Raw genomic sequence first — 144,179 nt, 5'->3', positions numbered from 1 at the left:
TGTAATGAATTACAAAAACTCATCTCTTCTCATTTCTTTGGTCTCCCCCTCTATTACCCCACCACCACCTCTACCTTCTTCCCACAATCACATTACGTATCCCCAAGGTTCTCGACAATGAGATCGCCTCACACATTGTTAGTGATTTGGTTTAGGAGCATTTATAGAGGATTCAATGCAAGAAGTAAAGCTGATTGGAAATAGCACAAAGGCATGCATAATTAAATCCAGATACTTCTCCAGTATGTTGAAAGATTCAGTAAATTGGAGGCTGAAAAAAAAAAAGGTGGAGAAGGAGGGAGGATGGGTGGGATGTTCCTGAAAGGTTATGCAGTCCTCACATCAAGCATAAGAGGAGATATGAGGAGCTGCCTGAGAATTGCCAGGCTTATCTATCAAGGCACAGAGCAGGCACTTGTCTGTGTCACATTGTCTCACTCTCTCTGTGTTTTCTCTCGGTCTCTTAGTGTGTCTCTCTCCCTTATTTCCACTTTATGCATCTTACTGTCTCTTATCACGGTCTTTCAGTGACACTTCACCTCATTTGCAAATGGAACAAGTGAAGAAAGAAGACAGGCAGGTGTGTGTGTGTGTGTCCCTGCATATGTGAGATTTGGTTTGAGGGTCTCTAAACAGTTATTGCTCAAACCAATTATTTCACTCAACACACACACAAACACACACACACACACACACACACACACACACACACACACACACACACACACACACACACGCTAAACCAAACAACATCTAAAATACCATCAAGACCACTGCAAGAGGTGAAAACAAATCAATTAAATGCTTGTGATTATTTTCTCATACAAATAGAAAACTAATTTGACCAAAACAAAGCCTCCACACACAGGTGACAAATCATACATTTTCACCTCAAACTGACCTTCAGATAACATTTCTCACTTCTAATCAGAGAGTCAGCACAAGTGACATTCTGTCAGAGAGTGGGGGTCGTTATGGGGAGAGATGGAGAGCAAAACTACATAGTTGTGAGTTATAAAAACATATCTATCTCAAGACTACCACAGACACACACACACGCACACAAAATGTGATATTTTCAAAGGTTGTATTGATTGACAGAAAAGGCAGTAGCTAAGCAGTAACGAATCTAGAGGTTGGCGCTGTGGGGCGCCAAACTTCTGACATTTCAAAATAGAAAAGCTTAGTTCTTAGATGTACAATGTGTGAACAAAAAACTCACACACATTCAGGCTTTCTTTGTCCATGAAGATCATTTAATCCTCCACCTTAGAAAACCACCAAAGTAAAACCAGAAAACACTAAAAAATGTTATAGTTTGTGAAAATACATATACATGTACTGTAAAATGTTAATATATCAGTATTATAAATCAAAATAACAATGCAGCTAAAGTTTTAGCCTCCCGAATTATCTGCTCAATTATTAAGGACATTTTTTTTTAAATTTAGGTTGCTGCTAAAAGGCCAAAGTTGTTTCAATTATATGAATAATTGAGACTAGTAATTTCTTTTTTGAGATTCAAGTTCCAATATTGTACTAATTCAACTCATCTGTCAGTATCTGTGATTTTGCAGACAAATGTATCCTTACATATAATGTCTCAAACAAAGTCAGTGGGTTTTCTCATTTTGTGAACCAAAACACAAAACAAAAACAAAGTTAACAAGTTATCCATCACCGAGTTGTTCTTGGTAAAAAGAAAACTTTGACATTTTGAAAAATATGTTTATTTGCTTTGGAAGATTGATACCATGTATGGTAAATGTGAGGCTATGGCAAATCATTTTTTTGGTACATAACCACCTGTAAAACAATTAATTGTTTTTAGTACACTTTGTTTTTTGAACAGATTAAACAAATAAGATACAACAGGTTAATTGGTGAGCTTTAGATGTGCTGGTTGGAGGATTTTGAGCAATTTGGAACGGACCAGGTGTGCCATTTCCCTGTTTCCAGTTTTGTGCTAAGCTAGTTAGCCAGCTGCTGCTAGTAGCTTTATATTTACTGTACAAACTATCTATCTATCTATCTATCTATCTATCTATCTATCTATCTATCTATCTATCTATCTATCTATCTATCTATCTATCTATCTATCTATCTATCTATCTATCTATCTATCTATCTATCTATCTATCTATCTATCTATCTATCTATCTATCTATCAGCAAGAAACTGAATAAGAATATTTCCCAAAATGTCAAGTTTTCTGATTTAAATCTGTAGACTTTGCTGTTAGCTGTAGGCAATGAACAAGAAAACAAATGACTCTCTGGATGATAAAATGGAAAAGCCCCCCTTCTCCTCCTCCTCCTCCTCCTCCTCCTCACTCTCTATAATGACCTTAATAAATTATTGAAACTGTGTTAAACAAGACCTACAGTTTAATTAACTCAGACTACCCCTGTTGAGTTGGGGAATTAAACTTTACCACTTCTTCTTTTGTCTTCTTTTTGTAAAGGGTCATACTGTCTCCGTTTTGTCCCACATAGGGACAAGAAAGGGAATGAATACTACGGCTAATCCTCTGCATCGTGCCTCTCCACACAAAAAGTTATTTCCCCAATTCTAATGTTACATAACGGCCCCTGGGGCATATAAGATGTACTGCAATTTGCAAGACTATCAACAGATGTGCTTTACCTTTATCATTTCAGTGCAAGGCAAGAAGGAAGCATCTGTAAAATTTAGACTTCAATTATTGGCTGTATCTTATTTGGATACAGGACAAGAGCGTGTGTACCAGGTAATCTCATCTTAATTATGATTTGTCTGTGAATTATGTTTTCTTGTACACTGGGAATTACCCAACCTGCCAATTTAGCTTTAAATACACGGGGCAGCAGGGCAGCAACATGCATCATCCAGTGTCTAATTCTTTGTGCAAAGATGGCAGGCTTTATGAGTGTTTACGACAATGTACAGGAAACTGGAAGTGTTTACACAATGGGGCAAAAGCTCAAAAGGCTGATTCAAACTAATATTGTTGAGAGGATATTATGTGTTACATAATGTTTTTTATTGATTCTGTGTTATGTCAGAAAGGAAAACAATGCTCCCTTTGCAAATTAAAGGTCCATTCATTACCTTTTCCTGGAGATTTCAACTATGACATTCCCTAGAAACACAGAAATTTTTAACAATGTAAAAGGAGCGTGGCTCAGAGAGAAAAAAAAATGGAGGCATTTGTACAGAGTAATTAAATTTGTCAAGCTTGGTCTCCAGCCCTGATAAATACAATAACATATTCTGGAGTATTAGGAAACCCTCATTTCTTGCTTGCCTCTACTTTACCCATTATCTGGTTCTGGCCTTCAAACAGAGAGAGAGAGGAAAACAGAAATGGAAGGACTTTATGATAATGGGAGGAAGAAAGTGAGAGGACAACGACAATGACAAAAGTGAGCGAGGATAAGACAGGCTTTTGCAGTGTCTTGTCTCCCATCCAATCTTATTTTCAGATGGAATTATTTTTCATTAGCGCTCATCACACACTTACGATTCACTGCTGCTCACAACCTATCCTTTCCTTTTATCCACTCAAATTCACCCTTTCGTCTTTTTTCTCTCCTCTTCCTTATTTACAACTTTCTGCAGCCAAATTTAATTAAGTAAAAGTGTACACACTTTCCCATGGGAGAATAAACATGAATAGCCCCTTAGAAAGTGACATGTCAGTCTGTATTTGAGTGGGAATCCTTCCACTCAAAAACATATTAGGTGAGAATGGACAAAAGACAAATGGCTTCAGTTTAAACATAGCAACATGACTGAGGGAAGTAGTTGGAAAACCGTCTATTTAAGGGAGACAGCCAACATATTGGAGTAAAAGAATCTAATCACAATCTTCCACCGTAACAAATGTGACTGTTTACAAGTCCTGCAGCAGCAATCTGTCACTGATGAGCTCAATCCCTTATATGTTTTCATTAAAAACAATCCAATCTTTCTACTTTTAACATTTTTGGAATTAAGCTGTCTCCTGCTGCGATACAATGGCAGATGTTGCAATGCAAAAAATATTGGCATGTTTATTGGCAGATAAACACTATATTTTTATACAAACAAACAAAATAAAGCAGATTAACATGGAAAACGTGACTCACTGACAGACAAATGCACACTGAGCAGTGTTCTGCAACATTGAAAGTGTGAAAATAAGATCAGCAAGATGTACCTATAATGGCCAGTGGACTACCCCACAAAACTCAGATTAATTGCATGTCACCGACCAGACAACTGCATGTTTACATCCATTTCTGTATACATATTCCCCATTGCAAGTGAAATGGATTGTTGGTAAATGGAAAATGAAACTCAATTTAACAAGAGCACTCTAAAAGTGTATGGGTATGCAGGTAAACATGCATTGCATCTAGCCCGGGAGCTCATTAATGTTTGAAAAGCACATCCATACATTTTGAGCTATAGACATCTAAGCTTATGCTAACAAAATGAAAAAGAGAATCACCATATAGGGATTACACTTGATCCTCGAATCATTTACTTTTCAATTCAGTAGACTGAAACATCAAACATTAAAACAAAATGCACAACACATCACATCATGAATATATATACCACTGCAAGAACTAACTCCCAGAGTGCAAACAGACTCCTGCACCTCCTGCAGCCAAGTATACTTTTTTTTTTTTTTCTTTGGTTGGATTTTCCAGTACATTAATTAATGCTGTTATCTGTGATGTCCAATTGGCACACACATTTAACATTTACATACGGTTCCTACTCCCATCACTTGATATGTGCATGCATACTGTATAAGCCAACAAATGACTAACACGCATAATAATGTCTTCATGGCATCATTGTGAGCAACAGTCATTTATTCGCATTATTGCTCTTCTTATAGGTGGCAGGTACAGCACAGCAGGCCCTGATCAAAGAGACCTTGACTTCAGTTGAACCCTAAGAATTTGCATGCAAGCTTGTTACCTCGAGCATTTAATTTTAGACAAAGATGAAATGTTGAAACAAACCCACGAGCAAAAACAGCAAACATGATGCTGTAGCTACAGCTGTGCTGCTGAACAGAGCCAAAACTATCCGCCAGCTACAATTACCTTTATCATTTCAGCATGAAGAGTCATCAAATAGAAATGGGAAATTGGGCAGGGTTGTGCAAACAAAGCAAGACCAGCTTATATTAAAACATGTTTATAGATAGCAAGGCAGCATGGTGAGAGACAGAAGAGGAGAGAGAGACTAACAAGGAGAGAAATCACTATGTACAGTAAAACTGGTGGCCATAGTTACTCTGTGCCTCTATGCCTGATGAGTTTGTTTGCCAGACCATTAAAACACACATCTGCATCAAATAAAATTTGTTTTCCAAATCTCCATGGGTACCCTGTGAGCCTAACATGCATTTCCTTTGCCTCCAAAGAAACAGACGAGCATCACTCAAACATTGATTAAACTACACTGCCACACACTATTTCTTTTTCTATCCTCTATTCATTCAGATGAAAAAATTGTTGTGACGCACAAAAGGAGACACAATAAAAACAGAAACTGAGAACTGGTGTACTCATTGTTTTCACAAAGTACAATATGCCACTGAAGGCTTTGCTTAATGCAATTTGCATTTACATGTTCATCATGGCAGTTGAAAAAGGTGGTTAGGTCTCAAATCCACATGTCAGATTATGTTAATATAGAATATGTGCAGCATTAATGTTTGGCATCTAGGTTCTGATCTTGTTGAGCAGAGTCCACAGGTGGATGCTGGGGTGGAGGTGCAGCTTTTCCAATGGTATATGAACAGCAGCAAGCAACAGCACAGCTTGTGTGAGCGGTGTGGCAGCAGGCACGCAGCAGTGTGGCTTAGTACACCACCATGATTGTGAGGGTGTGTTTCATATACAGTACAGTATGTTGTAGTGAGAGAGTAGGTACGTCATGTGGGTGGAACAGCAACTTGAGCTGAGCTGTCTGAAGTAGCTCACAGGTTTTTGAATAATTTCTGTAAGCATTCTTACAAATTTGTAAAGATTTTTTTTAAATCTCACAATGTTATGTCATCTGCATTATTGTGTTGTTAGATAAAAGATATGAACTTTTTCCTTCAGTTTTAAAACTTGCCACCTTCAGTGATCAAGTCAATTTATGAAGGCAGCAAAGACGCACAACAACTTGATAAGAGGGAGGAGCACTAAGTTAAGCAGTACTGACTTTATTCCTTTTGACAGTTTTTATCTCCCCTTATCTCCCCTTTATCAGAAATTACAATTTTGCCTCAAGAAATGTAATAATTTGTGCAACATACAACATCCTCTATCCTTAGACCTTCAATTTGAATAAAGAACATCTGCAAAAAGCTGCGATGTGTAGAATACTCTCAAACTTGACCAGTACACCAATTATTTGAGATGTTAGATACAAGTAGGGCTGTGGTTCTTTGGATAGGGCCCTTACTGTACAATTGATAGAGCCTGAAAGCACACAGCTCTGCCCAATCGTGTTAATTAGACCACAGTTATGAGCCTAAAATTGTACTGACGTACAATAGATGTTTCCCAATCCTCCTGATTACTACCCTGCCAGTAACATTCGCTGCTGTTGTGGGTGACAGTGTACATACAGATTTCCAACTTGCAGATTTTTGTTTCAGCTGTCTGCAATACATCAAAGCCAGGATAAAACAAAATGGTTTGCCTGATGATGAATAAGCCAACAGAAGTCTCCCAGTGAAACTCAGAGCCTCAGTCTGCCTGTTCTAATGTCAGCTGGCTTTAATGTGATTTTAGTATTACTTAGACATGAAACACACAGAACAGATATAGTTTAGCAGAAAAGATGAAAGGGGTTTAACTCCAGACATCAGAGAGCAGCATGAGTATTACCAATAACATGCCCAGGCCTCATTTCCCAATCTCAGCTATAATGAAGATGGATGTGCAGACTACTGTTGTCTGTGTTTATATGTTTGTGTGTACATGCACACATTTTATGTTTAATGAGTCTCAGTCTTTGTAAGTGCTCACTCTTCTACGTTATATCTATCATATATAAAGACAAACATATGACTGTGTCTACATTTGAATGTTGGTTTAATTTTGTCCATATTTTCCTGCCCCCTTAGTCAAATACATTTGTGTGTATAAATATTGCATCACTCCTTTCATGCTTATGGATGCAACTGCTCTACATAACAAAGCAGTGTGCATTGTGAACTACAAGTGGCACTTTCCCTGGTAAGCTACCGTAATGACTTACTATCCCTGAGGGAGAAATATGAAAACAAACTATTGGTAAGCTATCAACTGATTAGACAACACAAACAACAAAATGTCAGCTCAGCTCTGTAGTTAGGGGGCTGTCCTGTAGCTGCTGCTAGGTTGCCTGCTCGTTAGTTTTCTGCAGACATATGAAGCTTGTCTCTGCATTATGACTCTGTGTAAAAGTATGTGAAAATCATAAACCCAAAAAAATAATCCAACTACTGTATACTTTTGTAACCATGTCATTTGCTTCCTCTTTCTCCATTTATCAAAATGGATTTCCATTCCTTTCAACTACCTAATTTTGTTTCCTTTTCTCTTATGTTTTCTCTTTGTGTTTATAATTTCCACTGGTGTGCTGTCAGCCGCTTTCACTATATCATATTGTTAAGGTAGTTTGGAGTTTGGGCATGACAGTGGGTTGTTGTGATCGCCACAATGAGTCATGGGTACAAATAAACACATGACTTTACATTAGCATAATGTACACAACCATACATGAGTGTATGCAGGGTCCACACATAATCAACAGTAACAGAAGAAGGGCAAGACAGATCCTCATTATCCTCATTCATATCTTTAACACTTTTTTTCTTCTTACACCATTTAAAAACAAGAAAGCCTTGCAACCCGCCACACATGAAGCTTTGTCAATCCCTTGTGGGTGTTACCGCCCCCAGGTTAGAAATCCGTGAACTACATATTGTAGAAAATCTAATATCCAACATTGAATCCTTCCAGCAGACTGATGCAATATATTTACTTCTCCAGATGGCTAATCACACATGGATAAATACATTTCCAGCAGTCTGTGGTTGGGTTGATAACCTCATTGCTCACTTGCAGAAAGAACTGTCTGTCAGGAACTACAACGAGGAATTAATTAACAGGGTACACATTAAGAAGCTGAAACATCAAACAGTATACCACAATACCAACATACAGGATATTAAGGTTACAGATAATGTGCATTTAGACTAATTTTCTTTCATCATCACGCATTGTAAAAAAGAACGACACACACACACACACACACACACACACACACACACACACACACACACACACACACACACACACACACACACACACACACACACACACACACACACACACACACACACACACACACACACACACACACACACACACACACACACACACTGTAATAATCATTTTCAAGTGCTCATAAACCCTTTGGCGCAGAATATAACAGCTGATTAACTAGCTATCAGGCCCTATGAAGACCCATTTATAATTTATGACAGCCATTATCACTGTCAGGTAGTTAATCACACTTGCACACATACTTTCTCACTTGTTCTTCGTCGGGCAAATATCAGTTTAGCAAAGCAAACAAGACATAAAGGCCCACAGTTTATTAGTGACAAGGTGTTACAAATTAGGAAGTGAAGTCTGCAAATACATTTCTCAAACTCAGATTTATGAGGTAAATCATTATGTTCACATGACATATTAAAGTTATTGAATAATGGTTCTGGTGGTGACTTGGTTCATCCCAGCAAAACTAAGGCATTTACTATACCATTGAGTTTTGTTCAAATACCAAAACAATACATTTTTCAGTAACTTGTAATAGAGAATAGAGAAAAGTTAGAAAGTTAGATGAGAAGGTCAAATCTAAATTTAAATCAATAGCTATCAGATAAAAGAATAAGTACTCCTCCCACTGTCACAGCAGTGGATATGAACGCCAGCTTTATTGACGTGCAGTACAGCATGACCAATATCTGATCTACAGAGGATGCAGGGTCTCATCCACAGATGTTGATGTTATTCCTTCTCTTATCCTGAGTTGTTCTAAGAACAAAAAAAAAAAGAATATTATGAGATATTCAATGCTAACTTTCAAATAAGATACATTTATCAGAATTATTTCAGTTGAAACAAAAAGAGTATTAAGGGTCCAAACCTCTGCAGCCATAATCAAAACATCACTTTGTTGTTTCTGCTACAATGATGATGCATTACATCAGAAGAGATGCGTTCAGGTGTATCTAAATGTTCTTGGTCAGTGGTCATACATCTCTGAAACTAGGAGTAGCTCTTTCATGTGAACGCCAACAAAATATCCTCTCTTCTTCTTTATGTCCTTCATGACCTTCATGTGGATACAAAAACAAACACCCACATCAGAACACACTGAATTGCATCCTTTGGATGGCCATGTTTTGTGGGGATAAATGAGATATTGTAAAGTGGGTGTTGTCTTGTGTTGGATTGATGAGACCTCCACTGTCGCAATCCTCCTACTCTGTTAGAAACCTGACAGCGAGAAAAATGAACGTATCACTCTGTTGTGTACCTCGTGGCTCATGACTGACAAGCCTTTCACATCAGCAAGAATAAAGCAATTTAAAAGGCACACAGCTGCCTTGCAAGCATTTAATACACACATACATGCTTCAAATTCAATTTTGCATCTGCTGTGCAATTTCACTGTTGTTATACTTTATTTTTCTTTCACTTTGGGAAAACAGAAGATGGATTTAATGTGTGTCATCAACAAGGATGTTGTCTCTCTGTTCGCATTCTGATATACAAACTCTTCCCTCATACAAGCACACAAATGTAAAAGTGGGCACTCATTTGAAACTATTTTCAGTGCCAGTGGAAAATAACTCAACATACAGAGCTCACATGTGCCTATGACTTGGCAGTTACATTTCAGTTAGGATGGGAATTCAATTTTCATTTATTTGTTAAAATACTGGACTGAGTCAGCAGCAAAACCATACACTGCTGCATCTATTTCACTGTGACTTCCAAATAAACTCAATGTAGTGGTTGTACATTCCAACTGAAACTTCAATTTCTATTAAATATACAGTATATGAACTTCTTAAAAAAGTTATTGCCAAAGCAGTTTGAATCTACACAATTATTTCTTTCCTCGAGTGTAATATCAGATGGGAAAAACACGATTCTGTAGATTTGTGGCTCAGCCAAAGAAATGTCTTACACTGGCATTCCCCCCAAACTCTCCCTGTGGCTACATGACTGGACTGTGGGATTAGCTGTTACTTGCAGGAAGAATTCTAGTAGTTTTAAATGTCTACAAGTCACACAAACAAAGTGAGATTCAGTGAGAAACATTCAAGAACTTACTCCAACTATTAACCAATTATTAAAAGACATGGAAACTGATCGAAACTCAGTGGAAAACCCCTTTAAGACAGAATTATGGGCTCTTACAGATAACTGTCCCTTTTGCTATTTTTAAATTATAGTCCAAAATATATTTTTGGAGCATTTTTTGTCTTTATTTGAAAGTAGAGAGGTAACAGGAAACCGGGGGGCATACCATACTTTATATGGTATGTGTATAAACCACTAGGACATCAGAAGGCCCTTCTTTCCCTTTTTGGTCTCCATTATGAAAACAAAGTGTTTTGGAATGAAAATGCAAAAACAAGATGGGCCTACAGTCGGGAATTATAAATAGGTACTGTTTTTAAGTGACAGTGTGTGTGTAGTTTGTTCCTGTTTTAGCTAAAGTATCATTGTTCATTCTTATAATATGAACACATTACCATTCATAACACTGACATTCTGCACTGATGCTGACTGATCTTGTTTAGTCTGTTGCAGGCTGCCATTGCAGAGCAGTAAAAAATCGGGCTGATAAATCCACTGTTGATAATATTATTAGCTCAGCAGCCAACTATCTGCAAGCAACAGAGTTATCACATTATTTTTCTGTGGCTTTTGGTTTCTTTTCATAAGCCTTTAAGCAGGAAATAGCTTTCTGTGTATTACAGAGATTACTATGTTGATTTCAGTCACTAGTGACGGGCTTCAGTCAGTTCAGTTGCTGTATTATGTGTCCTTGACCATCTTTCCTACAAGACTTAGATTGAAAGAGCAGGGGCAACAGAGAGGAAAGGGTCATGGCAAGGGCACAGATAGGGTCATGACACAAAACATTTCACCTCTAAGCTAATACAGGTGGGATTTATATTCCCCTTTTGTCATGGCTGACTTATTTAACGAAACTGCTATTGTCGGTGCTGACAAACCAATAGTCAATAAACAGAGAACAATGCCCAGCACCTGCTGTTTGTAGTAGCACTCATTTACTCTCTTCTCTCCCACTATGAGCACTTTATCCCTGATTTATGACATTGACTATAAACTTTTATCTAGCTAACGCTCATAGTTATATTATTTTGCATCTCCAGTCATTTGTCTCTCTCCCTGCTGCTCACTCAGGCTTCTAATAACATCATTCTACTGGGAGTAGATAAGTGTGGCTGTTGTGATAAGGAGCTGGGAGAGCGAACGATGCAATCTGTCTCCATCTCCTCCCACTGTCACAGCAGTTCTGATTCACAAGTGCATATGAACGTCAGCTCTATTGATCTGCAGTACAGCATGACTGATATCTGATCTACAGAGGGAGACTGCAGCATCTCATCCACAGAAGCTGATGTTATAACATCACTTGTTCTAAATTGTTCGAATAATAAGATGATAGTGTTGGTTAGGATGGTAATGGTGATCCATGCAGCTATTTATGTGTTTAAGTGGTAAAATATATCCATATTTTTAAAAGCTATTTTTATTTTCAGTTAAATGTTCAAATTGATTCAGTTTTAGCTAATTTTGTGTCCTCAGGGTACATGATACGTAATCAAATTGATTTTATGGTTTTCCATTTACTTATTATTCCTGTTCAAGCATGCATGTTCAAGATACACTACTTTCATCCAGTGGCAGGGATGTGCATTTCAAGACTTAATTAGTTATTGATCTTATTATGCTGATAGATTCAACCACTTTTCAAGTATTGATCCTGTCTATATCAAAGAAACACATTGTTTTGTGTGAAACTGCTTACATGATGTATTTTGCATGCCAAATAAACTACAGCAAAATACTCAATGAAACTGCAATCATTTACTATTATCATCCGATAGGTTTCACAACCAAAAGTATATTTTAAAACAAAAAGACCTTTTAATGAAGATACTAAAAATGACAACATTTGTCACATTTCAAATGTGACTCATAAAAATGAAATGCAGGCATTATATCCAGCCCCTTTACACACACTATTTGTAGTCAAAAAATTGTTTCAGGAAGAGAAAAAATAACTATACTGTATGTATTACTGAAGTCCCACCTTACCTCCTAAAAACATGGCAGACAGATAACATAACATATTTGGCATTATGTTATGAGGAACATTATATGCAGGACATACAAGAAGAAGCTGAATTCTTTCAGGAACGTTATGGTTTGGTTTAGTGTATCTATCTCTGGGTATACAAGAGTGGTGACCTCTGGCTTCAGGGCATAGAGAATGTCAGGAAAACAATGACCAGAACCAAACAAAACAAAACAAAAAAAAAAGGGGGGGGGGGGCTTTCCTACTAGATATGAAGGGAAATGGACGGTCTGGAATTCCCCTCACCCCACAGATGAGCAATATTTCAAGGAGTCTCTATTTTTCACTTCCTCTCCTTTCTACTCACAATGAGTGCCTGAAATGCAAACATATATGTATGGCTATTTTAAATGAACGTCTAATATAAACAGTTACTGACTTAATAATATCATGAAAAAATAATGACATTTTAAAATTCATTTACTGGCAGATAAACAGTAAACAAGCTAATAACCTAGCTACCTCAACATTATTTAGTGACTTCAACTGTGAAGATAAGCTAAATAGCACTCTGCTAATAGGTTTTCATTCAGATGCTGCAACTCATCCACATGGTCATTTTCAAACCACAGACTTTCTCTGGTTGTTAGTTAAGACTGTTTGTAGACTTACCACCTCCTGCTAATCCATCACAAAGTATTTCTCAGCATCTCTGTGATTCCCTGGTGCCCTGACTGGTTCTAGCAAACACAGAGCAACTAACTTAGCAACAGTAAGGTTTCCAGCAACCAAAAATAAAAGAAATTGGGTTATATTTTTGCAACATGCTTTAACGCTTATGCACACTTACAACACAGGTGATTTACTTTTGGGGTGATTAGGCATCTTTTTAGCCAGGACTTGTGGGTGTGTAGACTACACTTGATTGACAGTTAACTTAGTCAGCTTTTCCCCCCTCCTGTTCAAAAAGACAGACAACACAGAGTTTCAGTATGTTCCTGAATTAACATTGTAGGTGTCCTTGCATCACTAAGCCTCTATAACTGCTTATTTTGTGAAGGAGTGTAGATGAACTTGCTGTACTTTCTGGTGTGACTGGGTCTTAACGTTTCTGACCTCTAACACTGCTGTGGAGCTGTTTTTAAAATTATTATTTAGTGGGTCCCTGCTTTGTTTGCCCGCCTTGGTTGATTTTCTCATGTGTTTCACCTGTTTCTTGTTGTACTCACCTGTGTCCTGTTTATAATCACCCCTTGTGTATTTAAGTCTTGTTTTGCTGTTCTGTTGCTGTTGGATCCTCTGTTTGATTTCAGCCTATTTGGGTTCAGGATGTTGCCTTGCTTTATCCAAGTCTGGTCCTGTGATCTTGGTTTGCTGCTTTAAAATAAAGTGTTTTGTTCAGCTTCTATCAGCCTGCAGTCTCTGCATTTGGGTCTACCTCCTCCACACACTATGACAAGAAATGTACCAATAAATACAGAAATGTTTCAGCAAAGACAGAGAAGAAAACTGCAATCTAGTAAACATGGATTTACACAATGTGAGATTGAATATGCTAAAAAGAAACTCGGCTCTGCAAATGTTTTATAAATAAGGAAATGCATTCAATATGTTTGTTAGACCTCAACAATACACACATTTCTGTTTGGTGAATAACACTCAATGTAAAAATGAAGAGCAAAACTCTACAGGGCCTCATTACAGTAAGTATAACATAGACCAACTTTGTCTCAAAGTCTTGCACCATCTAAAATGCATAAATTGGAAGCTCTGGGCATGTCATACGGAAGTGGTCAGGTATGGTAGCTGGAATGAGCCAATCCAGAGAGCAAATTTGATTAAATTACTGTCAGTGTGTATGCAGCCCTTTAGTCTGTGAGTAAAGCATCTGTACTTGATCTACAATCCAAGAGAACATTAGCCATTGTGAATATAAATGTTGAATCCTTGTACATAAAACCAACTAAACCAAACCAAAACCATCTCCTTTTCGAAGATATCTTCTTTCACCACTCTCCTATTCAAATTTGGACAGGTTATAAAATGCTGAGATGATAAAACTTATTTCAACTACTCTATATGTTCACTCTTCATTCTTCATTTTTTTTTTCATCTTTTATTTTGTCTTGACTGCTGGCCAGAAAACTTTCTCCCCGCCAGCTTTCCCTCTGGATGACCGGCGGGTACTCTACCATATGCTCTCATTGCTTCTGAAACAGGCCTTATTCATTTATTTGTGGTGGTAGTGGTATTATTTTATTTATTGGGGCCTGAAATTGAAGTGCATTGTCAGATCACAGATTTGATCCCCTGAAATGTGCTGGTAAGGGCCAGCAAATCTTGTCACCAATCTGACAACACCTGCTCCAGGGATAATTACTTTCAAAGAGGATAATGTCAAACCTTCACTTTTCCTCCCTTCCATACCATGCAGACTTTTTTTTTTACTGCCTCCGTCTTTCTTGCATCCTGGTTCAGTGTCACTCAACCACTTCAGCCAGGAAACAAACATATTTTCCCAAAACTTTCAGCATTATGTTCACAGTTTCTCTCTCTCTCACGGACTCACCACCTGTCTTTTAAATATTTTGTTAGCCTCTGTCTATGCATTAATCCTTTTCTACCCACCTCATCTCTCTCAGGCACTTAGATATACATTTCCATCTAGAAGTAGAAGAAGTAGATGGATGGATAGACAAACCTGTCAGACAGGTCTAACATTTTTCTTGCGTCCATCAGCAGTTCTATTGCAAACACAGACATGCAACACCAATACACAAAAACAGTGACAACAGACAAAGCAGTGACATATCAAACTCTACAAACAACATGCATAGCACATTAATGTCCCTTCACCTGGTCCTTGATCTTGACTTAGATTCAGTGTTTAGCTGGATCGATTGGTATACAAAGGAATGCTTAAGTCTGATCTCATTAAATTAGGGTCCTCTGAATCTACAGTTTGATGGTAACAGTTGCAATTATTTCTTTAAAACATGGTTATGACCTGAAATTATGTTGTTATGTTGATGCTCACCCCCACAGTTAATTGATTTCTTGTTTAATGGCAAACAAAAACTATTTACTATAGAGATTAGTATATAGAAGACAGTTAGTATGTAATATAGCATTGGGACACAGCTACGGACTTATCAGAGCTGAAAAATCACAGGTGTGAATAATAACAATAATGAGAGCTCAGTTCCATTAAGTGCAACAGCAATAGCTTATGATACATGTGGTTGCAGGTGCAGCTTGACTTTTTCAGTCCTCAAATCAGTGCTTGAGTGAGAGTGAAAACAGTAAAGCTGATGGGGAACATAAGACAATGATACTGTGATACTCAGTGGGCTTGTTACTGCAAGCAACTCGTTTCACATAAAGTTTGATTTCATTGATTATTTGATTTTTGTTAACTTAAATTTAAGATATTTATGAGCTTTCTCACAACTGCATAAAACGAGATGTTTTTAATTTTCTGTTTAATAATCCCTGTTGTGCTGTTATTCTTACTCCCTGCACATTAGTGTAAAAACAGCACTCTGCTATGATAGCACCACCTCCACTCAGCAGGACGTTTCATATGCTCCACAGCAGTGAAACACAACTGCACCTCTGGCAAGAGACTTGAGGAAAACAGTCAAAGTCTCTCAGGAAGTCCCCCACTGATCCCGACATGAGACAGCTCTTTAGAGGTTTTGTGTTTTCTAAGCTCCCTCTGGGTTTTGCTTTCATTCCTCCATGTTCCTTCTCTAACCAACCATCTGCTTTATTTTTAAAGCATTAATATCAATTTTCACAGGATGGTTTCTTTTCAGTAATGCATTTGTTCTCAGAAGGAGGTTTGTTCAAAGATTTTATTATGTTGCCAGTGTGAGCATAATTTTCTGTTATTTTCATCCCACAGATGTCAAGGGAGTTTTATTTCCTTAAGGCAGTTATCATAACTTTCATGTATCACAACTGTCTAATTGTATAATTAAAGTACATAAATCTAGGCCCTGTCACCAAACTATAAGCTTAACATAGAATATAATGCTTTTAGTTGGAGGGCAAAATAAACAGAACTTGATTTTTCTAGGCTGTCAAATTGTCTAAAGAGCCTGGCTTTGAGACTTTACCTTGGCGTCTTGAGACAGATTGGCAAATCAAGTAGTTATTAAGAACAATCAAGAATCAATCAAAAATATAATCTAAAACATCAACAATAGCTTTGTTTTGTTCCCCTGTTCACTCATCTTGCCTTCAGACATATGGTGAATGTGGACACAATCTGTGAGAGTCATACAGTGCCTTCTATTCCAACTACTGTTTCCAAAAGATCATTAAGTAAACTCTAATCCTAGACATCTGAATAGTGATATATGAACTGTCTCTTCCACTTACTGACTGTGAAACAACTTGTAGAATTTGTCTGATGTAGCCATTGGACCACATGAATAGCCTAAATGTGTTTCACTGTCCAGGGGAAAATATATCTCTATTCTAGTCCGAAGAGATGGTGCTGATATGGTGCTTCAGAGAGAAGGGATTGAGAATTTGAACCCAAATACAACACACATCTTGACTTCACTATTGTCCTCTTATAACCTCTCTATCAACCTTTGAACCAATATAAATGGTACCTGGCTGGACCTGCGGCTGAGGTCATGCATCATTATAAAAAGCTCACTGTGGCTTAACAGTCATTTGGCAGCATTGCTAATTTGTTTGAGCAAGTGGAGCCATCAGACACAGTGAGTGTCCAGTTTAGCTCCCTCCTGAGTTTTCTGCGGACCTTGTGGCTTACCTCAGCTTGTCACATCATTTCTGTAGCTAGTGTTTTTTTAAATTATATTACTTCATGCTCGCATGTCTCACATAAGTTACAGATAGTGAAATGGTAGCCTACAATGAGGAAGCCACTGATATTAAATGATAGGTTCACAATGTTTGAAGTCTGGTCTTAAAACAATAGTCACACACACACACACACACACACACACACACACACACACACACACACACACACACACACACACACACACACACACACACACACACACAGTTTTATGAAGCTCACAGGCTTAAACGAAATAATTTAAGCTCAATCAGTGGCAGTTTTTACTTGATTCTAGCAAATTTCACTAAATTCCGAATATTTTGCTTATTTCCACAGGTTGCACTTTTTGCTGTGTATTTCTTTGTAATAGGTAAAACCATGACTCAGTCTTAAGTATTTTTCCACTCATGCCATACAGATTGAACAGTCTTTGTTCTTTTTGTTCTTCGTCTTCTTCCTTTTATCTCTCTGGTTGTCAGGTTTCAGTCTGGGAGATGAGAGATGATGGCTGTGCACTTGTGTCTTGATCTAAGGGAACAGGGAATGGTGACTGCACCTTTGTAATACACACATCACATCAAAGTGGCATATAGGCACACTGGAAAATGCAAGAAAGAACCATCTGGCCAGTGTTAAAAAAAATGAAAAAAATAAATGTAAAATATCTCAGTCAGCAGCTTTTCATTAATAATGCAAACAAAGCATTACTTCTATACAGTTGCAGTCAGGCCACGACAGCATGTGTGCTTGTATATTCGTACATTGGATGACATTGAGACAGAGCATGCTGATCTGTAAACTCCAGAGTAATTAATGAGCTCACTGTGCATCACAGGGACGTTAGAGGGAGGAGAGGAAGAAAGAGGGATGAGAAGAAGGAGGGGCGCCGATGAGAAAGCTGTGTTTAATTAGACTCATACAGAGGACTGGCTGTCCTGCGGGACCTGCCAGTCCTTCATAAAGTCTTACACCAATTATGTCTCTGCTGAGAGAGGAACATACAAATGGAGAGAGAGAACAGGAGGACAATGAAGGATGTGAAAGGAAAACTGATGATGCCCAAGTGACTGAGGTGGCGAAACACCTTTATTCCATTCACATCATCCCAGACTTTATTTTCTGTCATCATCACATTTGCAGATCCATAATGAATTCTCTGCTGTGGTTGTAACTTCCATGTCCTCCCAGTCATATTTTATTGCAAGCATTACAAATATAATTTTAATGTAGCAATAAGCTAAACAAACAACAGTTTAAAGTGACGATAAAATGTAAAACAGAGAGCCAGCAGGGCCCCAGAGAGGAATATACTCTGCAATGCACACAGTTCCAGGTTGTTAATTCTGAGTTAGGGTCTGTAATGCTCTGATACGGGAAGGGAAGAGCTCAGACTCCATCTGGCAGCCAAGCACTCACAGATGGAGGGTTGTCTCTTAGGCTCTGGGACTGTTACTCCTGGATCAGGATGTCCTGGAGCCTTTTCAAAAGGGGTGACCTTAACCCCAATTTATGACACACACACACACACACACACACACATCTAGTTTTTGATTGGTGTCACAGCCTAAATCAGGCTATCCTGTCTGTTTATCATTCTATGTTTCTCAATATTCCCTTTATGTCCTAGTTTGACAGATGACATGGAGGGGATAAACGACATAGGAACGAAATAAACATGATACGTTATAGGAAAAGTAAAGACAAATAAAAAGGAAGTACACAAGAAGGGCAGGGAGATATAAGGAGGATGTAAGGAAAGATGTTAAAGGGCATGTGAAGCAGGAAGATAAAAATTAAGGAAGGAAAAAAAGAAAAGACAAAAACATAGAAGAATGAGAAGGTTAGATGGAAAGATGAGCATCTCAGAGAAGCAGGGGAGCAAAAAGAAACACAAAGAAGGAATGAAGGTGGTGGAAGGAAAGAAAGAAGTGAGTTGAGCAAGGTGTCTGGAGGGAAAGACACTAAGAAAGAAAGTAAAAATGGAAGAAGGAAGCTAAGGAAACAGAAGGGTTAAGAGAGAACAACTCTTTCTCTTGGTCTTTCCAGTTCACTACTGACAGACATGTTGTGAGCTGCTGCAACAGATTGGCATCACAGTCCATCACCAAGGGAGACAGTGGCCACTCTGCGTGACTGATAACACAAACACGCTGTTGCTAACAGACACACACAAATACACACATGGATGCATACGGACTTGTGGCCTACATGGAGACACACACACTAACACACACACACACGCACACACACACATACACACACACACACACACACACACACACACACACACACACACACACACACACACACACACACACACACACACACACACACACACACATATGTGCAAGAAGTTTACAAGCACTTGCCCTTTGAAAAGAAAAAGGCAAGGAGAATGTAGGAGAGCAAGAGTGCAGCAGAGAGTGGAGAACAGCAGGAAGCAAAGGAGAACGGGAGGTGACAGAGGGCGGTTACCTTGGCAACCAGGCCTCTGGTGACAACTGCCTAATCAGTGGGCGGACAGTCAGATACCTAGGGTGATTCCCCAGAGATGTATGCTTTCCCCATGGCATCACTGGAACTATGGTACATTAATGTCCAAAATGTGACTTTTAACACATTTCCTAAAAAAGAAGTTGGATACTGTACAATTTGTTTCACTGAAACTCCAACACAGTGTTAATTGGTCATTTACATACAATAAATGGTGTAAGCTGGACTTTTGGTTTAACATTAGATACATGCACTTACAATTCAGTTTATTCCTATAATATAATATAATAAAAGAGGCTTCACTGCAATGAACTAAGTATTTTAAAGTTGGTCCAAGATTGGTAACTGGATGCTGGAAATGTGTCCATCCATTAAAGGATTCTCTTTGTGTAAATCATAACTGCACCAGCTGGGTTTGGAGGACACATATGGACAGGGCTTGCAGCCATGGTGAACATTTCCCCTGATAGAGGGTTGGAACAGAGGTCAGGACCCTGGGTGACAGGCAATTTGCAATATAAACATCATCAAGATCCCCCACTGGTGGAGTCAATACTGACACGGTTAGTTAACACCAGATCATGCATATCCATCAAGGAAATGCAATTGTACATGTTATTTATTGTACATATAACACAAGATATTTTAAATGAATGTATGAAGGGAAAAACTAAACGTTCAAGGTTTTGATCCAAATGGCATCGACAAACTCTCATCTATAAATTGGTTTTCCTTCCACTGTTTTTAATCAAAATGTAATCTTAGTCCAACGGTCTCGACACAAAGCAACCCACTGGCTATTTCTTTCATCCACCCACAGATAATATCCTCTCCTTTTAGTCTCCCTCCATCTTTGTCTCTCTCCATTTCCTTCTGTCTGCAGCCATTGTGTCTCTGGCACACAGACTGCCATTAGGCCAAGGATATATCTGATCACACACACACACACACACACACACACACACACACACACACACACACACACACACACACACACACACACACACACACGTGTAGCACTGCACATTGCATCAGCTAGCTCACATAGAGTAAGTGGCTGTCACCTATTAGAATCTAATAGGTGTTCACCATCTAATAATTAGATGGTGAATTTAAGATGTCAATTTCACTCATCATTCTCTGCTGCTGCTCTCCCTGCTGCTACCTGTTAATGTCATGCCTGTTAGTCTCACTTTTATAAAGCGTGCTGCAGGGTAACATGGATCCCACCCACCAAACTTTCATTCCAGCCCCTGGTGATGGTGCACTGGCCTTACAGCTCCTGTCTGGTAGAAATTGAATGTCTGATTTTGTGTACATGAAGTGTTACAGCTCTGTCAGGTCTTAGTTATGAAAATATGCCACAATACAACCCTGCACCAATTTATTTTTCTAATGAGATTCTGTGAATTATTCTGTCTCATGCTTGTATGTGCATACACATGCCTGCCTTTGTAAAGCACTTTGGTGCACAATCTGTTTGTTCTGGTTGTTTTTTAAGTGATGTATAAATAAAATAGACTTGTTTGTGCGTGGCTCAGGGTGGTGTGTAAGGATTGCGTGTGTGTGTGTGTGTGTGTGTTTCATGTAAAGTACTTCGTGTTACATTGCATTTGTATGATAAGTGCTATACAAATAAAATCTGATAAAGTCTGATTTTCCACTCTGCCACTCTGCAGTATTTCTTGAGTTTAGTATAAATGGATTAATTCTTGCTTTGAAGTTGCAACTTGTATATTCACAGCTAAACCTAAAGACCCCATCCCACACTGAAAAATCAAGAATCTATGAATATGCAAATTTCAAAGGTTTAACATCTGGATGCATGATGCCTCGTATTTCACTCTTAAATCCAATCTCAGTGTGTATGTACACTAAAGGATACAAGTTTCCATATCACACTTGTGTAAGTTGCATACTAGACCTCAATCATGCACATAGATTCATACCTTAAACTCAAATTTAATGTGAGGAAAGAGAAACTGCCCCCCTTCAGCAGATTTATCTGAAAACAGCCTTCTAGTATCAAACTCAGCATATACATCATTCAGCACAGTGAAGCTCAAACATCCACCTGAAGTAACAAAAAAAACAAACATTATTGACTGGAGGGGGACTGTACATTTTTTAAAGTATGAACCAAATAATAGTTTGGCTGTGGTTCTATTTCATGCTGTGTATGTTAGCCAGTGCATCTAAAATTCACAAACAGAGAGGGATATTTTTGAATTGAAGCTGCTGATTGTCACCTGGGGGAAAAGCTCACACAACAAGTTTGCAACATGCTGGGTACATTTACTGGAATGACTAAACTGAATACTGAACACCATGTGGATACCCTCTAGTCTTTGCAGAAGCCTCTGGTTTTTAGAAACACACAGTAGCATATTTCCTAAAATGTTGACATATCCCTTTAAATTCCATCTCTAAAACAGAGCTCACGTTTATTTTCCATGAATGCTTGATCAATACACAATATAAAGTTTGCCTCAAATCCTGATTGCTCACAGCTGCTTGGGCTCTAGTAGTGAATACACAACTTAAGGTGTTGAATCATGCCCTCTTTCTGCATACAGTACCAGGAGGAGTGTATGCTGGGTACACATACAAAGGTCAAAGTACCTGGTGTACAGGTGTGCGTTCCTGAATCGGCCTTTGTGTTGATTTCTCTTGCATTTGAGGGGTCTTTGATGATGAACTGTTGACCTTTTTTCTTCTTGGTCAACACATAGAAGATGTCATATAGCTACAATAGCCAAGTCAGATCCAGATATCAGTTGGTATGCATTTTGTCCCAATGTCTCCACTCACAGGAAACATGTGGGGTATTTGCTGATGATGTTAGTAGCTGCAGTATTGTTACACATACTTCATTGTAGTTTGTGTTTAACACTGTGTTTGATTCAGTTTTTGGGGTTTGCATTGATTTTTGCTGGCTTGAAATTACTACTTTGCAGGGAGCAATTCGAAACAGAACTTTACACCAAAGAAATCTATATTCTATTCTATTTCTTCTTGAATAATGTGGCTAGACTGTATGTGAAGAGAAAGACTCCCCTACATATGAAGCTGAAACTCAAGGTACACAAGTATGTCTGCCCCACTACAAAATATTTATTTAAAAACAAAATGATATTAAGTTATCAATAGGAAAGCAGATACATGGATGCCCTCAGTCATGTCAGCTGTCATTACAGTAATATTATGGTTAAACTATGCATTTAAATCTGTCTTTACTTCTAAAAATATTGATACATTCATGTCTTTCCTGTCTATTATCCAGTGACACACTCTGGTACCTTGTCATTTGCAGTTTTAGTCTTTTAGTCTGAGCCATGTGCTGCAGGATATTATGCAGTGTTTATTATGCATATACCTACGCCATCTTCATAAACCTGCAGGAACAGATTACATGTGTAACGTTAAACTCACATACATCCTGGTGAGAGATTCCAAAAAAGACGAGGATGTGAGCACACAGTCTGGTTTGATGAGGTGTCAGATTATGGATTACCAAAACTCACAGCAGCACTGTTCCACTTACTGCTCACCCATCAGCTGTTTGCGAAACCTGTCAGAGAGATGGAGAGAGTACCAAGAGTAGACTATCAGAGGGAGGACAAAATGGGATGGAAGGAGTGAGGAGAGGGATGAAGTGTTGGCAAGGTAAAAACCAGACAATTAGAAAGTGAAATGACTGTAGGAGAGTAGAGGTTGGCAGAGGGGAATGATGGGTGATTACTTGCACGTTATCAGCCCTGATTAACAGGGTTGTAGGCTATTCAGCAGCTTATGTTCCTGACACCTCAGCTTCCGCCAGCAACCACACTGGGTGAGCTCACTGCCAAGCACATTTCAACACTGTACTCTGTAGGCTGGAGCGGGAACTGTTAGTGCTTTGAAAACAAAACAAATTTTAAAAAATGAAGAAAACTGACTGGGAATTAAAATCATAAACATAAACTCACATTAAAGACTCTTCAGAATGACTCATCAGACACTCCAACTTTTTTCTGATTTTGAAATGACTGAAAACAATGGAGATACAAGTGGATGTAACAAGAAGTATTCTTTTTTTAAGCCACAACCAGGTCTACTGTTTCAATAACAATAACCAAAATTCAACACTGAAGCAAATGCAATAGCAGCTGTTTTGTTATAGTTAGCAGTTAATAATAAATGCAGGTCAGGTCACTGCCCAGGGTTACATTTTGTACATAATAAAAACTGACTCCATATTCCAATGCAAATCTAAGTCAGTCTGTTTAAGATCAACTCAACAAGTAATTAGTAAAAATCAGAAGTAGATAGCGTATAGGCTTTCTTTGCATACTCCTGCATATTGTGCTTTGTGCTGCAATGGATCTTGAGCTCTTTTTCACCCCCTGTATATTATAACCAGACACCGAGAACACATTATATGATGTGACAAATATTTATTGTGCCCCTTAATCCCAATTATCCTTTACTTACACACAAAGACATGCTGACAACTATAGTCTACTGGAATATATTTTTAGTTCTTGGCTGGAGCAAGGAGGAGGCATTTATCAAAACAGTGCTGACCAAAAGCATACTGCTGCAGAAACCTCTCCTTGAACATAAAGTTTAATCTGGGAACAGGAAAGCAATAACCTTAGACCTCCTTTTAACCTATTCCATTCAAGATGTGACTAAAAAGTGAGATGAGGCTCAACTGTATCCCCCCCCCACACACACACACCCCATTACAAAGCTTGTGCCACTGTCTGAAGCAGCACGTTATGGTAAATGGACTGCACTTATATAGCACTTTTCTAGTCTTCCAACCACTAACAGCGCCTTTATACTAAAATTCACAATGCAGGGTGCCAACCTGCTCATCAGGGGAGCTAACATTCACTCAAACATTCACATGCCGTTGGTGCAGCCATCGGGAGCAATTTTCAGGGTTCAGTATCTTGCCCAAAGACAATTTTACATGCTGACTGGAGGAGATAGAATTGGTAGAACTGCTTTACATCCTGAGCCACATCCGCTTTGGGAACTTTTAACTTATATCACATAATTATTTCTCCTGAGAGTATAGAGCGATGTATATGGGTTAAGGGATCAAATTGCATGACAAAGCCTGTGAACATTATCACCCAACTGTTTCATAGTTATGAGCTACCTTCCATGACTCTGCTGATTGGCAGCCATCTTGGCAGAAAAAGATGTTAGTTCGGAATGAAAATGTGCAGAAGTGTCCCTGCAGCTGTGACATGATGCTACAGCTGACACTTCCTGATGGCTACAGTCACAGGCAGAAGTGATAACTAGAGATTCACTGAGGTCTTTATTCCCACAGGGGCATTTGGCCTCTGCAATGTGAGAAAATACTGTCTGCACAGGAAAAAGCAGCTACTTCTCCTCTACTGCTCTAAAAGCAGACCACAATGAGTTATATATGTGTGTGTGTATATATATATATATATAAATATATGTATGTACACACACACACACACACACACACGTGTATATATATACATATATACACACACACACACACACACATATATACCTATATATACATATATATATGAATCCCATTCTAAGTTCAATAATGAATTGGTGCAAGTTTTTTTTCTCTTCAAAATCACAACAGGCATCCACTTCTAATTTTTAGGTCCCTTTAAAGCTTTAGATCAGTGTTTTACTGCCCCCTAGTGGACATGGAGCATTGCTACAACCCTAACTAGAAGATGTGGCTGACAGGAACCTGCTAGCTTCAGATCTACAGACTCAGTCATTATGGCACCATATTGGGTTTTCACTGCCACAATCTAATCAATCATGACAAGGCTTGCAAAGACATTTGAGTTGCTTATCTATAATATGCTTGAAATCAGCTGTAAATGAGCTTATCAACGCTGTGGTAGATACTAGTTCACTGTTTCATGTTACCACCTTCATTATTTTCCCATCAACTGCCCACAATGAATGTCATTATGATTTCTGACAGATTGGAGCTGCTCAGTCGTGTCCGTCACTCTCCAGTCAGTGCAGATACAGAGCAGAGCTGCACCAGCAGTGCAGATGTCAGGTCACAGCAGGGCTCTGTGCAGCTGTGCTCAGTTTCCAAGATACTGAAAAGTCCAAAGTGAGTTAATCTATGATTGACTAACCCTTTACTGCATTCTTAATAAATTAAAGGGCTTTTTCATGTTCAGCCATGCATTCATTATGTATCCCCTGAGAATAATGTTTCAGAAAACTTCAAACAAATGCATTTTTGTGTGTTTGTTTGATTAATTCCTCTTTGTATGAAGTTCAAGTCCTTGAAAACAGTGCCTTATCTTCCACTATATCATACATATATCTTTAGTAACATATTGACATCACAGTGTTTAACTTAATCATGTTTGGTAGGAGACCCATTGATGTATAAATTCAGGCTTTAACTACAATCAGAGGTTTTACAACAAAATCCTGCTGAGTAAAATGAAGCAACAAAGGTCTTTTTATATGGATCAACTTAAGTACAGCAGTCAGGGAAAGACAAACATTTCAGTTTTTTGTTTACAGAAAACTCGTTTTTCTTTCTGTTGAGAAAAGTTAACCGTTACCATTTATTAAAAAATGTTGTACCTACAGGGGTTTTGTTAAAAGAAGAAATGTTTCTTTTGCTTTATAGAAAACTTTGAAATCAGCAGGTGTTACAACTCTTGCAAAAATGAAGAACCATTAATTTGCATATTATTAGTACAAGCTCTGAGGCTTCAGGATAAGACCCTTTAATACAGTTATAACACTGAAGGCACAAAGTATATGCATTACCAGTTTGTTTTAGTGGCATCTCACATAATAGACTTGGCAGAAATGAGTCTGACACGCCTTCAGAGGCTACAAGTAACACATACTTAAACTCAAGAGATGTATGTTTAGTTTCTGACTGTTATCAATCTGAAAACCAAAGAAGCCACAGAGCAGGCTCATTAACTTTGATGAGTGATGAGTAAAGCCAAGAGCCATTTATAATTAGTCATATATTTGAGTAAATAGTCAAATAAATCTTTTTTAATGCAATGCCTCCAAATTCTCCACTGCTCAAACAAGATTTTATCGCTCAGCATTTTGGTATATTTACAAACTTCCCTGTACAGTCTTGGTATTGGATGGGAATCAATCTGTCGATCAGCCGAGCGGTGCAGCTCCTTCATTCCCAGTAAGATTTACAGCATATCATTTAAGTTAGCTACCAACCCAATCCACCATCCTTTTATGCAGAAGTGAGATAGATGTCTGTGGGTTGAACTCACTTGGTGGTCACGGGGCAATGGTTTAATCAGAGGATCCACACTCCAGACTGAAGGATTGCAGTACAGGACTTTGCATGGGTTTTGAAAGGCTTATCTACAACTTTAAATTGGCTGTGGAGAAACCTGGTGGTCAATGTGGCACCAGACAATGGTGTTATTAGAAAAGGAGAGGAGAAATGTGTTCCATTGCTCTTAATCACCTTTTGACTGTCTGCACACCCACAGTACAGAGCACTGAGAAAACCATGGAGAGAATAAAGTCACCACTGGGCAAAAATGAGATTTTCATTCACATCTACGAATCATTAAAACCGTCTAATTTCATACTATATTTTCTAAAGTAATGACCTTTGACCAATGTCATGGATACATTAACTCCTCTTATTGATTCCATTGGCATCTAATTTATATTCATCTTATGCTGCAGCTTGTCTGCTCTTTTAACACTTAAATCTTAATATCTAAATGTCACTAAAGTCAATGAAGAAAGTAAGACTGCCCACATCACTATCTAACAGGCCTTCATATACTCAGAGTGAATGTTACATAAATGCAGAATAATCCCACATGGATTTGCAGGAGATCATCTGTTAGAGAATCCAAAACTAAGGCTCCACTACAAGCTTGAATGTTGCAACGCTTATCCTCCCCAGAGAAGTTTATTTTATACAAAAAGAGCTAAGTTATTAACATGATATACCTCTTTTGTTTAAACCAAACAAAAGTAGACATGTAAAAGGACAAGTTGTGTTTTTTTCAGCAGGTTACATGTTACAAGTACTTATTATTAGTAATGACCATTCTGATTTTGTAGTATTTGCTATTCCTTGCTATGTATTTATTGGATTTTGTTGTATCAAATTGGCTTGGTGGGGCAGTGAGCAGTGTCAAATTTCTGGGGTCGAACCTACTGGCCAGCTAGGGCCTTTCAGTGTCTGCATGTTCTCTCCATCCCTGAATGGGTGTTCTCTGGGTACTCTACCTTCTTCTCAGACTGAAAACATGCAGGTTAGGTTAATTGGTGACTCTAAAATTGCCCATAGGTGTGAATGTGAGTGTGAAAGGTTGTTTGTCTCTATACTATAGTTTAACCCTGTGATTGAATGGAAACCTGTCATCTGAGATTGTCTCCAGCTCCCCTGCAACCCCATAGAAGATAAGCAGTAAAGAAAATGGATGGATGGATGCTTGTTTGTTGTATCAGTGCCAAGGCTTTTTGGCACCATGCTCCTGTTGAAAGTCCCTTGAGAGGACACTGTAACCTTTCTGCTTTATCAAATAACTGTTTTCCCATTCATGCAAGTCAGTCACAACAATGCTGAAAACTGTATAACAAGAAGCTTTTCAATCAAGCCCGTTGGCTTCAAATTGATTGAAAAGCTGTAAGATGGCATTTAGCCTCATTGGGAATCATTTAAATTACCAGGAAAAAAGGTCATGCAACAAAAATAGCCTTTATTGATAAGTAAATCAATTATATTAAGGCAACAGCAATACTGAGACTGACAGGCAGTGTGTGTGTGTGTGTGTGTTTGTGTGTATGTGTGTGTGTGTTTGTGAATGAGTAAGTGAGAGAGTGAGTAACGGCATAAATTTGGTTTTGGCTTAAGGTTTATGTGAACCTGTTTGTAAAAAAAATGCATATAAATCAGTAAAGGAAATGAGAGATTAAAATGATGGATTTTAGAAATGACTGTCACTGTCTTTGGCAGGATCACTGGGCTTCACATCCTCTGTTTTGGAGCTCTGTTGAAACAAACAAAAATGCATATTGTAAGATATAAAGTGTATCTTTGTTAGGGGTAAGAAAATGACTTCAGATATGTTCATGATGTTCACCTGGACAATTGTGGTGGTGTAAATATATATAATACAATACATATAAATATATTTTGATCATATACATTTAGACATTGCTTATATTATTTTTTTGACAAAAGTTAGATGAGAAGATTGATACTATACTACTGTCATATTTGTAAATTCATTACAAAGCTACAACCTAGACATGGTTAGCTTAGCTTAAAGACTAAAAGGAGGGGGAAAAAGCTATCATGGCTCTTTCTGTAGGTAAAAAAAATCCAGCAATTACCAGTAAGGATATAACATGTTAATTAGTTATCTTAACTTTCCTCTGGCTGTTGCTTAGCGTACAGATGTGAGAATGGTATCAGTCTTCTCATCTAACCAATAACCAAACTGTCAAACTATTCCTTTAACGGTAGCATTCATTCATGTCAACCATATGTTTCTCTATAATATTGCATTAAATGTGTTGGTCTTTTGCCCTACCTTGGATTTGAAGAGGAGGTTGATGACGCCCTTTGAGCGTCTGTCTGCCGTCCGATCAGAGGTCCCACAGACAGACATGCTTTTACTGTCCCTCCTGGCTCTGGAGGAGTCCACCTCCTCTGCTCCCCCCACCACTGCCAAGGAAAGACCTACATCCAGGGAGACCATAGAGGATTTACTGTTTGCAACTCACTGATTATCCTGTTACAACAGAATATCTACCTCTTCCTGCAGCCAGACAATTTTTTTCTGAGTAATTGTGTTCTCACAGCTGTTCTTCTGATGAACTGTGTGCTCTGTCAATACTGGAAGCACTCTGTGTATGTTCAGTAAGGCAGTACAGCCTGTAGTCAGCGGTGCTAATCAGAGTTAGTGTTTTAACACCACAGTCAATGCTGGCTCAGCTGTTCCAACATGGCAGGAGGCCAGTGAAACGTCAGTGAATTGTGGTCTGATGCACTATTTTGAGGTGCAAGGTTGTGTAACTGAAACAATGAAATATAAATCAGATGAAACTGCTGCCCACTTCTGAAAAAACTACAACCAGCATGACTGAGTCACTTATTTGCCACCTTAAATGAAAGTCTGTGTTAGTTCAGGCTACTACTGCATCACTCCCCAGCTTACAGATTTTTTTTCTTCATACACTACACCTCAGAGTCATATTCCTGTCATGACCTTGTTTGTGTACCTTTGCATGCAGCTAAAAAAACAAAACCCACAGTACTTCCTCACAGGACATGACTTTGTATTTTTCACACTGGGTCTTGGGTTATAGGTGTACCTAAATAACTCTAGGAATGAGTGTTTTGGTAGCGGCACTGTGTGGATTGATGTGTGTGTGTTTGTCACCTGTGATGGCAGGCAGGGATCTGGAGTTTGCACTGGTCAGCGAGACGTTTCCTTCATTAGTGTCTGCCAGGTTTGTGTCACTGCGGAACTCCTGTTTCTTGGACAGCTAGAGGGAGACAGAGATCACACAAAACTCAACAACAACTCAACATCCCTAACCATGCTGTCTGTGTGACAAGGGCCACACACACCACTGACTTCTAACCCTAACCACCCCATTTCTCATGCCTAAACCTAACCCTTCCACTTATGCTCATTCTCACCCGTTTGCAGTCCAGCGTACTTGTCCTCTCTCTCTCCTCTGAGATGAAGATCATGCTGCTCCTCTTCTTCTTTTTCTTACTTTTCCTCAGCTTGACCTCTGCATCTCCCACAGTCATCACCCCCTCCTCCACTGTGGTTATGCTCACACTGCCACTGGAGCGCTGCAGGGTGGAGGTCCAAGACACTGGTGACTCAGGGGGGAGGTCCCTGAGAGTAGGGAGGGTGGGAGGAGAAAATGAATAGGCAGAATAATGATTGTTGTCTTAGAAAAAAAAAATCATGACTTATGCATCTTTACAGTTTGAAATGAGACCTTGACCTTGTGTCTAATTAAGATGAATTGGTGATGATTTATGTATGTTTATGTTATAGCGCTATGATTAATCTTGTAATCTGTTTCTATAACTATCTGTTATCTGTATGCTACCTGTCTGCATAGAGCTTGGTTGGAGTCCCACATTCAGATCCTTGCAAAGAGGAAATCGAAATGATAGACTGACGAATGGAGCGAAGCATGGATCGAGGACGAGTGGACTTCCTCTCATCCATGTCAGGCTGAAGAGAGAAAGATTGAGAAAGAGTTGGTCAATACGTAGATAAAAAAAAAAAAGGAAAAGTGTTACAGCGGTTGTGCTGTTTTTAGACAATGAAACATGGCAACAGTCCATGCTAGAAAAGCAAAAGCAAGTGAAATCTCTCTTAAAAACAGTGTATCATAACTCCTACTCATCATTAGTTTAATATCTCCTTAAGGGTTTAGGCAATTTACAAGTTAATGACCATATTTAGCCCCAGTCAGACCATCCCGGCCCTGTTCTGGGTGTGCAGATATTTAAAGGTACAAATCCAATATCAACGATTTTCTCAGAGGCTTTTGTGAGTACTTTGATCTTTAAAACTCGCCTGGGTCAGCTCATTTGTAGCTTAATTAAGCCAACTCTACTACAGTAGCTGTATATAGCCTAGCAGAGAGGAACATGTTTTGGATTACAGAAAAACACCATGTTTTGTTAAAAAAGTATTTTATTTCCCAGATTACTCTCTTCTTCATCCCTCATCCTTTTTTTCCCAGTTCTTACCAGCTCTCTCACTCCATACTCCTTCTCCACCTTCTTCTTGAGCTGTTTGAAGCACTCTTCCATGCGCTCATGGAATGGACGCAGATCATCTGTCACTCTCTTGCCGTGGAGGGAGATTCCTCCACCCAGTAATGGAATCTATAAATACAAATGTTAGAGGGTTTTGTGTTCATTTCAGTCTCAGAGAGTGTCAGAAAATGAATGCAAATCAACAGAACTTTCACATAAAAGTATAAGAGGTGTTATGAATGTGCAGGGATTCAACAAATGTGTGTTTGGTACCTGCCATGCGATGAGATCTTTAATGCGCAGCAGTTTATCTCGGTCCTCTGGGTGCTGCTGGTTGTACTCGTCAGTAAAGAACGCCTAATACCAGAAATAATAAAAACTCATTTAATGATGGCTAAATGTTTCACTTGCTCAGGCAATTTGTAAATTAATGACTGACTTCTTCATCTACATGTGTGCTTCCTAAGCACACTAATTTCGTCCTATGTGGGATATTAGAACACTGAATGGTGTTATTTGAAGTTATGAAGAAATCAGACTCTAATAGATTGATTGCATTTGATGTCATTAAGACAGCAAAATTAGCTTCAGATCGTATTCATAGCTTCAGGTGGGAAACTTGATATTAAATGTATTCAAGACAATTTATCAAGAGAGATGAGTTGCACATTGACACAGACTCTTCACAGTAACATTTGGAAACAGAACTGAGGTGGTGAATGTTTGTCATGATGCCTTTTATAATTCTACACACACAGTCACCTCCTCTTTGTTATAACAAAGGCCACTGAGAGAAAAAACAAATCAAAGTGCAATGAATATGATGATTTTCTAAAACTCTATAGGACCCCTACTTAGTCCTGATGACACGTTTATTATAAAGAATCATTCTCAACTATTTAACTTATGATTAGTAACTTAATTATATAATTCATTAGATCTTTAAATCAGTAGTGCAAAGGTCATTCATTGACCCATACAAGGGTATCTGCAGGGGGGTTATAGATTAGATGGATTGGGGAGGGTTTGATTCAACAGCTGATCCATGACAGTTTACCTTTTCATACTTGGCAAAGCCACCCATGACAGCAGGGTCCACAATGCCATTGAGCAGCATTGAGAGAGGGTTGATTGGAAGGCTCCAGTCGGCCTGGTATTGGTTAATCATGGTCAGAATTTTCTCATTTGTGGACTCCATGGTCTCAATAGCATTCTCCAGCGGAGACAAGGTAGTCTGGAGACGGAGGCCAGAAGCGGCACAAACGGAGAGAAGGAGGACAGAAATTAAAGAGTGAGCAAAGAGGGGATAGATCATGAAGTAAGGGTGGGGAGGGTTTGAGGGATAGGTGTAACAGAAAAATAATAAAAAATAAAGGACATAGTATTCAATCAGTGGTGGTGAAATGTGATACATGTTACACTGAAGGTAATAGCTTACAGCAAACATACAGGTCAAGTAAAAAATGGAGTAAAATATGCCCCTGCAGACTTACATGTTTCATATCAGTGGCCTCAAACCAGCGCAGGATCCCTGGCAGTTTGTACACAGTGGTGAAGGTTGTGCGTTCGATCCACATAGACTGACATGGAGAGATGTAGGGGAGAAAAACAAGGCAAGCAGTGACATGAATCTATGACACTTGTGAATAATGTGATACTATATTGTGTATTAAACTCTGGTACTCTCACCAGGCACTTATTGCACAATCTAAAATCTAATATCACTCTAAAGTAATACCTGATGTCGCATAACAAGTGCTCATCTGAAACCTTAAGCATAATATTATGTCTTATCATATTCTACACTCTGCTCTTGGATGAAAACCTATTATTTTACAGAACAGGAACTCATTTTTTCATGAGCCTTATAACAATGTGATACACAGTGTACAAAAGCATCTAAAAGGCTCATCTAAAAGATAGTATAAAGACCAGAGTCCCTATGGTCATAAATCTTTTCATTTTAAAAAGAGTAACTCACAACAAACTCATTATTTGGGTCCACGGGTCCTTTCCTCACAGGTCTGGAATAGTGAAACCGCTGCACGTAGTTGGACTTGTAGAAGCTACATTGTGTTAGAAGAGGGGGAAGGAGGTAAATGTCAAACAAGGTAAAGAGCGATAAAATAAAATAAATCATAACAAAAGAGGGCTAAGTGTCACTGTTAAAATCATTTTACAGACAGTTCAAGAAAATAGGATCAGTTACACAGCACTGACTTGATAATCTGGTCAGGGACCGGTTTGTTCTTCAGGCGAGGAGGGATCTCGAGGACAGGCTGCACTGTGAAACACTGGATATCTGTTTTGGATAGCTCAGGAATAAAACATCACAACCGGTGACTGAGTGTACAAACTAATAATTGAGGGATGAATTTTTTTGTACTTTTTTGTTTTAAGATACAATATAAGAAAAAAACAACATTGCAATCTATCCCTACAAATGGGTTTTTGTATAAACAGATATATCTAAATCACATAGATCTGATGTCAAGAGGAAATTTCTGTTTTTATGACATTTTTGTTTTTTGGAAAACACCAGACTGAATTTTAAATAATTCACTTGTATGCTTTGTGTACACCATGTATGGCATTAACATTAATGTGTCTTTCCTGCTGCTCCTTTGTTTATTTTTGTGTGGGTTTTATGCTTCCTGAAGGATACACTGGAGTGGAGAGTTTCTGATATCGTCCCCTGGCATGGTGGTGGTGTTGAGGCGTACAGAGCTGGGGAACTGGCTCATCAGCTGGTTCTGGAAGTCCTCTCTGCGCTCATATTCCTTACCACGGTGGATAAACACCTTGTTCTGAAGCCATGGGAAATTAAATTGTGTTAATGATAATGAAAATGCACTTGTTTATCCTTTAATCTTCATGGGAAAAAATCTCTTTATTTTGACCTCATCCAGTAGAGCCTGTCCAGTAGTTACAGCATATTTTGCTCAAGGGGCAAAAAGGTGGGCCTGTGACTGGTCTAATCATCTACACTTTGCCCTGCTCCCCTAAAAACTGAGTCACTGACTTCATCATACTCCTTACGGCTGCAAATTTACCAAATCTAATGAATACAAGAGCTACAAACAACAGAATATTTTATGTCTGCAGTTTGTTGAAATCCCCAGATCCACAATGTTCCCAAAAGGTACTTCTGTACTAATTATCTAGCTGCTGTGTTTAGAAACTTGCCCACAGCTGTAATATTAAATATTTTGGCTTCAGTGCTGATAATGGAACAAAGTATTTTTGATCCTATTGTATAAGGAAAGAGAGTCACTGTTACTTTTGTGTATGGAGAGTGTGTGTGCTTCCAAATCTATGAAAAGTAACATTCATTGTAATAGTGATCATAGAGCTTGTAGACTCTACTCTCACCAAATAGAGACGTAAACACAAACCCTGAGGAATGGAGGGTAGCCCTGTCCGTAGTAGCCCACTGCAAAGTAGTCTGGCTTTGGCCTCAAGATCTTCATAATGTTCTCATAGAACTTTGCTTGTTTCTCCTGCAGAAAGACAAAGAGAGCAACAGACGATGTGTTCAGGCACTGTGTGTAGCCCTAGCAGCTGTATCAGTTTGGGTCAATGACAAAGCTACTCTAAGCAAAATGCTGGGCCTTTGAGGGTGATAGATGTATAACAAATTGAAGTGTGCGCCATCTAAGGGCAATGTCTGTCATTTATGTAACCACATAAATTCAGAATTAGCTGATACCAAGCATGTATTAATTATATGCTTTCCCATGCTCCATCCCACTCTTGACCCCCTGCAATTTGCATACAGCCCAAACAGAGCCACAGACGATGCCATTGGCCATTTCCTATTCACTGCCCTGTCCTACCTGGAAGGGAGGGACACTATGTAGGGATGCTGTTCGTGAACTACAGTTCAGCCTCAGGTGCAAAGAAATATGGCCTGAAGCACGCACGCACGCACGCACACACACTTTCTATATTGTCTTTTTTCACTGAGAGAAGAAAATACAGAGAAATTGTGAGTTCATGATTATCATGCAGAAGATACAGAGGTTTGAGTTTATCATGCCTTACCAGTCTCTTGCTGAGTAACTCGTAGTCAAAGATCTCGTTTTCGTACTGTTCAGCCAACTCCTTGCACAGAGTGATAGCCTCTTCCCACATCTAAACACACACACCAAGGAAAGAAACAGAAGTGTCTTTCATTTCACCATCTGCTAATAAATCGGCAGCAGCTGTTGTGATGGGAATTCATCTCGTGAAAATCTCTGTTTCTAGGTCTCTGGAGAGTGGAGGGAAATGTCTGTATCACTGCTTCAGAGAACATAAAGCATTCATAGAGAATAAAAAATAAATGTGGCACCAACATACTGCACAGAGGCTATGACTGCATGATTGCAACACTGTCTCATCATTAAAATCTCCTAAATGAATCATACTGAAATGGAAAATTTAACGAAACAAAAAGTCTGTACATTGCATTCTGATTTTAAGCATTTGTTTAGCCGCAGGTAAAGAAATGTCTTAGCCTTAGGTATTTTGATGTGTTGACCTTTTGGCAAAAAAAAAATCATAAATTTACTTGAAAACAGCAAAACTCAACAGTCTTGTAAAAGACAAATTAAGCAATATTTTCTCAAGACTGAAAACAATCTTACTACAACTGATTTTGGAGCATTTATTGAGGCTTTTTGAATATTATACAACATAGGCATTATTAGGAAAACAGAGACATGATCTAAAATGATGCTGACCTTGCCCTTGTCAAAGTAGTCAATGATGGTGTCGTAAAGCATTTCTTTGAGCTGCCGCTGGGTTTGGGAGCCGTGGAACTCAAACTGGGGGCTGCACATATCATCTGACCACTGGGATGGAGGTAGGAGGTAAGACAAATATAAAAATGTGAGAGATACTGTTTGTAAAAGTATAGGTATTTTTTTACTGCTGAAACAAAGGAGAAAAAAAAGTTGCAGTCAGTCGAACTCTGGTTTTTGCTTTCCCATTAATCATTATGCTGAGTCGAGGAGAACTTCCAGCTAAGAGTTTCTTTCTTCTAATAAATCAATATTAGATCCGAGCAGCGTGTGTACAAACAGTTGCACAGTACTCATTCATTATATAAACAAGACAATAGTTCATCTTCTATTACATAAATTACAAGAGAAATGTAATTCCCATAAAACTAAAACAAAAAACAAAAACACATACTGATCTCCAAAACCGACTTTTATTATTGGAACTTCTATGTCTGGCATATAGCAAGCAGTGTGTTACAGGCTCATTCTTTCTATTAATTTGACATGAGCATAACATAACTGATGCAGGAGATGAATGGAGATTATAAAAAACATTATAGAGTTCAACTGATTTGATGTAATGATACTAGACAGAGAGAAGAGGAGAGATAGAGCGAGAAGTGCCTTTATTCCTCTGTCCCTCTCTGCAAGCCTCCAAGTGTCCCATAAAAGAGATGAAGACACAAAAGAGGTCAAATGCACTCAGACACATGCACACTCACACACACTGCATCAATCACCATAGCGATGCAGCCACAGTGGCCGATGCCATGCCATAAACTAACCTCAGAGTTTTATCTTTTCAAGGCCAGCGACATAGCAACCATTTATCAGCTAATAAAAAATTGTCTCACTCGTGGCAGACAGACAAGTGATTAGGCAGAACAAGACACTGGGTCCAGCATTAAATGACGCAGTTTCACTTAATGTGTGTGTGTCCTACCTTGAGCAGGCGAGAATGGAGCAGAAGTGTGTATGCTGCCTCAGTGTAGTTTTCACCCTCCAGGTGAAGGTCCCTCAACTTGTAAAGGTACCTGAATACACACACACACACACACACACACACACACACACACACACACACACACACACACACACACACACACACACACACACACACACACACACACACACACACACACACACACACACACACACACACACACAGGTCACATTAATTTAATATGCCACTTATACATTATTCCACCAGAGGCCACTGTTGGGCAGCTTCGAGACCAACAAACAAAGCAATAATCACAAGTGTGTCACTGTTTCACTCACTCTTTTCACTGTCTCTTTCATACACACACCTGACCCTGTTCATAAAATATTCACACACATACGCACACTCAACTGCACAATCCAACATGTTTTTTTTTATAAATAAAGCATTGCAGTAGGTCTGATGGTCTGACAGCCTGAATGGTCTGTAGCCCAATAACGTTTTATCAACATGCAAAGGAGGTAAGGGAAACACTGGACTCTGAGAGAATCAACTTACACTTTTACGGAACAATGCTTCTAATTTGTGCTATGTGCACAAATGCTAAATATTGTTCTCATTTCTTCCCACTTCATCCTAACTCTTTCTTCTCACAGACTCAACTGCAAAATTCGGTCTGGTGAACTTATTACTGTTCTAGTGGTTATGACAATCAAAGTGCTGTTGACAATAAGACAAATTAACATTCACCCCTTATGTTGTTTTGCCACGTCAATCAGCAGCTTCATCTATTGGTTGAATTAACCTTGTTTGTTTTTGTCTACTTGTCTCTTTTGCTATTGATATTTCTGTGATTCTTCCTTGTGTCATCTTTTCTGCTTCCATCTTTCCCCTCACCATTTATCTCTATGTCTGAGCCAATCTTTTTACCACTGATTCTCAAGAGTCAAACTCAGCCAAAGGCAACTAGGAGAAACAGATTTCATTCTTCTATACCTTTCCATACAAAAAGAAAACTTTAGTTTTGTTTTTGGGCATTCTTTCTTCACTGATTAAAATGTCTGTATTCAAAGTAAGTTTGGAGAAACTACCTCACTGAAGAGCACAAGCAAATCAGTACAGTGCAGTTATTTTGCGATGGTTAACAGTACAGTTTTATTCTGTTGGACTTTGTTGAATTTTGAATTGGAAAAAATTTAAATTGCAATTATGAGCTGGGCTCTTATAGACAGCAGCACAAAGGAGTTTTAGAATGAGAGTGATTTAAAAAAGTGTTTTCTTATTCAATATTGAGTTTATTTGAAAGTGTTTGGGCTTCAAATTTAAGCATTCAAGATAAGATTCATAAGTTATGTTAACATTAACTGTTAATTCTACTATCAATAGAAATGAGAGAAGTTTTGCTGCAGATTTTAATTTACCATAATTCACAAAATTACAGAACTAAGTTTTGGCTTTTGTTTGCATCTATAATAATACAGCTAGAACTTTATATAAGAGTACGATAACATTTTGGCATTTACATAATGCATTAGTATCACTTAAATGTATGATTGCACTAATCTATGTTTGTTTGCTAACATTAAGGAGTGTGCCAGCCAAATGTTACCATATTGTCAACAGAACAGACTGAGGCAGCTGATCAACCACAGTGCTGAGCTCACATTCACACATACAGATAACTAATTATGTCTATAAACCATTGCCAGAATGCACCATGGGACCTGACAGGATCTGTATTCCCTCTCTTTCTCTCCTTCTTTCCTGCTATCATCCTGTCTTCCTCTGTCTCTCCTCCTCTCCCCCCCCATGCCCATCATGTCTCTCTTTCTCTCCCCCCAGTCAGACCAAGAGCTGATCCTGTGGATTTTGACATTAATTCAGTGGGACTCATATAATCCGTTGTCAGATTATGGAGCCACACACACGCACACATATACAAGCATTCAGACGCACACATGCACAAACAAACCAGACAAGTACCATTTAAATGTATAATATGTATGTTTCAGCATGTAAATACCTGATGTACATCCCTTCACGATTGATGTCGTTGTAGAAGTTCTGCAAAATTAAAAGGGGGAATGCAGGTTAGTGTTAGTCTGCACTGCAGTCACTATAAATATGTAAGTAATGTGTTTGTCTACGTGGCTTTATGTGCGTGTGCATGTGTATGTGTGTGTGACAGTATATTACATTATCTGTGTGTGTTAATGTGTGGGAGTGTGTGCATGAACATTTGTTAGTTAAGCTGCACAAACTCCCAGTTTAATGAGGTTTAATGACATCTACAGAGAACAGAGGAGTGGAACGAACTGATGTAACCCCACCTCCCATCACCAGCATGAGCCAGTAGACACTGTAATACACACAAATGTACAAGACACACACACACACACAAACATGAAAAAAAAACCCTGCTTAATTACTGTGAGCTTCTCTGTGAAAGCAAAGCAAAGCATACTGTATGCATATTTATATCTCCTTGATTTATTTTCGCAAAGGTCAGATGCATCATTGTTTGCATCACTGCAATTCAGCTTCAGTAAGCTGATTTCCTGCTGGAGGCTCCTCGTCTACATGAAGGTCAGACGTTTTAGCTCGGTGGCACTTCAAAGCAGTCGCCTTTGACACATCCTTTGAACACAGACACCACAACCTACAACTTACCAACCTCTCACCTTTTATGTATCTTCCCTAACTGACAAAACAGCAATGTGGCAGCTGTTTAAAAATCCCCATACCATACCAAAGGAGAAGTCAAAACTACAATACCAACATGCTTTGTGAGCAGTGTAAAGTGTAACTGGAAAGACAAAGCCATACTGGAAAGCCTTTTGCTTGCAGTTACCAGAGGTTACTTTGGCCTGTGTATTTCTATTTTCAATTTTCATATTTTACAAATACCTATTTGTGTATGTGTTTGTGTGTGCCCTTCCCAGGTAAAGTTAGCCTGGAAGGGGGCGAGGGGGGTCATGGAGAACAGAGTGCACTAGTGTCTGCTAGCCTACAGAAGGGATTTTTTAGTTGACAAAACAAATGAAAGAGAATAGTTAATAGGCAGCTGCCACAGGCTACTAGCTAAACACCTCTGTCATGTGCCTGCAGCCTCCTTTTGTAGGAGACAAAAAACCCCCACACATAATAAGAGACAAACACACACACACATCAATTTATCATTAACAGATCCTCCTAATTGTTAGCATCTCAGAAATGTCTTCAAAAATAAAACTGTAAATATAGAATACGTGTTGAAGGACAACTCATACAATTTAATCTGCATTGGAGATGATCATATGTTAGGAGATGGGATCCATTACTAAACCTGAGAATACCATGGGGGAAAATGTGATTAGGAGATCACATAAGAGAAAGGATGTGGAACAGACAGGAGCTGATGTAACCCTCTGCAAGCAGTCTGAGACCATACACAGAGATGAATCTTTTCCTTTAGATCAATCAGCACACAAATTAAAAGAGGAAAAGGAATACACAGACCTTGGCATGAAAGACAAGACATACAATCAGTGTTTCATAATGAACCCGTCTTCAATCAGTTTGGTAAGAATTAGATTATTGGTAAGGATGAGTTCTGTATGGAACAAACTGGCTTACTAATCTCTTCTAACAGTAGTCCTTCAATTCATGAGTTTATTGATGTGTGTGTGTGTGTGTGTGTGTGTGTGTGTGTGTGTGTGTGTGTGTGTGCGTGTGTGTGTGTGCGTGTGCGTGTGTGTGTGTGTGTGTCTAAGATCAGCACCTCTCTGCTGTGAGCTTCAATACTACAGCTACAAGGTACATAACATGAATCACAAGGTTAGTGCCAATAAATGTAAATCCATGGTGACACACGATCGATTCACAACGTATGGGAGATTTCGAAAGCTTCACCGAGCATCAACAGAACATAATGAAAACAAAAATGTTGAAACTTCTTGAAGTGGAAATGCTTACAGCGATCTGGTAAAATTCTAGGCCCCCAACATCTTACTTTCTTCTGTATCGACATTTGTTTCTATACTTTAAGAAAGCTCACTTCGGCATCTTTTTCAAGGAGGATGGACCTGTAAAGCTGATGACGACCACAGGGCTTACCAGAAGATTGACTGTGCAGCTCATACGGTTGTTGCGGCTGTCATCGCTCATCACTGTACGGTAGTCAAGGAGACGAATGAGGAGTCCCTTCACCAAGGCAACAAAGTGCTGCACCTGTGGCCTGAGCGTGGGCTTCTCTAAAGCACATTCCAGCAGGCTGGTAGACAAGCATCCACAAGTTAATTATCAGAGGTGTCTGAAAGGATTTTGCTTTGATATGAGTACCACTAGTTTTGTAAATATAAATGTTAGCAGGAAATCCCCATTCTGAAGTTTTTGTGACAACAGCAAAGCTACGACAATCAAGACATTTAAAATGTAGCCATTTATGTCCATTTACCATATTCTTTCAGTCCTATCATTTTAATTCTTATGCACATGTTTATCTAGTATAAACTAGTAAGTATAAGTTGCTGCTGTAATTGTGGTACATTTAGACCTACATGGTTTCCAGTAGTTGCATGTATTGCTCATCTCCTCCACCACCTTCTACCTCATGATCCAACTTCAGAATGATCTCATTCTCAAACTGCAAAAGAAAAGATAGAGGGAGAGAAAGTAAAGATAGGAGACAAAATGGAGATGAGAAAGCAAATGAAAGGAAGAATAGAAAAATATATCAGTTTTGGAAACATAAATAAGGTGTTTTATTTTATTTTATGTGCAGTGTCACTGGACATTGATGGAGGAGCACAACATGTGTGTGCCAGCATTTCTGTGCAAAGTTATGTGTGTGTATATGAATTTGAATATCTTTAGGTGTCTGTGTGTATATACGCACGCTATTTTCATATGTTTGTACATGTGTGGGTGCATTTACCTTTTGGAAATCTCCAGAGTGTGAATTTTCACAGGTGATCATGTCAAAGAAGATGGGGATGGTGGCCCTCCTCAACTCCTCCTCTGGGATCAAAGTCATCTCCAGGATGGGACCGACCATGCCAGGGATGAAACAGATCTTATGACTGCCTGAAAGAAACACACAACATGAAGGGCAGGTAAACACCATATCTGACCCATCTCACTACATGTTCAAATGTTTTCCCTCCAGAGGTAAAAAAGACTCTGTCACACTTAAAACCCAGTTTTTCCTTCTGCAGTAAGGACTTTGAAGTCTGCTTCCTAATTTAAGGATTTATTTGCATTGCTTTTTTTGCTGCATTTTTCTTCAAGCAGTGTTCTCTGGCTGCCAAGAAATACATTGAATTATATTTAAAGTGTGATATCTGTCTAGGTGAAATGGTGCTGACACTGGGAACCCATGCTGTACTGCAAACAAATTCCACTCTGGTTATGTGATCATTAAAGTAAAGTTAAGTAAATGTGGGTAAGCGGATACTCAGACAACACTTGCATAAAGATTTTCTTACCTAGTTTGTACCAGATGTCGCGTATAGCAAAGCCAATGAGCCTTCTCATATCCCCATATCTGAAATAAAAGAGAGGAAGAGAGACAGGAAGAGAAAACACACAGAAACAGAGACACAAAGCGAAATCAGACCCTTACTTTAGAACAATGACTTGATCAATACTGTTGTTCTCACCCTCAGAAACTCAACAATCCACTGAGACAGATAACGCTCCACTAATCTGCCCCGACATGAATAAATTGGATATCTATCTACAACAATGTGGTTTTAATAGGTGGTGGGAGTGTTAACAGTACTGCAGACACCAAAATAGATCACAAATCACGGAGTGTTTAATTAGAGCAGGGAGAGTAGGTGTGGTAAATAAGAAAATTATATGGTCCTTTTCTCACTTGGCCAGAATCTTGTTCCTCTTGGTTGGCGAGAAGTGCTGAAGCTGCAGAGACTCCTGGGTAATAAACGCCACGGCCAAGTGGAAGTAGTTATTCCACAACTATACGGAAAAAAGGAGTGAGAAAGAGGAACGATGTAGACACAGAGATTCATTTTAAAGAAATGCAGGCAAAATATACAGACTGTTAATATAAGAAAAATGCTTGTAAATATCCACTCACCTGTACTTCAAAGTCATCGTTGTTGAGGAACTTTTGGTTCATAGTGTCGGCATAGGTATTTATGGCTCTCAGGAACACCCTAATTGACAGAAACATTGAAGCAAGTGAAATGGAAATTAATGTTGAGAATCAAATGATGCAAAAATAACTGCCTAACCTAATGCAGTGGTTTAAATGATGACAAATGATTATTAAATAAAAAACAACCTTAAGGAAAAAAGTAAGAACACGAATAAAAAGATGACAATCTGTCAGTGATCACAAATGGAGCATATTTGTTTTTGCTTGAGCTCATATATTTCTATTATTCTTTCAGACAAGACTGCAATATTATTTCAGATTCTAAACTTGTTATCATGATCTGAAACAGTGTGGAATTGTTACAGTGAGTTGTGATCATGTGCATTTCTTAAGTTAAGTACCAAATCTGTTTCTAATATTATCCTATCAATATAGTCCAACAGTCAACTGCTTTTTACCTCACCCTTCTTACCCTCTTTTTTTTTCTTTTCTGAGACTGTCTTTATTTATCTGCACATCTCTTCCCCAACCACAGTCTGCAGATTGCTTATCAACCTGTGTCCTCCACTTCCTCATTCTTACTTTTACCTATATGCCTTCTCTCTTTTATCGCTGTCTAACACAGCTTCAGCCTCCCCTCTAGCTTACATCACAAAAAAATACACTGACAACTTTCACTCCATCAGCTGACACACACAGACACGTTTGTCACATCAGCTCTTTTTCATCATTGCTGCCTTGATCCCGGCTTTACTATCTCTAACTTATCCCTGTGTGGTTTGTGTGGATGCAGACGTGACTGCAGATATCAACAATTCTTTTAAATTCACATCCACCAAGCCTCATGGGCCCAGTGGCAGGTCACACCTGGGCAGTTACAGTTACACAAACTAAAGAAGCAGACCTGCGACCAGTAGGATGATGATTAAAATCCTGGAAGAATGTGTGTGTGCATGTGTGTGTAGTATGGTACCTGTTCTGTACCATGATCATGGCCATCCAGTCTGAGGGATACACATGTTTCCCAATCAGGTCTTTGAAAAGTAGGAAAGACTCCATTAGAAAGTCCTGCAGTGAAATGTACAAGAGAAGAAGAATCAGTGTGTAAGTTTATGCAGTACAGACTGGGTTCGTAAAAAATATTGAAATAATATCACCATATCCAGTAACACACGGTAGTTTGTCAATAATACATTTTAATTGTCTTCCCATCAGTGCACCTGTACTGCACCTGCATCTGTGTGTGTGTGGGTTTGTGTGCACTTACCACTAGATCTGTGGTTCCAGTGAAAGTTTCGATGTATGTAGAATAGTGACGATCATCCATCTGGCTCAGGATAGCTGTCATGCAGGCTACAACCCGGGACTACAAAGGTAGTGTGTGTGAAGGAGAGAGAGAGGGGGGAGAGAGAGAGAAACAGAGGGAGAGGGAGAGGGAGAGAGAGAGAGAGAGAGAGAGAGAGAGAGAGAGAGAGAGAGAGAGAGAGAGAGAGAGAGAGAGAGAGAGAGAGAGAGAGAGAGATGCACCATTACTTTTTGGGCACTGAGCAGTTGCTCTTAAGGTAATTGTGTCTAAGGCTGCCGCAAGAGAACTGTAAATAAAACGTCAGACCTGGGGCCTGATATATGAAACAGTGCTTAAAATCCATACCAAAAGTGCACAAACACACAAAAGCTGAAAATGGGGTGCACTAAAAAAATCATCTGATACATAAAACTGTGCGCCAGACGAATGCACGCATTTTTCCCTTTATAAATCACAATCAACTTGAAAATGAACCTTTTATCCTACTCCCACAATTACACATAAATGGTCAATGTAAAAGCCGTCATGAATACAGATGTAGTGATATGTTTTTCCTATGGAGAACAGCAGCAGTAACAGAAAGTTTGATAGGCTGACAGCTGCAGCAGCTGGAAACGCAGTCAGTGCAACAAACAAAACAATTCCCGAAATTAAACAAAGAAGACAGACATGGAGGTAAATGCCAAGAAGTGCATCACTGCACATTTTCAGGGTATAGACTATTGGAGGCACGGGACACCAAAGCTCACTGCTTGGTAAGGATCTACTGTATACAAACACATACATGACTGATGAGACCACACACTCAGTTTCTAAATTACATGAATTTTTTTAATGTTTACTCTAAAATCCAGCATATTGGTATTAATGTAATTTACTCAATCCATTTATGATTGCAGGTGGTGAAAATGAACTGGTGACTGGAGAAGGCAGAGTGTGTGTTGCAGCCACCACGGTGTCTCCAGTGCACACTGTGCGCAGTTGTATTCACTGCATCAATTGTACACACAATAACTACATGAAATCTAAACTTGGTGATATATGTAGAGTACTACTATAAGATATCATTAAAAATCTGTTCTGCAATTCTGCAAAGTTACTGTATTTGATGTCATCTTATTGCATCAGTTACTTAACATGGCTGAGGTTGAAAGTAATCAGTATATTTACACTTAATATTGGGGAATGGTAAGCCAGTGTCCTGCCACATCCTGGAACCATCCTACCATGATCCTAGCATTTCAGCAGTGATGTGCTGCTTCACAACTGACCACGAATGGGGGTTGGGAATGCAATGGTGAGGAAGTGCAATATTTCACTCAATATTTCAACAGTTCAATAATACATCACAGATGTAATTGGTTAAGATATGAGTTATATTTTAAAATCAAAAGTTGCATATGGAATAGTTATAGCTCAATACAAGCATAAGCACAAGTAATCCTGCTGGCTTGAATGTCAATGATAAAATGTATATATAATTAATGTTTCATATTAAGTGAAATGAAATACTGTATGAGAGGAATCATACAATCAGGCTTTACTTCACCACCTCACTATCTGCGTCGCCAATTTCCCCCATCTCCAAAATGTTCGTAAGCATGGGTCAGAGTTTCTGTAAAGGTTTGCACATTCTCCTTTCAAGTTTGTCTCTATACATTCTATTTTTTTCATGGGAAGTAACGTACCTATCTTTCATGCCCTATGTTATGTGTATGCAACGGTTACAAATGAACCTGCAGTTCTGTGACTTTCTAATTTGGGCAACAATTGAGACCAAACAGCAGCAACATCATCACCCATTGCCGACATGACCTGGAACAACAGGGCAGGACTCTGAACAAGGGAAATGACTGTGATGTTATTTTAAAAGATGCTGTTTTAATCAACGTGTCATTACCACACAATTCATCACAAATTAGCATCATTACAATAAACAAACATAACTATTGCTAAGAAGACTAGCAGCCTCTGCAGTCTGGACTCCATATGCTGTAATTCACACTGTGGCCCACAGTCACCAGGTCAGATATAAACATATATTCATATTCTGAATTTAAGCTCTCAAAGGTTGTGGTTAAAACAAATAATAAAGTTAAAAAGCTTAAGGAAGAATCACTATCACATGTTTAATTTGATTAACTTACTTTAACGGAATAGAGAAGACACTCAAAATGTGTTGTACTTATCTTTACTTCACTGTACAGAATGATGCATGTACAGAGTTTGACGCTAAAAGGCTGTTTTCACATTCATCTACTGAAGGTGTGATGTTTCATTGTGCTCAACTTAAATCTGAGTTTAATGTGTGAAACTACCAGCATGATTTGTGACACCACAACTATACATTCTGGACTTTTTAATGAGTTCCAAGCAGTGAATGTCATTTTAAGGACTTTAATGAACTTTTTTAAGCAATAACATAGTTGATAACATTCAAACACAAGTTATTAAGCATCTAGTTTCCTAAATATATGGATGTAACAGCTATGAACAATTACTTTTGATACTGCAGTTTTTCAGTGTTGGAGTTTTTAATGATGTATTAACTCCTCATTATGTGCACTTAACTCTGAATATGGCCTGAGGTGAGTACACAAAAACAAGCAGAGAGACTAGAAGATGAAAGAGAGGGAGAGTTAGAGACTAAAGATGATGAAGAACTAGCAAGCATTACTACGACTGAGAAAAAAAGACATTTAAAAGATGAGGATAGGCAAAAAAGGAAAGAAACCACAACATTTATGAAAAATTTAAGAAAAGAGAAAAGCTGGACTGCACTGAACAGCAGAGAATATGGGCATGAATAAAACCAGTTTGCAAATATTACAGACAGACACAAAAACTCATCCCCTCGAGAGTTGATTATGTTAGTGGGGCTAAATCATGGTCTTCTATCTAAAGTTGTCTCCTCTTTCCGCTTCTGCATGTGGTCCAACTATTTCTTTGATTTATTAACCCTATTTTCTCTCAGTAGTTATCCCTGAATCTTTATGTTTTCTGTCTAGACAAAATTTCCTTTTGAGAACCTTAATTGGAATATACAGTAGTGTATATTTTATTGAATGTTCCAGCGGAAAGCACAGAAAATAAAAACAAGAAAATTGCCAGAGGAAATGGTACTGAAAAATGGCGTTCTCCTTTATTTTTCTCTTTCACTTATTTATTTCCACCCACCATTATTTTGTTATCTTAGGTGATATTTTAACAAGGAGACCATCTTAGGATGGGCCTCAAAGAGTCTGGGCACCAAATGGACAACAGGAGTAGTCTGGCTACTAAAGAGGACAATGTGAATGTCCAGTTTGAAGCAATGTGTCTTTGCTTATGTTCTGCTTAATGTTTCTTTGTTCTACTTCTCCTGTTTAGAACTGTTTTATATCAGAGTCCTGCATCAGGTCGGGTAGCTGCGGGTACCCAAAGGCTGACCCACCAAAAAAGTGATTAGCAGGTGGTGTTTTGTCATTAATGTTATTTCCAGGTTTGATTCTGGGTAAAACAAAGAACATGCGGGTTGGAACATGGGTGGTGGATAATAAATATATTAAAATAGAACTAAAATAATAATAATTCTATTTAATGTTTTAATCCTCTGACCTCTGCACCACATCAATCCTTTCTGGTCCTTTTTAAATCTGCTTTGTGTGTCAGCTCTGTATTCTGCTCTACCTGCAGTGTTGGGGGCGGGCCAGACTGGACTGTGCCTGCTTATTTGAACTCCTTGCTTGCTGTATTGTGATTGATGTGATATGTGACCTTCTACAGGCTGTGATACTCACGGTGTCGCATCACTTTACTCAAGTTTTCAGTCAAGCGAAACTGGAAATATTTCCATCTCAAATGATTTAAGAGATATACTGTAGTATAGCCTAGTTGAGGCTGAATTATGAATATGAAATAGCCAAAAGTATCACTTTAAACAAACTGCTGCCTAACCAAATTAAAACAGCGCTTGAAATGATTCCATCCCACGTTACAAGGGCTGGTCTTGAAAATCAGGTCTGTGCAGGACTCTGTTTTATATTACTTAAAATACAGCTTCATTGTTGGAATGACGTTCACAGACTTTTTTGTCAGATGTGCAAGTACTATAGTTCATCTTACCAGCTGAGGTTTGGGTGATATTCTCCTGCAGAGTTGGTGACAGAAAAGGGAACAGCGATGAAGAATGATGGATGGCTAATTGAAGATGAGAGATGAATAGCATCTAATGTGGAGAGAGCTTTCATCTGCTCAAAATGGACAGTGTGTTTGTGTCTGCATGCTAATAAAATGCACCATTTTTCAGTCACTTATGCTAACTAAAAACTACTATCTCTGTGTAGAGTTTTCAAACCATTACAGAGTCAGACAGGCACGAACACAATTTGACACAGTGCTCTTTAAAGGAAGGTCAAGGTGTTTTAGCAAAACTTCGCTTCATCACAAGAATATCTAATTTGGGATGAATACAGTATGTGCTTTGATGCATTTGTGTTTCAGTTCAGTGCATAACCACCCCCACCTTCCACCTAACTTTCCTCTTGCAGTTGAGCATGACACCAGAGACCCTGTCAGCGCACATTCTTTAATCTCTTTTCCCTACGTTCCCTTTTTTCTTTTGGTTCCTTGTGTTCCCATCACACGTGTCATCTATGCAAGTGCTGAGAGATCAATTAAGTGCAATACTGCTGTATTCTAATACATGTGAAGAAGTCCAAAGCACTGACTCTAGTCCTGAAATATTGTTTTAAAGTTATAATTCTTAATTTGATCAAAACAATACAAAACTTGTCAGTGTGTTTTAATGTTATAATAATCTGCATGTCAATGTACTACAGTGTATGGAATAGTAACACACACATGCACAGTTAAGAGTAACGGACAGGAGCTACTGTAATAGAAAAATTCACTAATTCAGAGTCTATCCTTCTGATTCTGTTCTGTCTCTTACCATTTCTCTTTTTAGTTTTGCCTCTGTTGTGTGTAATGGTTCAGTAACAGGATTAAGAACACATGCACACGGTCACCAAAACTGTCTACATTTTAGTACTTTCTGGTGCCATGTTTACTGTGTTTAGTGTGTGCCTGTGTGTGAGTGTGTGTGTGTGTTTAAGTGTAGATCACATGACATATTGCCCTACTTCAGTGTAATTGGTCTTCTCTAAGGACTTATGCTCTCAATGTTCTCTAACACCATCCAAAACACAAACACACAAACACACACACACACACAAATGCTCAAAGGACCACATATCCAACCATCAACTGTCTGTGCCCTTGTCCATGAATGTGTTTCATCAACACATTGCATATATATGTTATACAGTGCAAAGGCATAAGGGAGGTATGGTGTGTGTATATTAATAAAACTACTAACAACTACAGTGTGTGTGTGACAGATAGGGAGTGAGGGAGAGGGAGCTCAGGGCTTGCTCAGGCAAAAGCCTTACGCAACAGTGAAGAGATTACTGACAAAACAGGACACAGATGCTGGCGAGGTCTGGGATTTCTCTCCCCTCCTCCTCCTCCTCCTCCTCCTCTTCTCTCCTTCACTTTCTCTCCATTTATCTCAGAATTTGCTTTAAATAATGTATTAACAGCTGTAATTTTCTAGGTGCATCAACAGTCTGATACCTGGAAATGCACCTGCATGACATGAAATAAATCTAAACTAAGCCATGGTAGGAATCCCTAGAGGGTGCAATTTCCATTACACTGCACAGTACAAAAGTGTCAAGCTAAACAAACCACATACCAATAATTTTACCATTTGTGTACACTAACCTGTCACACTGTTAAAAGTACACAGTTTGTTAAAATAAAACAACAATTTGTCCTGAGGGTCGTGCTAGAGAAAATGTGACGTGGTAATTACGATTAAAATGATTTAACACCTCCAGCAGCAGTTTGAATTTCACTGCATGTCACATCACATCATAGCTGATATGTGTATTTTGTGGTCTAATGATGCCGCCATTATTGCAGTGGCAGAATCAAACTGAACACTTTTACTGACAATAAAAGCAGGGACATTTGGGTTGATCGTGGTTGGCAGTCACCCCCTGCAACAGATGTCAATGTGACATTTTTTAGTCTCAAATCAGTTTGAAAATGCTTATGATAGCTTTGGAATAGACACATGAATGTTTTTTCCAGAGCTCCACACTGCATGTGAAAGTTCTCTGTAGTGATTAAACACAGCTGGCATTACCTGGTAGCTTATGATTACAAATCAACAAAGCTGGCAATTCATGATGTCTTGCATTGCAATCAGATGAGACACTATTTGATCAAAATCTGAAATGCATGAAATAGAAAAATTGGGATTTCAGGCATGAAACACATGCAGAGAGTACCCAGCCTGGCTAGCAACAGATCAGCATCATACAACAGACTGGTTGCCTCTGGTCAATCCATTGTCAATAAGCCACTTAAGGTGCAAACATGAAGATTTTCAGAGGCTTGTGGATTTTTACAGCACAGAACAGACAGTGTGATTCTGTTGATATAAAAGTGAAAAGAGGTGATTGATTAAAATTGGACCAAAATTTGTTGAAAATTAGCGCAGTTTGACATGGATTTAAAAGTGATGTGGCACAGCAGTGATGGAGGCTTGTTTACTTTCAACCTCAACCTGGATTCCTGTTCACGTATGCAGGGAGCATTCTCAGTGACTGTCACACACTGGTTCCAGAAACAAAACCTTCACGACTGTAATCAAGTAATCAAGTCAGCAACATGACAAAAAATCTTTCTGAACTGAAGTTTACTAACATTTGTCTCCATAACTACTCATGACAGCATACCAAGTAAGGCTGCAGCGGTAAATGCACTGAGTGTACTGATTAAAGCAAGAGTTAATATAAGTGCTTATAAATTTAACTTTGTAAGAAAAAGATATGCTGATTCTTATTTTAAAAGTTACAACAACTCAATTCACTTAAGTCACTAAGTAAAACTCTTCTGAACTTAATTATCCCCAAGAGATGCCCAGTGGGATAAACAAGGAAAGACGATTAATGCAATTAAATATCATTAACATATCATTAATTTTAAATTAAGACAGAGCTTTAAAGCATCAACCCTGACAAACATTATTTAAATACTTAAAATGGTCAGGTTTGATCATTTTAGGGAACAAAAAGAAACATTTCTGACATGTCGCAAATCACTGAGTGTGAACCACTGGTGCAAATCCACCAGGAACACATGGATCATTTTGATGTCTACTTGTATATTCTCTCCTATTGCCAATATCTACAAAATGTTTCCTGTTTTGAAGATCGGTGGACAAACAGACAGACATTCAAGCGGCAAAACAGGCCCAACACATGAAATGTGTTTCAATCAATATCACAGGAGAGCATTATAAACCCCTCCATTCAAATAATTCCATATCAGGTCTATTGATGCCTTTCCCAGAAATTCATTTATGTGGACCTCCTGCCTTTACACACAGGCAGATTTTGCATTCCTTACCAGCATTTCCTTTTTTTCATTTACTCTCCCCTCCCCTGTAGTTCCTTTTATGGCAACCCCCAACACTGCTCTAAACTGTGTTTTTCATCATTTTTTTCAAATAGAGCATCTAAAAAACACCTTCTCACTGGAAGCCTGAGGCCTTCCTTACTTTAAAATCACAGACACATGTTCATCTCTGACCCCCCCTCTATTACATGCGCACACCTGGGGGCTGAGGTAGAAAGTAGAGGGGGGATGAAAGAAAGAGATGGACTGTGTGTAGTTGTAATTGGAGTTGTTGTGTGTGTCAGGATGGTGTGGCTGTGTGTTTGTCAAAGACAGAGACAGGAAGAAAGAAATACAGAGAGCCAGTATGGGTTTATGTGTGTTTGCATTTCACTGTGCATGTGAACATGTGCGCCAGTTTACTACTCAGAAAACAGATCATGTGGGTCATGCAGGTTAGGTTTTCTCCACACTCGCCTTTGATAATGATATGCTTTTCTTCCAATTCTCCACTACACAATCTAGTTTCAGCTTTACACGTATAACTCATTGTTTGTGAACCTTGTGTGTGTTTGTGTTGTTGTTTTTTTGCACACGTGTATTATGTTTGAAGGCCCCATGTGTTGCACTGCACTCTGGCTACTTATGTAATGAGAACAAACACTTTCACACAGTCACATGCACACACACCCTTTTGCTCAGCTCATCAGAGGTCAATTGAAACACAAGGTGAGTCAACCACTTTGCAGTGGCGCATACATCACCAGTTATTTTCAGATGGAGGTGGGGTCAGGAGGGACATTCACGTGGATGCTGCATCCAGGGGCCGCTCAGAGAACACACACACACACACACGAACAATAATAAATTGTCCATACACACGCACACACAAGCTTTTCACTGACAATCATAACTCAAACACAGTTACATAAGCATTAGCACACAAAATAAACACAACTGTATTATTTGTGAGAACCTCCACTCCACTGGGATAATCCTATTCATTTACATATTAACCATTAAATGTATCTAAACTAAACTTAAATAAAGTAATAAAGTTTCAGTACTTGTACTAAAATTCAAGTTCAAAATTCAAGTTAAACTCTCCCATAAAAGAGAAGACCAGAAAAATACCCTCATCCCCAGTGATGCATGATTAATGAGGAAATTAATTTGCAAACACACAATTCCTGGCATGCACAAAAGACAAAGCACTCATAATTAAGTATAATTAGAGCCTGATGTCAAACAGCATTTAATCTCACTTTCTTTTCAGTCTATCTCAGTTTTTTTTTGTTTTGTCTCCTTTGCCTCAAGAAACAAAGCAACGTCATGAGGGTGGAATGAATGAGAGCAGAGAAGGAAAAAGAGAGAGAAAGAGAGAAATACAGCAAATAGCCAAACACAGAGGAAGGTAAGTGCTAGAGATGGAGGCATGAAGATAAAAGAAGGGAGGAGAGAATGGCATGAGGAGGGTAAAGTGGGGCAGAGAGGAGAGGAGGAGTGAGAGGACAGCGACAAAACAGCTCAAAGGGAGGGAGTGAGCCGAAACTAGCAGGGACAGACATAGAGAGAGACAGAGAGAGAGCGAAAGCAAGGCAATAGTTGACCGTGTCCAGAACACACAGGAACAACGATATAAATAAATTGACTGATAGAAGCAAGAGTGTGTTTTTGCGTGTGCGTTTGTGTTTGTTTGTGTCCTGGCTCGACTCCCAGGAGCAGACACCTCTGTGCTGCCAAAGTTTCACTGGGTCTACCACCATGCCAGGGTCAATGCAGACACACACCAACACACACACACACACACACAAACCAGGGCATGGCACGGGATTAGCCAGTGAGAATGACAGAGAAATAGAGAGAGAGAGAAATAGAGAGATGGTGGAAAGACTAACAACAGAGTGATGATATTTAAGAAATAGGTGAGAGCTAAAGAGAAAGAGAGAGAGTGAGGATTGCATTGGATACAGCAAAAAATATAGAGATAGATCAAGGAAAGGCAAAGGGAGAGAGGGAGAGAGGGACGTAAAGAGAGAGAGAGCAAGAGAGAGAAGAGGGAGGATCACTGGGCTCCGTAAGCATGCGAGGATCAACAGCAACAGAATGAGACGGGGGGAGAGAGATAGAGAGCGGTAAAGAGTCAGAGGAGAGCGCTACTGAGGACTAAAGGATTATCAGAGACGAGAGAGAGCGACACCGAGAACAAGGGAGAGGAGAGGCATGCTGTCCAAAGAGGAGGATAAGAAAAGGTAAGTTACTGAGAAAACAATAAAAGACAGTTGTTTGAAAAGATTAGAGTGTGTACAGTTAGCGTGAAAGACCCTTTGAGGAATCTTTGGAGTCTCGTATCCCACAGCTAATACTTTATTTTCAAATCAGCTCATTCAAGAATTAAGACCTTGGCCAGAATATGAATGGAGGTAATGGTGATTGTATGGAAGCGGGTGCCAGAGAGCAAACTGAACTAATGGACAAAATCCATGGATTTAACCTCTGGATGACAAAAACAAACAAAACCTTCTAAATCTGGATTTGGCTGGATCTCTTGATTCCTACAGACTCAGTAGCTTTGGTAAAAGTGTGCACGTCTCTACTTCTGGTCATATCAACTGTACATGTGTGTGTTTTGTTTCAGGATACAGTGTGTGCATTTGTGTTAAACCAAGTAGTCTGATCACAGCGTCAAAACTATGTATAGATCTGTGTGTGTGTGTGTGTGTGTGTGTGTGTGTGTGTGTGTGTGTGTGTGTGTGTGTGTGTGTGTGTGTGTGTGTGGCAGGTGAGTAATCCTTTCCATCTGTCATAGGCGGCTTTGATGGGTATGAATATGTCTCTGTGCATTTGTGCATGTGCGTGTTGCTTATTTTGTGTGTGTGTGTGTGTTTTATCATGAAACATTGATAACTACTTTTGGTTTTGCGTTTTAACATGAAATATTAATTACAAGTTTTGCTTTTGAAAAGGATTCCCAATGTTTTTGACCATTGACAGAGAGAGAGAAAGAGAAAAAGAGTGAATGAGACAGAGAATGTGAGGATCTGTTGCCCGATTGCTATTAAAAACCTCTGAACCAATCATCAGAACAGCTAGTGTAGCTTTAATATGGGATTATATTGCAATAACCCTTCTCTTATAAACTAATGCTGGCCCTGTGGATCTGTGTGTGTGCGTGTGTGTGTGTGTGTGTGTGTGTGTGTGTGTGTGTGTGTGTGTGTGTGTGTGTGTGTGTGTGTGTGTGTATGAAACAAGTGTGTGCAAGGACCTACAATTGAGAAAGTGTAGATATATGCGACCTGTGCACTTAACATTTATGTAACCTCATGAGTCATTTAAGAGTATAATCTAAAATTACAGCCTGAATGTGTGTGTGTGTGTGTGTGTGTGTGTGTGTCTGTGTGTGTGTGTGTGTGTATTTCACCAGCACAGACAGGCACATCAACAAGTCAAACACTTGCTAGAAAAGTCATCTTAGTCTCTGTCCTTTTGTCACATTTCAATTTATATTCAGATGTTTCTCAAGTGTCACTCGGCTGTTTTCCATTCAAAGATGAAAAATAAATTATTGTTTGAATAAGAATAGAAATGTTAGAGGTGCAAGGTCCATTTTTTGCTTGAAGAAGATAAAAAAAGCTGATAAATATTGGATCTATAGCAATGGAATTTGTTGATAAATAATTTATTTTTTTTTAAGTCAAAATGCTTGAATGTATAATGAGCTTGTTGTGGTTATGAGGCCATTAGTGACTCATCCAAATTGCATTTCTCAGTTTTTATCCTTGAGAGAATGATGCATAGCCGACATACACTGGCAGGAAAAAACCGGAACATTTGATTTAGTACTAATCGAATCTCTAAAGATTCCTTCACTTTTATCATGAATGTGCTTATTAATTCAGATCTTTTAGTACTTTAATGTTTTCTTTTTCAATACATTGTTAATTGGTTTTTGCTCAAGAAGTTATTTTTTTTAGTAACATTTGAAAACTTTGTTAAATAAGCTTGAAAGTTGCAATAATAAACACTGCTATAAATACATACTGAACATGCAGGCACAGATTAACATATACTGAAGGACATAAAGAGGTAACTTGGTGGGGTATAATGCAAATGACAGACTAGAGAAACCTAATCAATAGGTTAAGACATTATACTGCATTGACTTTAATTACATCCCTTTTCTCTGGAGAATACAGACACTGGAGAGAAAGAGAAATAAAGGTTAAGGGAGACGAGACTGACAGGAAGAAGGGCAGCGTCAAAAGAAATGTGTGTGTGAAAGCATGTGGGCGCGGGTTTGTGTGTCACAGCTCATAGTCGCTCTGCTAACCAGACAGATTGTTGAACAAGTGATGAGATGTGGTGAAAGAGAAAGGGACTAGAAAGTCAGAAGGGCAGGAAGATGGATGAGGGAGTCAGAGAGAGGGCAGAGGGGGCAACAGGATGGAGAGATGAGAGGAGGAGAGATAGATTGGGGGTTAATGATGGAGAGATTGGATGGGACCTGCGGACAGGATGAATGATATGGCAAAGAAGAGAAAGATGAGATGATAGAAGAGGGGGGTAAGGGGAGAGAGTATTCAAGGGATGAGGACAGGTGAAAAAGAGGGTTACAAAGATAAGGTAACAGGAAGAATAGGCTAAACGAGAGTGGGAGAGTGGGAGAGTGGGAGAGTGCACAGTTTGAGCAAAAATGTGAAACACAGACTGTATCGCACTCTGTTAGCCACGCTGATGGGATGTATGTGTGATCTTTAACTTAAGGCTCTTTTTTCCCCACTGTTAGCTAACAGAATCTAGTTTTCAACTTTATCATGTGTCTCTTTGAATCTCTTTGATTATTACATAATTGGTGACAAATACCTCAAATATTCAGCTTTCTGTTCGCTGTTTGACTAACATACATCCTATAGCCAAATATAAAAACAAATTCATCAAGCTGGCAGACAGATTTGTCAATAATATACTCTTTATCTATATTTCACCCCTTTCCTTGTTACAGGTGCCTAACTGGTTGTAAATTTGCCCACACCATAAAACTAAATAGAATTTGCTTTTTTTCTCTGAGGGCCCTGTGAACAGAACTTTGAATTATGACCCATTTAGCCCCTCCATTTACCCCTTCATAAACAAGTATAAAATCACTCAAAATTATTTTTTTACAAGGATTTTAGTTTTTGTACTTTCTGCTTATTTTACACCTTGTGAAATTAGCCTCAGACAGGATTCACACATGTAGAGGTACAAATGAACTTGAACATTAATTCATAGCCTGACATTTCCTCTAAAATGTTCAATGATCACAGAATGGAATACAATAATGATCCAATTTGCAAAAATGGCTGACATTACTATATCTACGACCATTTTTATGCAATCAACGTAGAACTGAAAAGACTCATCTGACTCTTATCTGAGGGTTTATTTTCTGCATTTATCTGATTTGTGCATCACTCATTCCAAACTTGCACTTAAACAAAGTGCATATATAAAGGAGTTTGTTCAGGGCTCTAGCTTGAACCAGGACCTTTAAATAGGACCTTGATCACTGATTGGTGACACTGATCAGCTTACTGTGAGCTACAGAAAAGAAACAGAAGCCACAATTCTGAATCCTAAACCTCATGTTAAGTGCAAAGTTACATTCTCATTAGCATAACAAAGATGGTGAGCTAGACTGGAATATAAATGTATCATGAAAACGTAGTACATGATGTGCTGTTGAGCACAGTCTACATGTACTATTCTGTTGCTCATAAAAATGTTCTCATGGTGCAAGTTTCTCAGGCAGCAACAGTTTCAAGTAGTTCACCATCGCTGCCTGGAGGAGACACTTGAGTTACGTTTAGTGAGTAGCATTATCCTTTGTGACTTCTGGCTCTTCAGTGGAAATGCTGATTAAAGTGGACTGTCCCTGAAAAATGCAGTTGCACCCAATTAAAATGAACAACAAACTGAGCAGGTCTCTGGATTGTTTTGAAGATCATTACTGAATTCTTTTCTCTGTCGGAGATGCAGGGATACATTTATACCATGACACTTAAAGAAAAATGAAACCACTAACCAATTACATAAACAAAAGCAAAACAGATAAAATTGTATGTAGTATTTCCCACAGGTACTTCTGTTGGGTGGGGCGGTGTGTGACTGATGTGCATGGAGAGAGTCAAGCAGTTTGGAGTCGGGGGCTATTTTCTATAGCTACAATTTACAGATGTCCCCTAAACACCTCACGTGCAGACTGTTGGTAGAGGCTACAATTTACCGATGTTCGCTAAATACAGAAACACTTTATGTCTGCAATGCGGCATGCAAATATTGGACATCTGCAGACATCAAATATTAATTTCCAAGAAGAAATGAACCAAATAATATGGTACAAACAGAAGAACAGATTGAAGCATTGGCACGAATACCACCCTGAAACAAGACTGCTTCTCAGACAGTATCTTTACTGAACTCAACACAAACACGCACACATTTTAACTACAAATTAGTACTTTAGTTAGCAATTCTGCTGAGTTTTGTTCTGTTACAAAGCACTATGTTCGTTGAAAAAAGCAGTGAAGTCATACCTGTAATGAGATGATAAGTCTGACCGACCTGTCTCACAGCTCATCAGCTGATTTTATAAGCAGACTCTTTTATCATCAGTCACATTAAAACAAGAGAAGACGTCTTGATAATCTAACAACTCACACTTGAATTTAGCAGATCATTCTGGCTCTCTCTCTTGAAATTATTTGCTGACAGACACAAGTGCAAGCTGCCTCTGAATAATGTCTGAATTTATGCTAAGATTTCATATTTCTAGAAGGATAAACCCTTTTATTTTGCAACACTGCAAGAGCTCTTGCATGTTTGTTTGGATTGATTTAAAGACTGCCTTCAATAGCAGGGTCTTTTTTTTCTGCCAAATAATATTGTTATTGTTTTTATTGTGCTGTTGTAGTTGTAATAAATGGTCCCTAATTCTTAGACAAAAGTGTTCCTTACTGAATGAAGTGTTTTGGTTTGTATAATCAGAGAAATTGGGGTTATAAAAATAAAATGTATACGCTTTTTCTTTTGTTGCTCTAAATGCAGAAAAGTGAACATGAATTCTGGGACAACAGAAAAAATGACTACACTACCCAAAATGCAGTGTGTGCCCTGTCTCAAAGGGCCAATAAAGTGCTGCGTTTGTTCTGTTCTGGAGGTGAGTGGGCGAGAGATAGTGAGCGAGAGAAGCAGTGTGATTACAGAGCAGTAAAGCGAGTCTCAGCCTCCCTAAAACACACATACACACAGGGCCTGTCAATCGCTGGTTGAAAAATGAGACTCACCTTGAAACGACAGGGGACTCGATTCGCTGGAGCATTCAGTGCTTTGTTACCACTGCAAAGGCGTGAGTGCGCACTCATTCACACACATGGACATGTACACACACACACACACACACACACACACAGGGCCCTGCTGAGGCTACCTACGTTGAAGACAATTCTTCAACAGACCAAACCCACCGACTGGTAAATTAAACTCATTGCACGTATAAACAGATTTCAGAAAGAGCTGCACCCTGTCAGAGGAACTCCCTGTAGTGTTTAAAGGCTGTGTGTGTGTTTGTGTGAGGGTGACAGATGTTCAAGCACACTTGCAGTTCGTATTGATTACTGGCAAGCAGTGTGTGCGGCTTCTGAGGTCCCCTTCTTCCTCTCTTTTTATGTCTCTATACACATCTCTCTCTTCAAGTCTCCTCTCTTTATTCTTTAACTTTCTTTAACAGACCCTATCAGACACTGTTGGAGATTTCAACAAAATAGGCCTTTACATTCCTTCCTGTCTCACACAAGCAGCACACACTCGTGCATCACTTTCATCTTGTCCGTGAACGTTCTCCTTCATCTGTTCTCTCCCTGTTATCGCTCCACCACCTATATGCACTTCCCTATGCTGCTGTCTCTTCTTATGTCACCTCCTCTTTATCCCCCAGCCAACAGCTTCACCTCCCTTTCTCCTCCCTGTTCATTTTGCACCGCCAGAGGTGCGATGTGGGCGAGAGACTCAGATTAAATATAGAGATGGGGGGGGGGGGGGGGGGGGGGGAGAGAGAGAGAGAAAGAGGGGGCAAGAAACACACAGTAAATGAAAGACAGCATGACAGTGATGGAGAAGGAGTTGGTGATTGGAAAAGTGTGACAATAAACATAAGAACGACAAGAGGAAAAGGGTTCCCAATAAAAGTTAGAGAGAGAGCAAAGTGAGAGGAAGACAGAGACAAGTGTGAATGAGAGAAACTGATTTCAAGTGGATATGGTGTCACTTTCTGCCTGACAGCCTGTAGGTCAGGGGCAAAGAGTACACACACTCACATATTATACTTCCATGCACACACAGATAGATGACGTCAGCAGAGTGAGAAAAATAGAAAGTTTGTTGCAGCAGGTGCTTGTGCGTCTGGTGTGGCTGCTGGTGGACAGACAAAAGCTTGGAAATGAGCTGCAGTGAAATTACCTTCAATTGACTTAGTCTGAATCCCACGGCAAACTGCTTGACAACACATACACGCTTACTAATGCATGCACATCTGCAGTGCTCACTCTCTCTACTGAACACGCAAACACTGTCTGTCTCACTCGCTCCCTCATTCTCGCTTTCCCCCTCTCTCTGTTTCTCTCAGGAAATAATATCATCATCTGCAATTTCTTTTTGCAAATAACACATCTGAGTCCGTTTCTCCCACACCTGATCGCTTTGGTTTGCTTTGCAAAATAGATCACACACACACACACACACACACACACACACACACACGCGATTTTGTACACAAGCACAGACACAAACCTTGAAGGATATGTGAACTGTGGGTCAGGACCTGTGTGCTCCACTCCAGGACAATGGTTGGCACAGTTACCATGGTCACTGATCATAAACAGTCAAGCTGTCAATTATGTGTGACCCCCTGCTAGCTCTGAGGCAATGTAGCAGTCCTTGAGCCAAACACAATCAATATATTTATATAAATAGCAGCAATGTGTCACTGAAGCAGGTATCCTTTGATTTACAGTGTCTTACATAAATACCTTATATTTCTGTCTGTCAGCAAAACTCTTGAGTCATATTATTTACCAGGAACTTTGTCATGAGCACTAACCACACAGTACAGTTGTGACACTTAGCTAACGTTTGACAGTTTCATGAATTAGGAATGCAGGCTAAAACAGTCTAAATTTAAACTGTTCCCATTCTTGTACCACAGCCCATTGGCAGACCCACCAGCACAATAAACCTGTTCACTTAGTTTTAATATTAATGATTTTAAATGAACACTGAAATACCAAAGAGTCTGACAATATTAATTATCCTTGCTGTCAGGGAAAATTAAATGAAAGGGCTAAATTGTCCCTTTTTATTCTGCTCATGCTGTCAAAACAGCAAGTGACACCAGGCTTCAAAGTGAGTCAATATAGGTCACACAGAGTGATTGGTATGAGTGAATGTGTGGACGACTTCCATCCTGAATACATATGAACTATTAGTGCAGTAGTCAGGCTCTTCAAAGTCTGAGTTAGTACCTGTCCAGTGCTGAGGACATATTTTTAACTACTACAGGGCAACTGCTGACAGGCTGATCTCTAAAACGTCTGAAATCAATCAACATCAATCGACATCTGCTTTTGCCATTGAGTCATACTTACTAATGACAAGTTGTCTGTCAGTAAACTGATTCTTAAACTTGTAGGTGAACAAGGCCATATTTCAGTTATTTTGAAAAATATCAGTGTCCCACATGATCCCACCACATCTGTGTTGTGATGTTGCCTCAGCTGACGTAAAATAAGCTCCTTTCTCTTCCTGTGTGTGTGTGTGTGTGTGTGTGTGTGTGTGTGTGTGTGTGTGTGTGCCAACTTGTTCAACATCACACATTGACTGCATTTAAAACACAATACTATTAAGAAAGAAATGATGAAATGATGTAGACATAAGAGTGTTTTGTATCAGCCTACATTAATGTGCTAATGATCTATTGTGACCAGCTCTTGTGTCATTCTCTCAGGAGGAACTGAGGGATTACAACATTGTGTGAACTTGTTTGGCAAGGGCTTGAGTGTAACGAATGTTCATTTATATGTAAAAGTTCCACATTGCATGCTTAAAATGTAGGTGGATTGAAAGGAATTTGCTGAAATATTCAGACCAAGGTCTACAACATTATGTCATATTTATTTTAATTGTTGGGAGAAACTTTGAAAACAAACAATAATTAGGGTTATAAACCACAGCACTGCCTATTACCCTTAAGAGGTTAATTTGTTTGATTACTTCATTCCATTAAATTAAATTAAAGGTCACTTTGAACCTGATGGCTCTAGACACCTTTTCTGCTCTTACATACAGTACAAATTGCATATGCATGTTTGAATGACCTCAATTTAGCCGCTTGTTAATATTTTTTCTTTGATGTACTTTGCCAATATATGCTGCTGCAATGACCCAATTTCCTAAAATGGGAACTATTACTGATGTAATACTATCTTGCCCCAATTGTATCAGATAATCACAGTATCAACACAGTGCAACACTCTAGTATTCTAAAGCCTGTTTCACACTGCACAAAAACCCACTAACACTCATTAATATTGGTCTTTTGTCTTCAGTGGGAAAGGGTGCAATTGGCATTCATGACCCTCAAATGACTCTACAGTAGTCACGGTTATTTATCAGCTTCAGCTCTCATCGGCAGTGATGGAAACGTGACACCCGGGTGGACACGCTACTTTTCACCCCTTTTTGCTGTGCAATGCTATAACACGCATTAAAGTTCTGATTGTTGGTGAATAAATAACCAGGAACATTATTTATTCTTTTTTTTTTACAGTCCATGGGGAAAATGTGCAACAAATTCCATCCGTCTCTCTTCAAGCAACACTCAAACAACATTCAGTTGAGTTTTAAAGAGAGACTGAAGTAAAAGATATTTAAAAAGTAACCGACACTACATTGCTGTGGCTTCTAAGCTATGTTCTACTGTTTAATAATGTTTTTGATGTTGAACATGACATACCAGTTTAAAAAACCTGCATTCATGTGATCATTTAGGGTGTAAAAAGGGTATAGGTTGATTCTCAAGTGGCTAAATGGCTCATTTTGCTCCCCTCCCATTCACTTGACACATTTTGACCAAGGATGTAAATACACAACCATGTGAGGTCTTAATTAAACCCAACTGTACATCAAAATGTATTTTTCTGACCCAGAAACAATGAAAGATAAGTTAAATTTATCTAGGCACTGACTTCAGACAGCACGTCTGTCGAACCCATAGAAAAACATGAAGATGGGAACAATGTTGCAGAGCATTACATTATGCTGAACTCATTAGACACATTTTCAAACTGCTTCCATGAGAGATGTCAAGCCATGATGCATCATCAGTTTACACACTGCTGTGGAAGGCAAAAATAACGTCATTTGAAATGTGTCATCACGTAATAAAAAACTGTGACAGCAGCTGTAGTCCCAAATTCATGAGATATATTGACATAGGTCCTGGAGCATGTGTGCAATTTGCAACTTAATAGAGACATACACTATTATGCTTTTAGCCTCTCTATTCTTTTCTGTTTATTCAAGAGAAACAGGTTGATCTGGAATTTTGCCTCTGTAACTCCCACCGACCTGGTCTAATAAGAGGTTGATAGAGTTTTATCGATCTGCTCAGTGTGTGCATTCAGTCGAGGTTGAAGCTTTTATAAGTGCTTTACGTGCCTAATGTCTGCATCTCTGTGCCAATCTGACCATTTATGTCTCTTCCTCCTCCTTGGTCGTTTCTCTCATTCATTGCCTTTCTCTTTTTCTTTTTTTCTCCAGAACAAACCAGCAATGTATAGAGACTACATTGAAGTCATCATCTGTGGTCCATTGGTCAGAAACTGAGAAAAGCATTGACAGTGATGTCCAATTGGAGGTAGCTAAAGTAGTAAGAAGATCGTTAATGGAAGGACACTGAGTTTATATCCTTATTGGATATTGATTTTGTGTCACCAGCTTCCACATACAAACTGTCTCTCTGCCACACAAACGCATCTATTAATTAGTGTAGACAAAAGCTGGAGGTATTCCCACCTTCTATTGGATATAACCCTGCTGACTTTGACTGATGTCAACACGTGCCCCCTTCCCCTTCAGCTCCTCAGGGGGCTGAGCCAACCTGCTGAGGAGCATGGGCAGAAGGGTGGCGGACCCAACCAATCCGGTGCCTGCACTGGGGGTTCCCCTGGCAGGGGGGCGATGGGGCCCACTGTGCAGTGTTGGGGTGCAGACATCTCCTGGACTGCGGACTCTCCCCTCCATAAAACGACACAGCAGCCTACTGACCAACACACAACGGCCCCTCACCATGGCAACAGACAGAACAACGGCAGCAGAGACAGGGGGAGTTAACAGAGGTGACAGCAACAGTCTGCCAGTGTCCAAGGAGACATCTCAGAACGAAATCAACAGCCTGACACAGGACGACATGGGTTCACAAGGGTCAGGTAGTGGAGTTTACTGCCACATCAAAACTATACGGACAAATCCAAAAGACACTAGAGGTAAAAGGACAGCTAGATATACAAATGGCAGTGTGGTAGCCTCTGACGAGGTAGGAGGGGTTTGTAGTGAGGCCACAGAAGGCAAGGAGCCGATTCGAGAGAGGAGGAGGGTGCAGTCTCTGCGTGGGGAGGGCCATCGCTCCGTATTAAAGACATCGAGTGTTTGTACAACCGTGCACGCCACCCCACCTCGACCCTGTCGAATGATTCCGACTTCCTCACCCCCCCTCTGCGGGACATGTGGGAGGAGACGCTCACAGCTGACACAGTGCACAGGCGCATGCCGCAGGAAGGCTGTAACTCAAATAACAGCCAGCCAGACTTTACCTAATCCTGCACGGACACACTTTGTGGCCCCCAACCAGTCAAGAAAAGCGTCGGCTCTGGATTCCCAGTCTGACACCAAAAACACAGAAACGGCAAACAAATCTACACACACGTCAGCAAAGACTACGCAAATACCACATCTGTCTCACACTATACCAAAAAGACACAATTCACATTCCAATCACGTACCACCTGCTCAGAACAAAACAAAAGATTCAAAACAGCAGACAAGGCCACATTCTGCCGACTTCACTCATTACAAGGACTCAGCCACACAAACAACAGACACTCAGATAAACAACACAGACCGGACTACAGGTACCACACACACACAACAAACAAATACACCAACCACAGAGGCGACAGACACACATTCAGCAGATAAACCCAAGCATGACCTGGCTAAAATCCAGCAGGCTGATGAACACACACATCAAAACATATCAGTCCACATAAACTCCAAACCTCAAGGCTCCTCCCATCTAACTGACTCAAAATCTAGCAACACTCCACCTCTCCCACCAAAAACCTCTCCAAAAGCAATTCATTCCAAAATGGCCACACCTGTAGCACAGAACAAAAACACCCAGGAGACTGCAGACATTCCCAAAAAAACTTCCTCACAACGGATGAAACTCAAGGAGTACACAAAAGAGAAGAGCAAATCATTTGATGACCACACTCTGCCTTGTAAGACTCATATGAAAGCACAATGTAACGGGGCTCCGGCAGGATTGTTGGCTGGGCATTCAGGGAATGGGCCACGCGGGCTCGAGAAGCAGCTGCAGAGAGTGGAGGAGAACCTGCAGTCCAATCAGGAGAAGATCAAGGTGCTTCTCAACGTCATTCAAGACCTGGAGAAGAGCAAGGCCCTGAGTGAAGGGTGAGAGCAAGTAGCGGGGGAAGAAAGAGCAAGTAGCGGGGGAAGAAGGGAGCAAGGGACAACATTGAAAGAGGGGAGATAGAGAGGGTTTCAAAATATAAAAGGAAGAGGAGAATGAAGTGTGAAATGAGACAGAAAACAGGGTTAGACATCAACGACAGAGAGCAAATAGAGGGGAAAATAAATAGAAGGTGAAAATAGAGATACGGGATAGAGAAAAAAAGATAAAGAAGTAGTAGAAGTAGTAACTGAAACAGCAAGTGCTTAAGTAAGAGGGTGAGAGAGTGAGTTAGAGTGATAAAGAGGGAAAGAGGGGCCAGGGAGAGTGCATAAGATTGAGAAAAGAGTATATTTGAGTTTTTATAGCAATATATACCGACAGGCTTTCAAGTCTGTGTAATAGATTTTAAATGTCAAGCCTGTGGAGAATTGGTGGTGTGTGTGTGGGCATGATTGCGTGTGATTTAAACCTGTAGGGATATATGATACCTGCCAGCATGTACAGTAATGTTAGTACCTCCTCTGTCCTTTTATCTTATATACTGTACCTTACAGTGTATATCATCGGCACGGTGCCAGTGCTGTCCTTAAAGACACTACATTGCCCCCAAAAGCAAACATACTGTATTAGTTCCCTTTTCTCTCTCTCCTGCCCATATATCCTTTGTTCTTCTCTTTTTTGTGCATCTGAGTTGGCCTATGTGCTCAGTCTTTTTCCAGGTTTCTTAAACCCTGTTTCAAGCTATTCATTTCTGTCTTCACATCTAACTTTGCAATCTTTCCCCCATCCTTGATTAATATCTTTTTTCTCTCCTTCTCTTTCTTTCTTTCTACACCTTCATATACAAATCATGTTTCCAACTAACAATCGACTTACAGCATTTCATCCTCTGCCCACTCACCATCTTTTGATCTTCCTCTTATCTCTGCCCGTCAAACTGTCTATCACTCTCCCATAATGTCATGTGTTTGGTGTCACTCTTGTTTTGTTTCCCCTTTCCTATTCCTCACCATACTTCCCCCTCCTCATCCTCACAATTTCACCTTTACTGTCAGTAATTCTTCCCAACATCCCCTATATTTCAACCTCTAATTCTCACTACTGCCTAATCTTTCATGCCCATCAGTTATTTTTCTCTTCCTAAATATTCTAAAACCCTCTCCTTACATTGTTGCCTCCTTTTCTCAAAAATTATACATTTGTACCTAAACTTTTTCTACATGTTTCTACATGTTTCATTCCTCCTGTTCAGGGTTTACAGATGTCTCCAGCTCCAGACTAATCCCTATCAGATTACATTTGAGAAATGTAATTAATGTTTAAGCTGCACAATAAGGCTCCTAAACTCAGTGCACAAGCGTTCCTGCACTATGTGTGTAACTGTGTATGGTTATGTATTCATGCTGTTCAGTGTGTTTGTGTACGCACATGTCACATGTTAAGTGTGTGAGAATTAAAGGGTAAAAAGTCAGACTAACAGGCAGACAGAAGCAAGAGAGACAGATGGAGAAATAGTTAAAAGATAGAGAGAAACAGACATGTAAAAGAGAGGAAAGTGCGGAAGAACCAGCGACTAGAAGGGACTGCATGTATCTGATGCTGTGCCAGAAATGAAAGTACTCTAAGTGGGCCGCTGTGATAAAAGTGTCGGCTGAGCTAAAAGGTTGCTGCTGTGCTCGGCTCCTTGTTTTATTTTTTTCTCCTGAAGCAAATACTTGTCTTCTTTTGCTGCTGTCTTTGATAAAGACTGTTAAGGGGAAAAACTGATGCCAGTCACACGGTCTCTCTCCATGTAATTAAAATGTCTATTTTATCAACATAAATCAGCTACTCCTTCCTCTACATGGTTCAGAAAGGGGGCAGCCAAAATATCTTGGCAAAATAAAGTGTTTTAATTACATAGCAGTCACCATGAGCTTGTCAATTTTTTTTATCTGAGTTTATCTCTCACTTTCTTTGGCTCTGTAGCTTTGCTCATGGTTTGCATGTGTTATTATATATTTGTAATGCACGCCAATTTTCAACACATCTATTTTCTAAAATGAAAGCTTCAGATGCAGATGAGATCATGCTCATCTAACCCTTTGCTTATAATACATGTCAGGTAATGTCTGGCTCCAAACTAAACTTTGCCAGACTGTTTCTGAAAATACTGCATAGTGACTGTTTTCACCTGCCTTGAAAGCCAATTGAGTTCCAACACACCAGTATTCAGGTGATGTTCCGGATAGGTCTGGGGAATATCACATGAACTAAACATCACAGGCTATTTTGTGCCTTATCACAACCCCAAGAGAACACACCTGATGTTGCAGCACTGTGTATGTGTGAGTTGAGAGAGCAATAACAGTTGTGACACCAGCAGTGGAGAGAGCGAGACTCTTTCCAGTCAAGAAAAGTGAGGTCTGTAATGCTATTTCGACCGTTTTTTCCCCTTTACTGTTCAATATAGACTCATCATGTTCAGTGTAGAAAGACTTTGGATTGAACTGCTGATACCAAAACCTGACATTTATTAATATCTGCTATGACATCACCTAGTCTACATTTACTGAAAAACTAATGGAAATAAAACAATAATAGTTGTAATAATAGTTAAAACAATGTTGAAAATATCACAGTGGTTCCTTCTCCTTAAGCAGACAACAAAGCATGTGCAAAAACTACTTTACTAATATAACAACAACACAATATACACAGTAGAAAACAGCTTTAGCTGTAGTAAGTGTAGTTACTAGTTAGTAAGTGTAGTTAGCATCTGCATGCATAAGTTTGTTCAATGAAACTCATTTTAAGTGTGTGTATGTTTTACATTTGTTATTTCTGCAGTCGCAGCTCATACAGAACTGGTCAGGACATTAACAACTGCCCCACCTGCCAAAAGACAGCCTGCATCATCTACAGGTAACCTGATAATGAGCTTACTGCATTACATAACCAACCACTGTCAATTCCTAGAGCATCATAAACAGCCCTGAATCCTCTCTTAGCTCATGTGCATAGAAAACTGTATGCCTTTTGTAGTCTTGAAAATGTTCAATTTTCCATTGTTTTTCTTTGCTTTTCCAGGTTTTTATCATTTTCACAATGTTTTTTTTCCTGGTATCTTGCTGTCTCTGTCCTTTTCTTCTACCCTGATAATTGTACTGCTTGGATAATACATATTCTCATTATGCTGTATGAAAAATGAGAGAGTAAGAGCAATTTTCCTCATCAATATTGAAATGAATACGTATTCTCCATATTAGAAAGTGGATTTTTTCTCCACGAAAGTTATTTACACATAAAAGAAAGCTCTGTGCAAACAAGCAGATTAATTCAACACCTAAAAGATCTGTCTTTCTTGTACATCCATCCCTTGTGTGTGTGACCTAAATAAGTAATTGCATTCTTAGATCCTCCGCAATTTACAGAGCAGCGCCCTCATAATCTGATACCACATACTGTGGTTTAATCCTCCAATCACCTTCTTCCTATACTTCACTCATTCACATTTTTTTCATTATGCAAATCATTGCATATTGTCATCCCATGCCTGCTCAATCTCTTTTTCTGCCATTTTTTCTATGGCTTTCAATCAAACAGATTTTTTCTGCACATCTTTGCCTCATTCCAGCTGTCAATTTCCAAAGCCACAGTATAATGTGGCTTTGGCTGTGCCCTGCTACTACCCTAAACATGGACTCTTCAGTTTCTCTCTGCTTTGCTGACACAAGCTAGAAATGTTGGTTTTCACATACAGTGCTGTGAAAAAGTATTTGCCCCCTTACGGATTACCTATTTTTTTGCACATTTGGCACACTTAAATGTTCCAGATCATCAAACAAATTCTAATATCAGACAAAGACAACCCAAGTAAAAACAAAATGCAGTTTTTAAATGATGATTTCATTTATGAAGGGAAAAAAACAATCCAAATCAACCTGTCCCTATGTGAAAAAGTAATTGCCCCCCCTTGTCAAATCATGAATTAACTGTGATTAACCACATTTTTTGGAAAGCTGAGTTCAATTTCACTAGCCACACCCAGGCCTGATTACTTCCAGACCTTTACCATCAAGAAATCACTTAAATAGAACCTGTCTGACAACATGAAGTAGGCTAAAAGATCTCAAAAAGCCACACATCATGCCGCGATCTAAAGAAATCCAAGAACAGATGAGAAACAAAGTAATTTACATTTATCAGTCTGGAAAGGGTTACGAAGCCATTTCTAAGGCTTTGGGACTCCAGCGAACCACTGTGAGAGCCATTATCCACAAATGGAGAAAACATGGAACAGTGGCGAACCTTCCCAGGAGTGGCCGGCCTACCAAATTTACTCCAAGAGCGCATCGACGACTCATCCAGGAGGTCACAAAAGAACCCAGAACAACATCTAAAGAACTGCAGGCCTCACTTGCCTCAGTTAAGGTCAGTGTTCATGATTCTACCATAAGAAAGAGACTGGGCAAAAATGACGACATGTTTGCTGTGATTGACGGAACCATGAATTCTGCTCTCTATCAAAACATTTTGAAGGAGAATGTCCGGCCATCAGTTCGTGACTTGAAGCTCAAGCGCACTTGGGTTATGCAGCAGGACAATGATCCGAAGCACACCAGCAAGTCCACCTCTGAATGGCTAAAAAAAAAACAGAATTAAGGTTTTGGAGTGGCCTAGTCAAAGTCCGGACCTGAATCCAATCGAGATGTTGTGGCATGACCTTAAACGGGCTGTTCATGCTCGAAAACCTTCCAATGTGGCTGAATTAAAGCAGTTCTGCAAAGAAGAATGGGCCAAAATTCCTCCACAGCGATGTGAAAGACTCATTGCTAGTTATCGCAAACGCTTGATTGCAGTTGTTGCAGCAAAGGGTGGCACAACCAGTTATTAAGTTAAGGGGGCAATTACTTTTTCACATTGGTGATATAGGTTTTGAATAATTATTTACTTTAAATAAATGGAATGATCATTTAAAAGCTGCATTTTATGTTCACTCTCATTGTCTTTTTCTTAAATTAAAGTTTCTTTGATGATCTGAAACATGTAAGTGTGACAAAAAAGCAAAAACAGAAGAAATTCGGTAGGGGGCAAATACTTTTTCACAGCACTGTATACCTTCATGGAGAACAAAAAAACAAAAGGAAATAAAAGGAATATTTACTTCCTGTAACTGGATTAATCTGTTCTCTTAGTCCAAAACATTTTCTGTATAGTAAACCAAAGCAAGCCTTGAAGCGAATTCCTGCTTGTTTACAATCATATATTAATCTCTTTTGCGAGCCACAAGACATATTTTCAGGCCCTTTATCTCTGCAATTCTTCCGAAATTCAAAAAGCTGCCAAAGAAGCCCAACATCTGCAATCCTCCTGTATTTGTACTTTCTCTCTCTCTGTCAATTCATCTCTGCATCTCTTCATATCCTTCTCAAACACTGTTTTCCTCTTCATCCTCATCCTATTCTTTCTTCCCCTTGATGTTAATTAACACAGCAGGATCCTTAGCCAAGAAAGTTGTAGTGAACACCAAGGGGAAAGGACAGAAACACACACATCCACCCATACACATATGCATACAGATACACAAATGCAAAGGGACACATTTATTCCCCACTTTACACTGAGTGCAATCCAGCAAGCTTTTAGATGAGAGGACTGAGAAAATAATAGGAAGCTTAACGGATAATGAAGATAACCATTATTGCAGCCCTACAACTACCATTAAACAAAAATTCACCCAAACAGGAAAACACAATTGCACAAAAACACACCATTCTGGCAATTTTTAAATCGATCTCCACACCGACAGCTTTGATGAAAATTTGATGAATTTGAAGGAACTGAATTTAAAAGACAAAGAACGAAGAGACAGACAAACTGCTTACAAAAGTAAATATAACTATATAAACAACCTACAGTATAAATTAGCAGTGTTAGAAAGTGGATAAGGAAGTATTGTTTACACATCATTAAGTGAGCATGCAGTGCAAAGAAACCTATCAACACATACTGTAGTTAACAGTAACAGTAATTGTAACACAAAAGAATATCTAACAGCAGTAATTAAAAAGTTATAATACTTAAAGGCCTTGAAATCAGATAGTTTCAGACACTTTTTTAGAGAGCCTGAGGCTACTCTGATATCAAGAGTACATTGCTCTTTCTCACATTGTTATCATGCCTCTATTCTCTCTTCTCAGTTTCACAGATTATCTTCCCAGCTTCACTTTTCCTTTGTTTTTCCTGTACACATGCAAATATAGTCATGTATACACACATGCGAATTAAACGAACAAAACAAGGGGCTTTTTTATCTGTGCACTCATTTTTTATGCACACATGCATGCACACGTTCATACTCACAAACAAAGAAGTGAATATATTTCATGCTAATTTGATAGATGTTAATGACTTGGACAGATATGCAGAATCCGCTTCCTAATCATTTTTCCCCTAACACATCCGAATAATTTCATATGCAGAAAAACGCATTAACAGTAGTCCACCATGACAGACACACGCACGCACAAGAGCAAAACTTTTTTTTTTTTTTTTTGATTGAAAAGGAACGGCCTGATCGAACCATCAAAGGGGATTCTGGGTAGAGGAGATGGGGAAAGAGAGACACAGCAGCAGAGGATGAATTACACTTGCGACTGAAACATCCATCCTAATGATCTGTAGTGAAAAGAATAGGTTTTGATGTGGGCTGGCTGCCCGGAGATGTTTTGCTATTTTCAGTTCTAATTATTAATCTGTACGACAAGAAACAAGGGGGAGAACTTTTGACAGCCCCTCTGTTTTACTCCTAAAGCTTAAACAACTCAAATACACACATGAAGACGTATGCAGTTGCATATACACACCTCACACTGAAATGCATTCTCTCACTTCCTCTCAGTCATACTTACACCTAAGCATGCATATATATATGAACTAATAAATGTATATGAATTTATAAATTTACTTCTATCACACATCCACACAAATCTAAAATTTACACTACACACATTACATCCTTGTAGCCTAAAAGTGAAGGTTTAAAAATGTTACAGGTTCACACAAGGATTGAAAACACACACTAATGCACACACACTTGCAAAGATGCTAAAGATGACAGCTTGCAGAATGAATTAAGAGTAGCAGCTTTTCCCACTGTGCCGTAATCCCATGAACAATAGTGAGAGAGAGGTAGATATGGGTAGAGAGAGACAAAGAGGAAGTTATATGGGATTGAGAGAGGGGGAGGTTGAAACCTAGTGAAGTGTGTGGGAGAAGAGAGACCAGACAAAGAAAAGTCCTCCATTCTAAAACAAGGTGGTCTATAAATTAACTGAATGTAGGACAGGTGCACCACTTTATCATTATATATATATATGTTGTGCGTGTGTGAACAATATCTGCCTGTGTGTACATCTGCTTTATCATTTATTCATGGAAGCCATCTCCCTTTCTCTGTTGCCCAGCAGAGCTTTTACTTTCTCCTCTGTTCACTCATTCCCTCACTCCCTCCATCCCCTTGCTGTTTCTAAGATAGCCAAGACTTTTCTGCACTCTTCCCTGGTAGCACTCATCCTCTCCTCCTTTACTTCCATCTGTCTTCTTTCTTTTTTTGTCTCCCTCCTTCATTCTGCAGTGACCTCTCTGCCCTGTTTTATTAAAGCCCATCTTTCTTTCATTTATCCATCCTGCCCATCTCCCAGAAGAGAGTCAGTTTCTTTCTACTCTCCTCTTTCCATCCATAAGTCCCTGTACGATCCCCTTTTCCCCTCACTCTGCTGTGGGCTTGTTGCGGAAGATGTACACTTTGGATATCAGGGGAGCATATGTGTTTGTATAGTATGTGTGAGTGTGTGTGTGGTGGGATGTTGGAATACCAGAGAGAGAGAGGAGGGTAGTTTTCTCTGCTCTCCTTCCCTCATCATGAGGCTCATTAACTCCAGATGCCAGGTCCTATGCAACTCCACCTTTATAATCCCTTCAACACGCACGCACGCACGCACACACGCACACACAGTATTTTCTCACACACAAAAGCTTGGTTACAAAAGGAGAGAGAAACTCAAAGTCTACTACGCTATGACCCGCAGCAGTGGACACTTCAGAGAGATGGTGAGAAAGGAGTGTTAGGGAGATGGGAAGGGGGAGGGGGAATGAGTGGAGCACAGAAAAAAGAGAGCCGAGAGGGCCTGCTTTGAACACATCAGAGGAGCGGGGGAAAAAAGAAAAAGTTTCTCTCTTGCTCCCTCCTTTAGCTCCTCCATTTTGCAAATACTTTTCTCCTCTACTTTCCTCTTCTCTCCTTTCCTGCTTTCTATTTCCATTCTCCTCCTACTCCTTTCATCTCGGCAGCCTGTGATCTATTGGTATATTGAAGCACAGAAGAATACTATGGACGTGAAATGAGTGCTGAGTCAAGGCCTATGTGACAGTATGTGTGTGTGTGCGTGCTGAAGGCGCACATATACAAGTTAAGAACACAACATGATTTCATATCTCCATATAAAACTGCACAAGTAGAATCTCTCTTTAAGGTGTCAGCAATTTGCCACTACATTTTAATGTCACTTACACACCTTTGCTCGCCTTTTCTCAAACGCTCTCTTTCTAATGTTGCTTTCTGCTCAGTAGACTTCCACTTGTTCTGCTCCCTTTCTCTCTCTCTCTCTCCCTATCTCTCTCTCTCTCTCTCCCACATCTTATCTCGTTTTGTGAAAAATGAGCTATATAAATAAATTTGACTTGATTTGACACTACCCCAGCCTCTAAATCTTGCTCCCGCTGCCCATCCTTCATTCCTGTCTCCTTCCCCTTTAACTGCTATCTTTCTCTCCTCTCCAGTGTGGAGCATGATTTCCGAGAGCAGGAGGGACGCTTCCAGGGGGTTATGGAGGCCTTGGAGGGGGAGTATGATGTGCCTGCATCCACTCTGACTAAGTCCATGTCAGCCCCTTCCTCTTCCAGCCGCCCCAGCACCAAGGCACGTGTCAAAAAACTCCGCAAGAAGTGTTTCTGGTGGCTCTAATTTTTTTGGAAGAACAACAAAAGCCTTTTTGGCTGGCAGATGCAAACAGGTGTGGATTATGTTTCATGGGAAACCCAGAGCTCTACAGTAAAGCATCTCTCTTGTGGTCCTGTGGAAGTGCAGTATGTTTATGTGACATGAAAGTCAGGGGGGTCAGGAATTTTTCCAAGCAGCATCCCTGTTCATGGCACTTTATCCATGGCGATCCATCCTCAGTACTGAAGAAATACACCAGGGGACCAGGAAGAAAAAGAGAACACACACAAAAGAAGGAATAAAGGACCAAAGGAGCCGAAGAAAGTGGTTCTCAGATCTGCCTGAGAGGGCGATTGATTATCCCGCTCTTCTCCCTTCTCTCTTTGGGAGCCAAACTTAAGCAGCTAATTTGTGATTAACTTTTGGCTGAAAGTGAGGACACTGCAACAAAAAGAGGAGGCATTGACACTTGGATGACAGACGGGCTTACTGCTTGTCATTTGGCTGAGTGGCTGTCTAGACAGATGGACAGATGTAAAGACTTATGCCAAGTTGGATTCACACCTACAGTTGTGAATGAATCTTCACACAACAATTTTGGCTAAATTACGGCAATAAACAGTGAACTGTCTCTGGAGTGCTCGACAGCCAAAATTTGAATGTAACAACAACTGAAGCACTAATATGAGTGGTGGATGAGTGAGGGACGTGAGTGGTAAACAAGTTGATGAGCTCTCGGGTAACAAAAAGACCGCCTGGTGGATGGATATCACAGTTTTGAAGAGTGGAGATTGTATTAAGAATATATTAAGAGACAGTGTGATAGGCAGCTGATCAAAGACTGACAGGCTGTGTCAGATAATTAAAAATTCTGTCAACGCTGACTGACAGAGTGATTGATTCTCTCCTTTATTACCATCCAAAACTGAAGTATTCTGCTGTGAGCTTAATCTTGCTTCAAGGATTTTCACACACACACACGCGCATACAAATATATGTACAACAGGACATTTAAAGGCTCTAATGCACACATGAAGTGCACTCACTGAAACACAAGCAACACCACCTCGCCCCCGGACACACACACACACACACACACACACACACACACACACACACACACACACGAACACACGCACACACACACACACACACACACACACACACACACACACACACACACACACACACACACACACACACACACACACACACACACACACACACACAAATATAGAGGTAACACAAAAATAGGGGTAGACCACTAATCAATCCAATGTTAGTTATTGGCATGTATTTATATTTCATAAATGTATTAATAAAGCAGAGACTGCTTCTGTTTGAATTACAGTGAAACTAGCTGTTGATGTCTAGAGTTGCTGATGATTCCTTGTTGCAAAAATTGTGGGAAAAAAATTCTCTGCTGGCCACATGTGGAGAGCCCAAAACCATCTGCATTGATGTTATTGAGCAGCCACCAAATGTGACTGTCTCTTTCCTTCAGTAAATACAGTAACCAAAAGAATGTATCCAATATCTCCAAGCAGTTGTTCCACAATCACAAATATCAGCTTTCTCACAATAAATTCATATTCCAGTATCTATAAAGCTGGTCTGTAGCATTCAGGTCACACTGCTACTGCTAGCCATTAACATAAGCTACATAGTAGAGCAACAAATTCAATGTTAAAATCACACACTACATGTCTACACATCTTGTCAAAATCTAAAAAAAAGTCTTAGTAGAAGAAAACTGTTTTTTTTTTAAACAAACTGCAGTATATATAAGCAGAGTTGTCGGTTATTGGAAAGTAGAACTAAAAAAGTCCTGTGTGAGTCTATCCCTGTTGCACGCGCACACAAACGCTCAAAAACACACACACACACACGTTTACACACAAAGACAGACACCATTTGCACCATGCTTAGTTCAAAGCAGTTTAGAGCGTAAACCACTAATCTCACAAGGGCCTACTTCAGCTGCTTCTGGCTGACAAGTTGCCACCAATTACAATCCTGGATGATACCACACATACTAATTAACCAATCCATATCCAAAATGCCCTGTCCTTGCATTTTTATAAGCTGTTCCATAACAGTGTGTGAGCTCCCACGATGCCCCTCTCTTCCTGATCTTCCTCTTGTGTGAATAAAAGTGTGTATTTTGAACAAAATGCATTGTTGTTGACATACTTTGTGATTCAGAACCTGAATAGCAAGGGTAATTTACTTTGAACAACATTGTAATAGAAGACAAAGTGTGAAAAAGACACAAGAGAGAGGGGTCTGCAACGTTTGAAACATCTGTTTATAAAAAGCCAAGTATGTACGGCACATCCTACAGTTGCATGTACTTACGATAAGAGCATGCTCTCGACCCATTGTGATGACCGTCCGGTTGATGATCGTCAGCAGAGACACCACTATGTCCTGGATGTGTTGAAATGTTTCTCCCTAAGAAAACAGACACAGTGAGCAGGGAAGAGAATGACAGATAAGGATATAGAGGGGGAAAAAAGACAAAGATGAGTGAAAGTTTGTTAGATTTCCTCAGGTGTAAACACAAACACACATACAGATGCACAACAGTTTCTGTCCTGTTTCACGCAGCATCCACTCAGGTATTGCTTTGGCGTTGCTCCCAAGGACATTTCAGAACTTTTTCTCGAAAAAAACTTCAGAGACTCGTCAGGTCTTGTTTGTGTAGCAGTTACCCACCACATGAACTATCCTCACTGCAAACACAACCACGTTTGCACACACACACACAGTCCAAAGCTTCACTCAGGTGCTGAATGGATGGATGGCAGATCAAACGAATCAAGAAAGAGAAGAAAGTTTTATAAATCTGAAATTTAAAGTGTGTTCACTTTTCAGAAAATGAGCCTCAGCAAAATATTCAGTGAATCATTTTCAGGGTGGACATTTGAAGTGCTAGAGTTTTTAGACTCATGGATGGGGATTTTTCTGGGCTTTTCTATTCCTTTTTTTCCCCTTAACAACAAACAAAACGTAATTAATTCCGTCTGTCTTTGTGCTTAATCCTGTCCTGAGTCGAATGACTATTTCCTAGTCAGAGAAGGTCTGCAGGTTTAAAAGAAACACAGAAAATCAAGAAAATCAGATGGAATATTTGACTTTTAGTTACTAGTTGTTGATTACTGCCTTTTTGGCTGAAGTCTATTCAAACTAGAGCTTTTCCACAGGATGTGAAGGATTTTTCTGCTATTTGGGTTGTTTCACCCACTGAAAACAAAATCTCAGCTCAGAAAATGTTGTAACATAACTATAAAACTTAGAGACATAAACAAGACTAAGAGCCTACAGCCATGCTAGCAGCTGTGTGAAGCTGTACTCAAGCATAATGGTGCTTTGAGCTAAATGCTGGCGTTAGCATTTAGCTCAAAGTACCACTGAGGTCAAAAATATTTTTGAAAATGTGCCAGCTATTAATGCATTTTATGTTTGCCAAGAAAAAGTAAACAATGTTAGCTGACCTGTAAAAACTGCAGGACAGAGAAATGAAATCTGACTTATGGCAGACACGGAAAAAATAGGACAAAGCCGTCCGAAAGCTTTGCATGCATGTATAAAATATGCACTTTTGTTAGAGGCATAGCTCCACATACACACACAAAAAAACAAAAAAAAACAATTACCACACACACACAGACACACACACACACACAGTGGAGCCGGTCAATGAAGACTGACTCAGAATTGCCTGGGGGCAGTGACACACAAGTGAAGCATCTGCTGCATCCAAACACACCTTGGAATTAATGCTGGTGGGTACGTATGTGTGTATGCAAGTGTGTCTGTGTCTGTCTGTGTATGTATGTGTGTCTACAACCTCAATATCATTATTGTGTCCTTGTATGAGCTGATCAGTAAGGCAGATAGATGAAGAGTGAAGGTCCGAAAATAACAAAGGGAGGTAGTGTGTGTGTGTGGGCGCGATGTGATGGCAGATGATTTTAAGGGCCTGATGAGAATCAAGTAGGCATGATTAAACCACATTAGATGCACTGACTCACAGCCACAGGACACATAAAAAGTAAACAACTGTGTTTGTGTGTGTCATCGTGCATAACATTTCCATCTCAGACTCAAACACACACAGTCACATAGTTAGGTTGAGGCACAGCTGTTGATCCTAAATAAGCCCAAATCTTTTGGCTCACTGTAGGTATTTCGGTCTCCTGGAAAGCATTTCTCAGACAGCCGTCTCTAAGCAGGAAGATGAGAGATGAGACACAATGCTCTTTTTCCCTCCTGCAGAACACAAACACGTGGAAGTCGATATTCTGTTCATTAATTCCAAACTGTAGCCAAGCTGGTTTATCATCTCTACTGGCAATACCAGCATCATATAAGAAAGAAAAACAGAAATGATTGTTTTGGGATAAAGTGGAGAGAAAAGGGCAAGCAAGCTTTGGTGAGCCATGCCTCTCTGTCTTTCTCTGTTAGTATCCTCCCTTTATCTCACACACACGAATTGCATAAACACTCAAAAGATACAAAGTTACTTATGAATTCAACACAAATTCTCCCACAGACACAGGCAACTGTCTATCGCATTCTCTCCTCTTCCATCTCGGTTTCTCCATTTGCATCTCTCTCTCTAGTTTGGAGACATCTGTGGCATGACAACTTAGCAGGTACCACCAAGAGAGAGGGAAAGAGGGACCGAGAGATGGGAGAAAAACAAAGAAGGAGGGGGGGTGCAGAAAAGTAGGTGTGTAGGGTGAGGAGGCAAGACGTCTCCCATCACCTCTTCCTCTGCTTCTGTTGTTTCTTTTACTTTTTCCACATGTTCTCTCTCACACCCCCAACTTACAATTTCATACTGTCATCTCACTAGCTCTCTGTATCGTTTCTTCTAAAAAATCCTCCACCTTATTGTCTAATAAAATGACCATTTTTACTGCCATCTGTTTAGCTTTTAACCTTCCGTCTTGCTTTTCTATTCCAATTTTCAACTCTGTTTTTCGCTCTCTCTGCATGGCTATGAATATTTTTCAATTTCGCTGTTCTTTTCTGCTTTTGTTCATTTTCCCCCTGACAATTAAGAAAACACAGTTTGCTTTTTCAGTCAGATGACACATCTGTGTGCGTGTGTGCGCCCGCGTGTGTGTGCATGTGTGTGTGTGCATGTGTGTGTGTGCATGTGTGTGTGTGTGTGTGTGTGTGTGTGTGTGTGTGTGTGTGTGTGTGTGTGTGTGTGTGTGTGTGTGTGTGTGTGTGAGAGAGAGAGAGGGGCACTTCAGTGACAAACAACAGTGTCTGTGGTTTACAAAGAGCTGTGCAGTGGGAGCCGTGTTGAGGTCAAGCCTTTTATTAAGCTATGCTACATTCAGTCTAGCAACATGTTTACACTAGACTTAGTGTGTTTGGCTTTAGTGTGACAAGATGGCACAGGAGCCAAATAGCAGTATGGAGTGTGGGTGGAAATTAATGTAGAAAATATGTTTAATATGGCAGAAAACCATATGAAGCTGTGGATCCCTGTTTTTCTATTCTGTACATTATTGTATTTGTATGTGTCATGTCCTTTTGATACTCTGTCACTGTCTGCTTTTGTTCTTCTCCTCAACCAACATAAATTAATCTCATCAAATTCACTCCACTCTATTCATTACTTCTCTCTCTTCTCCCCCTGTCTCTCTTCTCTTGGCTTATGCTTCATTAGTGCTACCCAAATAAACAGATCTGCAAAAAGCAATACCTTCACTTCAAAGACTCAGCAGGCTGTCAACAACTTGCAGGAGCAATTAAAAAGTCCTCAGCTGGATTCTGCAGATGCATTTGTTGTGTGTGTGTGTGTGTGTGTGTGTGTGTGTGTGTGTGTGTGTGTGTGTGTGTGTGTGTGTGTGTGTGTGTGTGTGTGTGTGTGCGTGTGTGTGTGTGTGTGTGTTTGTGTGTGTGTGTGCGTGTGTCCGTATTTAAGGTGTTTAGTTCAGGAGCTAACTGGATTTTGATTCAACAGGCTACCATGCAACAACACCCGTGGAACAAAATCAATTAGATTCTAATTGGTCAAGGGTTGCTTCACTGCACGACTGGATGACTGAGGACAAAACAGCTTAAGGCTATTTTCTTTACTGTTCAAGAGACAAGTTCCAGTGGGGTGGAATAAAACTCAGAGGTAGTTCATATTCATTCTATGATGCTAAAAAGATCAAGGAAATGTCTTTTAATTGGTGAAATGCCCAACTTTTCCCCTAACATCTTCCCAATAAAAATGCGTCATAAGAGAGGTATTGTGTAGCTTCAAATTAAACAATGCCTGGCAGGTCTGTCACTCATCAGTTCCTGTCAATTGGTCTGTTTCAACTGTAAGCATCCGGTGTTTTATGATCTTGGTTGTTTTATTATTTGTATTCTTAAAGGACATGTCCTTTTTATATATGCAAATTGTGTCTGGATGAACTGAGAACTACTGTTGTTGCGTCTCACACCAGAAATCAGGATGAGTCACTTGAATTGTGTCTCAAGTGACCACTTAGGATCCGATTTTGTTTCCCACAGACATTTGATTGTATGTGTGGGAAAAATGAGAAAAAAGACAATTGATCTATTCAGTTACTGCTGAAAGCTACAGAAGATTAGCATGGCCATTTTGCATACCATCTAAAGTCTAAAACTATACAGAAAACCTCAAAATAGAAGATGTTGAGGGGAAAAAAGAGAAATTATATAACAATGTAAAGGGAGGAAGATAAAGACCTTGCCATCTTGCTTCAGTTGGAGGCTGATATTATGAGCTTGTTGTGCTTTATTCACCAACATGTACCAGGCTGTTCTTTACCTCAAACCCCAACTCTACGTCTCCACTGTTTTCTATGTTCCCACTGCATATAGGATGAAGTGAATAACTTCAATACCAACAATAAAGAGTTGCTCTGTGTCTCACCACATTGTCCCTGCTGAGGACCTCCAGAATGTTGTTGAGAAGCTCCAGACTGTTTCTCCTTTCATCATGAGGTCCATCAGCCATACTGGCCAGTGCCCCACTCAGCTCCCGTAGCATCATGGGTAGCAAAACATCACGGCACTCTGCGAAGAAACAAAAGTACACATGGTCAAAAGTATCCGGTTTAATGCATGGGAAACACACATAATAATCTTCTCGGTCTGCGAGAAAACTGTGTGAGACAGTGTTCAGTATGTGAGAGGGATGTTTTATTTACTTCTTTTGGCAAGGCCCTTAAACGGAAAAATGTCTTAAGAAGTTCAAACACAAACCTCAACAGTTACACATCAAAATCGACTTCAACATGAATCCAATTTCAAAAATCCTCCAAAGTCTAAACTCAGCACCCTTACATCAATTGGTACTGCACATGTGGAGGCAGCTGCACCCACACAGCAGCATGTAATGAGGCTACTGCACCCTGAAGAAGAAATTCAACCCTAACCCCAGACTTCACAATGAAGCAATATCAATCAAGTGTCTATTTGCAGTTCCAATGCATGTCTGCTGCTCTGTCAGCCAAACAGTCAACACATCAATCACCATGGCCTAACGTCTCTTTCCCATGATTAATCCTAATCTTTAATTAATTAATTTGTTAATTTGGTCACACATGCAAAACATCATAAGTACCGTAAAAAACGCTGTGTAACACGCACCTTTAACGCAATACTTTTTCATTTAAAAGTGAGGCTTATACACCTTGTGCAAACATAATGAGCATCTACACTTATGAACTATAACGTCCTATAAACAGTGGTGTCAAGCACGCACTGCGCGCTCCAGCTGTTTCGGCCGCTAATGAAAATGGATAGACCCGTTAATGCTGTATGTTGTATGGAAAAATGATTGTGTGTTGATCAGAAGTATTTTGGGATTTGCTGTGATGTTTTAGTATTTACAGACCAAACTGATGTTGAAGCGTGATGTGCAAAAGCGCGACTCCGGTGCAGTAGTCTATTTGCGCACAGCGACAGCTCTGATGAAGAGTTTTTGGGACTCGAGAGTGACTGTATTTTTAAAAAAGGTTTAATTGAAACTCATAGCCTAACCATAACCCAGTCTGAGTTAATATACCGGTCCAGTTCAGTTAAGCAAATCATTACCGGACCATTAACCCGACACACTGTTTCAGATGTAATATGTGTGTCTTGATTGTGTTTCAAATAAAAGTAAATTAAGAAAGATTTGGCGTATAAACATATGTGTTTGTAGATGAATAGCTACTGGTACATTTAAAAAAACAGTCATTATTAGAAAAGTGTTTTTCCCAGCTTTCCCACTAATGTGTGAAAACTATTTAATTCATGTTAAACGTACATAGTTAAACGTACTTTAAATTAACTAATCAATTACATTTTTGTAATATTTATACCTGGCAAATTCATGGATGGCATGGATTTTGTAGTATAAAGTCAGTCTAATTATTATAGGAAATCACTGAAGTACTAAAGTATACAAAGCAGTAAAATCTGAGGTAGAAGCAGAAACAGTCTAACAATATTTGAGGGTCAATTGCATTTTTTAAGCTTCTCTGAATGGGTCACTAATATTTCCAAAACGTGTTTGAGATTCATTAGTAAATAGTTTGTTCATGTTGAGTGGATTCCCATCCAGATTACACACACTGTGGCCAATATTTTAGTTTTATGCCAAACTATGAACGGTAGTAGATCCTACTTTAAAAATCAAAAAAATGTATTGTCTAAAGCACTGTATAGACAATGAATTATGTTTCAGGAATGCAATTTTCATGACAAACTAACATAGCTAGAATGCACGATTGCACCTATATGCTTAGTAAACTGGTTGAATTTGCTTTTAGGCCGCTTTCTAAAACTTTTACTTGCTGATGCAAGACCTAATGAGACTGGGGATGTGACCAGGCTGTCCAGCCAAGCTGACAGACTATTTGAATAATTGATTGTTAATGGGGCTGTTGTACTCAAATTATCATCCGATATTTAGAAGTCAGCAGAGCTGGTGGCTTTATCACTAAAGACAGATACAATCCCAGACCACACCAAATGGATTAAAATAGACACTATCAAAGATGTTGGTCTAGAATTTAGGTTTGTATTTTCAGTTAATATTACATTTATCATTATTATCTTGGCTGCCCTACAACTTTACAGCAACTCCAATATTATTAAATACTAATAATAGCGAATAGACACAGTGAGCATATCCATTTGATTATCTGACAGGCTTCCACAATTTAGCCAAATTGGTTTTGGATCATGGATCACAGTCACAAGCCAAATTAGTAACTTGTCAGATATGAATGTTTAACTGTCATTACAAATTATGTACTACGCATTTGCAAATATGTATAAGGAAACTGATGGCAACATATTCTGGCATTAGCTGATAGTATCATCAAATTTCAAGTGTTTTCTCTTCGAATCAACTGGCCTGACCTCTCCCTTTTTTTTTTCCTCTTTCTCCATCTTTCTGCCCCCTCCACCTCAACACTTTCCCCCTCCTCCCCACCATCCCTCCTTTCATAGCCCCAGGTAGACAGAACCCATTAAAAGCTCATCTGGGCTGATGCTCGTTAGTTCCATTATTAACTGAACCAAGCCTATGCTCCTGCTGAGTGGACCCTCATTGCAACACTCACTCCATCACGAGAACATGCAGAGAGAAAGGGAGGGGGAGACAGAAAGATAGAAGGGGGAAAAATGCATGAGTCACAGATTTCCCTTAATGACTCAGAGAAATGGAGGGAGGAGAAGGAGGAGGGACCTGGACAGGTAAAGGGAATTCAGCAGGAAGAGGAGGAAAAGGGTGAAGTGAAAGACTGGAAAAGACTGGATGAAAAACAAAAGTAGGATCTCAGTGCAAAGTAACTTTAATCTATTGACCATCATGTATAATGTAAAATATCAAACACAATCATTCAAATGGAAATAGAGTGCAATGAGCTCAATAGTTCAATGAGCCTTGATCTTTCTTGAAAATGTTCCTCTATCAGATTTGAACAACATGAAACTGAGAGACATCCTGGTCATCTCATGGTTCCCTTAAGAGAGGTAGAGGATGGTGTTTTAGCTGCTGCGAGCTTTGTATTTGAGTAGATACCCTGATAAATCTGTTTAATCCATCAAAGCAGAAACTCATCATCTTTTGTCCTTTCAGATGGAGAAAGCAACGGGTTTGTAGCAGCATATTTTTGTGTGGTGTGTGTTAGAGAGAGAGAGAGAGAGAGAGAGAGAGAGAGAGAGAGAGAGAGAGAGAGAGAGAGAGAGAGAGAGAGAGAGAGAGAGAGAGAGAGAGAGAGAGAGAGAGAGAGAGAGAGAGAGAGAGAGAGAGAGAGAGAGAGAGAGAGAGAGAGAGAGAGAGAGAGAGCTTGAGAATTAATCCATCCGCCTTCCTCGGTGTGATTGTACCAATAAACCTTTGGAGGACTCCATTCCCCGGTGCAGTGACCCCTAAGCCACCTGCTACTATATTTCTATTGATCTAAGAAATAAACCCAGCTGATATTTCCTGCTGTAACACATTCAGGGGAGGGAAAGCGAAATAGAAAGCAGGTGGGGGGTTGAAATGGTATCCTGTTGTGTGACACACTATGTGCTTTGTGTTTTTATTGTCAGGAGCCAAAAATAATGAAAAAATAACCATGATTGCAAATTTCAAGGTTTATGCCTACCTTGACCCAGTGTGAATGCGCAGGAAGACGGAGGAATACATTTACTGAAGCTCCACACATGACCTCACTACACCATTTAGAAAATTAACACTGATGCACACCAGTGCTTGGATAGACAGGTATGTAGCCGTTTTATATAAGCCGATGAGTTGCAGACACTTTCTAGCATATAAGAAGTTGCTGTTGCTTTTTGGGTAAAAGATCTTAAAATCTTAAACATTTGAAATGCCTTCGGATAGGGGTGATCTGTCTCACCTTTCCGGTTTGTCCTCTTACATAACACACAAAATGATGCTTTTGTTGAAAAAGAGGAACGAGCTGAAGACAGAGATTAACAGAGCATCCAAACAGAAACGGAGACTTAACTGTAATTCCTATCTACTTGTGGGTATTTTCTAAATTAAACATACAGCTAAAACCTCCAGAAACAGACAGGTAGATATATTCCGATTTTATGTACTGCAGCAATTTTATTGTCCATAGTGAAACAATCGGCTCTACTCTGGTATTTATCAGCAAAGGACCTTTCTACGGCAGCTGCTGACATACAAAAAGTATATTTTCACCAATTTGAATAGTGATAGAAAACAACCTGAGTCTCATGTTTTTTGAACAGCCTGTAAATCCTGCTCTGAGATCATATGTACACAGACTAAAACACTTTTAGTTCAATCAGCAGCCGCTTCTCATCTTAAAATTCAGAAGACTTATTGAAAACCCATGAGCAACCTAACAGCTTACTCATCTTCAGCAGCTTTCTACTTTGACGGATCTGTCAGGGAGCATATTGTCTGTTTTGATTTTACTTAGATTCCCCTTCAAATCGCCTGTGGAGCTCCTGAATATGAGATTCAAAAATGATGAAGTACAGGCTGCCTTGGTAATGCTCATACAGAGTGATAGTCCTCAGTCACTGATGCAGAACAGCGCCTTTAACATTGCAGGTATTTCTCTGTGCTTTGCCTGCACCAGAATAACATCAGGAATGTAAATATCTGCTGCTTCAGCCTGAATGCCGTCTTTCTCAGACTTCTTTGAACTGCAATGTGGTCCTCAGGGCTTTCAGTCTTGTAAAAACACCAACTACAAGCGTGTGCAGCTCTAAGGTAGTTCATTCTTTACGAAGGCATCTGAAATGATTGCCATTTCAAAGAACACATGCTCTGAGGCACTTACCATAAACTCCAACTTCTGTGAACAGAGTGTATGTGTGTATGTGCTCTAATGGAGGCATATGCAAAATAGCCTTGCCCTCTGATAAGTAAGTTCTTGATTTTTTTAGAAACAAATGATGCCTCCTCACAGTGGATAACATCATTGATTTAATCAAACACAACTGATGCCTCCTGCATTTCCTCTTGAACTTTTGAAACAGATACTGCAAGGGCACATGCTGTGTTTATTAAGAGAATGAAAGCAGACCCACCTGAGGTCGTTTCAGTAAACTTTTAATAATTGATTCAAACAAAATTAATCTTAAGAGTAGCATCATTGTGGCTGAGTAGTTAACTCATTACTTACAGAAACTTGCCTTTTTATTAGCCAGATAAACTTTCATTGAAAACCATGACAGATACCATGAGATCTTACTGATGAAATGCAACTAATGTCTTCACATAGATTAGATCTGCTTTTAAATGCAAAAAGCTTGAAAATGTAACTTCCATCCAACTTTCCATTGAATCTGTATCTTCTGCCTGCACTTCCTGTTCTCAGTTCTCCTGGTGTCTCACTTTCCTCAACTGTTATTTCTATTCTTTCTGTTTCTTGGTCCTCTATTGCAAGCTCCTACTTCTCCTATCAATCTTTCATTTGTTTTTCCCATCTTGTTTCTTGCCATGTACATGTATTTTTGCACATTTCAATCTCAGCATTTAAACAATGTATTTCTCCACAGGCTTTCAGTAAATATCAGTTATTTGTTGCTCATTAAATCATCCAATCTTTCCACAGTTTTATCTTGTCACAAGCACATCTTCTCAGTGAGCATAGAACAGTACGACATGTGCTCTGCTCTAGATCTGCTCTGACTTGAGCCTCTTAGACAGAACTTCCTTTCGGGCTGCATACAAATCCTGCATCTTTCACTAGGATTGGCAGGGTCTAACCTAGGTCATGGCCTTAATCCTATAACCGTAAACCATTTTTGCAGAGGTCTGTTTGTTGGAGCTTGCATGGGGGCTGTTTTGTGATGAAGCAACCTAAAAACGCTGAGAGGTTCAGCTGAAGGTAAGAGGGGAGCAGCGTCAGTGAAGAGGTAGAATTAGAGGAAAAATACAACCTGCACCAGAGGAAAAAGGGACGAACAAGCCATATGAACTGATTAAGAGTTTATCAAGTTATCAAGCTGACAAAAATAAACGTACGATTTCTAAGCTATTTTCTAACAGAATAGTGCAGTCACACACACACACACACACACACACACACACACACACACACACACACACACACACACACACACACACACACACACACACACACACACACACACACACACACACACACACACACACACACACACACACACACACACACACACACACACACACACACAGCCTTGTGACAGATTAAATAATTAAATTAATCAACATCGGTGCACAGACATGGCTCCTATGCACACAGTGTTTCTACACTTCACATGCATGTGTGATTTATTTGCATGTTAAGAGTTATGGCCTGCGGTGCAACAATGCAGTGAATCAGTTTTTCCATGCTGTGAAAGAAAGCATCGCCAACAAGCACTGACAGAAAAATGGATGTCATGGTTTTGGGGCATCACAGGGATGCGTTTTAACTTTTTCTCTTATGTGCAGATATTTACACCTGTATAAAAGGAATAGAAATACACAGATTCAGAACCCACACCATATGAGCTCCAAGTACCCATCTATATTCAACTCAAAATTAGAGCTGTGATGATTAGTTGATTAATCAACTAGTTGTCAACTATCAAAATAATTGGCAACCATTTTAATAATCAATTATTCCTTAAGACTTTTAGGTTTATGTCCAAAATCTCTGTATCCAACTTCTCAAGCAGCCACTTTGGGAAACATTGATCAACATTTGTTTTTACTATTTTCTTACATTTTATGGACCAAACAACTAATCAATTAATCGAAAAAATTATTAAGGAACAATCGATAATGACAATAATCATTAGTTGCAGCCCTATTCAAATAATATATATCTTAGCCATTATCTCAGCCTTTGATTATTAATACCAATGTCTGTGTGTCCAAGTCTAATTGTCCTTTTTGTGTCTGAATTAGTGTTCACTGTTATTTGATGTGTAAGAGCTGGAATGTCCTTGTGCCTATGTGAGACTGTGGTTATGTGTTTGGGTTACCAAGTTTGTGAGAGCAGACAGCGGCCAGTGTGGCAGGCCAGCACACAGAGAGCAGCTTTGATGGCTCAGCAGCTAACTCATCCCTTTTTATGTGCCTTTTTTTCATTTGACAGCCAAACACAATAAACTATAGCACATGATAATAAGATACAATCTCAATTTCTAAGAGGCATGTAAATTAGAAGTGTCTTCCTCTTTTCTCCATCCATCTCTCTTCCCTCCCTTTAGTCGTGATCCCTTGCTTTTGGGAAGATAAAGTGATAGAAAAGATGATAATGAGGAGGTTTGGAGGCACGACAACAAGTTAATCTTCCAAGTCGAGGGAGGGTTGGGACCAAGCCAACTATCTCCTCACTTGGTGATGACTAAATGTCTCTCTCAGCAGGTTTTTCATCTCTCCATGTCACTGTGGGTGTCTCCTCTCATCCACTTTCCCTCCATCTTTCATCCGTCTTCCTCCCATCTCTCTCATTTTTTCCTATGCTCCATCTTTAAACCCCATCTGAAATTTAAAGCCCCATGTTGCCTTCGTTTTTAATTGCTCGCTGGTGTGTCAGGAGAATATATTTGACATGGTTGTCTTGAGTACAATTGCTTTTCCTCATGTTAATTACCAAGTAGCCATACACACAGAAATAATAGAGTATAACTTACTAAAACAGGGAATTAAAGCAATTTATAAGTTTAACACCAAACGTGTTGACATTTGCTCATTAGTCCAGACAGAATTGGGCATTTTTGTCATGTTTACCACAAACACAAAGATTTAGTACTAGATATTGTTGTTGCAAATAATCCGATGAGTGCTGTTTTCAGATTCTGCTTTTGTTTATATCCTGTGTTTAAAAGAGCATCTTGCTCTTTCTTTTCACCTGTCTTAGTCACTTTCTATGAGTCACCCACTAATTGCCACCCCTCATCTCTGCCTTCCTGCTCTGCTTTGTCTTCCATATGACTATTGCATCGATTGCCCAATTAGTATGTTGGCAGCATTAGTTGCTACAGAGTTTTGATCAATTAAACCAAGGCAGATCAATGTAACATAACTGCCTTGCAGTGAACCATCTCGTTGCTTTGACTGATGGGCTGGCTTATTCCAAATGTCTTCTGGTAGGAGAGTAATAAATCATGAAGCTAATGGCTGTGGTTAAGCCTATATCTGATCTTGATTTTTAAATCCAAATTTGTATTTGTTTAGAATTCATAATAAGGTGAGTGTAGAGCTGATATATACGCTCAATCTGCTAATCACATTTCACTTATTCATTTATATTACCTCCAAATTACTGAACTGTTGTAATGATTTGTCTAATTATTTTCAATGCCACCTTCTTGTTCAGCTGCTGCTGTATAATGACCCACTGTCCCAACGGGGATCATTAAGCTTTCCACTGTGTTATTTTGCAGTTACCTGAAAAAGTAAAACAGAAAGGCCCTGCTTAGTTGTGCAGGGGAAACGGAGCTATTGACAGCACCGTGCTGTTTGGTCAGGTTTCTCTCGTCTCTCGTTTACATTAAATTCCGTTCATCTACACCAACTTAATTAACAGCTGAGCGTGTTCACTGACAACTGTGTGCCTCTACTGTCCTTGTCAGCATTCAGTTTCCACCAAGATCACCCCTCAGACACAGGAATGGATCAGAATATGAATAAGGTGGAGAGTGTATGAGCCAGAGGCATTTCCCAAAATGATTAAACTCCATTCAGTTTGCTCCATTAGTCTCATCCATCCCTCTATTCTTCTATCGTTTCATCCACAACCTCCCAAACTGCCGTCACTGCAGAGACTGAATGGCAGCAACTAACTCTCCCTCTCATTAACCTTCTGGAAGCATCAACCCACAGCTCTACAGTAAACACAGCTATTTTGGGTCCGCCTGTACAACAACAATCAAAAATCATTTGTGGCAGATGGCTTATGTGCTGCCAAACCCACGAATGAACACCACGTCTTTGACCTAATTTCATAATTCTCAGTCAGGTATGGGACACAGTTCTTGCTGGGTGATCTTACTGCAGTTACTATACGGCATGATATGAACTTTACTATGATGTAACAAACTAATGTAATGTGTCATAACCTAATAATATTAGATTATCAGAGGTAAGAAGGTAAGAGGAAAAGAGAAGAGAAGAGAAGAGAAGAGAAGAGAAGAGAAGAGAAGAGAAGAGAAGAGAAGAGAAGAGAAGAGAAGAGAAGAGAAGAGAAGAGAAGAGAAGAGAAGAGAAGAGAAGAGAAGAGAAGAGAAGAGAAGAGAAGAGAAGAGAAGAGGTATGCAGTAAGTTTATAAGAGTAAGAGTTTATAAGGAAAGAATGGTGAAGAACAGGAAAAAACACAGTTTGAGAGCCTGAGGGGACATAGCAGCCATATGACATGTTTCTTAAAGATTCACACAGTCCATCTGTTAATATATCTATATAACTAAGGATAAAGCATACATGGCAGCTTGTGGGACCACCAAGCAACCTGTTACACATGCCTGCGCAAGCAAACAAACACACAAACGCACACACACACTCTGAGGAACAGTAAAACTGACAGCTTTGAAATTATAGCTCAAACAGCTGCTTTGAGAAAGGCTATGAGAAGTACATAACAATAAATGCAGGCCCCTTGTGATGCATGCAAACACTTGCTTACCCTCAGGTTAACCTTCACACATATATCATATACTCATTCATCTTTCCACTACTAAAAACACTGCTTTTTCATAACTGCTTAAGGAGATGTATTATATTTAAGTTATTAACACAGTCTAATATTGCTTTAGACCACATGGAATCTGCATTCTGCTTAGTTACATGTTAATATCTTTGTCATTTGAAGCTCTCTTAGAAGCCAGATGTAGAAAACCACATTCTGCGTTATTATAACTGGGGCCTAAAGTGACCTGTCACTAATGCTGATTGGTAGAGAATGTTGGGACAAGCAAGATCACTCAGCACTGATTAATTCCTGACGATAATAACTGTACATTACATCACTCATCCATATTTATCAAGCACTGACATGCATCTGTTAAGTAATCACAGCGGGAGAAATATAGACATGGGTGTGAACATTGTCAACAGTACCGTATAAAGTGGTGCAGTAAATAGAAGCAATATAAGTAATGTGATTGCTGCCATTTATGTGGATTGATATTAATGATGAATTTAAAAAAATACTTTTATTCTAGAAATCCTCACAGCATTTCTAAATTTTGGGCGTTACTTGTTATTTTAGGTGATGTTATAAAGATACCTATTTGTTATATTGACTCTTACAAGAGCATTACACTAAAACGTACAGTATGGGGTTTCCCTCAATATGTTTAGTACGTACTACAAGACAGGAAACATGACAGCAGGCTCATCTCCAGCTGTACAGATGGAGGAGGGGAAATGGTGGCTTGGCTGAGACGATACAGCGGGTTAGTGGATTGAATCAGGGACTTTGACCAGCTTTGGGAAATGAGTGGGCAAACAAAATGACAGACTCATCCCTCTGTCCCTCTGCTCTTTCCTCTCCCTGATCTCTCATTCTTTTTTTCCCTTTATCAGTATTGATGCTCTCAATCTGTCACAGTGATTGCCTCACGGCATTATAATTTGCCTAAATTGAGCCATAATGCGCTTCGTAAATTGAATATTGAATATACTCAAAACCAGATTAACCCCATATGACAGGGTGCACATGTGTCTCTATGCACGTGTGATTCTGTGTGCATTGTGTGTGTGTATGCGGTATGAGCTTGCCAAGACGCTTAATCCCAGGAGCATATGCTAAATAAATCAGAGAACTTTTGAGTCATAGAGTTATAGAGTAAATGATTACATGTACTCATGTGACAGGACCTCATTATAAAAATAGCAAGGGCTTCCAAACTGAGAAACTGCAACAAAACAACTTAACAAACAAGTATGCGACAATCTTACATAAGAGCATGGTATACAGTAGTTAAGGTTTACATTTTGTGTTTTTCACATGTTTGTCACCAAAATATATTCAGTTTTCCAAAAAAGAGCAATTAATATAAACCAATTTTAATCTGATTTTTACATTGGATGGAAGTGAAGAAGATGCTGACTACTACTTTTACAGTACAATATTTTACATGTAAAATAAAATAAAGTGCTTTTCACAGATTTTTTTATATAGTCAAACATGGACAAGCGAGTGATTCCCCATATTCTCTCTCTCTCTCTCTCTCTCTCTCTCTCTAAATCCCCTTCCATCATCTAACCCCTTCTACACTGTCAGTGGCTTGACATTTTTCCCTGGGGAGAAAGCTTGGCAGGCTTGCTCAGATAGACAGACAGGTAGGGTTATTAAATATGTACTGCGGTGCAGTGATAGGACACCGGGGGCCATTAGCCATTATAAATATATAATTTAGATCTGCTGCATATTTCAGCCTCCTGGACGAATAGCACCCTAGCATACAAGCCCTCTGATTAGCATCCCAATGCTAAAATGTATCTCAATTAGACTGAGTGTCAGCCCTCATTTGGTGAGGCACGGTTCGAGATGGAATGGACCAATGTATAAATGAATAAATAAACTAATAAATAAATAAATAAATAAGCACAGCGCTGCAGGGTGGGGAGGAGAACATACGAGGAGCTACGTGTCATTGACCAACTGCATGCTGGTTTGTTGACAGATCGAGTGACAGCAGGCCTGAGACCTCAATCCCTTCTGGATTGTTTAATAGAAAAACTAAACCAGTCCATCTCTCTCAACAGCTCAACTCTCTCTCTTTTTTTTTTTTGCTCCAAAGCTATTTTGTGTTTTCAGTCCACCTGTTCTCTCCTTTCTCTATATCTGTTTCTCAAATCCCCTGTTTCCTCTTTTCAAGTAGCCTTTATCTCTTCCTCATTCTTTTGTCATCCATCTTTCCCATCCCTTTACTTATCTCTCTGCCCCTGTCCATCCTTTACCAATCACCATGTCAACCCTCTTAATTCCCAGTCTCAGTTCCCTTTCCTTTTTTTAATATTCCTCCTCTCTGTCTTCCAGTTGAATGATGTAGTAGAAAGGTGTGTTGTATTTGCCTCCTGTACAATATTGGTAACCTTTATTGATCTATCTATCTATCATCTATCTTCAATGCAATCATTTGTTTTAACTATGATACATTTCATTTGCACGGGAATGAGTAAATCAATTTGAGGAGGCAGGAAAAGTCAGGAACAACAGACATCTCTCGCCTACAGAGGCAAAGCTAGCAGGATAGAATCCACGCCTTCTCTTTTTATAGTATGTTATAGTAAGTGGCACTTCATATCAAACTCAATTTGTATTAGTCAAAAAAAAATCCAATTTCATGACCTTCTGCGATTTTATCTCAGAAAGAATCAGTGTTTTCCTTGAGATTAACAGAACTGAGTCAACTTCATCCTCTCATTTATGGGAAACGTTAAAAGCTGTAATACAGTGAGAGATTATATTGTACAGTACACATTTGGCCAGGAAAAATACATGAAAACAGCAAGAGTTGTTTAAAGCAATTCTCAGCATAGATAGTGTTCTAACTCTTCCAGTCCAGACCTCTATACCAAAAGGGTTAAACTACATTCTGAATTTGACTTGCTCTCCATGGGTAAAGCAGAGTATCTCTGAAGAGGGCCTAAAGGGGCAAACTATAAAGTCAGGGACCTCTTCCCTATCCAATTTAAATGTCAGTCAGCCAATCGCTTCATATCTTAAGTCTATGTCTTCACTTCTTTTTATGCCAACCATACACTAGAAGACTTTGAAAAGACTTTTAAATCTTTTAAAAGACTTAAGTTGGACACCCTCTCACATCTAAAGACAATATATCATAAGTCAATCAGTTTTTAAGTGCTATATAAATAAAATAAACATGAAACTTTTGAGTCACAGACTATAAGATTTTGCAAACACTGGGGTTCTGGCAGGGTCACTTTTTGCAAGATAACAACTAGATTCCTTTTGATTTTACCATCCTGATCCTGGTGGAAATCTACAAAAAGAAAACTGATGATCAATAGAGAAGAACTCTAAGCTGCTTTTGGTTACAGTTGACCTTGTGTGTGCAGTGGTTTATCATGAAAAAACAGCCAAAAATGTGTAGATAAAATCAATTAGTTCAGAAATAACTGAACCATAACTGTAAAAAGAAAATAAAGACACTAAACACTGATTGTTCATGTTATTAGGCAATTTTCAATTTACCAACTTTTTTTTTTGCATTTAAAATGTCTTGGCTTAACATTCCTTGATTTTATCTGCTAAGACAATCACATTTGAAAAGGTGTCTTCCTGTACTTAAAAAAAACTGCTAACTGCTGTTAGAAACTGAGTACAAATCAGCCACTGTCAGTAATCAATACAAACACACATTAGCCTATTAGACTACAAACCATTAATCAAATGAATAATTGACAGCAATCAACGTCAAACAACCTTATCATACATTAGCAGTTACTTAGTGATTCTGTCTTTTTAAAAAATGCATATTAACATAAGCAATTAAACTGAAGCTCCCTGCGCTCTCCAGGGGAAATAATACTCCAAACCTCCTTTAAGAAATATATCATACTAGCAATTCATTACATGTCCACAAAGACGCATTACTCTAAAACATTAAACAAAAATACGTCATACGTAGACAGTCTTCTTCTCAATTCAGCATCAATATAATCCAAGATAAACTGCACAAATTTGACATTTTCAATCTTTCTGCGCCTTTCCCATGCAGCTCAGTTTGATAGAACCACTTGTTTCCTCCCTCTAATTTAGATACAGCTTCCACTTTGTGGAGAGGGAGAGTCCTGGCTCATTTCTCAGATTTATATTTAGATGGCTCATTTGCTACTTTTAGTATAATTTACCCCAATCTCATTCTTTCCAGTGTTTTCAAGCTCATAATTATGCTCGCACATATTTTACATCCCTCCCTCAGCTTCCAGTGGGTTCTCCTGTCGTTGAGGAGCTCTGTCTCCCTGAGGCATGTGTTACTATCTCAATTTTATTTGACCTTTTATCATCCCCGGGTGTAGCCTCTCTTGCAGAGGTTAATAGTATTGGTAAAAGGAGCTTGAGCTTGATGTGACAGAAAAATGGTGGGAAAAGGCACTACTCAGGGTCAACTCTATATCTTCATATGCCTGGCTAAGTTTAATTTGGTTAAAATTCCTGCATAGGGTTCATTTTGCAAAAGCTAGGCTCAGTAGGTTGTTTACAGGTACAACTGATATCTGTGATAGATGTGCTCCATCACCAGCAGATCATACTCATACACATGTTTTTTCTTGTCCAAAATTAGTTAGTATTAGTAATTAGTAAATTGAGTTCTTGTCTTGTTTCTTTAACATGGTGTAGGGCAAAGCCCTCATTATTACACTAGAAACCACATTAAAAAAATAAGGTTTGGAAATGACTGTCCCTTGATAGACATCTTTGAGGTACCCTTATACTAAAGATTTTGATATTGTTGCGTTTGCCTCATTCATAGCCAATAGATATAATGTTACAGTGCAAAAGCCTAAATCCACCTTTTACCACATCTTGGTAGCCCATTATCTCACATTTAAATACTCTTAACCTTTTCTTATCCTCTCTTCCACTGTTCCTTCCTATCTCACTGGTCTCTTCACTACTGCTGTCTGACTCCATTTTCATCTTTTTTTGCATCTAAAGGGTTTCTCTCCAAGAGAAGAGTCCACCATTTAAAAAATGGCAAACAGTAAAAATGATTCTACTGTGGGCATTAATTCAAAATACTTTATTATACAGTCATTTCCAAACCTTATTTTTTAATGTGGTTGCAGGACAGTCATCTCTTTCACATATTGACTGATAAAGCAGAGGTCTCAGTTTGCCAAAATTGATATAGAGCATTTTGGCATGATGCCCTACATTCCTTTCCCCTTTTCCACTTTATACTGCTCTCTCTTTTTCTACCTGACAACTCTTTCTTCCGTCTCTCACTCCTTTCCTGGTGACTGAGTGTGACTCTGAACATGATGACAGCTAGTGAGAGTCCACTCGGCCCTGGGGAATCAATCATCTGAAGTAGGATCAATACCAAAAGACCAAATCCTGGACTGGCTACCGACTTGGCAGCAGCGACTGACTGATGAGTGGACCCAATGCTACAATGAGCAAAAAAACATTCGAGGCAGTGTGCACACCCTTTTAGCATGCACCACTGTGCAAACACTGAAATGCACAAATACACTCACACCCAGATATAGTGTCATCAGTCACTCTGAAGCAAATACATACAATTGTGTTTGCAGCTTAGGTATGAGAATGCATGTATGCAAACCTGACGCAATGTCAGTGATGTGACTAAATCTGTCTAGCACAGACACTCTGATTTCTATCTCAAACCAAATTTGGTCCAACATAATCATTCACAGTCTACTTCCAATTCTTTAGCTGGTACTGCAGAAGCCTGATTATGGGCCCCCTTATCAAGTCTGTATTATACAGCAGCAAAACATTAGCCTGTTCTATCCATCATGGTGTGGTCCTCTGCTGGGGAAATCACCACTTATCAGCCCACTACAAGCAAATTAGGCAGACATAACAGGGCTGAACAGAGGTGGGGGGTGTAAGATTGGTGCAGAGTGCATGATCACTGATGTGCAGTGCACTTTAAAAGGTTAAACACACACAAAATCATGTGTTCCTGGCAATTATGCCAAATTAGTGAAAATCATTTCAAAGTAGTGTAGGCATGGTATGACAAGTGACACGTTAATGACTGCAGTGCTCCGAAAACACTTCCTGTCTTATCTTACTCAAAGTTATGACATTACTTCTTGGGCAGATGGCAGGTATCATCTGTGACATTAATATGGATAACATTTCCAAAACCTACTGAGGCGTGAGCGGTGTACTCATTTTCTGCTTGCAATGAGGTTCATGGACATTTTCAGTCTGGGTGATGAGGGAATATGAACACCACAAGGACAAAAGAAAACCACCAGATTTGCCTATTACTATATTTTTTTAGTAAATATCTTTTAAGGTGGATGTGTTGTAGCCTCAAAAACAGTCTTATCTAAGCAGAAGTGACCGTAAGTAACATTTGCCATCAGTGGAGAAGTATATCAGTCAGTGCCAGTGCTTGTTGTAATAAGTTGGTATCTGACTGGGATCCATTGCACTGATTGTAATTTCAGTGGAGTTAAACATAGCACCACTGTAAATGTGAGTTATTCCTTCCTTTATCTTGAAAAAAATAGCCTCCAAAGAAAAGCCTGTTACACAAATATCTATATCTTCTCTATGTCAATGCTAGCTGAAGCAGAAAATTAATTTAAGCTTGATGTAGCTTTCATTTATTTGAATGTAATAACAAACTAATAAATGGGAGTGTTTTCAAATCTAAAAGGCTGAGATGGAAATTATGTATATGTCAAATACATTCTATATATATGCATACAGATGAAGCCCCTTGAAAGTTCCCATTCAAGCTGAAAGCCAGCTGAATGGCAGCTGACTCCCAGCCGGCTGCCAGCCGACTCAGCAACCCCCTCCTTCTCCTGGGCGTGTCTATCTTTTCCTGTAAACCCACCTATTCATTGTAATACAGGGTATGACCAGGTGATGGCGCTTCTGTCACAGAATAGCCCACATATTCTATGAATTTTTACTGGTCATCCGAACCAGTAAACTTACTTACTACCTAACATAACCCACTGACTTTTTATATGCACGCATCACAACTTAGAAAAAATATTTTAAATTTCAAGGAAGACCATGACTGAGCAAACAATTTGCAGACACAGATACATGACTATCTTGAATAAAAAATGCGGAGTGTCTATTTGCACCCTAGACGTAGCCTATAACAACGTGAAAACATGGCGGGTATTCATCTTCCACGCCAACAGAAAAGGGCGAATTTAGAAAGGTTTCATATCTTATGTTTGTTCTAAAGACATTTCTGGCGGGAAAGTTGTATTATATTTTCATAATCTTTCCTCAGTGAATGCATACAAGCGTAAGTTTGTCAGTTAGACACATTATAACATAGGACTGGAGCGGTGGCGTAACGGGCAGCGTGTCCGTCATTAGTGCGGGAGACCCGGGTTCGAGTCTTTGCAGTAGCAGTTACTTATTGACAATGTTTTCAGCGGAAAAACTCTGCTGCATTTTCATAACTTTGTTAAGTAAATGCATACAACCCGAAAATAACTGAATTTACAACCTTCAGATTGTTATATGATGGAAATCAAATCTTGACCGATAATTCTATGGTTCTCTGCTATGTGCCATGAGTTTAATATGTGTTTAATGATGTTCTCTTGGTTAACAGGAAGTGTGTTTGCCTGTAGAGTATTTTAAGAGTGTTTTTATTGTTTAGCAGTGAAGAAAGGAAAATGAATGGGATGTTTGTGCTAGAAAGAGAAACAAAGTGTGCGTGACAGGATTTGGCAAGAGTTCATACTGCAAAAAATCGGAACACATTTTCAAATCAAAAAATTAAATAGCCTACTGACTGATTATTTTGTTATTTGTTTTGAATCTAACACAAAAAAGAAAGAAAAATTGCTTTTCATATTTCAATTTTAGGCTCAGATCAATTATACGAAATGGAAAAACGTAAACGACTGTATTTGATTTTAGGCAAGGCAAGACAAGGCAACGCAGCTTTATTTATATGAAAATAAACATTTGACAGTGAGAAATTAGAAACAAACGTAAAAACAAGGAATTTAAAGGATGATTAACCTTTCATTTGAGGCTGGTTTGAATATTCTCACACAAATTATGCCAGAGTGCTAAAGCTGAGAAAGAGTAGTTCAGCGTCTGCTAATTTGTGAATTGTAGAATTGTTGAAAAATGTGCAAGCCAACCCCGGTCTATTCAGTGCATGCTGTAAGCCAGGTAAGCCCATCCACTTTATTAGCATTATCATTGCTTAACTTTTTGTTTGGGCTTAATGGGCTATTTGGTTCCATTGCCACACAAATCACGCAAGAGTGTTCATGGCCGTTGCAACTACAGTACTTTCTGAGAAGGGGTGCGGATTTGGCGGGGTGATGATGGGTTTGGGGGGATGGTTGGGAGCCTGTTCCATTGTCTTTCAAAGCGAATGCCCCCTCCCCCCACACCTGTGCATGTCTCATGGCAAACTGTGAATCCTTTGAATTTTTCCTCCCACGGCTCTATTACGCATGCTCTCATTATGATCAAATTATTTTAACAATTATGTTTTATAACATATTGCCAATAAAATAAAAGTATTGAACAGACTCACTGGAGCTGAGGTTAATGTTAGCTGCACGGACAGAGACGTGTTTTCTCAAGCGAGTTCAAAGTTTTATCTATTTTACTTTCTTTTGACAATGACACGCTGGATGATGATTTCGGAGGTAATCCGACAGGAGAAGGATTGTGTAAACCAGTCGGTCTCAACAGGGCTTACGATTGGCTACGAGAAAGTGACGTTTCGGGGCGTGCCTCGAGTGGGAGATCCCCCTCCATTCATAACCCGTTGTGCGCCGACGTCATTCATTTCATTTCATTTTGACTTTTGACTTTGTAATTACCGGATAACGGAAACCCAGTATCAGTGTCAGAATATAATAGCAGCAATAAGAAAAGAATAAAGAACAATAAATAATAAATACAAAAAAACAAACGAACAAACAAAAAACTATAAGAACAATAATAGTAAGAAATATGTAGTAAAATAGTCGTGACATTATTTACATTATTTACACCGTCCATTGAAATACTATGTATTACTGTAAATAGCGCGTCCTGTTTTGAATCACTAGACGGGGTATGTCACATGGGCTATTTCTTGGTTTGACAGTGACAATGATTTGTCAGAGGTCCTGTAAAATGTACGGTATCTTCAATTGCATCCTTCTAATGAATTAACTCAGTTTATGTCCATGGACATTATAATGAAAAGGCTAAAGGCTTAATATTAGTTTGCATCCAGCGTGCTGCATGGACTTCATTACATCTGCTGCACCGCTGCTACCACAATTATGAAATGCTAAGTTTATTGTCGGTGACTGCTACCTTCATAAAAGTAATATTTTACAAATCTGCATTATATAAACTAACGAAATACGTTAAAGTAAGTCATTTGGCGACTTCTAAGTCATTAAACTAAGTCTTACTTTTACTGGCATAAAGAGTTGAATCAGGACGTCTGCTTTTACTAGAGTCTTTTTTACACTAGTATCTAGTACTGCATACTACACAGGCATGACTCAGAATAACAAGCTTGCACTTTTTAATCATAGTGCGTTTTGTTAATTGATCGGCTGTGTTGTGTTTTACCGGCGCACAGCAGCTTCAATTGCATCCTTCTAATGGATTAAACTATATTGCACCCTTCATTAGATAGATAGATAGATAGATATACTTTATTGATCCCAAGCTGGGAAATTACAGTGTAGCAGCAGCATTACACAGACACTAGTGACGATACAGTGACAATAACAACAACATATAGTATAAGGCTACTTTATGAAGAAGAATAGAAGTAAATACAAGTTATATTAGTGTGTAAAACTAACTCGGGTCTCCTGCACTAATACCTGCGCGTCCCCGTGGACAAATGAAGCATTGCAACTGGTTTTCACTCAGGCAGTTTATGGGCGTTTCCAGTCGGGGCCTCATTGACACGTCATCGCATTTCCCCCCTGCTTCCATTATCGGCCAGTCAAGGACCTATCAAGGGGCGGCCAAGGAGCCATCACGGAAACAGGGGAAATTTGTAGTGGCTTCATCTGTATATATTAAATTGACCTGAGTGTGTATGATGAAGTAAACCATTTATAACATAAATGCATAAACATCAGTATGCTTTTTCACCATAAGGCTGATGCCTTTATTCAGAGTGCTTTACAGGATTGCCCCAGAGTGAATGGATCGTTGCCCTTGCAGTATTAGCACCACCGTTTTTATCTACTGTGCTGTATGAAGATAAAACCTTTAAAGCAAAGAACTCCCTTACTGGTCATAAAATACATGGGGTCAGCTGTCTGCCTGATCACTCTTGTTGCTGGGCTGGTATTAATCTCTGTGTGATAGACCTCTTAATGTGATCTCAACTTTAAGTAAGAAGCAGCTTATGCTCTGTAAAATTTCAAGCAGAATGGGCTGAACGTTGCTTTTGGTGATGGGTTTTTCACACAACTGTGAAGTCTAGAGTTGGTTAGCAGCTCAGTGCCCCCTGCAGCTGGGGAAAAATGTACGCACCTTGTTTCTGGAATAGTTGGCTGCTGACAATTTCAGTCATAGAAGACACCTTCTGTTTCTGAAGTTTCTCAGGGGGAATGCAGGAATAAAAGTCATGTAGCAACTCACTGGAGAGAGAAAGCAATGGGAAGTGGAATAAAAAATTAGTGCAGTCTTTACCAGGAAACAGTAACACATTTGTCTTCTTGAAAATTAGCATAATAAATACCCTTTAATGCACAGATTTTGAATTTAAACAAAACATTTCCATAGTCTAGAACAGATTCAAAGATCAAAAATACAACCACAACTTTGTAAGTCAACCTTTCAATATATTTCCTTAATAGAAATAAAATATGCAACCACCAAAAGCAATGGTTGAATCAGAGTGCAGCACAGACAGAAACAGAGCAGTATATGCCCCGTGAAAACAAATGAGTTCCCAAACATGCTCTAATGAAGACACAGGTTTGAGTCATCCTCAACCCCAAATTCAATTTTAGAATAATTAAACTGGCTAGTCACAAGCCCTGATGCCACTTAGAAAGATTGAATGCTCAGAGCAGGGCAAACCCTTTGTCTACCTTTTCTATCTGTCTCTCACTTTGTCTCTCTCTTCTTAAATTATTCACCCCTTACAGGCTTCACTAGCACTTTCAATAATTGTATAAAAGAATGAAATGCACCACCTATGCTCCAAAACACAACAAGGTTTGTATGACTTTTGATGTGCAAAAGCTGGCACAAGGATACGCTGGGGCACAGTGGCCCTCAGTGCAGACTCATCAGGCCCACTAATCATCTGAGAGAATCTAATTAAAACTCAAAATGTCAGCCTATACCCCATGGACATCCAAAGGACACAGAGAACAAACAAAATGCACGCATAGCTGACAATGCCTTGCACCATGCTTGCACCATCCTGCAAACTACAGGTGAGTTTGCAAGTTGTACAGATGTGACTATACATACAAAAGAGACAAAGCTTTGATGTCCACCTCATGCACAATGATTGTAACTCACACAACTACTTTACTCTCAAGTTCAGATGGCTTGGTTATGTTTGTGTATGTGAGTGTGTGTGTGGTTGTGGGGAAAATAATTGCAAAGGACAGACAATATGGGTTTGCAAGAGAGAAAAAGAAAATGAATAACAGGAAGTGAAAATGTGTGCGCTGATTGCTAACTCCATAATCGTCTTTCTATACGTGTATGTGTGCACCTGCTTGTACGGGTGTGTGGCAGGTGTTACAGGTAGCACCTTTGTGAAACTGTGTTGACATCGAGTCACTCAGGGGACTGAACTGTGAGATATGGACTATCCACAAACACACATGCACACACAAAAAAACACACAGGTCACACATAGGTGAAGAAAGAAATTATGAGGATGAAATTGAATGTGGCAAGTCAATAAAACATCAATTAACATCTACTTTCGGATAAGTAAGAAGGTCACACCAAGACAATGGATCTGTGTTTGGTTGTGGAGCTGCTAGAGGACTAGTAGGGTGCTTAAAATTTCTAATGTGGAAACAATAATCTCCCAGCTGGTCAAGTACAGTACCAGTCAAAAGTTTGGCCACACTATCCCATTCAGTTGAATGTGAAAGTGTGCAAAAACTTTTGACTGATACTGTACGTACACTGAGGTCATTTCCTGGGCTAAACAGTATGTTGTGAGTTTGATTGTGGGTCAAGGAGAGGTTAAACAAGCCATTCCAAGTCACTTTGCTCTTCAAAAGGCTGAGAGTGAAGCTCAGAGACAGAGGTTCAAATGGGTTTTGTTTGATGGTTTTGCTCGTGGAAATTGTCAATCCACCCTAAGGCACATCAAGAAGCTGCAAAATGTGTTTGAGTGTGTATCCTTGTGTATATGTCAGTTGGATGAGATTTTTATCACCTGAAAAAGAAGGTAAGGCATGACCACAATGGAAAGTGTGGTGGACAGAAGGATGAGGGTCACTGGACAAAGCACAGAGCAAAACTTGCGCTAAGCTGAAAGCTGAAAGCATATATCCTCTCTGTCAGTGTCCCTGAATGAGGCCAAAGATAAGGGCTATGTGTGTGTGCGTGTGTGAGAGAGTGAGTGAGTGAGTGAGTGAGTGAGTGAGTGAGTGAGTGAGTGAGTGAGTGAGTGAGTGAGTGAGTGAGTGAGTGAGTGAGTGAGTGTGTGTGTGTGTGTGTGTGTGTGTGTGTGTGTGTGTGTGTGTGTGTGTGTGTGTGTGTGTGTGTGTGTGTTTGTGTTTGTGTTTGTTTGTCTGTTTGTGTTTGTGTAAGGTTAAGCTCACCTAAGGAGTTTCGCATCAAATACTTTCTCAACATCATGCAGGACTGTTGGCAGGTACTTCAGAGCCGCAACCTGGTGACACACACACACGTACACATGCACACACACAAGTTTACACTGTTGAATTACTATCTTGAAATCCTGTGGAAGTTGTTGGTGAATAGAAGGTGACTTTGCCATCAAAGAGGCTCTCATCACAAGTGTGAGAAAGGATGTATTTTATTTTTCACAGGGTCGCTTGACTCTCTGCCAAAAAGGGTTTGTTTGTAAGTCTAGCTTGGGGTACATAGTGAGCATGAGAAGAAGTCATTAAGTAGCAGAATACTGATGTTGCCAGAATCAAATTGAGAGACCACCTTTAATAAGTGTAAGGAGGAGAAGGAAGATGAAACAGAGCACAGATGACAGTAAAATATGGGAAATCAAAAGGGGAAAAAAGATGATGATGAAGATGAGAAGAAAAAGAGGATTACTAGGTGGTGATGTATGGGTTGAGGCAATGAATTACCCTGAGCAGCAGAGTTGTGGTGAAGTCAGTTTTCATCAGGTTGTTGATGGACTCAAAAAGCCTTCTCAGTGACTCCTCGAACTCTGCCTGCTCTTTCCCCTCGTACAACCTAGGAGGGCAGAATGAAAATAATGAATTAAGTGAAAATATGTGAAATTATATGAAATGCAACAGGAAAACAGAATTGGCAGGAAGGCAGAAAGCATGAGGCAGTGTAAGAGTACATGACATGACATGATTTACTGGGAGGACAGAAGAAGAGATTGAAAGATGGGAGAAAATAACAGGGGAGGTGAATAATCAGTGAGAGTGGGACGTGAAAAGACAAAGGGTCAAAATAAGCTAACTGAGAAGAAGCTCAAGCATGATACAAATTGCTTCATTTTTAAAAATGTTGTATAAGATTGTTGTAACTGCCGCACATTGGCAGTTTGTTTAGTTGGTTAACCTCCCGTTTTTGGTTCCTACTGGTTATAATGGCACTGGGGCGGAACTAATTGCCGCCCTCATACGTTTCCTACACCACACCTTTAAGCGACGTACCTAGCCAAACAGCGCGAAAGAAGCAGCACAATCAATAAGCTATAAATTAAAGTTAAAAGTAAAAGCACATAAGAAGAAGAAGAAAAAACTATAAAGGACAAGCAATAAGATAAGATTCCCTCAAGTAGTAAGCAGTGGACGAGGTATGTTTATCATTTATTTATATCTAAGAAGAATGTGAACGATTTTATTGTGTTGCATTCAATTGCATGGTTGTGCGTGATAGTGATTTGCATACTATGTAAAGTTGTGAATATGTTTATGTAAGTTAAGTTTGTAAATGTGCAAGTTAATATTGAGCTGCGGGCTGTATGTGAGGTGTGTGTGAAGTGTTTTTTGGTGTAATGTAACACCTGTTGTGCTGCTGTAAAAACGGACATTTGCATATTGTGAATTGTATTTATTTTCATTTATTTTTCTCTCTAAACCCAGTTCTCACGGGTTGGTTCGACCTGGAAATAAAACCCCGTTTTCTAACAAAGACCTCTGGCCTCGTGTGAACTACTTGGGAGCTACAATTGTGTTAAAGAAAACATAATTCCAAACAATATTATCTTCTGTCAGACAATCTGTCTGCCAGCACATATATAACATTATTAAACAATATAGTCATATGTTTGTCATGCCACATGAAAACAGATGTTGGAGGTCCTGTTTCTAATAAACACATCAGGTTGGTTGCAGCAATCTTTTAGATGCACTTTAGGCCTTTAGCCATACATCCATAAATTGTATAACTTTTGAAATAATATTTAACTAATTCCTGTCATGTCAGCAATCTTTTTTTTCCCTTATTACTTTAATTGTGATGCCATCCCAAAACATTTGTTCAGAACTAGCCATTTTTATCCCCTTGACATATAACATTTCCTGGCTTTTATAGATTTTTTAAAGAGTGACTGCACTGGAATACACAGAAAAATTATAGTGCAGAAATTGTTTTTCATGAAACTTTAAATTGATTCGAGGTTGGTAATAATAATGTTTTTGACCCGATCTTAATCGAGCCAGCCTCGACTTTCTCCGCTCTGACTTAAAGTCATCAAGCAACAAGTCTCACCAGAGTTCTTGAGTTTTTGTGGAAATGGGGCATTTACTGAATTGGTAGCAGTTCCTCACATCTTTCAATATGGTTGTGAATGCACTCAACATGAAGGTGCTAACATTGCACTTTAACCTAAAGTCAATATTTCATTTTGCACATGAAGCAGTAAGAGCACGACACCATATGTGTCCTCTTGCTAAAGTAATTACAGAACCAGCCCAGTGTATACTTAATTTACTGCAATTGTAAAGTTATGAAGCAAATAAATGCAGCATGACAATGTACAACTACATTAAACATTGACAAACACTGACTGCTGTGATTACAACAATCCTCCTCTAACTTAACAACAAAACAAATGGGTTATCTCTGTTGCTGCTATTCACATCACATCCTCACACCCACGCGTCCCTGTAACATCCCTTCAGTCCTACTTCCAACACCCCCGGCAAACTTGTCCTGTATTGGTCTCTTCACTATCTCCCTGTGATTCAGTGGAGCTGTGCAGTTGTTAATTACAATAGAAATTATGAGTGCTGGAGGGAAGGATTAGCATGTGACACACAGCGAATTTACCATGTGGGGGGAGGGATTAGGCAGTAACACACAGAGGTATTATCACTGGGCTCTTTGCAGAGTACAGTCATGATTACAGACGCATTGTCCTGCTTAATCCACCAGCCGTGTCAGTGCATGAATTTGTGTGCACGCATGTGTTTGTATATGTGTGTGTGTGTGTGTGTGGGGGGGGGGGTGATAACATCAGGTCTTGCACTCAGGCCACACACATAGACTTCAATAAAATAACTGTGTCCCATACTTAGTACAGTATAGCATGTTACAGAGAGCCACCCTAATCTAACTCAAAAGATGTAGGCTATTTCGAGCTAAAAGTGACAATAGAATCTTGCTACAGCTAATCTCCACACATTCACACAAAACACACACAGTAACACACGTACATAATACTAGCTCAGCAAACTAATACTGAAGACAGATGGAGAGTAGAGAAACAGATGAAGGGGATACAATAAGCAGGGGGGAGAGAACAGTGAGGGACAGTGAAGGAAAGTAAAAGGGAAAAAAAGGAGACAATTAGGCAACAGTATGCATCTCCCCCATGAATTATGAAATCCCTGTCTGTGCAAATCAGTCACAAATGTCACCTTGTTTTGATGTATAATTACAGTTCCCTCCAGCACAAATCACTAAAATGTTCAAGACTGCAATTTATCAGCGAGATACAAGGTTTCCTCAGGTTTGGTCAAATTTGAAATGCAGATATTTTGAATTACATACAGTATGGTAAGCAAATAAGTGGTGCAGTGACCAACAAGGCTGACATGCATAACTTTTTAAAATCTATTTATGCATGCATTTAAACAAACAGTGCAGTCACCCTTAGGCCAACCAGTTATCAGCCAATTGTTAAAAAGCTTGAATGCCCCAAAAAAAAAAAAAAAGTGTTAAGTTTGAGATTTTATACAGATGGGATAAAATAAAAGCAAGCATCCTTCTCACTGTGACTTTAGGTCCCCGTGTTATACATGTTATTATAGGTAAATTGCATTTCTCCATTATATGCTTTTATCATGATTATTATTAATCATGTAATCAAGTATTTCTTATTATATTGAGGCATGATCTAAACACAATGAGAGATAAGATAACAAAATTAGAAAGGAACTAAATATAACCTTGAAAAGGTCTTGTGATGACTACAAAAAATTAGATTAGTATTAGATCTCATAGGAAACAGAGCTGATTTCATCTCATAATAATAGATCCATATCACATTAATGAGAAAAGATCTTCATAGTAGAAAACATACAGATTTTAGATTAATGTAATCTTCTCTGGCTGTGAAAAAAATAAAAGAGGAAAATGAAGTTAAGAGAGGAGACGAGTTTCAAAGATGAGGGGAGGGATGGATAGACAGAGGACAAGGAAAGAAGAAGGAGAAATATAGAACATAGCAGGTGCTCAGGGGAAGGAAAAAGAAACAGATACAACTGATGAAGCAGACTACAGGGATGTAATAAAATCTATAGGGCGTGAAGGACAGAAAGAAGGTGAAGAAAAGAGCAAAATCTGGTACAGCGTGCCTTACATATTTTTGAAGTAAACATTACGCGCTCCTAATAGACTTTGCATGAACATGAAGCCGATTTGACAAGCTAATAAATCTTCAGTGCCACCTATTTAACTATTAATGACCGCTGGTCTTGATGGTGATGATGATGGAGTCATACAGATGCACCTACAGCACAACTGGCTCCGTTGAATACCTGATTCTCTTCTGTCATGACAAGGCCTTATAGGAGGAGAAATGTGATGTGAAAACTTTAGATGCAAAAGAACTTGAAGTTGCGTCAGGTAGTTGGGGGACAACAGATAGAGGGGGAGAGAGAAAGAGAAAAGAGAGTTAGATTTATTGGTGCAGATATACCCAGGGGAGGCTGGCGACTGGAGTTCAGTCAGTCCAAGAGCAGTGGAGCGATAATGTGTGATGCACACACATAAACACACACACATATTTAAGCAAACCTCTAAGTATATATGCGAATACATATACATACATACTTAGAGGTTTGCTTATACATGACACACTCCACTAATGCATCCACACAAATCTGCACACAGTCTACAAATAAATAAATAAATAAACACACCCACAACATCAATAAACAAACATACCAATTTCAACAAACAAAGCTCAAAATGCCCTTTAGAAGATTAAAAAGACAGACCTTCAGTGACCAGTGGACTTTGAATGGCAAACACCCAGCAACACACATACACACCCATCCTAACTCAATCCTGCAAACACTAATATAGTGCTCCCAACAGAGGCACACAACCAATAACATAAACCTTGCAGTCTTACATGAACAAACATGCAATTCTGCACATGATTGTGTCTTGTATACTTGTACCTACACACACACAAACACATACACTGTAGGTATTCAAGTCACCTGCAGGCAAGGCATATCAGACAATTGTGGCTCATGTTTCTAGTCTGTCAGCATCATTTATTGAGCTGCAGTTACAAATAGTGTTTGCACTTACTGTGTCGTTCAGTGTAGCTCTCAGCTCAGTGTGGGAGTTGTCATAAGTCTCCCTTGCTGAAACTTTGTCTGGCTGGTGTATCACCTGCTACCCATTCAGTAGACCTGCCCTGTCATTAGCTCTCATTTGGACACTGCACTTAATCATCAATGCTTATTAGCAGCATTAGTGCTGTAATCAGCAGCCTTTCTTCAAAGAGCTGTCAAAAGCGATTCCTCCGGCACTCCATCACTGGGCTGTGTGTGTGTGTGTGTGTGTGTTTGTGTCTCTAACAATCTGTATTTGAAATTTGAAGAATGTAGAAGTCATTATCATAATGAACAGCCCACAAAAGCTACAAAAACACTCACTGGGAGTAGAGCATGCGTGAGCGAACGATGAACTTGAAGATGTACTCGAGGGCTTTGAGAGTTCGGAGAATTGGTTCACACTGCTCCCCTCGGCTCGAGACATCCAGGTACCTCTTCAGCACTGACATCAGCTTTCTATGAGAGTGATATGAGAAAAAGGGAGAAGGAGAGGGAGACAGAGAGTATAAAGAGAAAAAAAGAGAATAACATCAAAATCATTCAGACTTGTCATTCTTTTTCCGATGCCCCACAGGTTGGAAAGTTAATCGCCAACTCTATTTTTCCCTTCCATAGAGCAGAAAGAAGGACTGCAACCAAGTGATAGTGAAAGAATGAGAGAGAGGAAGACTGGCAAGGAAGTGGAGGTGAAAAAATGGAAAAATAGTATTTCACACCTCAACTGATGTACCTTTTACACAGCTCACAGAAATTTTATTTGCACTCGGATTCATGGTAAAAAAAAAAAAATCCAACACATGCACACCCCACGGGCATCTTTACACATACACATAAATATGCCGGTGTGTCAAAGCAGCAATTGGAGAGAGATGTGGGTGGCACAGAGTTCAGTCTAACTTTATGACCAGTCCTTTTTTTAGCTTTGCCCTCAATGACTTGCAATACTAACATATTCATTACATTATAAAACAGTAAGTCAACAGAGGGCTGAAACTTGTGGCTTTGTGGCAGTTCTAGTTCTGTGAAATGGCAAAGGGGGATCACCCACTAACTGGTTTAAAATTACCCAATCCTCTTAAACAATAAAAGTCTCCTTAAAATGAACTTTAATCTGGCCTCACTGCCATCAGGCTGGCCTTCAAAATAAATATTATCAGCATTATTATCATACCATTACCATTCCCTGGTTTCCTTTTGGTGCATGGCTGACAGGCAAGCACAGGAGGATTTAATGTTTTTTGGGTTTTTTTTGTTAAGAGCAAGAGATAGGGAGTTTAAAATGTAGTGAGAGGGAGTTAGAGAGTTTTACATAATGACCTCTGGGCTGATAGGCGTTAAGCTGAAGTGACCCTCTTGAAGAGGGTGAACATCAACACACTGGCAGGGGAGAGATACAGTGGATGGAGAGAAAGATGACTAGATGATGGGAAGAACAGACAGTATAAGAGAAAAACAGGAAAATAAGGAGGAGAGTTGTTGGAGATAATTGGTTAAAGTAGGCCAAGAGGAGGAGAAGCAATTAGGGAAAGCAAGAAAGGATGCAGCGGAAATTAAGAACAGGAGGAGTCAGAAGTGTTTTTAATTTCAAATGTGTTTTATTTGTTTGCATTGCCAAAGCAATGCAAACAAATGTGTTCTCTAGCGGCCACTGAATCAAGTGAAGTGCAATAACAGAGGGTAAGAAGCAGACAGAGGGGCTTGGGCTGCATGCCTGAATGCTTTAGCTGTTGCTCCACAGAGATGCAGGGTTAAAACTCTGGCTGGCTTGATGCACAGTAAAGTAGTGAATTCTAATGTTGTTCAGTCAAGTGCTTCAAAGGCCAACACACACACTGACCTCCAGTGGCAGCTGGACACAGTGCAGTATTTATACACTTGGCATTAGATACTACAACAGGTTAAACATGTAATGTAAGACTTAACATATACATATAATGATTCACTCAAAATGCAAAAAAGAAAACTGCAAAACTTGCGTGTTGTTGTTTTCTCACAACTGAAGTGTGACAAGATTTATAAGAGTCCTCAGCCATCCTTAAGGTCATAAACTAAATTAAGTACTAACCTGACATTTTATAAAGCCCACACTAAAATAATGTCAACCAAAAATCTCTTAAGTCTCACTTGTTGAGTTTAAGTGATAATAAAGAATTTTGTGGCAGATTCAAAAAGGTGCTGTCTTGTAAGGTGTATTTTGTTTGAGGTTCAGGTGTGTACCGACATACCGACTTGCAACTGCACTTACTGCTTTTTGGAGCAAAGGTTCAAATTACATATATCATATCTTCTATGAGCCATATTTCATTTCCATATATGTTGCTTGTTTGTCAGTATGAATACCTAACATATCAATTTAAACCTCTCTATCTTGGTTTGAGCCACAGTGTTAAAAAATAGAGTAGAAACAACAGCCACACCCTGTAACTGTTAAGATGTGACACACAGTGCTTTCTGTAGTTCAGGAAACTCATACCAAAAGTACCAGAATGAGATGAAAGGAAGTGGTTTGCGATACCAGGAAGTACAGGAACTTACTTGTACGCCAGTGTGGCACTGAAATGCTGCTTGATGTAGGCCTCCAACACTGTGTTGAAGTGCTGGAACTTTCTGTCAGCAATCAGACCGATTATGTGTATCTGGCAGAGAGAGGGGAGGAACAGACATGTTTACATAGCAGGACACATTTACAAGGCAGATGAGAAGTTATGTAATAGCATCTGATGGACATGTTTATTTGGAAAGAGATGGACAGGTAGACACAAAGATGTCAGATTAAGTAGATACAGAGGCAGCCTGTCAAGAAATCAGCTGCATCAGTTGACAAGGCACACACAGAGTCAGACACACAAGCATTTGCTGAGTAAACAAACATCCCACAAACTCTTACACACTCACCAATGCATCGAAGACGAGGATGTCATAGTCATCAGTCTGAGAGTGCTCCATCATAATGTTGAACAAGGCATCCAGAGTGTCCTGCAGGAACTACTCACACATACACAGACAAAGAAAAGGTCCAGAGAGAACGCACACATGCTTGCTTATAAAACACTTGTATTTACACCACTGACCTTGACCACCTCCTCTCCATCAATGATTTTGAGTTTCTCAAGGTTATCTTTGAGGAGTTCGGGTCGAGTCCTCCACTTGAGCAGCCCCAGAAGGCCCACTGCCAAGGAGAGACACACGGAGAATGTTTTCTGTTTAGTGGCCTTAGCTGCACATACACACTTTGTCTTGCTTGAGAGTGGATGTTGATCAAAGCTTCTGTAATAGAGGTGTCCTCTTAGTTGACTTTAATGTTCTTAATTGCTGTTAGTTTTGACAATATATATATACGTCCTTCTGTGTTGCACGTACTGTATGTGGTTGTTGAACTGAACTGTCAGTGACGCGACACTTTTTTTCTTTAATGCAAAATATAGTTGAAATTGATATGGTGTAACACTGTTTCAAAAGTAAAGCTGAAATGTTTAGTCAATTAACTGATTACTTGACAGATAATAAATCTCCATCAATTTTGATAATTGATCATTCATAAAGCTTAAATACATAACAAATGGTGGTTCCAGCAGCTAAAATGAGTGATTTGTGGTCTTTCTTTGGTTTGTATTATCCTAAATGAAATGTGTTTGGGCTTTGGATATACTGTATACTCTATGTATATTTGAAATTCATACAGTATACAGACAAAACACATAATTTAAAAATTGGCACCATGGAATATGAGACACTGTAATCAGCCCGGTTTACTACTTTCTAACATTTCATGGACTAAATGATAATTCAATTAAAGTAACCAATTGATAAAACATGAATTAAAATAAATGTTAGCTGCAAACCAAAGCAACATTTTACATTCATTACAGTGTTTTTCATCTCTGACTGATGAGCAACAACAAAGTAGCTATTTGTCAAAAGATGATTTGTCATGGGGACAGTCCCCGTTCATCTGGTTAGTGAGACTATCAGCTGACTGTTTAAATCCGTGGTTTCTGCCATTAATTCTGCTACAGTTTGACATGGGGCAGATTTCCATGTCTCTGAAGGGCTGCCCACTTGAAGCTCACTGCTTCCTCTGTCCAATAATTTCTGACACACCAAGCCAAGCTGCACATCTGGTGGGTGCCCCAAACAACACTGTGCATGCATGCCTGAAAGACTCTGTGTGTGTGTGTGTGTGTGTGTGTGTGTGTGTGTGTGTGTGTGTGTGTGTGTGTGTGTGTGTGCGTGTGCGTGTGTGTGTGTGTGTGTGCCCGCCCATGGTACAGGTGATTAATATTGAAGGATAATGTTCATTATAGTGATGGACTGGCTTCCTCAATAACAGCTGTTGCACTGCACCTGTGTCTGATGCACTTTACTGTCTGGGGTGTATGTGTGTGTGTATGAATTTGTAGATGTGCACATCAGTGTGTGTGTATGTGTGTATCTGCTTGTGTGGCTGCCTGCCAGAGTGTGTAGGACAAAATGACAACACTCCCCACTAATAAAATCGGTGTATTCACACCGCTCTCCCATCCTTTGCTTACTTTCCCATGACCATAACACTCTCATACACCCTTGTAATCATGCTTCTGGCAACAACATCCTAATTAACATATTGTTGACTCACCATTAATTGGCTGAATGTCTCCTTTACCCTTGTATAACCCGACCTTACCCTTTAATTATCCTATCTAAACCTTTAACCGTAAATCTAAAAATAATACGTTGCTTAAGGAGCTCAGAAAAATGTTGAAAAAAAATGTATTTCAACACCAATTTTCTGGGTTTTCAGAATTTTTCAACCATTTAGTCTCCAACTTGACATCTGTATGCACACTGAACCAAATAGTATTTTCAGACTTGAAACTCTTAGCTCTGGATTTGTCCTCTACTAATTTCACAGCTAACCGATGATTCATTGTCTCGGTTTGGCCTTATTACTTTGTTGAAAGAAGATGTTAATTAATGTTTTTTGACACATCAGGTTTAATTTCAAACACCCTCCCCTCATAATTTCCGCCCTGATATTTCTTGTGCATGTGCATGTGGGTGTGAGTGTTTGTGAATTGAAATGTCCTGCCCTGTCAACTTCAAGTCCCTAGAGTGGCTTAATGTCAACACAGCGTCACAAAGGGGCTATTTGAGCACTGTAACACCTGCCCCACACACACACAAACAAACACAAACACACATACCATTCTGGGTAAGCTTGGTGGAGCAGACCAGGGTGGAGATGGTGAAACTGTCTCTAGAGCTCAATGACAGGCCTCCTCCGCTGCCAGACACGTTGCTGGAGCTGCGACTCAGTGTTGTCCCCTTGTGGAGGTCATTGTGGTGGCGGGTGGAGGGCAACGACAAGTAGCAGTTCACATCCTCCATGCGCTTGCTGTCACCCTGAGGACAATGTGAATGAGTCATTTCTAACCCAATAATGCTGACACACCATATATTTGGTGGATGTTGTAGCAGCAGTGGGCCAAGAATTATATGTCCTGCATTTGGTCAAAATGTGTTCATACAAATATGGGAATATAGAAGACAGAGGGACAGTGGGATTTGATACCCTAGCAGTCATTTATCAGACCAGCCCTGTAGGAAAAAGTGACAAGCAATGACTGAAGTCACCTGTCCCATAGCAGTTGTCCCCTGTGATCACAATTCCTTATCTGCTTCAGTGCAACACAACTTCAGCTTGTAAACTGATAACTTTGGAAACAGTGGGGCTAGGACTAATTGGAAAAATGTGTGCACAAACAACAACACTAACTATTGGTAGAGCATTTTTCTTCTGAGTTAGGAAGTGCTGAAAGATAATATAGTAGTCAACACCCTGGATAGGAGTTAGAGAGATATAAAGAGAAATATCATTGTATAATTTGTTTTTATACTTAATTAGTTTTATTTACTTGATCATACTTTTCTGTACATTCGTCATATATTCAAAACTCAGCTCTGCCCTCTTTAATACCAAACCAGTAAGTAATAATGAGTGAGTGGTTGGAAAAAGGGAGTAAGAGATTGAAGCCATGAGTGGCACACGGATCGAGAGGAATTCAGGGATAACTAGAGATAATCGTGAAAGAGGGCACAGGGGGACCATCAATTTGGTCTTTCAGTGAATCACAAGTAATTAATCTGCATTGTGTTTGGCATTTAATCAATAAGGGGATTCAATTTTAGCTCTGGCTCATTTGGCAGGAAATCTATTTGGATTCACTGAACCTGTCTGGGTGGCCATAATCTCCCATCCAGACTCACTGTACTGCATGTTTAGGTCTGCTTTGATGATTGTTACAACTGTGCAAATGTCTTTTAATTCTTTTCTCCTATAAACCTTTTTTCAGACAGTCTATCTGCCTCTGCTATCATCAAATATGTTTTGAGGAAATAAACTTGTATTTTTTAATGATTTGTCAAGTCTACGATTCATTTCTCAACTTTGTATAAATGAAAAATGTCAGGAATTAACTGGGAAATGGAATTGAGCTTTTGTACAGTGTAAATACACTTCAGTTTTTATTCATGTCTGATTATGAATGATTAATCTAAATCAATCAATATAAAATCAAACATTGCCCTGAGGCTGGTTGTATTATTAATCACCAGCTGATGAGTGACCACATTTAATGACCCAGGATCTCAAGATATTTTAGATTTATTGTTGTTGGGCTGTTGATTGCAAAACTGGTTGGTGCCACAAGATACTGAACTATGACCGGTTCTCATCATAAAATGTTCAGTATGTCATTTTTCTGAAAGCTTTGCAAGCTGATCTGCTATTCAGCTGCGTAATAGCATTATTCTGAAACTTTGCAGTCAAGGAAGGTGACATTTGGGCATCAATGAATAAGTAGCTTTGATGAACTGAAATCTATCTCTTTATATGTTATTTGATCTGTTTAAAGGGAATTAATTGGAAAACAGGCTGAATCCTTTCATGAGTGAATCTGTTCTGTTTCAGCAACCATTTTATTTTGGGTTCTGACCTTGAAGACGACAAGGTCATGGAGTCCATCCTGTAGAACTGTCCCATCTTCTTTCATCAGACGCACAAAGGCCATGGCAGAGTTCTTCTCAGCCTTGTCCTTGGCTGGAAATGAAGGAAATGTGTAAACAGAATAAGGAAGGGTCACGGGAGAAACACATCAGGAGATTAGAAAGGGAGGAGGGAGGTATGAGAATTAAAGCATGGGAGGAAGAAAGACTGCTGATTTGTATTATCAAGTATGTGTAATGATGCCTTGGGTCATTTTCCAAATTGCTTCCAATCATTCGGTCCTTTCAGCGTCACATTATGCTCAGGGGATCGGATGAGAGGAGAGGAGTTACATGTGTGGATGTATGGAGAGAACAGCAGGCAGGGAAAGAGGTGTCATACTCACACTCCTGGGAGGACCGATGCCTGAACATGAAGCGTAAATGAATTTTGTGCATCTCTTCCAGAGGGACTGCCACCTGGAGGACAATTCATGTTATTCAAGAATATAAAATAAGGTATACATATCATCTTTTTTTCTTTTTAAATGATATTACAGGATTTATATTCTTGATGTTTCCTAAAAATTAAACTGAAAAATGTCACATAAAGAAGGAAGTACAACTATGACTGGCTCATACACATACACACAAATACACACAAAACACACACACACCTTAAATGTCTCCATCCAGCGGGGCTGTTTGACTTGGTAGTAGATGACAGAACGGTACTCACTGACCGCCTTATCCCCTGCTCCCAGACAGATGGAGTTCTAGAAAAGTGGGAGGGAGAGAAAAAAATGTGTGTCATATTGAGCTGGAGCATTTGATGTTTGTGTGTATGTGTGTGTGTGTGTGTGTGTGTGTGTGTGTGTTTTTTGTGAGAGTCCATGTATGCTTAAGATGGATTTTCATTCTGAGAATAAGCCATGTCTGTGTGCCCCTATGAGAGGTTGAGTAAGCACTTGATCAGTGCCGTGCTAGCTCACTGGCCCACATCACCTCATCTCACTGCACACATACCCTCAGACCTCACACACAAATAGCAATTCCTGTTTACACAAATCCCGGCCCTCCTCGACCTCATCTCTTCATGCTGCTTACCTGTATGACCTTGCCCTCCTCATCACAGACCCACATGATGACCTCCACATTTTTCTGTGTCGTCTTGTTGTACTTGTCGAAGTCACCGCCCTGCAAGGTGAGGTAGATGTCATTTCGAACATCTCCTGGCATGATGATCTCCGGGAAGCCCAGCTTCCGTGCAACCACAGTGCTGCGGTCCACCAGGTGAGGGTATTCCTTCCGAATCTGAACTATGTCCCCTACAAGAGCCTTCATGGTCACCCAGAGGCCTAGAGGGAGGTAAGGCTGTATATTAACATTTGACCAGGATACATACATAGTCTGGGATTAATAACAGAATTTGTGCAGCTGCTTAAAGCTGCGACAAGAGTTACAGGTGGATAAAACTGTGGGAAATGTTATCAAATAAATCACTAATCTGAAGAATTTTAAGTCATAAAATGCATACATACATTCAATTAGTAAAGAAAATTCTACAACTGCACTTCTGTCTTTTTTTGGCCGTTAGTTTCGATTTATTTACTTTTTCCTTAGCGGATATTCAGGTTTTTGTTTCTTTGTGTACAACACTGTAGAGTCATAGGCTTGAAAGAAATTTCCTCCAGTTATATGTTTTTCAAAGGTGACCAAGGCTGATCACACAAAACAACTCTGGTAAACACAGTGCATCTTAAATCCCCACAAGTGTTAAATTTAAATTACTACATTTACGAGCATTTATTTGGTCAAATAGGTGCCACTCAGGGCTAATTTAGATAGGGGGTCGAAAGAGTTTTGATAAGTTGAAAAAAAAAGCCAAATGAATGAATAGTACATTTAAAGGCCGGGTACTATTAAATCCAAATTCAAGACTGTTTCAAAACATCCAGAAACCTTGAATCTTGATAAGTTAGAGCGAAGCTTTAAGTGTGATCCACTTAGTGTTTATCTATGGGAAACATCATGTTATACTGTTCCAAGGTCAAGCAAGGAATGTAAAAATGTCTACTGTTGTTGCAGACTAGACTGCAATCAACACTTAAAAAATTCTAGGTCCTGTTTGTGAAAGTAAAATAGCGGGGTGAAGGAGACATATTAAGTATGAAAGTATTAGGTAGAAATGTGCTAAAGAATCTGAGCTCTTCCCGCTTTCAGATAAATTATGTGAGAAAGCAAAGAGGAATAGACAGAAAGAGAAAAAGGGAAAGCTATATTAGGGAAGTACATGTTTCGTGAAATCTAGAATATGTCACAAACCCACATTTTTAAGGGTAACCACACACCTACAGGGAATACTATGTATGTATGTATGTATGTATGTATGTATGTATGTATGTATGTATGTGTGTATGTGTGTATGTGTGTATGTGTGTATGTGTGTGTGCGTGTTTGGTGGCAGAAGCATCTCAAAGTGAGAGGAAGGAGAGATTAGGGGTCCAGGCATCTGGTGGCCTCAGGTGCTCCTTTCATATCTGCTCGCCTGGGTGCTCCTTTCATATCTAGGTTATGCCCAGGGCCTCCAGGAGCAGGAAGAAAGATAAAAGCTGAACAGTGCAGTCCCACATGTGGGTAACTCTGTGTGGAACAAGACAGTATGACCCAAAGGGGCTGTCAAAGTCAACTATAAACATGGGGTAGTTAGCAGCGAGGCGGGAGGCTAGTGAGAGAGAAATATAGGTCAAGTAATATGAAAACAACGGCTCAAGGGAGCTTGCTATCCATCAGGATAATGTCCTTCATTCTCACCCACAGAGCAGAGAGAGGAGGCAAGGATGCGATGAGAAACGGCCATTTTATCTGACCACAAAAGACTGCAGCATACACAGTCCAGTGCATACAGAAGCACTAACTTTGGCAGAGAATTCACACAGAAAGCCTGTAACTGCAGAACAGTACCTTGGCCACCACTGTCTCCTCGTAAGGTTGTCAATTTGTTCAGCAAGGTGTGGAGAAAGTCATTTTCAGCAACAACCCTGTGGCCAAACAGACACACATGAACACAATTTAGCTGATACTGACACCATCAAGCACACAAAATTGCAGTAGCACTATTTAAATCACAAGAAGTATCTGTGAACAGAGATTTAAGTTTCTAAAAGAAGAAAAGAATCGAAAAAATAAGGAGATGAGGAAAAATAGGACATACGGGAAGAAAGGAATGAAAAACTGCTTCTCCTCGTCGCATTCGATCTTCCCTTTGATGATATCACTGATGTCCATCACTGCGGAGAGAACAAATAAGTATGTGCTGACAATATCAAAGACATATTTTGCTCTCTATCACATACTCATCTAGCAAAACATGCCTCACTACACATCATGATAGCAGTTTTGTGAGGTTATATGAGGACACCGGTAACTTCTTTAAGCTAGTGGAAGCAACAATTGTCTAGGAAAAATAAAGTAGACTATCAATATTTTAGTTTTGTTTGTTCAAAAGATGACTGCAGTTGTACTGAGCAGACACTAGGTTTAATATGGATCATAATACCTGCAGCAGTTGACAAATCAGACACAATTAAAGTGACCTTCAGAGAACAACAGTAAAATTGACTGAAGAGGCTCCTGCAGGCCATTACGGAGGAAACACTGGGGAAATTTGGAAATGGCATGAGATAGCCTGCCTGTTGTCAAATGTATTGCAGTTTTCAGAGGAAGGCTCATAAAAGTTATACCTGTGTATAGTGACAATTAAGATACATTTAGTTGGTAAGTCTAATAACTACAATAAATACTTTGCAGATCACTTGATTACTAGAACTGACAATTTACTTTTGACCAAAGCTTCAAAAAAACTGGCTTCTCTTCAAGTACCTGCCACCCCAAAAGGCCGTCTAAGACCCTGAGTGCTCTTCTTGGTGTTGGTCTCTTTCAGGTCCATCCTGCCCACTCTCACTATCTGACAGATCAGATAAATCTTCTCCCTGTTTAGGTCCTTATTCCCCAAGTCCTGTTAAATACAGACAGTTAGCAGGACAACGGTGAGGAAAGAAAGCAAAAGAAGGAGGAATGGGAGGAAGAAAAAAGGAGTAGAAATAGAAGTATAGCACAGTGGAGTCAGGGGACAGAAAGAGTCCGTGGGTAAGAAAAAATATCAATACAATATGAGCCATTTCAATGCAATCACTTAAGAGAAAATAAGTACATTAATTCCAACACTGCACAGTGTTCACAGTGTTTGTAGCACTATGAAACAGTGTGACAGTGCCTCCCTCTGGTCACTTACTGTAAAGACAACCTTCAGGTTGTTGAGCATGTCAATCTCCTTAGGGAAACCTTTGCTGCCCCAACGTACCAGGTAGTTCTCACTGCACAAAGGATAGGTGATAAAGAAATAAATGACAAACATCACTTCAGTTACATTACTGTTCTGTAAAACCATTACACAATGTTTAATATACAACCACATACACTATCAAAGTTGCTGCTGCAATGAAGGTTAAGACTTCCTGAACTGAAAATATACAAATTCACTCAACTTGATCATCTGAAATTCTGTTTTGGCTACAGCTACATAAAGTTATGAATTCAAAAGACAGAAATCCTATCTCTATCTTATCCTGTTAACCTGGACGTGCTCACATACCCATATGTGCATTTAAAGGATTACTAGTCACTGTAATGCTTCCTGCTGTCCCTACTGGCCACAAAGATCACTTCCTAAAGTCATTTCAATGTAAGACATGCGGGAAACAAAATCCAGTTCTTGTTCTTTGTAAAAGTCTTAAATTAAACTGAAGCTAATGTGACGTTTTAGCAGTCTGAGTCTGAGAACCTATCCATTAAATTGTCTCTTATCTTTTAGTACTCTTTGGGGGAGAATCACAGAGCAGGGAGCCTGATGTACATGAGTATACTGTATTATGTTCACTGATGTGACAGTACATTATTTTTGTGAAAATGAAGTTTAAATGACAGGCCTGTGGACCCTAATGTTACCCACTGCATCTGCATACTATTCTGGGTTTAAAAGCTAAAATGACAACCCTTCCATGCCAAATTGCATTTTTCCTGACATACAAACATGTACCAGAGAACGACAAGGGGGTGAATAGAAAGATAGGCAGACAGCAAGATAGACACAGAGATGAGCGGCTACAGTTTGATGAATCAAAGCCAAGAAAAGGTTGATGCCTCCCTAAAATATTTCTGACTTTAAACCCTACTGTCTGCCCATCTTTTCAAAGAGACACACAGATAGACAATGTTTGGGAATTAATAGTTTGTTTGTTTTTTTTAAAGCTGAGCATTTAACAGACAAAAAACAAGCAGATGAGACAGAAGAACATTAGACAGTAGGAAAAATGTCAATAAAGTACAAGATTATCAAATTGTGGAGTGTATAGATGGAGAAAAAGAGGACTGATTCAGGTCTATGTTAATGTTTTCAGCTGTTGGGGCTGAGGCATAGATATACCCAGTATGACAGTGAGTGACAGGGCTTAGCATCAGCACTGTCAGGCAGTACATAGTCCTGCCAGTCAGTATCTGCTGCTATATAATTTGTGTTTTCTGTGTTATTTAATTTTGGCATACCATTGTTCTAATTTAGTGGGGTTCAACAATGAAGGAGAGAGGATAAGTGAGGGAACAAAACAAGGATAGTTTACAGACATGAGGAAATGGAGGAGTAAAAAATAGCTTGTGTGCATTTTAAACATCCAAGGGATGAAGGCGAGGTGAAAGGATCTTAACATGAATTCAAAGATATTTTCATTCATTTCAAAGAGTAAATAAGGCAGTAATAGGGAAACAGAGAAGGCTAAACTGACTTAATCATGTTTTTCCCATATTTTAATTGCCAATTAAATATTAAATATTGATATACTTGACTTTATTTTGGATTTTTACTTTTTACTTAGGTTTTAAGGTGAGATACATCCATGATGTATGAAATTCAGATTCTCATCATAAGCACAATCAAGTCAATATACAGTAAGCTAAACATAGACAAAACAACATGAGTTTCTAGTCACCGACCCTGATTTCACCGTTAACATCAGTTTATCATTTATCACAGTTTATTTGCCTAAACAGACACAATTTACATGCCTGTCAATTAAACATCATATTAATCCTAGGCTTCAAATCCTCAAATCAACCTGAAAACAATAATGCAAATCTCAAACACAAGCATGTACTACTGTCCAAACACCTTTTGAAGCTCACTGTATGAGTCCAGTGACTAAAGCTAAGAGAGGCAGACAATGAAAATGATACCTGATGATGGTCTGTTTGATGGGGTCATAAAGGGACATGAAGAGTTCTGAGTCTTCTCCGATGCGACAGACAAAGTTCCTGACAAAGACGTAGAGGCTGTGGGTGGGAGAGGACTGGATCCGCGCTGATATCCCACTGTGATCTGTCTGGACATTAGACTGCAGGGGAAGACATTAGTTTTAGAAGGTTAACTTGGTACACAGGTTTAAGAGAACAAATTACAAGCTGAAACCTTTCACTTCAAGCTCCTGCTACTATTGCTTGAATGGGGTTTGGTTAAGGAGAATAAAATCACTGCATCACTGAATTGTAAAAAAGGGTGTAAGGAACTCAATCTAAGTCAAGCCAATTTGTAAGGAAATTAATACTTAATTAGGCTTTTCTGGCAGATATGATTGGTAAGTCAATTTTATTAACCATGCAAATACAGTTTGACTGTACTACCTGCTTTAAAAGAATCCAAAAGAAATGACTCAATTGTGATTCTACCCATATCCATTTTAGAGTGGCTTTTTACTTGATGTGATCTTAAACCATGGAAATGGAACAATTTTTCATTACAAATCCCATGGCACACATGCAGACAAACCACAGAAGCAATATCAAAGGAGTTGCCAAATAACTTAAGCTGTAATTGCGTTCACACTAACATGCCTATAAGATCCTCTCTTTGTCCCAAGAAACGTGCCCTCCCTCTCCTGGGTTCTATACTTTTGGCTCCCCACCACAGTGCATTTTTATCCTTCCCTTACCTGCTCCTCTTTGATGCGTTCATTGATCTTGGTAGTGGCTGCCTCGTGGGCCCGAAACAAGCTGATGACACTAGCCCGCTCTGGTTCCAAGATGCTTCCATCCTCATCTCGAACCACCTGGTCCAACTCCAGGATCCTAAAGTAGGGAGCAGGAGAGTGGAACACAATCATGGAGGGTGGACAAAGGAAAAAGGGCAAAGTGCATCAGGTGGAAGTAAAAATGGAGGATGGACGAGGACAGAGGGGTAAAACAAAGAGGAGTAGAGACAGAAGCACAGTAGGTGAGACACGAGTAAATTAGCCTGCGTTACATATAGAAAACTGATTTTTTTTTTTAAAAGATCCAATTTGAATAATGAAAATATGAGTGTTACTTTTCATGCAGACATACTTGTTGCCATAGTCAATCTTGGAGGTGACTTTCTGCTTGAGCTCTTTGAATTCGTCACTAGGCAGGGTGCCAGACAGGAGCTGGGAACGCCACTCCATCAGCTCCCACATCAGCCTCTGGACCTTCTTCACACGCTCTCGTTTGTTTGCCTAGAGAATTAGACACAAGTTGTTAGACACACTCCAACACATTTATTTATTCATATACATAAAGAGTGTATTTGCTTCTTTTGTTTTTACCACAAAAAGCTGCTTCCATATGCTTCCCCACTCCCTCAGTGTGGTGGTCACCTCCTTCACCAGGGGCATTTCTGCAGAAACCACCACCTCCTCATCTCTGTAGTCACACACACATACATATAAACATTGCAGTGCCACTAAATACATTTTAAAAAATCAATTTTTTTGGGATGGATAAAGACTTTAATTCCACCTACCCTCGTTTTTCAATGATGACCTCCCTAAGATGTACAAAACTGGCAGGGAAAACTCCCTGGAGAGGAATATGTAAAGAAAAAAAGGTGTTAGCTCTATTTCCTACCCATAAAACTAGAACAGAAAATCTCCCTGCTGAATAGAGCTGTTCAATATGATGTGTAATTATCACCTGTTAAAAATCAATATGTTGCACAGTCTGGTGTAAGAACCGATTTATCAACTCTTACCTTTTGGGCCTTGTTCCTTGCCAGGTAGCCCCTATACCATCCTGAAAGACAAAAACAGTGTTTACTTCATCACAACACTCTGTCATCTCTATCGCAAACGTGGAAGTGTCTAGGGTTTGTATGAGGAAACTGAAACATGGAGGAAAAATTAGGATTACATATAATCTTGTGCTGGCATCAAAATATTTACCATAATAACTATTATTGTCATTATTATTACATATAAATGTAGAAAGCATTTTTTTTCTGCACCAATTATCATTATGACTTTTCTATGAAATACCAAACTTAAATTACAAAAGATATGGTCTGTAAAAGATCAATCTTTAAAACAAATTTACTTGGTGCCAATTCAGGGTTTTGTTTTGAGAAAATAGCAACATATTTTATCAGTATTTAGCATCACAATATTTTAATGTTGGCTTATTGTGGTCACTGGTAACTGATTTATAATATTAGGAGGAAAAAAACACCCAAATAACATATTTTAAGGTTTTCCATATATATAATTTTCACCAATAAACATGCTGGAAAAGAATATAAAAAGTTTTCTGGAAGTAACATCGAAGTGAAATGTTACAATCATAATAGCGTCACATATTTTCTATGTTTGGTTATATTCTTACCATCGCAGGCCTCCTGGATGTGAACTGTGTCTCCCACCTCCAGAGAAAGCTGCTTCTCTCCTTGGCCAACAAAGTTCCACTTGACTAAAAAATGTTTTAAAAATGTAAAAGTTAATTAAGTCATGTTGGTTGTGTTTGAGAGACTCATGGTGTAATAAAAACTCGCCAAAGCCACAAACACCAACTGAAACCCGCCAGGACAAAATGTGGACACACTTTCGTTAGGCACAAACTGTTTAGCTAGCTCGGAAATGTGTACTATCCACTGACCATTCACAAGTGACTCTGGAAAAATACTCGAAATTTACTGTTTTTATATGGAAGAAAGCAAGCTCACGTTTAAAGTGAGAAAAGTTGTAATAGGCCTAGTTCAACTCATGACGAAACTGCAGATTATCTATCAAACCACCAAAGTAGCCAACAAGGGAAAAACTTTTTTTAAACTCCTCTCTCTTTTTTTTCTAGGCTTTTTCAACGCATCAATGTGATGTGATATCAACTTGCTTTTAAAATTATTTTTCTTAGAGTTGAAATGACTGGTTCTCAAACTTTTTCAAATCAAGGACCCCTAAACTGATACATATTAGACCACAGACCCCCATTTGGGATTTTGTCCCAGGGCTGGCCATCAGGGAAGATTTTTTGTTTTTAGATGTTTTATTACAGAAAGTGTATGGAACCCACATTACTGTGTTAGCCTACTTATGGATAGAATTAACTATTTTAATATAATTTGTGTAGAATGAAAAGTGCAAAATTGTCCAGTTCGGTTCCAACTTTTCAACAAATGACTGGCAGCTGTTCTTTGTCTCATGTGATAGTAAATTGGATATCTTCTGGGATTGGATTGTTGAAGGTTGGACAAAAATCTGAAGATGGTAACTCAGGCTCTGATAGTGATGGGCTTTTTTACTATCCTGTGGCATGTCATCGACGTAACCATTAATTAATTAATAAATCCTCAGATAATGAAAATACCAGTAATCGTTATTGCAGCCCTAGATTTAGTTTAGACTATATGAGCACCTGCAGCAGTGGTAGCAGCATGCTGGCAGCAGGAAATAAGTAACCTAGTTGGCAGCAGCACAGAGCAAAAGAGTGGGCAAGTACATTACATTCAGCACTGAAAATGGTGTTGTATGCACAAGCTCACAAGCTTTGAGCACTAAACATTAAGATTACATACAGTAAGTGACTGCTAAATAAAGTAAGTCTTATGACTATATACGAAGTGGTATGCTTTTTTTTAAATTAACATCAATACTTAGCTAAATGCATATATATATTAACAGTGAAAACACTTAATATGCAGCCTATACACAGTTCATAAAAATATGCCATCTCTACTTCTCTAACAACTCATTTTACAGTATTCAGTTAATACAACTTGACACTAACTTCCTTCCGTCCTCCACTTCCTGTGTTGTAGTCTTACATATACCAGGAAGATATTCAGCTTAGAGTAGATAAACAATATTTCACTGAATAATCACCATACAGTATCAGTAATGGATTGTAAATGGCTTTAATAAACCCATCCTCATTTTGTCAACCCTAATGTGATAAGCAGACGCCTACAAGCAGTAGAACTTGGGGGAAGAAAAACATAAAATTATTTTCACATTTTGTATACAACTAAATTACAAGTACTGTAACTGAGAAATCAATGCATTGTCTGCCATAGGCTAGTGAATGTCTGCTTTTTGAATCTATGTCAGAAGTTATTGTTAAGTTTATTTTTTGATTTGTCTGTTTCACATATCTATCAACAACACATGCTGAGGCTCAGATATATTCATCACACATACCAGATAAGCTACAGATTGTAGTGAGACTTTGCGCTTCCACAGTCAGGGATTTATTTCTGGTGCCAAAATCAATCATTCTACATCTGAAATTGTGATTTCCGGAAATAATTTATATTCTAACTTCTGTGTTTGTGCGCTGCATAATGTGTACTGCATGATGATTGGTCACTGACTGCCGCTCATTTCTCCATCAGCTTAGGATAGATGGTAAATTTGTTTATGTTTTATCCCCAACACAATCCACTGTTGCTCTTATGAGTTTTGTTGCCTTGAAGTTAAATGGTGAATATGATTTTCGAATTTAAGTTCTTCGGAGGGATTACTTCTTCTTATGTAATGTGTACACCCTGAAAATCTATTTGGCTGCTAGCACCTGATCACATCCTGTTAGGCAGCAACTATTGTTTCCCCCCGTTCTTATTCACAGCAAGTATAGTTTACCATCACACCTAAACAGACAAACACTATAGAAACATGCATGTGCACACACACACGCACAGAACACACAAGTGGGCGCACACCGACTTACCTACACCATACCGCTCCACTGTGGTCCTTGCCCAAGGAGCCATGACTGCATGTAGTCCTTCACCCACTTTGTGCTCTGAGTCTTGCTAATTTCTCTCTCTCTCGCTCGCTCTGTTTTTAGAGTGTCTGCTTAACTTCTCACTTCTGCATTTTTTTTTTTGCTTAAAATGAAAGCAATAGGCCCATCCCCCCTTTGCCTCTCTTCCTCTTCTGTCTCTCCTCTCTTCCTGCCTTCAAGCAGTTAAGGGGAAGTGGTTGAGTACAACAAGGTGGAGTCCTATACAACACACAGGCCTGCACAATGTGTGAAGTCTCCATTTTGATCATTTGGACTGAGCGGATCACCTCGTCTATATTATAATTGAACGTCAAACATCAGTAACATGTGAGTCCAGTTATACAGATTGGAGCAGCGACATGCAGCAGAATCTTTCTCATTCGTGTAAAACTTACATGTGACAGAAAGCAGTGACAGTTAACCTTCTAATATCTGATCAAAACATGTACTGGATACTACACAGTGTACATAGTTCTTGACCTGCAGGTGACTTCAATCATTGCCAGCTTACACTGTCTTCACTCATGCAGCGTGCACTCTTCTTCTCTTTCTGCATCATCCCTCACCTCTTGTGGAAGTGTTTTAAGTCAGAAGATGCAGCATCAGAGGAAACAGCTTGATGTCATGTTCATTTACAGACAACCTCAGCTCACCCCTGTTAAGTCCTCACTTGCGCTTTTCTCCCTGTAACAAGAAAAATAAGACTGGAAAACACACCATGATCAGACTTGATGGGGTGAACACGATGAAACTAATATTTTACTGTTTTCTGTTTTAAAAGACGGCATGGGCAGAATATTGAAAAAGGTTTAAAGTCCCCTTCCACTCAAAAAATGTGTGTTGTTACTGTAACCTTCACTGCATGTTTGTGCTTCACTGTGGAGAATGATGTACGTTTGACAGTAGAAGGCCGTTTTTCACTTCACCAAAAATCTGAGTTTAAGGCATGTGTCTACAAGGATGACTTGTACATACAGTGAGAATGGACATTTCAGAGAAGTAGACATCTTGTGTCCAACAGCTAAACTTTGGAAATAAAACATTTTTGCATTTTCATAGATTCTGAAATGCTTAATGAGGGAGTCAGTGTTATTTTTAGGGTTTTAGCAAATTTCTATAGGTATTTTAACTTAAAGAATGTCTGGTAGGGATCTTTAATATGCTTATATTAGCTTTAGTAATTTGGATATCAGTGCCACTGTGGGCTGGTCATCAGTAAAACAACAAATCGTGAATTTCTGATAGTCTGTCATTATCAATCTCTTATTAGGAGATACTGTAATAGCTTCAAGTAGTTGTCAGTTTGTGATTACACCAATTTTCTTTTTTTCTACATATTTGTCTTTGAAACATTTCTGGAGATGGCGATGATGACTGTTGAGAGAGCTGTCGAGTCATCTTAAAAGTGTGCAGTATTAATATTTTCTATGTTTTAACAAGAATACTAAATAGATAACTTAAGCTTTTTTAAATCTGGTAGTTGAAAGACATATGAAAGCCTGTGCATGCAGTAAACTGTCATCACTTTGGGAGTAACTTATATTTGTGTGTGGTGAATTTGTCTCTCTTGAGTACGCAGGATTTCACCAGCGACTCAAAACAGCATCTGAACTGCCACATGTAGGCGTTAATCTCTGTGCTCCCAAATTTGCATGTTTCAGGAATTCTTTATAAAGCACATCCAAAAATTCACCTCTGCTAAACATATGTTTCCCCTGTACTTCATTCAGATGATGTTGCCTGGGTAACCATCAGCTTCCCTTTCTGAGAATATCTCCAACACAACCACCACTGTCAACAACCATCCATAATAGGTGGTACCTTTTTGTACATTACTGACCTCTCTTTTGGAATCAGACACATAGTTTTTTGTTGTTGTTTTTTAAACTATATCAAGGAACAGCAAGTAACATTTAGCATTTTAACACTTCATATGCCATCTTAAAATCTTAACATCAAACTTCATGATCAGCATGACAGTCCCAAGGCATTCAAATCCTTAATTAAGAACTATTTCATACAATCTGTCAATTTAATCTATCTTAAGTATTGTAACTGTTAATGGTTTTAACTAGTCTCCATTAGTTGAAAACTAGCCATGATCAGTCCACATGACAACATGTTAAGTATCTCCAGTATGCCCAGAAGGACAGAATAACAGTTCAAATAAAGACATATTGGACAACCAAAGTAGCATTAGTAATATAAAAGGGCTGCTTGGCAGGTTGGCTCTTAACCAGCAAGGCTGTCAAAACTTGACAGACACACAGACAATTGATATATTATCAACAGCTGATGGTTTGTGTGGGTGATGTGTTTGAGTTTTATTATGTTGATGAGTGAACAGACAAGCATTCACCACAAACAAGCTATAAGCTACCCACATAATGATGGAAGAAAAATGTAATTATATACCGTTTTTGTTTAACATGCTCACTACCTCATGGTATGCTTTCTGTTCTCATTGGTACTTTTCAATCTTGATAGAAATCTAACTGGCTGGATAGTTTTTAAGTGAGGTACTCTTCCACTGGTGCTGCACATTGTTTCGGCTTGTCCACTCTTCTTTATATCTTGTTTCTGACTGCCAAACTGTGCTGATGATACAATGATTGTCAGCCTTCTACAGGGGGTGGAACAAGGTAATAGTGCTTTAGTTAAAGACTTGTATCTGTATCATGATGCCAGTCATTCCTTCTTAATGTTACCAAAACAAAGGACAGGATTGTTGATTTCAAGAACACCCCTCCGGCCAACATTAACTGTCATACAGGGCTCCGAAATCAGCCTAGTAGATAATTACAAATATCATGGGACAGTTATTTATAAAAAACTGTGTTTTGAATCACATGTTGATTTTGTTTATAGGAAAGATCAACAGCATCTTTATTTTCTCAGGAAAATTAACTCTTAATGTTTGTGGATCCTCAGTCACATTTCATTGAATATGTTCATTAATCTTTTTGCATTGTGGTTAAACAGACCAACTAGGTCTAGTGGGGTAGCTAGCTAAGCAAATAGCATACAACAATCTTAAAACTTTTCTGCTATTTTTTGGCTTTAGGTCATTCTAAAGGTTATAAAGAGGCCTACAGTACAGAAAATTCTGGCATCAGTTGGCAGTGGGTAAAAGTAGCTGTATTTTGATCATATACTCTAAGCTTGCAAAAATGTAAGCGTTTGCATGGAAATTACATGCAAGAAAATAAAAAACACTGGAAACGGTTACCTAAACTGCATATTTAGCTTAAAATAAAATAATGTATTGTAGTTTCTGATTATTTTTTAAATACTTTTTTATTTCAGCTTGGGTGTATCTTAAGTCAATGCATTTCATATGTGAACACTTGCCTGTATTTCCCTTTAGCTAAAGACTGTTACAATACTGTTAATTTCCATAAACATTATACAATTCCTTTACAAATCCAAAAGAGGGCGGTAGTGCTCTGATTCATTTGTCTTTTATTTTTTGTGGTAGTCCCTGGCATTACATCATCTTATCTTATCAGGATATCGCATATTTTAAACACACTGTTGACCTAGTCTGGGAGCTGCAGTTTAACTTCCCATAACAAAAATTTACAATGCTAATGGAATTTGAGGCACCACTGCCAACTGCCTTTTGACACACTACCAATTTAAATGAATGGTCTTTTTCCTTACCCTACCTTGCATGGGAACTCTGAGGCCCATAGGCATCGAAGCCAAAGTACTTCCAACTATGGTTGTAGTTATACAAGAAATTAGAATCATACAGATGGGTGACAAATTACAGGAAAAACTGGTACATGTCTGAATACTTGACCCCCAGTGAGGGGATCTGGTGGTTCTGTTATGTTGTGGGGGGCATTTAGCTGGCATGGTTTGGACCCACTTGTACCCTTAGAGGGAAAGGTCACTGCAAATTATTGTAAAGATGTTCTGAATGATCACCATTATCCTATCATGAAATATCTTGATGGGAATGGTCTCTTCCAGAACCACAATGCCTCCAACCATAGGGCATCATGAGAAATGAAAGTGATGTGAATCATAAATTATGGCCTTCGCAGTCACCAGATCTAATTGAACAAATGTGGGAGATTTTGGACCGACGAGTGCCCTTCACCAATATCATCAAAACACCAAAAGAGCAAATGTCTTTTGGAAGAATGGTGTTTATCCCTCCAGTAAAGTTCAGAGACATGTAGAATCAATGCCAAGGCACATTGAGGTGTTTTGGCAGCATGTGGTGGCCCAACACCTTAATGAGACATTTTGTGTTGGTTTTTCCTTTTATTTGTCACCCTTCTGAAAATTGCCAAATGACAAATGACATGGTAGACTCAGTTGAGAGTGCCAATCAGTTATCCTCAACCAACTGAGACATATCAGAGGGTCTACTGGGTCCTGTTGTTATAGAAACATTAGATGAGACAGAAAGAAGAGTGAGAGAAGGAGAGGCAGATAGATGAAGAAAGAAGGAGAGAAGGACTAAGAAAAAGAAAAAAATGATAAAGAAAGATATGTTATCACATGGCGCTGTGTGGTGGTACAAAACTGGAACCTTGTTACTGTGACTCACAAGGAGAAATAAGGGCGGAGCTTAAAGGTATGTAGAGAAAGAGAAAAGGTGACAAATGTAGCCAGAAATGAGGTGACATACAGATAAAGGAATAAAAACAAGGGAGCAGAGGAACAGTCAGAAAAGGCACAAAAAGAGACAAAGGGAGACTACATTCAGGACCACCTAAGATATGAACAAGGCCACAGAAACCAAGAGTCAAAGACAGGCACAGGCAAGACAGATAGGAAAAAGGGAGACAAAAATGGACAAAGGGAATGAAAAGAGAAGTGATAATGACTCATGAATACCCGGAAGATGAATTGATACTGGGCAGAAAAGAGAAGCCTCACCACAAGCCAAAGCACATGAAAAATACATACAAAGGCAGAGAGAGAGGCTGCACCAGAAATAGGGAGATAGAATTAGAAATCTCTCCGACCTATGGGGTCATTGACATCACTCCAGTCAAACTGGTGCCAATTCTCAGAGATGTATCCAAAAGCCATCTACCCGTCGAGCTTTTAAAGAATCCTTAAATGAATTAACTGTATATGGTTTAGAGAGCAGAGCCATGAGAAATGAAAAGAAAGGGAAAAAATACTTTGGTGCATGCATGAATCCCATGCCTTTCTGTTTTTCTCCCTACAATAAACTGGACTTATTTGCCAGTGATTCTATTAGAGCTGAATGCAACAGGTTGCTTTGATTATTCAGGTAATACAGCTCCAAAAGCAACAGTATGTTGAGGATGACATGCTTTATCAGAGCAGCTGTAGCATGAAAGTTAGATGGCATGATGAGAGACTGGAAGAGCTATTAAAATAATTTCAAAAGCAAATTACCCTAAAGAGTTTTAGAAGGATAATAGGAGGAGACACAGAGTGAAAGAAAAAGAGAAAGAGCTGTATATGAGTCATTGGTGTTCTCTCTCTCTCTCTCTCTCTCTCTCTCTCTCTCTCTCTCTCTCTCTCTCTCTCTCTCTCTCTCTCTCTCTCTCTCTCTCTCTCTCTCGTCTCTTCTCCACACATACGCACGCTAAGTGAGCGAGCCTGTGGTTTTCTAGTCTCTCGGTAAGCAGAGCAGAGCAGCGGGGGTGGTCGTCACAGAAAGAGCAAGACAGCTCTGAGGTGAGTTGATCAATTCATACTTTAAATTGACTAGAAAACATACGATATAATCAAATTTAAAAGAGATGTGTGTTGAAATTCAGATCTTACAATTGTCTTTGTTGTGCGACAACATAATTAACTATTATTTAACTAGTATTTGCTCTGTGTCTGCACTGATTTACTGGTGCACATTTCAGCAGCCAAATAATATTACAGAAAAAATGTATGTGTCTAACTAAATTAATACGCTTTACTTACTGTATTAAACAATACAATAAATGAAAATATAGTTGAATTCTTGTTTAACACTAATTGACTTAAACTTATGATACTTAGTAATTTTATTAGCTACCATTAATTGCAGTTTCAGATGGGAAAAGGAAAAAAAAGATACAGGTATAGAGTGCGTCGTGTTATGAACAGACTCACAGCATCAGAAGTTCCTGGTACATTTGTCTGTTCAGTGAGTTATAGGGAATTAATTGCATACTAACAATAGGAAAACAATTTATTTTTAAATTCATAGCTTTGCAAAGGCAGAGAGTTTGCCTGAGAAATGAGTCACTCCTTAGCCTTGTGTGAACACTGCGCAATGACAAATATACAATGGGGTCATTTAATCAGTCCTGCAAATGAGGAAGTGAGATTATTTTGTGTTTGAGAGGGAATATATTTTTTTTGTGTTGTTACTTTTGTGTCATACATTGAGGTTGTTCTACATATGAACTTCACTTTTTCACTTCACAGAGAAATACAGTGTGAATTGCCCTAGTAACACATCAACAGGCAGTCAAACATGCAGACAGACAGGTGTATTTGTAGATACATAGATAGGCATAATAAAAAATAGACGGAGAGGAAATACCCACCTCTTAAAAAAAGGCAATGAGTTTGAACTAAACTTTCTGCTCATTTGCTTATTCTATAAAGGTAGATTAGAGTTTGCAAATTAGCAGATTAATAATTGACTATATTAAAAGCCATACTGTTGATAAAGACCTTTCTGATTTGCTCACAGTCTGAATATACAAGCAAATCATATGACAAGAAAATATTTAGAACAGGAAATGTAAACTCTTTCATTCATTACTAATAAGATAAATCACTATTATCATATAGCAACTTGGAGAAAAAGGTAAATGATACAGATTAAATGGAGGCTGTAGTTAATGTGTAAAGGTGAGTGTGCTATGTTTGTATCAGTTGAAACAGCCATAAGCATAAAATGAGAGGATGTGGTGAAGTATCATCATCAGTTTCAGAAACTAAGAAATATGACAGGAAATTTGCATATTATTTTCAAATGTGTTTGTGTGTATGTATATCTAATTACACACACACACACAAACACACACACACACACACACACACACACACACACACACACACACACACACACACACACACACACATAAGCATTGATTAAGTTCAGGCGTTCTATACAGAAGCTGCAACGTTGTTGTTACAGAAGTGTGGTAAGGTCAACACTGACATAACGAGGGCAATCTATGATCCCCATGTTACCTGAATTTGTTTGTGAATGTGTTCCTGTGTGTATATGTGTGTGTCCGCTAAAGCATGTCATGCTGTTAGTGTCTATGCATATTTTATGCGTCTTATCCCCCCTGTCTGTGTAACTGTCACTCTATTGCCTTTCACACTTTGTGAAGATTCCACAGCTTCCCTCCACTGGTGAGGACACACAACTGTTACCAAGCAACCCACCTTCCCAGACCAATTTCGCAGGTCTTTTTGGTCAAAGACAAAACAAAGGCAAACAGGAAGACAGACGCTCAAGCAGACACGTACAGACCCACACATAGGCATGTTCACAAAAAAACAGGCTGCTATAGATTTCTTTGCAAAAGTCGAGGAAGTGAGTGAGCCAAGTATTTTCTGCTCAATTGAATTATATCAGGATAATGAAGTATTCAAATGTCTAATTGGATTATGTTGCTCTGATCGACGTTGCATGCAGGGAAGGAAAGTTGTTTTCAACATCTCTAGTTTTTTCAGTAATACAGGGCCCACCAACGAAATGTTTTAAATGACCTTGTTAAAAATTCCCTGTGTTTCTTTTCAAACCTATGCAAAAATGTTTAGAAGAGCATCAACACCAGCTACTGACCAAATGCTAAATCCACTCTGCAGTTGATCAACCATTGCCAAAAAATTCTGTTGCTCAAAAGTACATGAACTCACGAAATGCACTTATGCTGTGCAGTACTGTTGACACAAAGCTTTCCACACATTTCAGCTGCATTGCACAGAAAAAAACAAACCAAAGCCATTTGGTTTAGTGCGTCATCGTTGGGCACTGCCGTACTGTCTGTCACCCGTTGGATGGCAGATATGCAAAATGTGATTGTGTTTTAATGAACTGAATTAGTGAATGAGTCAATGAATGAGTTATGTCCTGGATCCATGACTAGTCTGTAGCAATCGGATAAAAACTTTGATTTTGAAACCCGCTGACAGATAATTCCAATAGTGCACTGATTTTAAAGAGTAGAATTAACCAATTTCATGACTCGACATGAACATATTCAGATAGTTCGTAGCCATTTATTTCTAAAAAAGACACATCTGGCTTGTAAAAAGGTCACACAATGAACACTTGGTATTTTGAGAATATCATAAATGAGGCAGTGAGTCCTAGTTGAGATTTAAATAACTTCATTACTCATCTCCGTACTCAGACCATGTCTGGTAAAGACTCACTGTTCCAAGTTCTTTTCTGCCTGCCTTTCATCTGAATACCCAAATTGGGCTCTTTTCAGCTGATCATTTATTGAGTAATGGAAGGTGTAGATAGCGCAGAATTAAGCCTATCTAGCTCATTTGCATCTTCTTTGTGCTACAAGATAGGAGGACAAGGGAAGTAAGGAGCTGCTAAAAGTTGTTCACTTAATATTTCTTCTTTCTTACAGTATACCCAACAGCTGTTAGGTGTTACTTCAATAACACACAGACATATTGATAGAAAAGTCCTACAGGACTACTCCCTTCAAGCAGCACTGTAACACTCATAAACCCTGTTTTGTTTCTTAAAAACATAAAAAAAGCATCCAGCAGAAAACCCCTTAAAGTAGAGCAGTCTTTACATCCTGTAGAAAACACAGCACCCTGCAGTCATTACAATCCATTACAGTCCTCAAAATCCATTACTAAGGCATATATTTTCGGTTCTGTGCTAGTGTTTGTGTGTGCGTGTGTGTGTTTGTGTGTTTGTGCGTGTGTGTGCGTTTGTGTGTGCGCGCGTGTATGTGTGTGTGTGTGTGTGTGTTTGTGTTTGTGTGTGTGTGTATGTGTGTGTGTGTGTGTGTGTGATTATACAATACTAGTCAAAAATACGGACACACTTTGTGTCCAAACTTTTGACTGGCACTGTATATACAAATGTTGTAACACTTGCCACTGTTTTCCATTAGGGACAATTAATGAGAAGTTTGAGACTGAAAACAGATGGTCAGTAATAAAATAGCACACTGTCTAAAAGAGCAATGCTTTATTTACTATGGGGGGGATATCATATTTCTCAACACTGATGATGAATGACTAACTGTTACGTTTTACTGTAACTATAGCCCACATGCCACAGTGGCATAGCACTAATGAAATGCAAATGCATTCAAAGTTATGCTTTGTGCGTCTTGGTAAGTGAGTGGGTAAGATTGTATATTAATATGTTTCTTATTAAAAACATCAATGTTTATTCTAAAATAAACACAGGAAATGCATATGGTTATGCTCTCATACGCTGTAACATGGGAAAAAGAACTAATGCATTTAGCTGAGGGAAGATAACAAGTACGCCTGTACACACACACACACACACACACACACACACACACACACACACACACACACACACACACACACACACACACACACACACACACACACACACACACACACACACACATATACATTATATCCCAGGGTTAAGACAAGGTTATATTTGTTGAAAAACTTTTACATGTGCATATGTGGACATTCCTCACAGACACGTTGGGTCAAAGCCAAACCTCATTCCAACTGTTTGTATGAGCAAGTGTCTCTGTGAGGGACAGACAAATTCGAAAAGTAACTGACAGTGAGAGAGACAGAGTTTGATGATGAAAATAGTTTAAATGTGTGGTCTCAGTCTGTGGTTCTGTCAAATATAAAGCCTGAGATGTCATGTGTGTTTGAGAGCTGCACTTGATATGTTAGTGGATGTGTTATCAATGCTTGCTCTGGATGAAGTTCAAAGCAGCGAGTCAGTGACAGAAATGTGTCTGCCAGTGTGTCAGTCTCTCGATGGCTCTCGCTCTCTTTGAGGTGATAAGTGAGTGGCTCTGGGCCAAGTCTGGCAAATGTCCCGATATCCATTACTGTTAGAAAATAGACGAGCAAACATTACCCACCACCCACTGACGCAAACACATGTACTCCACACACACACTTATCAAGTCGTTACCCTCATTCCACCAAGCACACATTACAAACTCATGCGTGCATGCCAATAATGAATAAATTCACAGAGGACAAATTACACTCTGTTATTCTTGCTACAAGGTCCATGAAAAAAAAACAAAAAGATGAACAAAATCCATTAGATCATGATTTTATCAAAAGTGATTTGAGAAAAGGTCTTACCTAACAAACTAGACAAAATTATGTTTACTTGCCATTTGATAAATAAATGTTTATGATTTATGGCTATTATATAGCAACTTATACTATTTATTACATTCAATGAATCTTTTCATTAGGACTAATCATATGACATGGCAGCTCTCATCATCTAGCCCAAATATCTCATAACTAACTCAATATTTCCATGTGACACTTGAGGAATCTAAAAATAATTTTACTCTAAGGTTTAACCACATTGCTGCATCAAAATTTTTGCCAGGAACAAATACTGTGCCCACAACAAGAGTCCTCTTCTGTCTTGGTTTATGGTTTTGTTATAGACCGATTGGAATTCCCATAAGCTGAAATGGCAACTGTACTATTGCCTATTTTATTTAGAAAATGGTGGTCATGAAATCAGTTACACATGTTGAAACATTTTGTCGATACATGAATTTAAAAAAAACACCACAGTCCTAGTCGTAATCCTCAATTTTGTCTCTAGATTAACTGAAACTATGGCGGCCACATGCTGAATTCTTTACCATCATAATTCATGCATACACAGCTTGAGGCTTTTCATTTAAGAGCAGGCACATGAACTATGTAGAATTTGTGTTTCACATGTATAAGCCAACAATGAATTATCAAAACATTATACTGTACATAAGATGTCAGTAATAATAAAACGAAGATAAATGAACTGCTCTGTTTGTTTGTTTAATTCATGGCTGTGACATAGCTGAAATTGCAGGATACTGTAGACCAGTGGTCTCCAACCCTGCTCCTGGAGAGCTACTGCCCTGCATGTTTTAGGTATCTCCTCACTCTAACACACCTGATTCTAATAATCAACTCGTTATCAAGCCCTTTGACGAGCCTCAGCTGCTTGATAACGAGTTAGAGTGAGGAGATACCTAAAACATGCAGGGCAGTAGCTCTCCAGGAGCAGGGTTGGAGACCACTGCTGTAGACTGTCCCAATGACTGTGTTACTCGTTTCTTTCCACTAGGTGTCACTACAGCCATAGAAGATGGTGTTGAAGACAACGTAAAGCCATGGATCTCTGTCAACCACACAGACATAAAGCTGTTCAACAGCCAACACAGACATTTCAGCAGCAGAGCTGCTGATTTGCAGTTTTCAGTAGCAGCATTTGTCAAGAGACAAATGTAGTTCGACCAACTTCTTGCAAGACTACCTTGAGAATATTATCATGAGTGTGAATAGGAATGCTGGTGTGGTCCAGTCACAGCACAGTATAGATAAAAGATAGATTGGGTGGGATTAAGATCCAGAAACAACAACAAATAGTGAGGTTAATTATACAATATAGGTGAGAGAGCAAGACATAGGGATCACATGTGGCTAAGATCTTTAGTCAATTTGACCATGGAGACATTGAGATTAGATTGAATGCACCTTGATAAGTCAGAACAACCAGACACTCAGAGCGAACATATTTAATAACATTATACATACTCTTAAGGATTATAATGTGAATACATCTGGTTTAAATCTGAAAAGAAAATGGTTCAAGTAAAGCACTTGCCATGATGTCATTAGGTTGTCTCCAGTGAAGTACCAGCAATAATGTTGTCAAAAATTATACTGGGTGTCATCCTATCTCTCCTCATCCTTCTGACTATTGCTGGTAATGTGCTGGCGTGCCTGGCTGTATGCGCCTCTCGACGCCTCCGCTGCCTCACAAACTGCTTCATTGTGTCTCTGGCTGTGACAGACCTGCTGCTCGGCCTCTTGGTGCTCCCTTTCTCCGCCCTCCTCCAGCTCACTGACGACTGGCCATTCGGCTCAGTCTTCTGCAACTTCTACATCTCCATGGATGTCATGCTCTGCACTGCCTCCATCCTCACTCTCTTGGCCATCAGTGTGGACCGCTACCTGGCAGTGACTATGCCCCTGAGATATGCCTCACTAGTGTTGCCTTGGAGAGTTGCTGTGGCCATGGCAAGCGTTTGGACAGTGTCTGTGGCAGTATCTTTCTTGCCCATCCAAATGGGGTGGAACACTGTTAATGGGACAGTACAAAACCATGGGCCGTGGGCTCCAAAGAGGACATGTCGCTTTGAGCTGAACAGACCCTACGTACTGACCGACTCCCTTCTCACCTTCTACCTGCCTCTGGTGGCAATGTGCTGGACCTACCTCAGAATACTTCACATTGCACGAGCACAGGCAAAGCGCATTATCAGTGCCCGTCCCACATGCATCACCAGCTACGACTGCAGGAATAACCCTCCCACCAACACCACTTTGGTTTCTAGTGTTACAGCGGTAGCTCTGCGGGAGCACAAAGCCACAGTGACACTGGCAGCAGTGATAGGGGCTTTTGTGGTGTGCTGGCTGCCTTATTTCCTCTTGTTCACAGTGTTGGGGCTAAAGGAACATCCAGACCCTCAGACAGTACCAGAATTTCCCTTTGTGTTATGGCTGGGTTACACCAACTCAGCCCTCAACCCTATCCTCTATGGAGCCCTCAACAGGGACTTCAGGTCAGCCTACACCCATCTACTAAAATGTCGATGCCCTATTTACAGCAGGTGGAGAAGCAGCCAGCCATGTCCCACTGTAACAGCAGGTAAAGCTGAAGACGGATGGAATTGACATCCAGAATCTGCACTTTTCAAGTTCAGTTATCCATGTTATTTCTGACAAACAAAATGTGTTCTCATAATAAAATACATACCCCAAACATTCACACCTTTTTATTTATCCTCTCCTCTTCATCTCAGCCAGAGACCAGCTTACAGAGGTGACACTACTGTGTGGCCACACTCCTGACTCCTGCAGGGCAGGTCAAACAGATCAGAACTTTGTGCTACAAGAAATGAGCAGCACGTCAGCCACAACAACTATCCACTTTGCGAATGGCACTGCTGCCACAGATGTCAATGGCAATGAAAGGTAAATTATAATTCAGCATAGTGTCTCTGCAAGGCATGTCAGCAGCTGCATTTAGAGTCACAACTCAAAAATGGCAAAAATGCCTCAACACTCATTTTCAGTCAAAAAAAGACTTGTTTCATGCAGAAAAGGCCTTGATCAATGTATTAATCTGCCTGTATGTGACACCTCGCTCTCAGTATAATTGCACATGATCATATGTTCTATCACTGGCTTATTCTGAAGCACAAAATCCAATAAATCACACACATGTGTATTTCTTCTCGCATCTTTAATTATTGTCTATGAGCTCAGGTCGTGCTGAGCCTGTGCTGTTGAGGTGGATGCTGTGGTCACTATACTGTGGTTACAACGCACCACCAGAATCCATCAGCCTGAGGAGAAAGAACACCAGACAGACAAAAAGATGGACAGAAATTTACAGACCATCTGTTTGGAAGCCTTCAGTGCAGAAGCAGAAGCACTAATGTAAGTAACATACTAAACACAACCATGAAAATAGATACATACATAGGCAATACTGACATCCCTGTAGGCCCCACAGTCCATGTGTGGCCCAGAGCAAATGAACTGTGACACCTAGCGGTGTCATCCACAGCGCATCAGGCCATATGGCATTATGCTTATTAAGCCAAGAAATTTGCTTTTAGCAAATAAGAATTACATTACCTTATTTCACATCCTGTTCTGATTTCTTTGTTGAGCTTTGATAAATTGGTTTGCTTGATGCATGTGTATGTTTGTAAAGTGCATATTAGTTAGATCAAGTGCAGCATCAAACGACACTTTGCAAAAGTCACCATGTCAGCCGGTGTAAGCATACATTTATGAAATATCATTTTTGATGGAGCCAAATATGGTTAAAAAAAACAATACAAACATACAAATAAAACAAAGTCACATCTTAAAAAGGCTAAATAAACAGGTCAGGGACAAGATTAATGAGCAGTCAGGATAATTCATTTTTCTTTGTTTGTTTTTGGTTGTTGTTGATATCTCAACTTTTTATAATCTATTAGTTTAAATTTTTCTGTCATGCATCTACTGATAAAATATTTAAAATGTTTGAACTTTTTTGGTATTTTGTGTTTTTAAACAGCTAAAACTATGAAACTGTAAATTAATGTAAATTCATGTTTCAAAATATTATCATTACAGCAGTTTGAGCGCTAATATTGTTGTCAATGCACATGACTTTGAATCTCTCTATAGCACCAGTCCTACCTCCTAAAAAGTTAACATGCAGCCCTGTGCTGAATGTGATTGTTGATATAGCAAACTGAGAACTAATCCACATATTTATTCCGGCATACTTGAAGTTCAAAAGTGATTGAGTAAAACAGAGACAAACATTTTGATGTTCTCACTTTGTGTGTCTCTTGTGTCAGCACTCACTCTATCAATAATTTAACAAACAAAAATTGGAAAAAGTTGGACCTCAGCAACCCCACATCTCATCAGCAAGAACCAACTGTACGCACGCAGCAGGCCTTAATTCGTCCAAACAAATGATGATGCTCCTAAAGTGGATGGAGCTCAAGATTTCCAACACAAATAATTCCACTGCATCCAACCATCGCACAGGGGGACATGTGTCTTGAACTAACTGTGGATAGTATTGAATCTTTGGAGGACTGAATGAAACCAGCAGATAAACTTGTTGGCCATCAATCTCAACTATATTTTTTATGCTAACTCAAGGGTACACTCCAGTGGAAGCACGATGTATCACAACTTAAACCTGGACAAAGTAAATGGACTTAAACCTGGACAAAGTAAATGGACTAATAAAAATGGACAAATGAAAAGGGACTAATATTACACTCACTTCATGTAGGATCTCTTGAAATGTGTGACATTTGAATGTGTAGTATGCAGTATATATTATGTTTAGATTTCAAAAAATGCAGTTTCCTCCAGATGTTGTCTTCACTGTTGCTCCTTCAGTGACATAAAGCTGGCAAATGTGTGAATTGTATTATATCAAATTGTAAAAGTAACTAAAGAGTGAAAACAATGGGATGTACTATTTCTTGAAAATGAAAAGATACAACCATACGAATAAAGAGCAGCTTAAATAAAGAAAAAAAATGATATGCTAACATTTTTGTAGGCAATAAACAAGAACTGTGGCCATGCATGAATGGGGATTATCATATGCGATGATGAGGAAACCCCTGTGTAAGTGGTATACAAGTACATTGAAAACAATTCATCAAAGCTGTCAGCAGACATCGCCTCGAGCCATTGCAGCATTAACACTTAACCTTCCCCATACTTCAAGCTAATTCCTTCGAGGACTAACACAGATGTGTATATAATATCTTTCTGCATGTCAGGTACCAGCTGGAAAAAAGTGATGCAGGGGATTTTACACAGAATTTAATCCATTCAGCAGCATGGACTTATTTATACAGGACAGATTTGTTGAGAATGAATGCTTTTTCTCCCTCTTTTCTAAAAGCCTTATCTGTTGACAAATAGCACCACTTGAGGGATTGGGGGTTAAAGAATTTTTGCAAACTTGTCGTAACATAGTATTCACATGTCATATGTATGTTGAGCAACTTTCTGATCACTCCAGCTATTCCTCCTCTCTGCTAGGAAGTGACTACTTCTCACTGCACTCATACCTGTTCAGCTATTTGAGACTTTGTACAAAGACGTTGTCTTGCCTTGCTTATAAATCTCTTTGGGTAAACTCATCTGCCAAATCAATAAAAGTAAAAGTAAATGTTCTTCTAATGTGAAAACATTGTAAAATAGGAGGAACAATATACATAGTCCTCATTCACTCAGAGACTATTACAAATTCCGGGTTTAGAGTGAGATTTAGTATCTACACTGCAACTAGAATTCTGCACTTAGAGCTGCTCCCACCCACCCAAAACATAATGATAAAGAACCAAAGATAGATGTAAACATATATTAACATTAGAGTTTAGCAAAATGACAACAATTACCCTAAATCATATAGGGAGGTGGTTGTGTGGTGTTGTGCATACAATCGGGTACAGTGTTGCATTAGGAATCAACGGGTTAAAAGTGTCAATTTCAAATTCAAAAAGGCTGCTTAGCATATTTGTAGAAACGTCATTGGATGTTACTAGTCACCTAGTAGCTAAAACAAGACGCAGCGAGAACCAATGATAGTGAACATGAATGCCAAGCTAATAAAAAACTTAAGCTGTCTTAGTTAGCCTTCTTGGTCTGGCAGTTCAGAGCCTTATTGCTAGAGTTACGTCCTGGAAACATAAGTACATGCAAATACCAAGACCTGTTCCTCTCAATACTGCATGCAAACACAAGGAGGGAATGCCATACTTAAGAGACTGTAGCTAGAGAGACTAACTTTAGAAGATCAGACAAAGCCTCTGTTTCTGCTCAAGTTAAAAATGCATTTTGCACAGAACAATCACTGTGGATTTTGTTCCCTATCCCAGTGTAGTTTTGCTGGAA

General features: G+C 39.2%; 2 protein-coding genes across 2 annotated transcripts; one reads left to right on the top strand and one right to left on the bottom strand.

Moving 5' to 3' along the window:
- Positions 1–28,411: 28,411 nt before the first annotated feature.
- On the bottom strand, positions 28,412–127,543 carry LOC133986217 (dedicator of cytokinesis protein 2-like). The gene is made up of 51 exons (XM_062426026.1): positions 127,464–127,543; positions 125,127–125,210; positions 124,501–124,541; positions 124,273–124,328; positions 124,076–124,172; positions 123,837–123,985; positions 123,446–123,581; positions 122,694–122,851; positions 120,700–120,781; positions 120,288–120,423; positions 119,620–119,695; positions 119,370–119,446; positions 117,513–117,763; positions 117,083–117,181; positions 116,813–116,885; positions 116,417–116,520; positions 114,626–114,824; positions 112,514–112,611; positions 112,338–112,427; positions 111,978–112,078; positions 109,764–109,898; positions 104,754–104,862; positions 104,247–104,317; positions 101,977–102,083; positions 81,719–81,861; positions 77,161–77,256; positions 44,543–44,641; positions 44,249–44,343; positions 43,255–43,333; positions 43,033–43,133; positions 42,641–42,699; positions 42,091–42,239; positions 41,714–41,799; positions 41,271–41,427; positions 39,199–39,239; positions 37,176–37,266; positions 36,191–36,301; positions 35,511–35,600; positions 34,862–34,966; positions 34,132–34,273; positions 33,687–33,768; positions 33,448–33,532; positions 32,960–33,046; positions 32,524–32,700; positions 31,740–31,823; positions 31,458–31,595; positions 30,806–30,933; positions 30,378–30,585; positions 30,115–30,220; positions 29,263–29,411; positions 28,412–28,716 (listed from the first exon to the last, which is right to left on the bottom strand). The coding sequence occupies exons 1-51, from the start codon at positions 127,504–127,506 to the stop codon at positions 28,654–28,656; spliced, it is 5,523 nt and encodes a 1,840-aa protein (XP_062282010.1). The 5' UTR covers positions 127,507–127,543; the 3' UTR covers positions 28,412–28,653.
- An 11,845-nt stretch (positions 127,544–139,388) lies between these two features.
- Positions 139,389–141,050, top strand: hrh2a (histamine receptor H2a). The gene is made up of 3 exons (XM_062426000.1): positions 139,389–140,394; positions 140,549–140,720; positions 141,015–141,050. Exons 1-3 carry the CDS (start codon positions 139,389–139,391, stop codon positions 141,022–141,024), a joined length of 1,188 nt encoding a protein of 395 aa, XP_062281984.1. The 3' UTR covers positions 141,025–141,050.
- The last annotated feature ends 3,129 nt before the right edge of the window (positions 141,051–144,179 follow it).

The sequence above is a fragment of the Scomber scombrus genome, chromosome 9 (assembly GCF_963691925.1).
Source record: "Scomber scombrus chromosome 9, fScoSco1.1, whole genome shotgun sequence".
Taxonomy (NCBI): domain Eukaryota; kingdom Metazoa; phylum Chordata; class Actinopteri; order Scombriformes; family Scombridae; genus Scomber; species Scomber scombrus.
The sequence above is the reverse complement of the archived record's forward strand: the minus strand, read 5'-3'. Positions and strand labels throughout refer to the sequence as shown.

Bases quoted from the DNA above. Each gene is read 5' to 3' on its own strand.
- LOC133986217 (XM_062426026.1), bottom strand. From the start codon at position 127,506: ATGGCTCCTTGGGCAAGGACCACAGTGGAGCGGTATGGTGTAG. The intron at 41,428-41,713 runs GTAGGTCTAAAT...CTTGTCTACCAG, and splicing joins ATGCAACTACTGGAAACCAT to CCTGCTGGAATGTGCTTTAG. The intron at 29,412-30,114 runs GTGACAAACACA...CCCTGGATGTAG, and splicing joins ATCCCTGCCTGCCATCACAG to GTCTTTCCTTGGCAGTGGTG.
- hrh2a (XM_062426000.1), top strand. From the start codon at position 139,389: ATGTTGTCAAAAATTATACTGGGTGTCATCCTATCTCTCCTCATCCTT. The intron at 140,395-140,548 runs GTAAAGCTGAAG...TCTTCATCTCAG, and splicing joins ATGTCCCACTGTAACAGCAG to CCAGAGACCAGCTTACAGAG.